The sequence below is a fragment of the Xiphophorus couchianus genome, chromosome 18 (genome assembly GCF_001444195.1).
Source record: "Xiphophorus couchianus chromosome 18, X_couchianus-1.0, whole genome shotgun sequence".
Lineage (NCBI taxonomy): Eukaryota > Metazoa > Chordata > Actinopteri > Cyprinodontiformes > Poeciliidae > Xiphophorus > Xiphophorus couchianus.
In genome coordinates, this window is record NC_040245.1 from 3,883,824 (window position 1) to 3,999,449 (window position 115,626).

The following is a 115,626-nucleotide window of genomic DNA, read 5'->3' on the forward strand; positions in this document are numbered from 1 at the left end:
CGAAGAGGAATCAGGCCACATAAAATAACTAATTACCCCAATTTACTTATTTATTGACTTATCTGCTTATTCTAAATGTATTTTAAGTAGGTAATGCTAATCATTTATTTTAAAAATAGATTAAACTGGTCTTAAATAAAATGTTTTAATCCTAAATTAATTTTTATGGTTGAATAAGTTTGTTTAATTGCTTATTTAATTATTTACTTATTATCAATCCATGTATTTATTGTTGATTATTTATTTATCTATCTATTTATCACTCAATTTCAAATATGTAAATTACAGTATAGATTTCTTTCCCTCCCCCTTTCTTTTTTTGTTTTTATGTTTCACTGTAATTTCTACTGGGGAATTTGTTTTCTCTCATTTTTGTTCTTTATGTGTTTGAATCTAAATTGAAATTAAATTGATTTGAATAGAATGTAATTTATTTGTTTGTTTTCTGTTTTTTACGTCTACTTATGACCAAGACCAATTCTATAATGAGGATATTTATTTATTTGTTTATGTTGTTTCTTTCAAATATGTATTTTCCCCCTACTAAAAAAAATTCGTTTTTATTCATTAATCAATTTGTTGCTGTTTGATTACTTCTAAACATGTAGAGTTTGGCATCATAAGTAATTAATTATATGTTTAACCTGTAAATTGTAAACCTGTAAAGACATTTAAGTTTAAATTAATTGCCGTAAAACACTTTTTAAAGCATGTACTAATAGCACACTGTAAGTTTCAGTTATTAAAGGCTGAATAAAAATGACAGAAAATGTATGAAAACTCCGTTCCTGTTTTTAAACATACTTTTTAATTTTTGCTATGCTGAAGCAAAATTTTGTAAACCAAAAGGGTATGGATTCAAACGTTAAAAATTGCAAAAAGTCTCATAAAAGCAAAATTTAATCCGTATTCAAGGAGAAAAACTATAGACTGAAGAGAAAATTAAGCCAATTTATTTATTGCTCAGCAGCAAAGTTTTATCACATCACTTCACTTTTATTGTGAAGTGATGTGATCTAACTTCCGGTTCTCCTTCATAACAAGTGCTGACATGCTCCCACGCAGGATGCTGCTGTCTCTCTGTTTCTTTCTCTCACTCTCTCAGACAATTTTAACAAAAAACTGGGAGAAAATGTTTAATTTTCATAATTTTTGCTCATCTTGTATGTCAGCAGCCAATAAATTGAGCCTTTATGAATCTGATTGTGAATCTTCCCCTCCTCCTTTTCTCCACCAGAGTAAAGTTGTGGGGTATTTCCTCATCACAGCCCTGCACACACACCACCCACACCCCAGTGAAAACAAACCCCTCCTTTCTTCCACCAACCTAATTTCCTCTCAGTTTTACACACATTTTCAGCAGCTGTAAAGTTTGTGTGTGAGGAGAGGATGAGTCAGCCTTCAGTAAATACTTCACTGAAAGTGTTTATCAGCTCTTCTTGTGTTGATTTGTATTGGTTAATGATTTATGCAAAGATATTCCAACACTTTTTTGACAGTAAGAGGCAAATTAATCTATGTTTCGGTCATTTTCATTTATGAATGTGGATTTTACATCATTATTTGCACAGAATAAATACAGATGCAGTCATTTAGATGCAGCTTTGCAAACGTGTTTATCCTTAAATTACTATATTCTGTCTTTACAAGTTAATATTTGAAACTGATTCTGAGAGGTTTTAAATTTAAATTCCCCAAAGGGAAAATAAAACATCATAACTCACATCATATACAAGGATCTCCAGTAGCAGTCAGTCTCGCAACAAACCTGAAGAAGCCTCTGACTGAAGACTGATGTTTATATGTTACAATCTCATGATTGTCAACAGAGACTGTATTTCACAGTATGTCAGGTTGTTGCTAGCACTGCTTATCCACCACCTTTGCTTTTGCTGTTCCTCTTTAAATCTCTGTCTGGCCGTTTGGTTCAATTTCTCCTGGATTTGGAGTCATAATTCCGGTGTTATTTGAGCTTTAGCCATGCTAATCAGCTGCCCCAAGGTGTAAAAACTACACCGCGTTGCCACGGTTACGCAACTGTTAGGTAAAGTAAGATAAGAGTTTGTAGCATTTAGTGCCTAAGTTATCATTTAAAAATTGTTTTGGTACATAATAAAAAAAATCAATAAGTAACTAAAAATAAAATTAAAAATTAATTACGGAAGACAAAATGAAATAAAAAAGAAATAGATAAAAAGACAGAGTACTTATAGCATCTAATGTGTAAGTCATAATAAAAAATAGCTTTGTTATAAAAGTAAATAATAAATAAAATTAAAAATTGATCACTAAATAAATAAAACATTAAAAAGTCAAACAAAAATTTTGTGTTATTCCTCCCTCATAATTATTATTTTATTAAAATATCTTCTAATAGCATTCAGTGAAATGGCCTTGAGACCTGATATTGGTTATTGACCTTTCAGGGACCAGGAATGGCCGAACCATGAAAAACTCTTGGAAATGTGTAATGATTAACCCAGTAACTGATGCTCAAAATACATTTAAACACCACATATTTAGAGGTTATGACTTAGGTTTACTGTTACGTAATAATGATGAAAAGGAGTCAGAGATCAAACACTCATAGTTTTACGGAGAGCAGCTCCATAATACCAGCAGAGGCCGATGCTCAGACTCTCAGCTGTGAAACTCGGTGTAAATAAAGGAGCAGCAGGTCACAACAGTCTTAATTATTGCAACGAGAACCCTGCATGTTATTAGCATCCTAAACAGACCTGGAACCCCCCTTCCATCCCGACCTTTGACCTTTATTGTCCTGTGGTAGCGCCTCTCAGCTGCAGGGCATGAGACAGAACCCCCGGGTTTGTTTGGGTGTCAGGGGGCGGAGCCTCTCTCAGGTACATGCCCAGGCAAATATCCTGCTGCAGCTTTCACTTCTGCAAGCTAGAAGATATGTTGCAACTACCAGACAATGAATGTTTATGTCTCTGAGGCAGAAATTATACACTAACACTGCTTTGTTGCACATTATTTTAAAAAATGTAGCTGCTGGGTTGTTGTGAACAGCATAGATTTAGTTTTTAATAATATCTAGAAAGAAAGAAAAAGGGCAATGTAAGCTTGCTTATATTATGGAAAAAATCATACATAAGGAACCAGATGTGCTTTAAAATCAAACACAAAAAGAAAATAACATTAAAGATGACTTGTTATGCTCCCTGAGATTTTATTCTGATCAGGTCCAGCTCCTTTCAGAATGATCTGTTTTAGGGTCTCTGTCACTTTAAGTCCAAATCAGCTGCTGCTGGTCACGCACTCAACGTTCACACTCGCACGTGAAAATGGCTGCAAACAGATGTGTAATTATACAACTATACATCTTTGAAAAGCAGAAGTGGAGCCTCCTGCACAACCAACAAAAATGCAGCAAGTGGTTTCTGGATGGTAAGTCAACAGCAGCACTGCAAAAAAACCAACATTTTCAAAGTGTTTCTGGTCTAGTTTCCAGTGCAAATGAAATAAGACTAAACTAACTTTTCAGCAAGACAAATAAGCTTTTTTAAGTCAATAATTCCTTAATACTGACAAAAAAGTTCTAGTTCCGCTGGCAGATTATTTCACTTATAAAATGGGGAAAATATCTTGTTTTAAGTAAAATTATCTGTCAGAGGAACTTTTTAAAATCAATATTAAGGGATTATTTTGCAGTGACAGCTCTTGCCTTTTCCAACAGCAATTGTACTGCACATAAGATTTTAAAACTAGCTGACTAAACCCGCTGGAGCTCAGCTTAGGTTGCTACGTAACAGTCTGGGTTCTGCTGGGGTTGCTAGGTAACGGGCTGCTGACATTACAAGTTTGGTGTTTGTTTGACATTAGAGGAATATTGTCAAAATTTGTAATGGAAACGCAAAATGAGATGGACTTTCACAATTTAGTTCTAATTATTGAGGCCAAATCTATTTGTTTTGATGTACTTCAATATTTTTTTTTTAATTCTATATTTCGTCAAAATTGCCATTAAAAAAAAAATTTTGTTTGTGTTGTTTTTTTGTTTTTTCTAATAAACTTTTTTAACGCTTCAGAGCTCCAGAGGTGCATGAATACTTTTCGTACTTTCCGAATCTTTTCTGATGCCCTTCCTGCAGGAGGCGGACCAGTTGCAGCCCGAACGCCTCCCGGGGCCGCCCCGGGACCGATGCCACCTGGGATGAAGTCAACTGCCAGGGTTTGGGTTCCAAACTGCATCACCAGTATTGTTTATTGTCCTCCAAAGTGTGTGATTGGCTTTAGAGGGTATTCAATGTAACCTGAGTGCAGTCATGCTGCAGAGAGACAGTATGACAGCACCAGATAAGGTTTATACACACACACACCCTCCGACAGGTAATCCATACCTACGTGGTTGTGATAAGGATGTAAATGAGATCTGTTACCGTGGGTCTCGTTTCTGCAGTGGCATCAGCTCTGGGTTTTCTTGGGCTTTATTTTCTCCACCTATGTGTCAGCAAAATGCTGGATCTTCATCAACTGTTTCATAAAAAAACAAAACAAGCTGTTTTTCAGCTAATTTAAGCCACTCGGATGTTTTCTTCTTAAGCCGCAGCCAGATGCATGTCGCAGACAGGATGGCATTGCTTGTTTTAAACCCTCAAACCACAAGATATTTAATCCCCAATTCAACCAAATGACACATTTAACTGGATATGAACCGTTGTGCTCAGTAGAATGAAATATCTCCACATCAGCCACGACCAAGCGTGATAACCCAGATCCAAGATTTCATTTTAGTACATTAGTTTGTTAGCGCCGGGTTCATTTAGAAATTATTTTAAATATTATAACACAAATTCAAATAAAATATTTAGTTAGCGAGCTAAATGTTTAATATTTAGTTAGTGAGATAAATATTTAGCTCCCATCTAATTATTTAGCTTAGAAGCTAAATATAAGCTTCAAACTTATATTTAGGTAGTGAACCAATTATTTAGTTTATTAACTAAACATTAAGCTTTTAAGTACGTAGTTAGTCTCCTAGCTATAGATTTAGCTTCTTTCTAAATGTTTAGGTTGTAAACTTAAAATCGAGTTGCACTTTAAGTATTGGAGCACTCTAATTAATTATTTAGTTAATAAACTAAATATTTAGCTGGCTAAGTAAATACTTAGTTTAAATTGTGACATTTTTAAATGAATGAAAAACTTGGTGAAAATATGACTTTTAATTCCCCCCTCACACACACACACGCCCACACACGCCCACACACGCCCACACACGCCCACACACACGCAGTCGTGTTTTCATCACTTGTGGGGACTTCACATTGACTTCCATTAATTTCTACAGCCTAGCCCATAACCATAATCCTAAACCCAACCATCACAGACGAACCACTAACCCAAAAACAACAATTTCCCTCATGGGGACCAAGAAAATGTCCCCACAAGGAGCAATGGTCCCCATAACCCCACATTGTAGACAGAAATAGGTTCCCATAAGGATATTAAAACCTGGTACACACACACACACACACACACACACACACCCCAACACATACACACACTCACACTCTTATTCACATGTTAATTCCTGAAATGAAATATTTATTGATATTTTGTCAGTTCTGCATTTCCAGTGTGTCTTGTTGTGTCTTTTAAAGTCCAGCCTTGAACTGGGTCTGGTTAACTTTGCGCTCCAATGAGGTTTTTTGGATTTGTCGGCCGGTGTGAGACATGATGAGTGTATCGCCTTCCCTGCTGAGGAATCCCCGCCGTGTGTGTTTAGCTGCTGTTTGCCTTGCAGTAACCAAAGCAGACAGCCTCGGCGTTTGTCACCTTGGCTGAAAGCTGAGCCGCTGTTTGGGTTGCAGCAATGACCTCATGTTGTTCATCCCCCTCCTCCCCATCCCTGCTGATGACTGGCTGCAGTCCAGCTGTAATCTCTGAAAGAGAAAAATGTGCATTTTACTCAAATATTAACTTATGTTTCACCATTTTGTTCATTCATCCTGGTTTATAAGACAAAAAATGTGGCCTTTTCAGGCGCTTTTGGTGATTTTGGTACTGCCAGTAAAGGGGTTAACATAAATTTCACTTGAGATTAGAGAGGATATGGAACAAATTGTAAATTAATTGAACTATTTTGAGTAAATTTTTTGTGACTATCCATCCAAAAGTACCAAATCTAACTCTCCTGACTTTCTTCTACCAGCTCACTGGGTGTGAAACTGAAATGGTTATTCTTCACTGACTGCAGAACAGAGAACACAATAAAGAGTTCGCTGTGAATAAATCTGACGGACGGTTCTTGTGAGGGGAGAGGAAAGGTGTCGGCACCGTTACCTCATTCATTTGGACAGATGGACCTGCTGTGTTTGTGCATCTATGTGTGTCAGCCAAACGGATCCCTGTTATGGTAGGTCGGGTCACCACAGCGTGGAGGAATGTGCATCTGTAGCACATCATGGCTGTTTGCACACGACTCCATTTCTGGTTTCAATATGAAATATCACATTGTTCGGTTCGGATTATCTCAGGTCCAAACGGTCCCAGGAAACCACGGCCCCCTGCCTTGTCTGGCACAATTACGTTTTATATTTGCAGAACTTTCCCTTTTGCTTGTATTTAATGTGGTTGAAGCATTTGGTCTGTGGTCACAGCATTTTTGTTTGCTTTTTTTTTTGTTGATTGTAGGTTTTTGCTTGTCTTTTCTGTGATTGCAGCATTTTTTGTTTGCAGAGATTTCTGCTCTATTTGTGCATTTTGGTGTTTGAATCATTCATGTGTTTCACCATTTGCACCTGTTGGCCTTCATCTAATCTTTATTTTAGTCAGAGCTTTCTTTGGTAGGATTGCATACATTTCAATTTCTTTTTGATTCTTGAATTCTTTATTCTGCATCTAGTCTGCTTGCCTTTGGGTTCACCACACAAGCCTTCCAGACAGAAGACACTTACTTACTTACTTCCTCAAGTCTTTCTGAGGTCAAGGCCAGTTAACTCTGGTTAGTCATTATTCTGGAAGTTTATTTTTGCAGTATGCACTGATTACCTAACGCTCAGATCAATGGGAAAGTCCCAAAAATTCAGTGAAGATCTAAAAAAAAAAAAGGGAACTCTAGATTCTTAACAATGGCTGTGTTTCCTTTATAAATGTGGCCGATCTTTGTCGATATTCTGCTAATATAAAAGAAAACACAATTTTGCAATTGCAGTGTTTCAATTAAATAAGAAATTAAATAGAAATTTGTGCGTTTTGGTGTTTCAATGAACATTTTGGTTTTCATTCAAACACCAAATGAGAACCCCCATCATTAAACATAGTTTATGATGGTTTAATGCCACTATTAAACATTATGGCAGTGACAGATGTAAACAGTTGCATCAAATATATTCCTAATTCAGCCATCAGAAGAGATGTTGGCGTTTTATTCAGGCATTGGAGCAACAAACCCTGGCTACTTGGGAGCGGCTACGTATCCGGAGTTTTGGGGAAATTGAAGTCGGCCATTTTACAGAAAAGCAATGAATTCAACACATTGAAATGGCACACAACCTTTTATGAACTGATGGTGTTAGAGCTCTGGTGGAGCCAGAGAAAAACAAAAACAAACCATCATCTTCTGATCACTTCCTGTCGTCTTCTTCATCGTTTCTGCAGTAGTAACATCCCGCTGTTGATCATGTGACTCGTGTAATCCAAAAAGTGTTTCCATTACAGTTCTGCAAAATACAAAAATTTCTATGCAGGTGGTAAACCATCTCATAGCTCCAAAAGCAAAAACAAACCATTATGGGTTTGTTTATTATCTGAAAACATGTTCTTTTCTAAATTGTCGTGTTTCCATGAGGCAATATTTTCATAATTTCAATTTGAGCAATTTTATGACATCGCAGCAAGAGGCTCTCAGATCAGTTCAGCCATGATGATCTTGATTTTAGTTAATGATTGTTGGTGCAGCGCCCCCACAGGCGAGAAGGGGAACAGGTTTTCCAAAGGGTTTGGTTGGTTTAACTCTGAGCAGTGAGAAACTGAACCACAGCAGCTGAAAATGTAGCAAATGTTGCAATTTTTGTCCCCAATCGTCTCCTCTACTATCAGGCGGGAAAACTGATATTTCTCAGCTCTAAATTATTGTCTAACAATACAGACTTGATTGATCATGTCTCTGATCAGTTTGATATTTTTATTTCTTGTGTGTGAATCCTACTTATTCCTAACTGGGCTATAAATAGAGAAACAGCTGAGTATCCGTTGCTCCATGTAATGCAGAAGTGAAGGTCAGTGACGTTGGAAAGTTTTCAGATTTCTCAGAGGAAACTTATTGACTTCCCCCTTCATAAGCAAAGTCATCATCCGTAACATCTGCCCGGTGACACATGGTGCAGCCTCTGATATTGGTGACTTAAACCCCAGAGTGCTGCTTGTTTACATCAACAAGGGAAACCACCATCACTTTCCTCGCTGCGTGATCAGGGACACTCGGGGGTTCTCGTGTCGTCCCTGGGGAGGCCGTTGTTTAGCTCTGACAACAATGAGGTCATCAGGTCCCCACCCAGGCCCTGTATCCAGGCTGAAAGGGGATCCACACTTCTCCACCAGGGCACCATTTCAAACCAGAGCTCCAGGTTAATTAAGCCCTGATTAATCCGACATGCATGTACTCTCGCTGACCTGCCTCACTGGGTGACATAAGCCTCCCAATTAATAACTCAGGAGCAAGAAGGATTAAAACTTTAGTTGCTTCGTCAACTGAGACACCAAGTTTGATCCACAAAGTCTTTTTACAGTTGATTGGGCTTTGTTGATGCTCAAGCAAAGAGAAAATGAATGTGAAGGAATCTTAAAATATAAAAATGTCTTGGATGTCAAATCGCTGTATTTCTGTCCCATTACGGCTGGATAATTTTGTTAACTGAAATCCTAAAATGCCAGAAGACATTTGGAACATAAGAGCCTTAATAAAGGGAGATCAAAGTTACAAAAGGAGTTATTTTAGAGTTGACTTAGATTGTTTTGTAGACATGATGTTGCTCTTGGAACGCTGCAATTCGTCTGCTGCACAAAACATTTCTATTAGCTTAACAGGTGGACCTGTTGACCTGTAATGTCAACAGGTCCACTGGTTTCCCATTTTTAACTGGAACAGCTGGGTTAGTTTTAATGATGGCCATCCATCCATCCATCCATCCATCCATCCATCGCAGGGCAACACAGAGAAAAACAGGACAACCATGTACACTCACACCTAATGAGAATTTAATCAATTAACCTGACAGTCGTGTTTTTGGACTGTGGAAGGAAGCTGGAGTACCCAGAGACAACCCAACATGCACAGAGAGAACATGCAAACTCCATGCAGAGAGACCCCAGGCAGGGAATCGAACCCATGACCTTCTACCAACTGCGCCACTGTGCAGCCTGCTTACATGGCTGGTAATGGTTGAAGTTAGCATCGGAGGTTGGGGTCATTGGAGCCCACTTGTGATAGATGAAGCATGAGCTAATGTCAACAGGTCCACTGGTTTCCCATTTTTAACTGGAACAGCTGGGTTAGTTTTAAGCTAGTAGGAAACAAACAGACACATTACAAATGCCTATTTGTTCGAATAGTAAACAGACTATACAGTACATTACTTTTCATGTATTCCCTGTCACTGAGACTTCATGTTTCCTATAACTGTGTGTCATGAGGTTTAATCTCATTTTACCAAGTCATTACTAAGTTACATTGTAAAGGGATAATCCTCTATTTTTTTAAAGGAGGATTATGCAAAGCCATATATGAGCAGTTTGTGTCTTATCTGCAGCAGACTGTGGTTGGCAGATAAAACCGACGACTCAAATGTGCTTCACTTTCCAAATGAGCAAAATATCTACTTAAGTTTCACTGATATAAATCTTTTTATTGTGTTATTACATATTTAACTTGTTTAATAGTTGGTAATAGGCAGACATTTATTTTCATTTGATTCAACAGAACTACATGTTTCATAGCGTCTCTAGTTTTAATTGATTGTTTTCATTTTATTTATTTGGTAAGGACAATGCATATTAATTAACATTTTATTCTGTAAATGTGTCAGAAATAGCCAAATGCCTTTTTTCATGTGTTGTCCCTGGACAATGCTCGATTTGTGTCACTAAAAACAAACAATAGCTATGCAAACAAGGTTAAAATGATTTAACTACACAAATTTTGTCAGTAAATACAACATATTCAAACAATAAACACTAAACAAGGAAACTACAACACAATTATCATAAAATATATAAGTAAAATAAACAGTTGTAGAAAATGTTGAACTATAACTGCAGAACAAGTCATACTATGTAGCTTTTATTTATTTTTTAAATATATTTTTAAAATATCTGTATAAGCTCTCACTATGATGTGGATGTATGATATGAGGCAGATAGTCTGTAAAAAAAATAGATCTCTTTCTTCTCTCAGTGCTAACTAGAAACAACCAATCAGAGCCAGGAGGCGGGTCTTAGCACATCCTGATAGGGGATGCTAATGCTAGTTAGCATAGCCACTGATGACGGTGGACAAACAATTTTCCTCCAATGTTAAGTTGTTTAGCACAGTTATCATGTAGTACATGAGATTGATTGACAGCGCTAAGACCCGCCCCCTGGCTCTGATTGGCTGTTTTTAACCTGGGCAGTGCATTTCTTCAGACGGCAATAGCAGCTAGGGAGGAAGTGGAGAAGATTGATGTTTTCACAGATTATCTGTCTCATAGCAAACTGTTTCAACGTGGTGACAATTTTAACAAAGACGTAAAAAACATATTTTAATAAAAGTTACATACTGCAGCTTTAACTTCAGAGTCGGGCAGTAACTAATTACATTCACTCAATTACATTTATTTGAGTAACTTTTTTTTTTTAATTACTTTTTGTTGTATGTTTACCACACTGCACTTTTTACTTTTGCTTGAGTAATTTTATTATGAAGTATTTCCACTCTTACTTGAGTACAATTTCTGTATTTTCTACTCAATGAATGAAAACAAACATGTTTTAACCAAAAATTCACCAGACTCAGACACACACCTGCAGTTTCTGTTAAAGTTTCAAAAGTTTTTTTTATTGAAAGAAACTGATTTAGAAAAATTTTCTTTTGCATAATTTTGTTATTTTTCGTTACTTAAACTAACAAATTATTGCAATTTTTGTTCTTAAAATTCCAAAAGTTCCACTTAACTTTATATGTTTGTCCATCTGATGATGTCATTTTTAAATATTAAATGACTGATAATTTGATCAGTTACTCAGTACTTGATAAGACTTTTTTACAAATACTTTTTTACTCTTACTTGTGTAAAAATATGTTGAAGTACTGCTACTTTTACTTAAGTACAATTTGTGGGTACTATACCCACCTTTAATCGATTTTAAAGTAAAGTCTTTCATAACAATTGTGATACATGCATGTAGTTTCACTTAGAAACCTTGTGTGGTTGTGTTGAATCTATTTGCATTTGGAGGAAACCCAGCTTCTGTTGGTGACAATAGTCTTATCAGAGTAATCTATGCTGCTGTCTGACACGTCCCCTCACCTGTCTCCACCTGAACGCAGGCAGCAGGTCTCCTCAGTGTTACTTCTCGTGATATGATGGTGCAGAAACAACAGCTCTGGTTTCAAGATCTTATCAGGCGATTAGCAAATCCTGCGTGGTCATTACTCAGTGTTCTGCCTAACAACAAGCTAGCTGTTTGTTTTGACTGTCCCTGCTGAAACTGGGTCACATGATAGTCTGCTGTGGTTGTTTACATGAGACGGCGTTGATACTGAGAGGTAAATAAGTGGCATTTTAAAGCTGTGAAAGTTAAAATACTGCAGCTGCTTTTGAGAAATCTATTTTTTGTACTGAATCCCATTTAATCGAATAATCAGCTTTATCCACCTTGTGGTTTTCTCTGTCCACGTTGATTAGTCTCATAACAGGTGCATCATTCCTCCAGGTGGAGACTAATGACAAAGGCTTAGTCATTGTGACAGTAGTAAATACTATTGTCCTTTGTGTTGTGAGCTATTTCTGTGCTACAAATGTATTTATTTATCCATCTGTGTACTAATATCCATACCTGCTATCGGTCTGATAGCAAACTAGCAGCACAACTTCACAACAGCTATGTACTAGAAAGAAATTGTTGGATGTCGTTACATTTTCTGCTTTAATTTTTTTCTGTTATGTTGAAAAATATGTTCGCAAAATATTTACATTTCTGTTTTTTTCTCTGCTCTATAGAATTTGTTTTAGCTGACTGGTTACAATTGACCTGTGTTAATTAGCATAAAGGAAAAAAGCACCTGAGCATCTGTGCAGAGCCCACACATCCTGGACACATACTGTTTGGTTTTTTACCTTCAGGGCAGCGCTAAAATGTGCTACTTTTACAAATAAGAGAAACATATTCTTTCTGCCTGACTGTCTCTTCGATAAATACTTAACAGTCAGTGTTAAGTGTTTGTCACTTAGTACTGACTGTGTTAAGTGATAAACACAGTCAGTGATAAAAAAAACTTGTCAAATAAAGATGACTCTAAATCTGATTAAATTTCATTTTAGCTCTGCAATGGAGTGTTGCATGTTTTTCTCACTTTTACAGAATTTGTGTTGTGTGCACTGTGATTGTTAGTATCGAAGAGAGAGAGAGCTATTCTGCTTCTCTGGAGATTTTATGTTTGCTGAATTATGTTTTTTTAACCATTATTCCATCTTTTGCAGAATTTTTAAAACTAAAATAATTGTAGGTTTTATGAGTATCAGACATTTTGTTTGGTGTGTGTACCTTTAAGAATTTGGGCGGCACCGTTTATCCAGACTACCGTTGCTTCGTCAGGTGAAGTTTAGTAGCTAGCCTCTCCCGCCATCTAGTTGTCAAAATATATCAATACATGTAGTTTAAATTTTTTTTAAAAATTTCTTACATTTTATATTTGTTTCCAACCGTTCAAATTAATTTGAAACAATCCGGGTTTTTTTTTCTGTCGTTGCGGTAATAAGTGTCCGTGTTTGTATCACTGGCGGCTAACGAATAGCACTGCCTCTTTAAATCTGCCGAGCGGGTCATTATTTGGCAGGAAGTTAGCTGAAGCTAGCTCATAACCAATAATGAAGACACTGAGGAGCATTTAGCTGCCTTTTACCGCTCCTTAAAGAAGGTAAATATGAATACAGCGTGACTTTTAAAGATATAAACGCGTGTTAACTGTCATTTGTCGGTGTTGTTGATGTTTGCGTTTGGTTTAAATGGAGGTTTGGCGGGTTGAGACTGCTGAGACATGGCTCATGTTGCCAGAATTACATGTAGACAAACAAATACATTACTGTTACTGATTATTAAGAATAAAACACGGGTTTATTGAGGCTCTGTACCCGTTAGAGTCTGTGTGTGACCCTAGAGGCTCAGTTATTTTGATTGTGAGCGCAGCTCTAAGACGCTTAGAGAAGCTTTGGAAACGCATGAAGGATTTATTCATGTGGGTTGCTGTGTGTATACCTGGATGAAAACGCATATATCTAATATTTCAGTGGCTAAAATGAAAATTATTGACTCCAAAACAACCAATTCAGACATTTTTCCAAATTCACTTCTTTCAATATAAAACGTATCTATTAACTACATTCGTTAAATATTCATCTAACATAGGGGGGTTCAAAGTGCGGCCCTGGGGGCCATTAGTGTCCCTAAGAATGAGTTTGTTTGGCCCCTGACTGCAGTTTTAAAATGGTGCAAATTTGGCCCTCTGGCATATGGGACCAATGTACATGAGATGATAGCCAAGATAATATAACCTAGCTTTAATGTTAACTAAATAAAATAAAGTTTTAAAATATTTTTTTTACATTGCAGAACAAAGTTTTTCACTTGTATTTGAAGGCACAGTCCAAGGCAGCCATGGTAAGTAGAGAGAAGAACAAAACAATGAACTTGGGATATGATGGATAAAAATCCATCCTTACAAACTGTATTTTAGGATAAGTTTTCATCTCATAATTCACTGATTTTCGCTTCTCTTCCTCCTCCTCTTCGTCTCAGTCTTCAGCAGTGGACCTGAAGACCAAGGAGGAGAAAGATGCAGAGTTGGACAAACGAATTGAAGCTCTGAGGAAGAAGAACGAAGCTCTGGTGAAGAGGTACCAGGTAGGAAAAAATTATTTAATATGGACGTATGGGAGGATATTGTCATGTCCTCCCTCCTACAGATGAATCATCTTCATGCTTCATCTTCTTCAGCATGAAGATGATTTTGCTACTGAAGGTACGGCTCTTCTTTTTGGACCATGAAAGAAAGTGATCAGTCCATATACTTTGCTGAGGTCATTTTCACACATTCGGAGACTCTGAAGGGGCCGACCAATGATTCTCTCCCCATGATTTCGGCCCAAAGCATGACTCCACCACCTCCTTGGTGACATCACAGTCGTGTTGGGATGCGGTGGCCATCCACCACCAACTGCGTCCATCTGGACCATCCAGGGTTGCACAGCAGTCATCAGTGAACAAGTCTGTTTGAAAATTAATCTTCATGTACGGCTGGGCCCACTGGGACCGGTTCTGCTTGTGAGCTCTGGTTAGGGGCCCAATAGTGGGTTCATGTACCGCAAGCCTGTGGAGGATCCTCCACCTTGAGGTTCCAGAGGCTCCAGCAGCTTCAAATAACTGTTTGCTGCTTTGTAAGGGCATTTTAACAGCTGCTCTCTTAATACGATGAATTTGTCTAACAGAAACTTTCCTCATTCTGCCTTTATCTGTACAAACCCATCTTTGTTCTGAATCAGCCACAAATCTCTTCACAGTGCGATGATAACGCTTCAGTTTTTGTTAAATATCTAATGTTTTCATACCTTGTCATACGGCACTACACTATCTGATGATTTTCGTCAGCAGAGAGATCCTTTCTCTTTCCCATATTGCTTGAAACCTGTGGCCTGCTTAATAAAGTGGAACATCCTTCTTTAGTAGATTTCCTTTAATTGAGCTCACCAGATAAATTAATCAGCCCAGCTCTCTGAAATTAATTATAGTGATTCAAAGAGCTCTAACACACAATACATCTATAAATTTAATAGCACAACAAAAAATTTAATCTTTATGACACTTAAATCCAATTTGCATAATAATTTAGAACATGGTGTACAGACAGACAGACATGTTTTTTCAGCTGCATATTCCTTATTGGCTATAAATGATCAATTGTTCATAAAAGGATTGCTGTAATTGAATTTTAGGAAATAAATTAAGTTTTTTATTTAAATTTTTGTTTATTAAATCTCTCAATATATTTTCTTTATATTGTATAAAAAATCTGCAGAATGAGCCAATTTTTATCTGATAAATTGCTTAATCACCAGATTAATCAATGACTAAAGTAATGTTTAGCTATAGCTCTAATTAAAAAAAAAATTTCTGCTGAAGTGGGTTTATTGTAAGTTTTATTAATTAAGCTCATTACATTTTTTTGGCTTAAGTTATACATTACCATCTCATACGAAGTATGTATTTAACAAGGTTTGTCTTAAAAATTGATTTTATTATTGTATAATTATTATGTAGCTTTATGTGCTATAAAAAAGCAGTGAATTTAGGTGACCTAAGTATATGAACCAGATTAATTCTAGAATTAATAAACATTAAGTTAAGCTTCAGTTAACATGTTTTTTGTAGTTCATGCAGGCTTACATTTAAAAATTAATAAAGTTGATTTAATGGTTTTTCTGGGTGGGGTTGTAATATTGATGTTGGTCCCAACAGGAAATTGAGGAAGACAAGAAGAAGGCGGAGCAGGAAGGCATCGCCGTGACGACGCCCCGGAAACCCCGGACACACGAGCCGGAAGCGGACAGGAGGAAGACGGAGAAGGAGAACCTGACGGTCACAGTGGATCTGTCCAAACCGGCAGGGGTCAGGCGCTGCTTCTCACTGACGGCTGGTTCACATTATTCACCACAAATTAGGATATTTTCACTGAAACAGAAAAACAGCAATAATTCAATGATTTTATAATAATAAATCAATGATTCAGTAGTTTTATATTAAGAATAATTCCATGATTTATTTTTACAAAAAACAGTGTATCGCGAACAAAAACAAAATCTCCAAATGTTCCCACAGTATTAGTACTGCAGCTCGTTTCCCAACACTGCCACCTGGTGGTCACTGCCTGGAATAAACACATTGTGATTGCTAATTACCCATTTTTACATATCAATATTGGATGCTTATTACGTTCTGAATATATTTTATAAAGATAAATACAAGCTGAGGTTTTGAATATTTAGTTATTATTGAATTTTAATTTCACCACCAAATTTTAAAAGGTTCAGTGGGTCGTGGTGTAAGACCTGTTGGCTCAGAGCTTCCCAGAGGACGTAATAATGTTGAGTCATGTAGTTAAAACAGATTAAAAATTAAAGACTCAGACCACCAGCTCACCCAAACTGATTTATTCTGGGAAATTTACTTCTGCTCCTGCTGAACTACCCTCCTCCTTCCTGTTTATGGACTTTATGAAATTATCCTCTACTGAAACGGGTCTTTGAAATCCACTGTCGATGGAGAAAACGGGCCACCTGGTCTGGATAAACTGGAACATAACGAGGCTTGCGTTTCCTAAACATCAGCAAATGAGTTTGAGTTTTTATTTCCTCTCTGTGGCGTTAATTCAGACAGATTTGATTTGTGTCTATTGGACCTGGTACACCAGGGGTCTGCAACCTTTACAATCCAAAAATAAATGTTTGAACTCATCTTTAGAGGGGACCTATCATGTCAAATTCCCATAGTACACGTTTTTTTAACTTCATTTGTGTCTCTAGTACGTATAAAAACAAGCCAAGCACTTAATGGTGTCTGAAAAACGAGCCATTTCAAAACCTCCTGATTGTTGTACCTAGCAACCCCGGTGAAATTCTGCCTGTTACCTAGCAACCCCAGCAGAGTTCCGCCCATTACCTAGCAACCCTAGCAGAGTTCCAGCATGTTTGGTCAGCTGGTTTTACTGCTGTATGCGCTGTACAATGGTTGTTGGGAAAAAAACAAGAGTTTTATTGTTGACTTGCCATCCACAAACCACTTGCTGCATTCTTGTTGGTTGTGCAGGAGGCTCCACTTCTGCTTTTCAAAAGATGTACGGTGTATAATTGTGAATCTGTTAACAGCCATTTTCATGTGAGAGGGAAAATGTCACCTGTTTCAGATATTTAAAATAAAGAACTAATCAGTAATAATCAATATGGACTGATATGAGACAGTTATGGGCTGCACAGTGGCGCAGTTGGTAGCACTGTTGCCTTGCAGCAAGAAGGTCCTGGGTTCGATTCCCGGCCGGGGTCTTTCTGCATGGAGTTTGCATGTTCTCCCTGTGCATGCGTGGGTTCTCTCCGGGTACTCCGGCTTCCTCCCATAGTCCAAAAACATGACTGTCAGGTCAATTGGTTTCTCTAAATTCTCCCTAGGTGTGAGTGTGTGTGTGCATGGTTGTTTGTCCTGTATGTCTCTGTGTTGCCCTGCGACAGACTGGCGACCTGTCCAGGGTGTACCCCGCCTCTCGCCCGGAACGTAGCTGGAGATGGGCACCAGCAACCCTCCCGACCCCATTAGGGACAAGGGTGAACAGAAAATGGATGGATGGATGGATGAGACAGTTATATCGTGATTCGTTTTTCAGTTCTAACTGGCCATGTTTCAAAAAAGCTAGAGCACTATAGATGGTGAAAAAATATTTTGTTCTCCATCTTTTTTTCTGGCTTTCAGAGCAAGAGAAGTTTTCTGCTGAAAGTTCACAATTTTAAACTAAAATTAATAGAACCAATTCACCGGTAAACATTGTGTTACAGTGATTATTTTGGATTCGTGTACATCTGTTCCTGTATTGTGTGTGTTTGCAGCAGGACAAGAGAGTTGTGAACGACTGGAAGCCCAGCACGCCTCGTGGCCGGAAGAAGTCAGAGGAGAGCGACAGTCCTAAAGGTCAGAGCGATGGCCGCAGCCCCCCCAGGAGGACGGGGTCGGGCAGAGTGGGCCGAGGCGGTCAAAGAGGAGGAGGAGGAGGAGGACGCCAAGAGAGGAGGGACTGGGAGACCAGAACTCCCAGGGAGGGAGAGTCTGCTGAGCCAGGCGGCCAGGGACGGAGAGGAGGAAGACGAGGAGGAAGAGGCGGGAGAGGAGCAGGAGGAGGAGGAGGAGTTAGAGAAGGAGGAGCAGGGAGTGGAAGTGGAGAGGAAGGTACACCAGGAGGAATGGACAGAAAGTCAAAGGTGAGAAAGGTTGGGCAAAGTTTAATTATATGGATGCAAAGATATGAAAACATGAGCCGATATTAGTATTGAGGTTATGACTGCGATGCAAACAAAGGATCAACTTATGCTTAATTGTCAGTTAATGGTTTATTAATTATAATTAGTTCCAGTTGGTTAACTAATCTCCGTTTAGACCAGGCTGTTTCCCAACCTGATAGTCTGGTACACTCGGTTCTATTGGGACCAAAATTACATCGTCTGCTCCGTCTCCAGCTGCTGTGGTTCTTTTTCTCTGCTCTGAGTCAAACCAACATGTTCCCCTCCTGGCCTGTGGGGGCGCTGCACCAAGAACCACTGAAGGAAACGACACAAAAACCTCTGAAGACACTGAGAGCAACTTCCTTCTTCACCCAATGGAAACTAAAACAGCTTGGCATCAGATTTTACGGTTGAAGAATTTCTCGTTAGTCTTTGGCTACAAACTACCCCTGCAAGCGCTAGGCTAGCTTGTTTGTTTTGGTTATCTTTACCCAGAATGCCCTGCGCTGTAGTCCACCTTCTGCTTTTGGAGCTGTCTCCGATCTGCTTGGCTTTAACCAAACCAGAGTTCAGCCAAACCCAGACTGAGGTTTTAAGGCGAACCAGAGTTCGATTATTGTTTTGCATCAGAAAACGAACCGGACTTTGACTAGGCAAACAGACTGGAGTTTGATTAACGTGGACCAAATAGGTGGGATGATGCACACTTGGACTCCAAAGAGCAGTTTTTGCCTATGTACTGATTGAACCAAGCAATTTTACACAAAGGTTTGATTGTTGATGTTTGTTTGAGATTGATGGAAATCAGTTCTGCTAAATAAGCAGAACTTAGTTACATCACCTTTTTAAAAAGACAACTTATAAGTTTTTTTTATAAAATATTTACTAAAATTTATGTTATTATTAGTGAACCAGCATTTTTATCTACTTTGTAAGGTTTTCAAATAAAGAAATGCGTTAAATTTTTATGGAAAAAAACCGAGTAATTTTCAAACTGATAAGAAAAATAGATAAAATATATGTTAGTGGTACTTTTAGTGTCAGTGTTGTGGAAATCCAACGCAATTATCCCTGAAAAACCTGTTTAAATTTACATTTGTTTTTAATTACAGCTGTGTTTAAAAACATTAGCTGACCCATAGTGGAAGTTTTATTATAAACTGGAATCAGTTCAGTTAGAAAATGGCATCTATCTGTTTATTTTAACCCAGAAAAATCCCAGAATCTATATATTTGTAAATATATTTTACTTCCTGTTTGAATGATGACGTTTTGCATTTGTAAAATGTCTGATGTAATGTTTGTTGTTTTTTGGTCAGGAGTGGGAGGAGAAAAGGCGGCAGAACATTGAGAAGATGAATGAGGAAATGGAGAGGATAGCAGAGTACGAACGAGGACAGAGGGTATCCGAGCCGCCGGATTTCATCTCAGACTTTATTCTGTTGAGTCGCAGATTACAAGGTTTGGTCTGTAATTCGTCCGTTCAGGTGGATGGAGACAAGCCAATCCGTAATTTTCTGGATGACCCGAGGCGTTCGGGTCCGGCTCCAGACATTGACCGGAAAGAAGGCAGCAGGAGACACGTCCGGAACTGGGGAGGGCTGGACTTTGACAACGTGAAAACGGGAAATGAACTGGAGCGAGAGTGGACCGTGAGTCGTTCATGCGATCCTAAACCGGGATTAAACTATAAAAGTTTCATATTTTAACGCCGCCCTGCTTTCCGCCGGTCTGTTGCAGAGTCGGCGGCCGGGTCCGAAAGGCGGTTCTGTGGACATGACGATGTCGATGACCGGCCGCGAGAGAGCAGAGTACCTCCGCTGGAAGAAGGAGCGCGAGCAGATCGATGAGGAGAGACTGGCACGTCACCGAAACGCCACGGGCCAGTGGAGGCGGGAGTGGGACGCGCAGAAGACTGACGGCATGTGAGAACGGCTTCACGTGTGTCAAACTCGAGGCCCGGGGGGCCAAATTCGGCTCGCCATCGCTTTTTCTGTGGCCCTCAGTGCTCTACATGAATAGAACCATTAAGATAACAGTTGTGTGTTTCAAGAGTATTTTGTCAATCAAATCAAAACAGTTTTTATTTGTTTACACTGTTTTGCGATTTCACGCAAAATCAACAAATCCTCGCTCTCTTTTGCACTAATTCATTGTTTCCACAAGTCCGGAATGCCAACTCAGTAGGCAAGTGCAATCACAATGCATAGTGGACCCATGACTTCCAAACCAACAAAAAGAAAATGTGTTGATGCTCTTGGCCAATGTGTGAGATTAAGATACATGAACAAAATGGTTGGTGTGGGGATCGGTCCGAATGAGACGGAGAAGGAAAACATGTCAAACAAGCTGCTTTCGCTATCCTACTACGCCACAGTTAACTACCCAGTGAACATGAAGCGAGCACACATCATGGAGGAGTTTCACCTAAAATCTATGGACGCACACAATCACTGTTTATTTACTGTTAATTTATAAATGGATTTGTAAAGGACGTATGGACTCTTCATGTGAATAACAAGGTTCTGGTGACTGGCAGAGTAAGTACATGTAGTAATAAACACCTGGGCTACATGTCCGTCTAGCTAGCAGATCAAAGCTACATTAGCTAAGCTAATTTTGCTAGTTTCGCAGTAAGTACTACAGTAAATATCACTGATATTTATCTTCGTATTATAAGTATCACTGGTGGAAACCCTGATGGATCGTTTTGACTGATGTCACATAAGAAATTATAAACTATAAAGTTATAAAACAGCAGAGAATTGCTTGGAAGTAAATAAGGTTTGCTAGTTTGATGTCAACAGGCTAAACGTAGCAAAGAGGACGGCGTTCAGTAGAGTACAAAGATTTTTTCTACTGAAGGAGATTTCTAAATGTTCTGCTAATCCAGCCATATTTAGAAAGGTCGTGTAGGTCATAAAGAGCGCGGTGGTCTTGCAGTGTCGCGTTGCCCTCGCTGTGTAGCCATGCAGTTACCTCATTAAGGGACAGTCTGGTTTATTCTTCCTAAACCAAAGTAGACCATGAATTAAGCTAAAACATCTGTGTTTTTCTCCCTGTGGCTTTGTTTTCAGGTTCAAGGAGGATCCAAATGTGGCAGCAGAGGGAGTAACAGCAGAGGAGGGTGGCAGGAGAGGCAAGTCAACCCAAACAGGCTGCTTCAATTCTTACGCAACAGTCTTTGACCCTCCATCACATACACACTTTCTAGCAACTTCACACATCACACAGCATCATCTCCTTCCTCCAGATAATTAAGCTGCTTATGTAAACGCTTGCTGTATTTCCCCATGGTCCAAATGAGCTTCAGCGTTGAGCTTCAGTCGTTCTGTTATCGGAGGAGCTTTTATAAAAGACGCCATCTTTCCTTTCTGCTTGAGTTTATTAAAAGTCACCATAAAAGAGGGTAAAACCATCAGAAAATCTCACTTGGGTCGCATTAGCCTGCTCTGTTCAGTTTATTAGGTTCTTTAAAACAGGGGAAATGTGTTAATATTAGCATTTACCAGGACTATAACCTTAGCTCTGCTAACGCTAAAGCGCTACACCAACATGGTACTTTTCAGAATCCAACGCTAAATCGCTACAACAGTACGGTATTGAGTGGAAGCTAATGCTAAATTTGTACGCTATCATGGTATTTATCAAAAGCTAATGCTATAGTACTAATTTCCACCATGTTTATACCCACTCGGTGTCAACAGCACAACTTATCGTCCACATCGTTCAGTACGGTTTGCGTTTCAGGAAGTGATTCTTTGGAACAGACCTTTCATTCATTACTTCAGTTTATAGTTGTTGTTTTGCTAGCTCTGTTGCTCTTGTTGCCTAACTGAGTGCAGTTAGTCAGCAACCAGCTGTTAGTAGATTTTAAGCTGTTTACTGATGCATTCTGGGTACAGAATAAATAGCATTTGCTGCTCCACATCTCAAGAACGTGACGAGAGGAAACGGAACCGCACCGTAAACGGTCTTCACCTACTTCAAAATAAGAACATGAATGTGAACATGTAACTACTTTAATGTTTTTTAAAGTTAGCCAAAGCGCTAAATGATAAATTAGCTCTTCTGTTTGCTGATTACACTGCTAATAGCTGGAGTTTCCAAGAGGGTGATGATCAGAACACTCATCCAAACTTGTTCTGAATCCCTGTATAATTTAGTTTTTTATATCTCTCTTAAAATCGTTCTTTAATCTCGTTTGGCTTGACATGGTCCCTTTAATGTCATGTTTGTTTTATCTGTTTTGCCTCCTGATTCTTATTTTTGTGCAGCCTTTTGGGCTTTTAAAAAAAATATTTATATTAAAAAGTTAGGTTTGGATTTATCTTCCTGTAATATTTACAATATTTCCAACAGATGACAGCAAGCGGCCTCCTAGAGGACCAACATTTGGCGACTTCCTGTCCCAGGGCAGAAGCCAGGGGCCCCGCGGGGACCGGAGCAGAGGAAGGGGCCGAGGACAGAGACAGAGCTACAGGTGAGTCCAGAAACCTTCCCAGACCAAACGCAACATGTCAACACAAACACCTCCAGAGTTGAGCATGGTGGAGGCAGGGTGATGCAGGAACCAAACAGCCACTGTATCAGAATCAGAGTGGACCACTACAGAACCTCCATCTGAAGGTTCTGATCTTACGCCGTCCTCAGGGACAATGTGTAGAAAACATTAATAAAAGATGCTTAAGCTCAATCTGGTGAATGTAGCCATAGTTCCAGGATATTTTGTATGGGGGAAAAAAAGAAGGGTTTTATTTAACAAAATCAAAATTGTTTGTATTTACCAATGCTAAAATATTAGTTATGCTAATGCTGAAGCATTACGCCAGCACAGCATTTAGCAGAAGCTAATGCTACGGAGTTTACGGTGATTAACTTTTTCCTTTTCGGTGTCATTGACAGCATGCACGACAATCGCTGGGAAGGAGAGAAAGAAGAAGAAGAGAAGGAAAAGGAGGACAAGACGAAGAAAGAGGTAAAAACTACATCAACGAAAACAAAGAAAGAAGAAGAAGAAAAACCCAAAGCTGAAACAGAAGAGCCGAAGGTAAGCGGGTTCAGCTGTAGCTAATCGTACACATGAAGCTAAACTTTCTTCCTAATTTATCCTTTTTTTTTCTTCAGGTGGAAGAGAAAAAAGAAGATGAGGCAGGAGACGATGATGATGAGTGGGAGGACGCCAGTGAAGAGGAGGAAGCTGGAGACAGAAGCGACTCGGAGAAAAAAGACAAAAGCAAAGCCGTCTCCCCTCCGTCAGCCAAACAACGTTTGCAGGAGAAAATGGCGGGAAGCCCGAAGGAGCAGCGGGCGCCGAGGCCGAAGGTCCGAATCCCTCCTCCTCCTGCTGCGGCGGCCCAGGAGTCATCAGACGGGGGGAAGCCCCTCAGCCCGTTCTTCACACTGGAGGGTCATCACCCGGTGTCAGACTGGGGCGAGGAGATGGAGATGCAGTCGCCGCGGAGCAGCATGGGGGCGGAGAGCCCGCTGAAGCCCTCCAGCACCGAGTCCAGCCCGCCGCAGAAAAAGGAGAGCCAAGATGGCGACGCCGGCGAACCGGGCCCACCCACGGATGAATCTGCTCCTGCGGCGGACACACAGAAGAACATCACGGAGTCAGAACCGCAGCAGACCGCCTCAGAACCTCCATCTGAAGGTTCAGACCTTGCGCCGTCCTCTGCTGCTCCTGAGGTCAATGAGGTTGCCGTGACGACCAACCAGAATCCACTTCCTGCTCCATCAGAAGGTAAAACATCTAACAGCCACAACTCAACATGAAGAACATCAAAGCTGCAGTACGTTACTAATTTGTTAAAAAAATTATGTTGCGACAGTAAAATACGAGTTTTATTTAATTTCCTTTTGGAGTCAATAAAGTATTTTTGAATTTGAATTTGAGACAAATAATCATTGAAAAAACTGAGTTCCTCTGCCTAGAAACAGCCAATCAGAGGCAAGAGGAGGGTCTTAATGCTGTCAATAAACATCACAGCCTCCCCTTGTTCTCTTCTTTCTAATATCAGAGCCTGTCATGAATGCTAATGCTAGTAAGCCGTTAGCACATTTAGCAGGGTACACAAGGTTGATTGACAGCCCTAAACCCTGCCTCCTGGCTCTGATTGGTTGTTTCTTCAGACAGCAGTAACAGCTCAGGGAGGAGGTAGATTTAATCGATTTTCATAATATTACAACTGTTCTCTCCTATCATTACGACTTTGTTTTGGTAATATTATGACTTTATTCTTGTATTATTACAACTTCTGATGTTGTTCTCATTATTTAGATTTTTTCTTGTAATATTACGACTATCGCCGTATCAATGCAACTTTACTCTCTTAAAATTATGACTTTATTCTTGTAATTAAACACTAATTTCCTATCCTGACACTGTTTTAGATAAGATTGTGTGATATATGCGACTGTTTTTCACTTTCTGTGTCTCTCTGTCAGAGGGTCAGTCGGACCCTCCCCGTCCCGCTGAGTCCATTAACGGCGAACAGATTTCCTCCGACGCGCCGGTAGAGAACGAAGACAACATGGCGCCCGATGGGAGCGACGACGCCCCGGCAGCCGAAGCCGAAGCCGAACTTTCCTCGGATCAGACGTCATCAGGTTGGGAAGCTTTTCTCTGACTTCTGGTTCATCAGAGTCCAAATCAGCAAATAATGTTACAGAAAGAAAGACATAAAAACTAAGAGACGTACAATTGAAACCTGAGAAATGAGGGAGAATACAGTCTGCAAAAGCCACTTAAACAGCAAGTTCATAGAAGATACGGAGAGTAAAAACTGTCAACAATAACTACTGACATCAGTAATATGGAGTCAGTAAAAACAAAAATCAACCCAACAATCAGGTGCAACTCAATTCAAAAATACTTTATTAATCCTAAAGGGAATTAAATAAACTCCTCTCAGCTTTTCCTGCATTGAAAACAAATTGTACAAATGTGTACAATTTATTGTACTTATTTGTACAATAAATAAGTACAAATACTTATTTGTACTTATTTTTTAAATTACGTTTTAAAATGACATTTAAAAATCCCCAGCAATTTTTTACTCAAACGGTAAAACATCCAATAATTAAATACAGTTTGTAGTTTTCGAAGACAGCTCTCATTTTTATTGCTGGGGGAAAAAATAAAATAAAATTGAAAGCAAACTGTGCAAGTTTGAGACATTTTTCAGAACTTTAAAAAAAATATATTATTAAAATGCAATTATTATTTTACATTTTTAATTTAATACAAATACATTGTGGCCCCGGAGTGATTTCAACATGCTGATTTTGATTTTAAAAGTCTGGACTCCCCTGAACTAAGGAGTTGTTGTATCTGTTATTTTCAGAAATCAAAATAAGGCTGGGCAACTTAAATCTAATTTTCTCTGCTTGTTATTTGATTAATTTATTTATAATCTGTCATGTTTAAATTACTTACATCACTCTTAGATACATACATATTTTATACATTTTATTGCTTATGTTTATATTTGTATTATTAATATTTAACATGTTGAATGGAGAGCTTGTCAACTAATAAGCAATTTTCCCTTGGGGATCAATAAAACATATATTCTATTTTATAAGGATACTCAGGTTTAAACGATGGTTTGAATCAATAACGCCAACTCTAACTTTTAAGCCTGTATGTTTTGAATCAAATCTATTGGGTGCTTTTTGTATTTTTCTTTTCGCTTAAATGTTTATTTAAGCCACTGCCCTACATTTACTTCTCATTTGGAATCATTCAGAAATGAACGTCTTTATTGATAATTTCCCCGTTATTGTCTCGTGTTTGTGTGAGAGCTACTTGAATCCCGATTCCTCCCATAAATCGTTAGCTGGTCCATTTGCAGAGCGGCTCCAGTGGGAAGGGGAATCACTCATCCTGTTGGAATCAATAAAGCGCTCACATTTCCTCAGCAGCTCTCCGTCGTCTCAGTGCTGCGGTTTGAAAGTGGAGCTAAGTGAATAAACCACAGGCTGCAGTCATTATCCCTCTGTTTACAGCCGTTTAGCTCCTGTCCTCTGTGTCATCGCTTAAGCTAATGGAAAAGTTCAATTTTACATATTTACAGCATAAAAAGGAAAACTGTAAAAGGACACGAATCGGAAACCAAATGAGCCTTTTGTACTGTTTTTTGATAAATATAAGGAAAAATTCAAGTAACTAGAAAGTAAAGTTAAAAATGGATTTTCTCTACGTTTACATGTATTTAAAAATGAGTAGAATTATACACATTACATCCTTTCCAAGTTCCACCCTGAGAGCAAATGCTAAAGATGCTAAAATAAGAATCAAAAATCTGAGCCGATATCAATGTCTGATATTAATGTAACAAGATGGAAATAAATATTGTTGTTAGTACCGCCCCAGTTTTATTCATCAGGCCAATACCAATACGTTAAAAAATCTATAATATTGTTTGATACCGATGTTGGTGCCGATACACTGAGTCTAGCAATATATCGGTTTTTAGCCAAAAACAAAGACGAAATCCTAAACTCCATTTTTATTTATATTTTTCTGGAGAAGGAAGTTGCGCTCAGTGTCTTCAGAGGATTTTGTGTTGTTTCCATCAGTGATTCTTGGTGCAGCGCCCCCACAGGCGGGGAGGGGAACAGGTTGCTCTAAGGGTTGGGTTGGTTTGACTCGGTATACAGAGAAATAGAACCACAACAACTGAAAATGGAACAAATGTTGCAACTTTGTTCCCAAATAAAACCGAGTCTACCAGAATATCAGGTGTGAAAACAGCCTGAAAGTAAAGTGGACGTTTCCCTCGTTAATTTGTAATCACTGTTTTAGGTTAGCTTTCATCAACTAAATCAAACATTTCTGTGAATTTACTCAACTGCAAGAATAATTCTGGGGGATTTTTTTGACCATTTACATGTTCAGGAAAAAGTATCATTTCTTTACGCTGAGTTGAAATACAGAATAGATATAGTTATATTTTACAAACAGACAGATTTACTTTATATGAAACAGCTTTAGATTAAGTGTCGTTGTCTTTAGCTGCTGTTTCTGTTTTTCTCTGTCGGGTCTAAAATAGCTCCTGTCAGCTCAGGCGGCAGGTTGTCCAAAAAAGGAGTTGATTGCTGTGGAGGAATCTCCAGACCAAAGCAGTCATCTAGACTAGATCAGTGTCAGTCCCACTTTCCGACCCTGAAGTACCGGCTGGTCCCATCATGACGCAACGCAGTGCAAAACTTTATAAATGAGGAAATGTAATGATTAAAGGTGACCCATTATGCTTCCTTTAACAGATAAAGATAGGTTTATGGTCTATACCAGGGGTGGGCAACTCGCGGCTTTTTAGCGCTGCCCTAGTGGCTCCCTGGAGCTTTTTCAAAAATGTTTGAAAATGGAAAAAGATGGGGGTGGGAAATATATTTTTTGTTTTAATATGGTTTCTGTAGGAGGACAAACGTGACATAATCATTTTTAACGCTTTCCAATGCTATAAAAATGTGTAGAATAAATATTAAATTTCAACATTTCTATCAACAAAGATTTGCGTCATAGCCTGTGACACGTTTCTTTCAGCTGGGCGGCAGGTTGTAAACATACTGACAGTGTGTGGTGGGCCGTGGATAGCACAGGAGAAAAGAGGAAAACAGCCGAGGAGAGATTCTACAATTCTTGGACCGAATTATTTGTGTTCATTGCTGATGCGGAAGGATTATCTGAATGTTTGCTCTGTAGCGAGAAGTTGTCAAATAACAAAAATAGTACCGTACTGTAAGCCGCACCCACAAATGTTTTGAAAAAATTGGAAATGTACATATATAAGCTGGTCTATACAAAACATATTCGTTACATTTTCTCCCATAAAATCATTCTTAGATGATCAGATTTTAGTCTGCTCATTGAGATTGAGCTGTTTTAAGGCCTCTGTCACTTTAAATCCAAATCAGCTGCTGCTGGCCCCGCCCCCAACTCAACGTTTACGCTCACATGAAAATAACTGCAAACAGATGCACCACTACACAACTTTACATCTTTGAAAAGCAAAGGTGGAGCCCCCTTCACAACAAACTAGAATGCAGCAAGTGGTTTCTACGATGTCTTTTCCAGCAGCCATACGCTGCAAAAACACAAAATCTTACCAAGTATTTTAATCTACTTTATAGTGCAAGTGTCTTGGTACACTTTAAATAAGACACAACTCACAAGAAACTTTTCAGCAAGAAATAGGAGCTTGTTTTAAGTCAATAATTTCTTAATACTGATATATACATATGTTATTATTATTATTTCACTTATTAAATAGGAAAAATGTCTTGCTATAAGTGAAATAAACTTTTTCATCAATATTAAGTAATTATTGACTCTAAACAAGCTCCTGTTTGCTGAAGTTACTTCTAAGTTAGTTTTGTTTTATTTCAGGTGTCCTAAGATATTTGCATTAGAAACTAGACCAAAAGTTCTTGGTAAGATTTTTTTGTTTTTGCAGTGTACAGCAGTAAAACAAGCTCACCAAACATACTGGAACTTGGGTTGGGTTGCTAGGTAACAGGCGGAGTTCCCCCAGGGTTGCTAGGTAACGGCACAGTGCCTGCTCATTAGTGACGTTTCGTTCCAGAGGTTTTTGAAATGGCTCCTTTTCCAGACACCAAAGAACATGAACTTATTGCCAAAAAACAGCTGAGTGTTTGTTTTTAGAAGCATAAAAATGTCCAAAATGTGAATTTTGCATAATAGGTCCCTTTTAAAGATATTCTAGAGAATTGAATTGATATTTCTTTTGATTATTTCAAATTTAGAACCAATGACACATTATGTTAGGTATTTAAACATTGTGGCAAATTTAAATTTATCAATAAATTACTATGAAATGTGAAAGTTACACATTTAAATTAGTTTTGTTTTATTTTCAACTTGATTTATTTTTTTGAAATAACCAAAACTATATTATTGAATCCTCGGGTCCGAATAATTTTGTAAGATTTAAATAACTTAAACACTTGTTGATTTCAGGAGCCATTTTATTTATTTATTTTTCCAAACGGCAACTGTGAAACTTTAATATGGTTGAAATGGCCATTGTTTTATTTTCTTTGGAAGGAGGAGGAACACTGATTGCATTTACGCTTCTGGTAACTGGTGTGTGATTACCAGCAGAAGTCAGATGAGCTCATGTGTGTGTTATGTTGGCGCACGGCGGCAGCTGTGTGTGTTGCGATCGGGGCGGGGATCAGGAAACCAGGGAAATCAGAGGCACAATTAAAGCTTTTAAACGGCGTCTTTGGAGGAAATGAGCTGCAGCCTGCAGAAGCGATGATGGTGCAGATATCAGGGAGGCGTTTCAAGCGTGATTGAATTAAACCTCATCATGTTTCCACGGCTTCTTGCTGAACAATACGGCGACAGGCGAATGTACACAAGGAAAAACTTTCAGGAATAAAAATAAAAAGCAAAAGCTTCAATGTATCCCCAAATCCAATGTCAGCAGTGGAGATATTGGTTGCTATGGTGATTCCCACCTAAAGTAAAGTGGAGGGAAACAATAAACATTTATCAGAAATAATGAAAAGCGGACTAAAAAGTCTTAAAGAAGTAGTGATTTATAGGTTTTATCAAGGCTGGGCGTAAATCAATTGTTTTATTAACTGGTATTTTTGGTTTCTGAAAATTAAATAAAAAAATAAATAAAATGTTTTCCACCAATTCACTGTTTGGGTTTCCATATGTTGGAGTGCATGACGGCCATCTTGTTTGAGAAGAGATTTTTAAGCTTCTGTCTATTTGGACTTTAAATTCAGGTCAGCTCTACAATAAAGTATTAGGACCAGGATAAGTTTTATTATTGCTTATTACATCATAATATTACGAGAATAAAGTACTAAATTACACCAGCATTAAGGTGTAATACTAGGAGCACAAAGTATTAATTTTATGAGAACTCCAAAATGAAAAGTAAAGCAGAACTTTGAAGTTAAAAGTTAAACTTTTATATAAGTTTTACAGAAAATATTTAATCCTTAATTGAAATACTTGAGTTTTTAACATATCAGCATCAAATTATTATGAACAGCAGGACTTTAAAACAATCATGCAAACAACCGATCACACAGACTCAGTTTGTCACATCAGATCCTGATAACTGTAAGCTTTTTTCTAAAAATTATCAAATAATTCCTGTCCCACTATTTAATTCAATGATTGCAACTAGTTTATTGTTCACTGGGTAAGAGAAAGTCAGTATTTTGTTTCTTGTTTTTTCCTTATTTTTTTGGCTCCTGACTCATTTTGATTTGACATTTTTGGCTCTTGTGACAGAAAGTTTGGATTTAGCTGAAGATTCAGTAACGTGGTATTTGAAGCAGTAAAGAAAATGATTGAAACCGTATTCCTTTAAGGCCGCCTTCCTGTCGTTCATTCATTCATCTCGGCAGATTGAGTTGGCTTTATTTATGAGACGTTCTCTCTGATTTGCATCTGAAAAGTTGTTTTAAAAAACGTCTGACACTCTGAAGCTAAAATCAGACCGGTGTTTGTGACGACAGGATCAGGATGTGTTGTTGTTTTACAGCTGGATGACGATCTCTGTGTGTGCTCTGGTTTCTTTATATCCAGGACCGTTAAAAAAACAATCATTCTAACGACTAATTGATTGACAATTAATCGATTCTTCTGACCATTAATCAATTATTTTGACAAATAAACTTGGCAAATAAACTGATTTTTTATTAAACCCTTAAGCTTTTTCTATACAATATTAGAAATACATTTAAAGATGAAAGTGAACCAATAATGCAATTAATTTTTAAGTAACACAAATGTTGCTTAAAAACACGATTCCTTTAGTGAACACTTGGTCATTAATAGCAAAAGCTCAGTTCTCTCTGCTTGACGTATCAATACAATGTAAGGCTTATCTGTTTGTTTTGATTATCTGATTATTAATTTGACAGCAGAAGCTGCTTAATACATTTTTTATTCAGAATTTGAACCAAGAGAAGCTAAAACTGCCTCTGAGGAGTTCTGGGTACAACATTATTTTTTATCTTAATTGCAAAATGTATGTATTTTTTGTACAGTTTTGGCTTAATTACTGCCCTAAATTTGTTGTTCTTCCAACAAATTACCAATCCAATTAATCACCAATGAATTACCATTTACTAATAGTATTAATCATGATTAATCCAATTGTAACAATTAATCACAATGAATCCATTAACTAATCACAATCTGATTAATCACAATCCAGTTAATCACAATTAATCTGATTTCTTAATCAATGAATCTGATTAACTGTGATTGTTTAATATGATAATTAATCATGATTAATCGTTTCTGCCTTACTGCTCTGATTAACTGGAGTCTCGCTGCTTTAGTCGACGTCAGTTTGAGTTTTTCTCTCCATCTAATCCTTTTCTTCATGTTTCTACCAACAGGTTGAGACGGACAGGAGAGGGAGCGAAACATTGGCGGCACCGAGGTTTACATCTAAATATGACTTTAATCATCATCATCACGGGGAAGAGGAGTGACGGAGCTTTACGAGCATGGACCAACCGGTCGCTCTCAGCTGGTTTTAAGACTTTGGATCATTCTGATCCACCGAAGCATCGTTGGTGACATCTCCATCTGTTTCTTCAGTATTCTGAATGTTTTAATCTCACTGAAAACGAAGGATTTCTTCCTCCAATGAGAGATAAACCAGATGTCAACCTAAAGTCTGGATGTGGCTTGTTGAAACAGATCTACAAAAAAATCTGTTTTTTCACATTTATTACATGAAGTCATGGCTTGAAATCTACAATTTTTAATTACTCTTGTTTTTTTCTCACTTCAAAGTTATTTGATGAACTGAAATCTGTGTAAAAAGGGGCATTCAGCATCTTTTAGCACCTTTTCTGTTCATAAAATATAATCTAGTCGGGGTCAAAACTCATTTTCAGCAAAGTAAGTTAAATTCAGATTTTTAGATTAGAAATTACCAGATTATGCTACATAATTCACAATTTTGCAGAAAAGACTGGCTTGGTGACAACATGAAGTCACCTGCAGCCGCTAGCGATGCTAAGCTAGTTGATTCAAAGCTTCGCTCTCAGGTTAAAGCGTAATTGCTGGTTTTAAATCCACCTGGAGGATGTGAGTAAAGGGGATCTGACTCTTTAATCCCATGTTGTAAATAAGATGAGAGCAGATACAGTGATTGGAAGGATTTGAATGTAAACGACGCAGTAAACTGATAGAAACACTTCATGGAGACAACATGCCGTCTGAGGCCCTGTTTACACGACAATGATCCAACGAAAATTGAATTTTTGTTCCGTTTCTGTAAACACATTTACATGAAGACGTTCTAATTACAATCTTTGTTTACACAGCAACGGTACCCATCGTAAAGGTGTAATGCTCTCGCCACGCCACTAGTTGGTGCTAGGTTTATTGAAACTACTGCATGTGTTTAAAAAAGAAAATTCTACTTGAAAGCACGTCGATTCACGTTTCCCCATCAGGTACCGCTCCCCCAGATATTGGGGGGGAAAACACTCACTGTGTGTCTGATCAGGACGCAGTTGGAAACAAGTGGGATAACTTTGCTGAAACATGTTGTTTGAGCTTTCACGGTGTCCGTAGTTCTCTAGATTAGAGCGCTGAACAAGCGAGTGCTTGTTATGATCGCTGAACAAGCACTCGTGTATTTTGCCCCCTTGGCGGTGCGGAGAGACGCTGGAAGAACCGTATCTGATGGGGAAACACGAATTGTAGTAACACCAGCATTGTCAGTAGTTTCTTCTTCTGTGGATTGTAGAAAGCAGCTATGTTTTGCGTCAGACTATGCATGAGCTAGGGATTCCCTGAAAGAAAAGATCCATTTATTCTGTTTACAAGACAACTGACACCGGAACATTTTAGAACCATTGCACTCTGGAACCCGTTCTCAACCTGTGCCGTTGTCAGAGGAAACATTCGGTGGTTTTGTGTAAATGTGCAGTACAAACACATCAAAACTTCCATTTTCACCAAAAACTGTTGTTGTGTAAACAGGGCCCGAGTCTGAAATGCTGATTTTTATGTTGCTTGGATTTAAATCATAAAGTCTGTTTTTACTACATCATGTAACAAACACAAGTTTGTTTGTTTTTTTAATTAAATGTTGCATCATATCAAATCATGTTTTTAATTTTTGAACAATCGTGTGTTTTGCTTTAAACCAGCTCCTCTTTTCTCTTCATCCATGAATTATGTCTGAGTTTGTTGCCACAGCGACGCAAAGAACAACACTGCCTCTGATGCTAAAAGTTTGTTTTTATACTTTAAGGTTATCTTAAAATGATGTATTGTTCGGATGCAGTATGTGTGTTTTGTCTCTCCCCTCATACCTCAGCAGACCAAGAGGGTTTTTATTTGGTTTGTTTGAGTTTTTCCTTGTCTGTAAATGGTGTTTTATCCAAGCGGCTGTGTGGCGTTTGAGGACAAAACGACAAACTGATTGCTTTAAAGTCTTTGTGTCCGGGATCTGATGAATAAAAATCATGAATTTGGGTTCAAAGACACCGCAGTTTTTCTTTTTTTTTTTAATGTCCTGCATCTGTTTCTGTTAAATCCAGCATTTAGAGTCGATTGCTTTAGTTTTGTGATAAAACATGTTTTTCTTTGTAGTACGTTCACAACAAACTACGATTCTTCTGGTGGTGGAAGAAAAAGCTGGACGCTCCATCATCCACACAGCGGGTAGGTTGCTACAACTTCTCCATAGGACTGAGATGAGTACCTTGTGACAGCCAGAACATTCTTTTTCTGCCCTGGAGAAATTTTAGAGCCATTCTTCATTTGCTTGTTTTTTGGTGTCTGGAAAACAAGCCTTGTCAAAAACCTCCAGGAAGCTTTAACTTTCTCCTGATCTCTATAGATGTCAGTATTTCCACATAATGTTATTTCCACATAATGCCATCTACTTTCTGAAGTCCACCAATTCCTCTTGCAGCAAAAACGGTCCCACAGCATGATGCTGCTGCCACCGTACTTCAAAGTTATGATGGTTCGAACTTCCCTGTTTTTCCTCCAAATGTAAGGATGGTTATTATGACTAAGGTTGTGAACAGTGAATTAGTAACTGGTTTATTAGATTCAAATTAGTTTTGGATCTTTAATGAACTTATATATTTAATTAAAATTTTGATAGACAGTTTCTGTTTTGTTTTTGTTTTTCATTTTTAAATGAATTTTGTGGCCCATCAGTAGTTTTTGTTTGCCAGCTTCGGCCCTCAGGGTGGAAAGTTTGGATACTGAGGTTTACCTTATCTTAGTGTTGCAGTTTGGCCGCCATCCAGCAGAGGGCGCCGCTCGTCATCTTGAAGCGATCCGTTGATACAAGATTAAAGATGGCGGCGGGGCCAGAACAGAACTGGAAAGAAAAACAGTTGAAACAGAATCCGGGTTGGGATGAAAGTTTTACTTTATGCGTCTCGTTTTGAAATATAAAGACTCGACAAGCTGATTAAGTTTCATTTTAACAGCGGCGTCGACTTCTCATTCAGAAATTACCAATGTGCTGCGAAGGTAAAGAGATATGACGACAGAAAAGCGGAGGGAATAAATCAGAAAATAAACAAGGCTGATATTTTTTAGAGCTTTTTTGAGCTAATGCACTTCTGGAAGCCAAGTTTCTCCCTTCAAGAGAAATTAAAGACTGTAATTCTGTGTGAATATGTCGGTGTTTATGAGGAATTAAAAGTTTAACTTATTTTTATATTCATCAACTTAAAAGTTTCTTATAAATATGTCTAAGTCTCATAATTTCAGAAAACCACAATTGTTTGTTTATTCAGCCAGTATTTTAAAATAATGTTAAATGTAATTATTATTTGTTTTAATTCAACATATTATGAAAAGTTTAGCCCTTTATGTTATAGAGAGAATCTGAAATCTTGATGCAAGAGAACACTCAAGTTTCTGAGAAAATTGCTGCTTGTTGATTAATCGTAAGTCGATCGATATGATCAATCAACTTTAGATTAACTCATCAATCGACCATTTGCATCCCTATGACCAAACAGTTTAGTTTCACCAGACTACAGGATGTCTCTAAAAAGTTACAATTCTGTAAAAAAGAAAATTAATTTAAAAAACATCTTATTTGCACATTTTGCTAGCCGATTAATATTGGTTAATATAAAAACTTAATCACCAGATCAGTTTTTCATATGTTGATGTTAGAAACATATTTAAGCTGCGCATTTCAAATTAAATAAGGAATTCTGTTAAAATGTTTGATTTATTTAAAATGAATTAAGTCATCTTATTAGCATTTTTAATGTGTTTCTAATATTGTACTGAAAAGCTGAAGTTGTTAAATTATTAATCTGATTAATCATCCAATTAATCATCAGAATAATCGACTTTGGCGTTGAATTAGCTGGAAAAGCTGCTTTTGTTCTAAATGTTTTCAACTTGTGACTCAATTTTTGTCTTCCGTAGAATTAAAAATTTGTTTAGAAACCGTTTTATAAGTTTTATGATTAATGAGGTACAACAGTTGCTTCTCTTATTAGGATCATTGCTGCTCCAAAATAGCAAATCTCTGATTTACTGACTTAAATAAATCGGTGCTTATACATTAAAATCAAAGATTTTTTTTGTTTGTTTGTTTTTTAACATTTCTGTTAATTTATTTAATAAATTTCGGAGCTCAGGGGGATGATTTGTCTGTTTCATGATTGAAAATCCTAGCTGCAGTTTTCCATACTGCAGAGTTTTTCCTTCCGGACCAGAACCAGAACCAGAACCTCTCTGATTCTGAAGGGGCTCGTCTCTGCTGCGGGACGTTTCTCTCAAACTGGAACCCAATCGCTGGATGTTGCGTCCTTTCAGCTCCTCCTCGACCCAAACGGCGTCAAGTCGAACAGAAACGCAAAAAACGAGGCAGGAAATGATGCCAGGTGCTTTTCAAAATAAAATCTTAAACATGATCAGGAATTCTTATTAAAAACGAGAATTAAAGTGTCAAACAATCTCTGTTTAAAGATACTTAAAGTTCAACTTTTCAATTTCAAAATAAAAGCCATAAAGTCTTTAAATGGCCCAATTTATTCACTAATGAAATATATGTCACTTATTTAGTCTTAGGTGGTTCATACATGGAGATGTATGTATTTGTATTAATGAATTTATTTACTTAATTTTTTTGCATTTTAAATTTAGTTCAATTTATTCTTGTACAGCAAAAACCTAAGTTTCTTTGCTGTTGAATTTTTCATGTTTTGTCATATTTTTAATGCTTTCTGTACAGTCATGTTCTATACTTTGTGTCAAATATGGTTGTTTTAAAGTACTTTAGAAAGTTTACACCGAAATTGACTTTTATGAGCTTTATATTATTGTATATTTCTGTTCTAATTAATTTTTTTATCTTAAAAATCTTGTAATTATATTTCCTTATATAAAAGCTTGATAGGAATGTTGTTGATTTCCTGAAGGTCGAATGTCAGAGCAGGAGCTTCTTAAAGAGACAGAGGCCCAATTTCAAGGAATTAAATTACAAAGTCAAATTTCTTCCAAGTCACAGCAGTTTCATAGCAACTGACGGTAACATAGCCAGTTGTTACCATCAGTTGTCACTACATGATGGTGCTATGATATGGTACCAGGTCCCTGAAATACATAATGCTGCCCTTTTAAAAACAATAATAGTGAATAAAATTATTTGCAGCTTATAAAAAATAAACACAATATGCAACTAAATGAAAATTCTAGAAAACCACATTTTGCATGTTAAAAAGTCCAATAAGAATACAAAAATAGAGGAAGACCCAGTTTGTTTTTTTTGCTTCTTTATGTCACATTTTTCATTTTCTTTCCAAAATTGCGCATTAAATTTCTGTAATCCCTATGGTTCTAAATTGGGCCATAAAGTTTTGTTTTTTTTTAAAAAAAAAACCTAAAGCTGAAAAAAAAGATCTGAAATGGAAAAAAACATTTACTTTTTAAAACTACTTTTCAAAAAGTAGTTTTGAACATTTTATTTTCAGTTTCACATATATTTTTAAGTTTTAAAACGTTTTCATCAGCTTCATATTTTTTCTGTTTAAAAATAATTTTTCAGTATCAAAACTTTTTTTTTAGTATAAACAAACTAATTCGCCCCAATTTAGCTCCATATAATAGTATTTGGTTTAAACGATACGTTTCAGTTGCGCGCATGTATTTTGAAAGCGCGCACCGGAAGCTCTTTGTGCGGCTCTCCGCAGCTTCACAGCGGTCCCATGCAGCTCATGCCTGGAAAGCATCAGTGAGTTCAGTTTGCCCGGTGCGCACAGAGGACTCTGCGGGGTCACGGAGCTGCAGCATCCCGCGGACCGAACCCGAACCTGCTTGCCCTGCGACCGGCACCAGAGCCTGAGGAAGACCCGTCCCGACTCAAATGAACAGACCACATCCATCTGAGGAGCAGATTCCAGCGCTGGTTCCGAGATGAAAGCGGTCGGCAGGCAGGTCGGGGTGTCCTCCGAGACGCCGAACGGAGACACGAAGCGGAGGCCGAGTTACCCCGGAGAGCTGCGGGCCAAGCACGCCAACATGTCGGCCAAGATCTGGGTGAAAGTGGCCATGGCCATCGCTTACTTCTTCAGCGTGTCCGTGGCCGCCTTCATCCTGGCCATCTACTACGCGTTCTTCTGGAAATCCAACTCTCCGCCCGGGAACAGCACCGAGGCGCCGAACCGCACCGAGTGCGTGCCGAGTTTCGGATGACTGCGCGGGACGCGGTAGACAGGTGAACGCACACACCTGACAGGCGGCTGCGGGGTGATGGAGAGGATTCTGCATGGATGGAGGAGCTTTTCTATTTTTATCCCCGAACCCTCTGGGTCTCACTCTGCCGGTCAAACAGACACAGAAATGTCGTTTTTGGATTTTTAGGAGTCCAGATGCTGCCCTTCGGTCAACCTTTAAGCCAGGGCCGGATTCAGTTTGTCCGAGCCTCTGGGCACCGAGGTGTCCAAAAGACCCCAGAAGTCCCTCCGGATGCAGGACGTGATTCCCAATAGAGATCCTTCAGAAAACGCCTGATTCGGTTTGATTAGGGAACAAAAATACGACATTTTCCGCTGCTGAGGTCACTGTGTCAAACAATCCAAACTAATTAAAAACAGTTCCTCTCCTCGCCTGTGGGGGCGTTGGAGGAAACGACATGAAGAAGACATTGAGCCTACTTTCCTTCTTCACAAAAATATAGACAAAAACGGAGTAGCGTCAGATTTTTGAATTTCTCTTTTGTTTTTGGTTTAAAAAAAACACAAGCTCTTTCTCCCACTGGCACGAGATCAATACGTTTGGTTTGATTGTATTTACCCAGAATGCCCTGCATTGTAGTCCGCTTCCTGCTTTTTGGAGCAGTTTCCATCTCATATGTGTTTTCCCACCTTATAGGTAACCAAAGTTTAAACACTGAGTCAAATCATCCAAACTAATTGAGAGACCTGTTCCCTTCCTCGCCTGTGGGGGCGCTGTACCAAGATCCACTGAAGGAAACGACACAAAAACCTCTGAAGAAGACACTGAGTGCAACTTCCGTTTCCGCAAAAATGTAAACAAAAATAAGAGTAGCATGAAATTTTAGACTTGGTTGGATTTACCCAGAATGCCCTGCGTTGTAGTCCGCTTCCTGCTTTTTGGAGCGGTCTGCATCTTAGATGTGTTTTTCCCACCCGATAGGGAACCAAATTTGCAACATTTGTTATATTTTTAGCTGGTGCGGTTCTCTTTCACACTGCACTGTTACCCCTCCTCGCCTCTGGGGGCGCTGCACCAATAACCGACACGAAAACATCTGAAGACGACACTGAAACCGACTTCCTTCTCCGCAAAAAATTTAAACAAAACTGTCAGATTTTAGCGGTTGTAGGATTTCTCTTTTGTAAAAAAACAAACAAACTACAAGCCATTTTTCCTGCTAGCACTACTTAGCAGGTTTGTTTTGGTTGTATTTACCCAGAATGCCCTGCGCAGAAGTCCACATCCTGCTTTTGGAGCGGTCTACAGTCCGCTTGGCGTTCATATATGCATTCAAACCACACCAGAGTTCACTTCAGCATAACCGAGACCGAGGTTTGTACATGGACCAGTGTTCGATTATTTTGGTTCAGTTATGCATTCACAACTGAGTAACTGTTTCTGGAACCGGAGTTTCTAGAAAAGCGGACCGGAGTTGGATCAAAGCGGATTGAACAGGGCTGGTGAGAATTCATCCTTTATCCCAAAAAGATTGGCGCTTAGCTGTCAAGCCAACAATGCAAACCGACATAGGCTTTAATTAGTCAAGCTAAGTGGGTCCCATTGTGAAGTTAAAACTCAAATCCATATGGGTCCCACAAAACACGTGATGGCTGGGATTAACTAGACTGAAAAAAAAGACTGGAGCTCCAACTTAAAAAAAAGAGTTAATTTGTTACATGTAATCAAATTAAGTTTGTCAGACTTACTTCATTTACGTTTGTTTAACATGACAACTTAAACTTCATATATTTACTTGGATAAACTTAATTTTTTAAGTTGGATCACTTGTTTTCTTTTTTTCAGTGTGGAACGTTTTAAAAACTTGCTGCTTTTTTAAATCTTTGTTGGACAGAAATGGACTCTAATGCCACATCATTTCCACTCCTTATGCTTACATATAGGTAGCATCTAAATTGTCTGGAGTGAAAAAACCCTTAAAAAATAAAAACAATCACGTTTTTCAGCTTTTTTTCTTCTGAAATATCTAAATATTCACATTCTCTGCAGCAGAATTGATTCCCTGCATGAACCACAAAGCGTCTTGTAATCCTTACAGAGGTTTTTTAAAAACACGCATTGTTGCTGCTCAGTAATCCACCTATGCTTTAACTCAGGTGTGTCCAAAATGTGGCCCGGGGGCCATTTGTGGCCTTTAGAACAATTCTGTGTGGCCCCTGACTGTTCAAGAATGCTACCCATTTGCCGCTTTAGTGGTAATATATAAAAAAAAATCATTTTTAGGAGAATTTAATTCCGTTATAATGGAAAGTGTTCAATTTAATTTCATAGTAAGTAGCTACAAATTTTTACTTGGGGGAGGGGGAGACTAGTGCACATTTATTTTAGTAATAAACTTGTTCTATTGAAGAAAGTTCTCATTTATGTTGCTGGAAATAGACTAAAAAGATTTTCTAGACCAAAATAAACCAAAATAAAAAATTCATCAAAGTTACACTGCAAAAACAAAATCTAGTAATTTTGGTCTAGCTTCTAGTGCAAATTACTTAGTACATTTAAAATAAGAGAAAACTATTTGTTTTTTGGGGGGGGGGGTTTCCCAAAATGAATAGTTATTCATTACATGTCAATAATTCATTAATCTTGATGAAAAACTACCAGTTCCAAATGATCAAATAGTCTGTCAATGGAACTAGAATTCGGTTGCTAGGTTACGGGCTGGGCTTGGTTGGGGTTGCTAGGTAACGGTGCAGCGTCCATTGTTAGCAAAATAAGAGGAATAACTTGCCATTGGAACTAGAAATTTTCCACCAATATTAAGGAATTGTTGAATTAAAACAAGTTAATATTTTTTGCTGAACAGTTACTTGTATGTTAGTTTTGTCGTATTTCAAGTGTCCTAAGATATGTGCATTAGAAACTGCTGGACCAAAATTACTTGGTAAGATTTTGTGTTTTTGCAGTGTAGGAAAATGTCCACGTTACATTAAGACAAAAAATGCTGCTACTTTGCTTCATTAAAATGTTGCAAAAGAACAAAATAATCGCAAAGTAATTATTTTGCGTTTCAAGTCGGAGAAACAATATGGCCCCCTGGGTATTTTCAACGTCGGGATTCTGGCCCATGTTGCAAAAAGTTTGGACACCCCTGCTTTAAGACCTTTTTAAGAGCGGAAAGCTGAAACTGAGACACTTTAAATCTGCCCAGGAGGAGAACCGCTCTGCATCTGTTGAACTCTACCCAGGAAGACAACAAACCCCTGCAACTTTTTACTAATATAAGAAAGAAACAACCTGATGGACTTCCCCTCCTGCAGCAGAACGGTTGCCTTCTTCCTTTTTCTTTGCACGTCAGGAAGCTGTTTTCATTCAGGTACCAGGAGGAGATGTAGCCTAAACCAAGTGGATGATTAACCTTTTTTTATTATTGTTTTTTAGCGCTGCTTTTGTTTAGCATCGCCTCTCAGAAATTAGCATAAATATTACAACGCAGTGTCACACTGATTCCGAGGACACCGTTTGTTCGCCTCACTTTATAATTTAGACTGCAGTCCTTAAATGTAACCAGACTGTTTTATTTACTGTTATATGATAAACTATGCATTTATTCCGGACTGCGTGTGTGTGTTGTTCTCACTGCGGTGGACAGATGAGGGGAAACAGACGAACTGCTGGCTGAAATATGGCAGAAGGGAAGCGGAGATGCAGACGTCACTTTTATTCTACTTTCAATCTGAGACGTTTCTAGTTTCAAAAGAATAACTTGATACGCATGTTTGAAGGTTTTACGTAAAGAAAGGATCTTTACTGGGTTCTAAAATTACCCAAATGTAACACTAAGTGTAAGATAAACACAGATTTTAAGGAAAAACACAAAGGAAACATGGAAAATGCACCTTTATTATGCAAATTTCACATTTTGTGCACTGCAAAAGCAAAATCTTAACGAGCAATTGTGTCTATTTTGTAGTGCAAATATCTTAGTATACTTGCAATGAGACAAAACTCACTAACAAGTTGCCAACTCCCTGTGGCAAAGCAGCTAGCATAGCATGTTGTGAATGCTAAAGCTAGTTAGCATAGCAGCAGATTAATGGTATAACCACAAGATATGGGAGCTTGTATAAAGCAAATAACTCCTTAATATTTTTAAAAGTTGTATTTCCACTGGCAGATGATAACATGATAAAAATGTCTTGTTACACATAAAATAATCTCCCAGTGGAACAAGCATTTTCTATCAATATTAAGGAATGATCAACACAAAACAAGCTCCTATATTTTGCTTAAAGGTTCATTTTAAGTTTGTTTTTTTTTTTTTACTTCAACTGTACTAAGATATTTGCATTAAAAACCAAAATTACTCAGTAAGATTGATTGTGTGTTTTTGCAGTGTAAGTGAAATAATCTGCCAGTGGAACCAGTAATTTCAGAATTTCTAATAATTAACATAAAATGTAGAGTAAATGTTGATTTCCCTGCATGCAGTGCTGCATTAGACCCCATTTGATTCTGTTGTTTTGCCATTTCCTTCAGTTGGAATCACAGAGGGGATAACAGGCCCAATAAAACCAGAGCGATGTGTTTCAGCCAGTCTCCTGTCACCGCTTGTCACGCCCGCTCTAAATCTCGTCATGTTTTGCTCCGGAGATTTTAACTTCATGCATTATTTGCTCCAGCTCAGCCGTAGCTGTGTGCAGCTGCCGGAAGGCGGCTGCGCCTCCTCCGATCAATAATTAAATCAGCAGCAGCTGAAGTTTTCAGCAGCGGTTCTGCAGCTGTGACCTGAAGACTGAGCCCTGGCATGACTCAGCAGATCTCCGAGCTTCAGACTGCAGCAGCAGCGACAAAAAAAAAAGAAAAAGAAAAGAAAACCCTCTGCTGCAGACTGCATCGCCCCAACCGCTCCAAGGGTTCACTGTTTGCTCCTTTTCTCTCCTGCAAACATCTGCAGCGCAAATGGAGCGACTTAGATAAAGTGCAGGCTCTGCATCATTCATTGATGCTGATTTTAATCTGCTGTTTAAATTAAGAGCTGCAAATGTTTTGGGGATTTGGTGCAAGGTTTGCTGGAGAAAGAAGGATTTTCTCTCTTTAAATCCTGCATATTGTTCAGCTGCAGTGCTAATAATTCACCAAAAATAAGCAACAATGAGCCTAAAAAATTTGTAAAAAGCAAAAGGGTTGTTTTGTTCTTCACAGGAAAGAAATGCACTACTAATAAACACAATTAATGCAGTAAAAAAAGCAGAAAATTTGATGTTTAAAACAATTTAATTAGAGCTGCAACTAACCATTATTTTAGTAATCAATTATTCTGACAATTAATCGATTAATCATAAATATTGGCACTTAATGAAGATTTTTGATGTAACCATTTAAACTTATTTTAAATATTAGAAAATGATTAAGAAAATGCAAATAAACAATTATTTCAGTATGTAAATACTTGATGATTTGCAGCAAGTAATCAATTTGCGTCTGCAGCTCATAAATACTAACACCAGCATGTGAAAAGCTTGACTTAACAGTGCAGGGCTGATCTACTGATTACTTACTGGATTAACTGATCAATAATTGGACAGTAAGTAGTGTTATGATTTGGACCAGGTGAAGTTAAACCTGGGTAGAATATATCTAAAGACCAAGAAGTTTTTTTAATATTAAATGTAAAATGTTTATATTTCTGTACAGCTTTGGGTTAATCACAACTCTGATTGTGTTGTTTTTTCAGCAAATAGACTTTTTTGAGTCTGTGTGTTCCAGTTAACGACTAATCGATTACTAAATTAGTTGTGTTATGTCAATGCTCAATTAATCATTAAGTCAGATAAATCGTTTCAGCCCTAAATTAAACTCAAAAGAAATAAACAACAAAGCTAAAAAAAAAAAATAATGTTTTGACCCGATTTAAATGAACAGTTTCTCCACAACTGCAAGAATTCTTTTTTTCTGGGATATTTTGTTACTGATCTGATACTAAGTCTGAACCGGAAGTGATCCGCGCCATCTTAGTAGGCAAGCATAGCAGAACTATGGCTTCCAGAACAACAAAAACAAAATATGCGAGCACTCTTGACCAACGTGCAGGAGAAAGATATATGAACAAAATGGCTGCTGTCGGGATCGACCAGTGTGACACGGAGAATGAAAACCGATACATTATTATTATACTATTATTTGTATGCAATTTTTTTCTGCATAAACAAAGTGCCAAAAAAAAATCATAATTTGAGAGCAAATAAAAACAAAATCTTTTTTTGAAGCAGAGTTGAGAAAATCTTCTTCAAAAAAGAAATAAACAAGAAAGTTACAGAAAATAATGTTTTTATCTGTTTTCAAAGAACCAATAGTTTCTCTACAACACAAAAACAAAATAAAGTTTAAAGATTGAATCTTAAACTGGTATGCCAACATCCATCTGATACTGATGCCAAATAGATATTGATGAGATCGATATTTTGGATAGACTCACCTTTTCAGCCTCCAGAACCACCTTATTTGAATTCTCTGCTGCTGGTACCTTTTCTTACAATTCCACTTTAAAAAATCCTGAACAAATAAGACATTTTTTTCCCCCACAATATTATTTATTCTAGATGCTAAAATTATTATTTATTTTCAATTTTCCAATAGGAAATATTTATTAAGAATGATTCTTTCATTTATTTCGGTGCAAAAAGTGACAGCTAGCATACCCTGTAGCGAATGCTAAGCTAGCTAGCATAGCCACCCATGTCAGCAGGATAAACGGTTTTTTGTTTCTCCGCCGTTAAGGTTCTTCTAACCGTTTTGTCCTGTTGAAATTCTCTCTCCTTTTCCTGTGACTGTACCTTGTGACCCGTTCGCTAACCGCCGTTTTGTTTTGTTTTTACACTAAACTTCACAGCCCGGCACTGATTGGTTCTCTGACTCAGAGGTGAAAGAGTTGAGAGCAGATTCGACTCACCTGAGGGACGCGACCAGGACGAACCTTTGCGTTTCAGGTGCAGAACATTTGAGCCTCAGCCTGCAGAATAAACAGCCGACGCGTGAATGAACAGCAGCTCAAGTGAAGACAACATGGACATATTAATAGGATTCAAAATAAAAAGCCTTAAAATGTGAGTTTTTTCTAACTTTTTACCCTCTCTTTGGTTTTATATTAAATAAAAACACATCCATTTAATGACTACTCGGAATCACCAATTTATTTTTTTAAAATTAATTAGTTTAACTGAAATTTGACCTATAAAGTGACAAAAATCCCTTCCTCCCCCATAAACGTGCCCCTCTTTTAACACGGTAAATGTTCATCATGCTTTTTTTGTTTTTGCAGATGAAATAATTTATGAACACATTCTTACAAAATCTCTAACTGCTTTGTTTATTTCCATTATATGCTTAATCTATTGTTGAACAGATAAAATTAGATTTTAAATTGATTTAGAAAATATATATTTTTTGGCTGCAAGTAATTTTGGTTAACCTCTTCACCAAAGTTTCTACCCAAGTGGGAAAAAGGTTTAAATCACGTTAATATCTTTACTTTTTTTCTGTAAATTCTTTAAATTCACATAGAGTAAGCAGGATGCAGTCTAAAAACGAGTTTAAATGGCACACGTAAACTTTATGTAAAATCAGGGAGCAAACTCAGCAAAAAAACATTTTCCACAAGACAAATGTTGCAAATGAGCTTTAAAGGTACACAACTAATTAGCACTTTCAGCTCTTTTGTGGTTTATTGATCTCAGTTTGCAAAGCGATGAGGAAAAAGTCAATGTTTCCGTGAGAAACTGAATGAGTTTCTGCTGCAGGACAAAGCGGCTCTTTAACCTGCTGTGTTACAGCAGAGGAGATTTAAAGAAGTTTTAAGAGAAAAATTTACATTAGTGTAGTTATTTCACTTTGTTAAAGGTAAATTGATGTCTTTAATGTGTTTTTATTGGGATTGAGACAAACACAGACACAAGTGCGGCTTGAATTTGAGGTGATTGTGTAATACTGCCTTCAAAAATAACTAGTAAATTGTAAAGCTTGAAACAGGATTTCCCAGACAGAAAACTTTTCTTGATGATTTTTAATGATTAAGCATTTATCTGACTGTATTATGCTGAGTTTTATTAAAATAATTTAAATTTTAAAATGTCACTTTCAGTTGAATTTAACATAATTTATGTATACATATAAATTGCTTCTTTATTATGTGTAAAAATGATTATATTTAAGGAAATTGAACTGAACTGAATTGAGAATAAATTGTTATATTTGTTCTCTGAAATATATTATTTTAGAACATTAATCTATATGGAAACTCTCATTAATATAATTTTTAGAAAATATTCTAAGAACATAAAAGGTCAGTTTGATGACACTCTAAAAGTCAGAACATTTTATTGTTTTTTATTTATTAATTAATGCGGCTGGGTTAAAATAACGGGACAGACAGTTGGTGCAATGCGAGGATTCGACCGCTAGAGGTCAGTGTTGGATATCTGACGCTGCCGCTATTTGTTTTCATTTGTTTGCTTCATTCTTTTCTTTTTTCCTCTCTTTCCCTCCGTTTTTTCATTTTTTTCTTTCTTCCTTTCTTATTTTCTTCTTAATTTCTATTTGTTTGTTTCTTTTCTTCTCTCTTTCTTTTATTTCTTTATTTAATGATGTATAAAGAAATCGCGGCAGATGAGATCTAAAGTGATTTTTAAAATTTAGATTTTTATTTTAAGAGACAAATTAGAAACATTTCTGTTTGATCTCATTAATAAGCACACTGTGTTTTTGGCTGTATTGTTTTGCTTTAGTCAGAGACAGACAGACACAGTGTCTCTGCCATCATCATCATCATCATCATCCTCCTCCTCATCATCTTCCTCCTCCAGCAGATTGAGCCAGAACAAACTTCCAGCCTAATCTCTGAAATTGAAACATGAACACGTTGTTCTGCTCCGCTCTGTTTTTAAAATGAATCATTCTGAGATTGTTCTTCCCTCGGTTACAAACTTTAAATAAATATTCAGTTCAGTTTTTCTTCTTCATCTCCATGTTTCACCTCGGCTGGTTTCCTATCAGCTCTGGACTCATTAAAATGTTTTTTTTGTTTCCAATCGGCTCCTGCAGCAGGAGAGCGGGCCAAAAGGAGGAGGCTGCTATTTTATCAGCAACATCTGTTTCTCTGTTGGTTCTGAATCAGTTTCCACACAATCATGACTCTTATTCAGCTGCTATAATAATAATTTTAAAAAAAACAGTTCTGAAGCCATGCAAAGTGTTGGACCAAATAAAGGAGAGGTAAATTTCCCCCAAAACAATTCAGAAATTTTAAGATTAATCTGAAAATGTTTCTAGGAACAACTTGGAAATTTCTGCATTTCAAAAGTTTAAATTTGTGAGAAAAATCTCAGATAATCTCAGAAATTTTCTAGAAAAAGTTGGAGATTTTTGAGCTACAAAAGTCAAAAAATTTCCAAGAAAAAAAATCTGAAATTTTGGACTTGATCTCAAATACTTTATAGAAAAATCAAGGAAATATATGAGTTTCAGAAATCAAAAATTTGGTTTGAAAAAACACATTTTATATTTTGAGTTTAGTGTCAGAAATTTTATAGTAAACACAGAAAAATCTGAGCTTGAAAAGAAGAACATTTGTGAGGAAAAAAAATGAATGAATGAATGAATTCAATAATTAATTCATCTCAGAAATTTTCTCACAAAACTTCTGAGTTTCAAAAGTCAAAAGTTTTCTAGAATAAACTCAGAAATGTTGAGGTTAATCTTAGAAATTTTTTAGAAAGAAACAAGGTAAATTCTGGGTTAGAAAAGTCTAAAATTTGAGACGAAAACTCAGAAATTTTTAGGTTAATAGATTTGCTGGAAAAAAATCTGAGTTTCAAAAGTTGAACATTTGTGAGAAAAATCTCTGGAATTTTTAGATTAATCTCAGAAATTTTCTAGAAAAAAAGGAAGTTTTTGAGCTCAAAAAGTAAAAAAAAAAAACAAACACTTTGGGTTTTATTTTTTTAGAAAAAACCTTTTTTTTTAGCTTAATTTCAGAAATTTATCAGAAAAATATCAAAGTCTAACCGTTTCGAGCCACAGATTCTAAAGTTGGGGACAGTGAAACTGTCATAGGAAAAACTAAATAGACAAACAACAAAAAATATATGGATATTAGCAGCTTAGTGGTGTGTAACAAGTAAATAAACATTATATTACATAAAGTAAACAGGAAACTCAAGATGTAGCCTGTCTGCTTCGGCTTTGTTTGTTGTAATTATGTCAGACAAATGAACACACACACACACACACACACACACATTTTTTTGGTGGTTTGACCTTTATGATCAAAACAAATGATGATTTCATATAAATCACAACAATATAACTCATCAAAATAAACCTTCACAAGCGAATCAATACGTTAGAGATGAAAAGGTTAAGACGACACCAACTGCATGAATATTCAGGCAGGACTGACCGACGCTCCTCCGTTTCCATGGTGACGCTCGGCCCCAGTTTCCCGGATGTACTCTTTTCCCTGTTCAACATGGCGCTGGGAAAGTAAGAGACTTCTGCTAATGTCAGACAGTTTTCCCAAACTTATCCCGCTCATGCTCCACTAGGCCCGGGAAAGTTTACAGAGTCCCCTCCGAGGCAGCGGAAAGAGTTTCTCCGTGTCTTTCTGGGTGAGTAAGCGGCTTCGGGTTTAATAAAAGTATTTAAAGGTTATTTTGCTGCTCCGCTCCGCGTTCAGGAGCTAACAGGAGCTAACGTTAGCCGCTCTCAGTGCTCTCCAGGCTGCCTCCGAGGAAAGCAGAGCAGCCTCTTCTCTCTGATTTAATGAAAACTCGCTCACAGCTTGATGGGAAGTTTACAGTTTGATATTAATGACCTTCGCTAAACGTCTTAAATTGCTTATGAATGTAACTCCAGCAGATATGACCGCTTATTCTGGTTTTAGGATCCGTTTCTACATTACTGTAACGTCGCTGCGCTGCTCGTCCAGAGTTACGATGGATTTGGTAAAATGTAAATTATTTTTGCCCGTATTAGATTTCTGACAGGCTCATCAGTCATTTAAAAGTTTAACAATTTGCTAAACTTTTGTTTCCTCTTACACGATGTTCACGGTGTATTTTTATGCAAGGATTACGAGATTTAAAGCGATTGCCCAAAGGCGTGTTTTTTTGTACTAACAAAAACACAATGACGAGAAAAACAGCTGAGTACTGAAGCACTGTTTTCAACTAAAGGATTAAAAATAATACGATTTTAAAAACCATGTTGAAAAAACACCAAACTACTTCTGCTCTGTCAGTATTTAGGTCGATGACATCACAATAGGTACAACAATTGAGCTGTGATTCCTGGATCTCAATTTGTTTTTGTTTTAACAAGTTTTAACTTTTCTGAATTTTAAAGTTGTTTTAAAGAAAATAATTTACAAACACCAGAGCATTGTTTGTTTTTATGTTACAATTTCGTCCATTTTATAGGAAACATAACCTATATTTATTGAGAATAAATTTTATAAATTAGAGATTATACTTTTTTTTTTTTTTTTACAACACTAAAGGCATTAGAGGTGCTTCATTATGCAGAAAGAAAGGAATTTTTTTTCATACTTGCTGCTGTAATGGCAATTTAGTTGGATATTGCAGTGATGACAGCAGTTCCAATAAGTCTTTCTTTAGCATTTTAACTTGTGAAACTATTTAACTCCAGTAAAAAGTGAATTGATTGTTTTGGTTTTCTTATTTTTACAACAAGGCTGACATTTTCATTCCATTTAAGATGGTTGAGCAATGGTTGAAAATTTAATAATGTTCAATCATTGTTTACATCCAGATTTACTACATTTGGCTTCGTCTTGTTCAGAATTATGATCCATGTCTCATGTCAATGACGTAAAAGTCGGATAAAACGTAACATAACTGTTTCAGGCTGCGGACACTTTGAAAACAATCGGATACTGATTGTAATTGGACCATTCAGGTTGCTGTGAAAAAGCCAGAAATTCCTCAGATTTTGGAAAAGAATGTCGGGTTTGGATTGCATTTGTCTGCTGTGTGAACGTAGCCGTTGATTGTTGGGGAAAATTCTTAGCTATTACACGGAATTTACAACTTCAACGATATTGCATGTGTTGCTGTGAATTCAAAGTTACACTGATTTGTGTCAATGCTTCACTAGTCTGCTGCACAGCTGACTAGCATTTTCTTGTGTTAATCTGAACCGGAGTAGAATGGAGCGTTGTGGGGGTTAGAACAGAGCATTCCGGGTTTAAAACAGAGAATCGTGTTCTTTCGACATACCAAATCTTGTTACTGGACTGTTGGCGTACGTGAAGCTAATACTTAAATGTAAATTGTTCGCTTATGTCGACTGAGAGATTAGCTCCTTTAATGACCTTTTAAGTTGCTCTCAAACATTAGTAGCTGCATTTCAGTTGACTATATAATTGGAAAATCTTATATTTCGAAAATAAATTTGCTTAATGGAGTAATGGCAATTTTGAAAACATTTCTTGTCAAAAAAATATTTTGGTGCGATTTTTTTTGATTGAATCAAAATTGGTTTATTTTGCAAAACTGCAATTGAAACACTTTTTTTCGCATCACACGAGTCACATGATCAACAACAGGATGTTACTACTGCCAGAAACCACAAAGAAGACAACAGGAAGTGGTAGGAGGCGCAGCCTGTTTTTAATAACTTATTGCTTGTTCACGATTAAAATCACGTGATTTTCATCGAGTTTCTTTTGCGCACACTTGCAATGAAAAAAAGCATTAACTTGTAGCGTTCCTCTGTTGTTTTAGTGTTTTTTTGTTCTGGATCAACTACAGAATCTTTTCTGCTCTGTGTTCATGTTGAGCCTGTGATCGTTTATGAATGCGGTGAGTGGAGGGAGTTCAGTAAAGTTGTCCGTTTGGTGCTGGGTTCATACAGCACATTCCTTGGATACCAGAGGTGCATGCAGGGGTCACTGTTCTCTCACATTATACATCACACCTCAACAGCAGCGCCGTCTTCATGCCCTGCAGAGCACCTGGTGCAGAGTTAAGCTGATAAACATTCAGTCAGCGAAAAGAACGATCGTCTTACATTTAAAAAACACTTGATTGACTCTAAATTAGTGTAATTATTAGCCATAATCAGCAATAGCTAAAATATGAGTTGGTCATCTGATCTTTATTAATTTATAACAAAACATTGGAGTTGTGATGATAAAATACAAGCTGACACTTTTAAACTAAAAGTGTACTTCACAAAGCTAACCTTTGTGTGGAAGAACAGGAAGTAGCATTAAGCCTGTCACAATAAGCAATAAATCAATTAACCACATGACATATTAAAACAAACTCCATTTCCATGGTTTGTTTCTCTCTTTCTACCAAAATCTGGATGATAAAAGTCTTCAGTCTGGTGCTTTAGTCTCAACAAACCCGTATTTTGGCAGTTTTGGTTAAAAAGACTTCATAATTCATTTTATTTGTTGTTTCTGTTGTTTTATTTGCTTTGGATACTTAAAATGTCTTCCAGTTCCAGTGTTGAAGTTTATTTCTTTTTATTTGGTTGTTTGATTTCTATAGCTGTTATTAGCTCTATTATTTGGTAAATTATTTTGTAGATCAATACCCGTTTTGTGCTTTTTTCTCACTCTGTTTGTTGTATAAACACCTGCTGGTGAATAATAAACATGTTTATAAAAAAAAAAGATTTTTATTCTGAAGTATTTTTATTTTTAGCTGTAAGGATCCAGTTGGACCAGTATGGATTCCGTTCTGACTCGGTTTAATTCTCTGTCTGCAGTCTCTGCTGCTGGTGGACTGACTGTCAGTTTTTAGAAACGATAAAGTTGATAAGAGCAAAGTGACGGAGTATGTGGTGGGTGTTAATGTAAATTTGATTTCAACCATTAATTCAGCCACAAAGAGGAAACATGATCAGTATTTTCAGATGTGCAGCAGAGAAAAGTCTCTCAGTTCAGCCGCTGATAGACGGACAGGAGATGTTGGTTCTGGTTCTGGTCATTGTGCTTCAGCTTGAAAGAACCAGAGGAGAGCTTTATCTCTATCACACAGATAGGGATAATGTTGTTGTAACAGTCTTTCATCATTTCCCTCATGCTCCAGTGTTACTTGGTTTTACCACAGAGATGAAAATACTCAGCAGGGTTGGAACGAAGCAGCTTTTTCATAGTTCACATCGATCTTCCAGGTTAGATGTGGACAGTAACTGCTCTCTGATCATCGAAGACATTGATCCTGATTATGCTGGATTGTAAACCTGAATCAGGAACCTCCTAAGATGGCCAGGTGTATCTGAATGTTTTGCTCATTGATCTACCTCAACAAAATGCATTTTCAACAAAGGATGATTTGACATTACTCTGCTCTCTGGTGAGATACGGTGGGTTGGTTGGATCCTTGTCCAGAGAACAGTTTCCGCTGGTTGGATGAGACGGAAACTGAACTGACTGAAGGGAATTAGAAACGAGGAAAACCAAGAGGCGGTCTGTGTTTCCTCTCTAACTGAAGTGTCAGAGCGACACCAACAGAAGATTGACCTGCCAGTTTGTTGAAGGAAACAGAATGAAGGTTGAAGCTCACGACCCACATTGGTTTGACGCAGTTAACAGAAGAAAACCAGTCCATAGCTACCACAGAGATGGAGATGTTGCCGTTTTACCCTGTAACTGACCTTCATCATCCGACTCATGCTCGTCTGTTAACTGGATTTATGAGAAAAATGAAAACATGAATAATCAGCAGAAAGTTCAGAGAGGAATCGTTCAGAGTTCACCTCGTGCTGCCAGGCTGGATTTGGACAGAAATTGTTCTCTGATCGTCAACAACATCATGACTGAGGATGCTGGACGTTAACGCTGCCAGCCTCAAGATGAAAGCAGGTCTGACACAGATGTGTATCTAAATCTGCTGATCATCTCTTCATCGCCACCAGCTGTTGATCCAACAAAGAATGGAGAAATCACATTATTCTGTTCTCTGGTGAAACACAGCTGGTCGGATTCCTGTCCGGGTAAAAGTCTCCTCTGGTTGGATGAGACGGAAACTGAACCGACTGGTGAAGATGATGATATGAGTCTGGAGGACAGACTGGTTGTGTTTCCTATCTGACTGTGAATCTTCAGAGCAGCAGAAGATTCACCTGCCAGTTTGTTGAGAAGCTCACTACCAAGCTGAAGTCCCGCCCGCCTCGTCTCCTCTGAGCTTCATCATGTTGACTCTGAAGATCACAGGACTGATCCTGATGGTTGGAATCATTGTTGGTATCATCAGAACCAGAGGAAGAAAAAAGCCCCAGAAAGACATCAATGTTTGTTTTGCTGCTGATGGCGACACAGTGAATTATGAAAATGATGGAGAACGTTCTGCTGCCGTCACACTCCACTGAGCTTTATCACATCCATGATGATTCATTAAAAAAATATTCATTTTCATTGTATGCCAGTCCCTAAGGATATTTTGCATTGAGTTAACTTCATATGAGTAGTAATTTTTAAGTGTGTTAAATTAAGTGTGTTTAATGTGTTATAGGAATTATAAAAAGTTAAAAAGTTGCTTGTTTGAGAAAAGAAGCTTTAAATCTGTAAATATGTTGTTTGCTTCCTTTTTAGTGCAAATAAAAGCTTTAATGCAAAAAAAAGTTTATTGATATTTGAGAATGTGTTCTTGCATTATTATTATGCCGTTTCAGTCATAGCACTAGAAAATGGCCTGAAAACAACAATATTATTGGTTATCGCAATAACTTCTGGGACAATTTATTGTCCAGCAAATGTGTGTGCATAATAATTTTTTATTTTGGGGGATACATTGATTTACAGAGCCATTCTTACAAAATGTCTAACTACTTTGTTTACTTTAATTATTGTATGGGTTAGGGTTTTGTAAAACTAGATTTTTAGTTGTTTAAGATATATTTTTTGGGCAATATATCTTCTGACTTGACAATTTTTAACTTGTGTTACGAAAAGTTTGGACACTGAGAGTCTACAGGATCGAAGTGGGCCTGTTTGCACAAGTCCTGGTTGGGAAACAGAAAGAAATTGAAAAAATGAAGAAATAATACTTTTTTTTAAACGTTGCTAAAGAACTGGACTTGGTGAACAGAAAAGAAAATCCTCAGGAATGACTGAACCGGCCAACTCCAACATGGGCCTGGAGGCGCTCAGAATCAGAAACAACAGCGGCTGAACTAAAAAAAAGATTCCCTGTTACTGGAGCAGCAGATCCATTTCTGACACCGTCAATCAGCTGCATTTGTTTGGTTCAAACCCGCAATTATGGCATCTTGTAAATGTTTGCTGCAGGGCTTCATCTATGAAACAAGGCCTGAAGAATCTATTCGATTTAAAATAAAACCATGCAAAGAATGCTGGAGATTCCTGCAGCAGATTTAGACTAAATCTAATGCGTTCAGGTAAAGTGGACACAGAATTGCTGCAGGACGGGTCGCCTGTCGTCTTCTCCTTCCTGACTGACACGAGCATCAGACTGTTTGCTTTTATTATCTCTTCCGCTTCTGCAAGCACAAGCAAACTTAACGAGGAGTTTTAGAGCGAGAGAAAAACGCAACAAGGTTGTTATTGTTGGTATGGAGTGAAACTTCAGGCCTGATAAGGTGAAGGACAAGTTTCCCTTTGTTGCTGCTGCAGCAGATAAGATGTGAAGAAGCTGTTTACTCACTGCTAAATGATGCAGAGCGAAGCAAATAAGAAAATTATGCAACAGTTATTTTAGTAATCGATTATTCTATCAATTATTCGGCCGATTAATCGGATAGAAAATTGGCACGTTAGCAGATTTTTTATTTAACCGCTTATACCTTTTTGATGATACATTAGAAATACATTAAAAGATGCAAATAATTCAGTTCCTTTCTTCATAAATAGTAATAAAAAATACCTGAAGTGCAATAACATATCATTCCTTTTGTGAACACTTGATAATTTGTAGATTGACAAATTTGTGCATCGTTTTTTTTATACCTTTAATGCAAAATGAGCATATTTTTGTACAGTTTTGGTTTAATTACTGCTCTGACTATGTTTTTTTTCCAACACATTGCCTTTTTTGAGTCTGTACTCCAGTTAACAATGAATTGATTACTAAATAAGTTGACCACTACTTCAGTAATCGATTCGTCACGATTAATCGTTTCAGCCCAGAAATTATGCTTACATTTCTGCATCTTCGTCGGTGTGAGATGTTGGTTCATGTTGTGACATTGCCGCCTGTATGCAAGAACAAATTTATTCTTTTCAAATAATATAAATGTTTGAATTGGATCAGACAAAATCAGATTAGTGGCGTATTTCCCTTGTAAATATGGATATCGGCAGTAGAGGAGGAAGCAAAATGTGAGCTTTATTGTAAATGAACAATAACCTGACCTACTTTCCCCCAGTAGTTTGTGTTTTATTTTAAGTCGTTTTTCTCTTTTTGAAAGGCCGATGCTTTCTTTGTCCCTATTTTGGCTTCAGTAAATGTTTGTTCTGCAGTCGTTTCCCGTTCTGGCTGTGAAATCATGCTGAGGCTTGTGTGCTCCCAGTGTTACGGAGGATTAACAGAAACAATACAGAGAGACTTCTGGATGGTGGCGGCGTGTCACCTCTGTTCCGGTCGGGTTTCAGAGGAGGAAACGAAAGCTTTTGCTAGTCTGGATGAGATGGACAGGACTCAACCCGTTCCTAGATTATTTCTCAGGATCCTGCCTTTTGTAGGACTCTTGAAAGAACCTTTTTGTTCATCTTCACATAATATTTTCAAATTGTGAGTAATCTTCACACAGCTTTACTTGATCCCTTCCACCACAGCGGCAGCTTCCCAGCAGGTTCACGGGTCACATGATGTCTGCCGCGTCTGATTAAAGAGCAGCACTTTTCAGGACTGTCTTTAAATCTGAGATCACATGACGTCTGTGTTTTCCTAGTGAGAGAAGTGATGATCGCACCCTCATTGCTTCTGTTTACGACATGACATCATTATGTAATGACAACGCCACCATGACTCACATATTTACTGGACACCACTTGAGATTATGGCTAGTTTGGTCACAAATTCAGCCTGATTTCTCAATAGATTAGTTTCGTAATTGAGTCATTTGGCGAGTAATCAAAAAATTGTCCTGTTCTGTAGTAGCTGCTTAAGATAGTAAAAGAAACGTATGAAGAAGATGCTACTAAATAATAATTCAGTTCATTTTTTAAAAGAGAAAAGATTTTATTTCTTAAAATGTTGCGTGATTTAAACAAAAAAAAGAAGTTTAAGCCTGAAATGGGGATGTACGATATGGCATGAAATTCATATCACCATATATATTGTAATGGGTGGTGGTAATAATATATACCACAATATGATTTGTGTAAAACTTACAGTAGAAATGAAAAAAATCAGACACTAATTGATTGTAATGTAAATATTTGTATGTATTTTAACACGTGTCGCTGTCTGACCGTGACATCTGCCGCGCTCCTCCTGAGCGTCGCCGGAGGTTAAACCTAAACCCGGCCCAGATAACTGATGTTTTTTGCACATACTTTTTTAACGAGTTCTTCCTTTGCACTCTCCTCCACGCTGCTCTGTTTTGATGCCTGCCGGTTACGTCATCAACAAGCTTTACCGCAGTTATCTGATTTCTCGTATTTACAAACAATAAATCTAATCTATTTTTAAGCATGAGCTAGCAAGTATCGGGCCTTGGCAGATTCTTGTCCGTCTTGTTTCTTCCTTCCCTCTCAGAGTCGGTATTTGTTTCCTGCTGAAACAGAAATCGTTTCTGGATCTGTTATATCTGCTAAGTGGATATTCCTGTTGTCTGGAAATTCATAAGACATTTTCAGTCGCTCATGACTCACCGAAGTTTGCTTTCACTGAAGGACACGTAGTATTTTCATCTATGATCCGAAGCATTTTTCTGGTAATCTTTTGACTAATTCACATTTTCTTCTCTTGACAATGAGAGGTGTGTTTCATGCAACATTTATTACTTATACATTGTATATCCTTCACTTTACGCATATTTCAAATAGTTTCTGCAGTGTAGTTTGGTCTAAATGGGTTTCAACAGTACATCACGAGACATGAAGGTGAAACTTTTATTAAATTGGTAGAATTTTTTTTGTGCTAGATTAAGGATGAAGTGTTTGGTTGCTATTAGTTGGTTCTTTTTTTTTCCTGTTATTTTAAAATAATTTGGAAGTGGACTGAACTTTAATTGTCAATTTCTCATGCTTGTTTTGTTGCATTTATTGTCATAATCTCCTCCAATTAGGCTACAGTTAAGTTAAGTTAAGTCTCGGGGCCCAAAATCGGCCAAAACTGGGGTTTTTTTATGATCAATGTCTACATCAGATAAAAGGTTATTTCTATTTATTTATTTTTGAAAATATCGTCTATTTTTGGTCATTCTCCTTCAAAAATGTTAGGATTTATGAGCAAAACAGGCATAAAAATGTAGAAAATGTTTAATAAATACATGAAAAATGTCATATTTCTGGATAGGTCTGAAGTCATGGAAAATATTTAATGCAGTAGATGTACATTTTTAGTATCGTTTTATAAGCTGTCACTATAAAAATTTTTGCTGGACACTGAATAGTCCCAGAAATGATCAATATAAACAATAATATAATCATTTTGAGACTATTTACAACAAATATGATAAAGACATAATAATGCAAGTACATCAGTAAACTTTACTTTCCAAAGAACATTTAACATGAAAACTTTTAAAAATCCAAAATAAAACAGAAAAAAAAATTATGACGTCTCAACAAAACAAAATTTCCCTTCAAAACATAATAATCAGCAGTTACTCCTGTCACAGTGACAAATTTTACTGGATGATAAATTTCCCCAGAAGTTATTGCAATAAACATTTTCCGGTAATGCAATGACATAATAATGCAAGAACACATTCTCAAAGAACAATAAACTTTAAGAACATTTGACACTGGAACTGGAAGACATTTTAAATATCCAAAATAAATACACAAAACAAGAGAAACAAATAATATGAATTATGAAGTATCTGTTAACAAAATTATCCTTCAAAAAATGGCTAGTTGAGACTAAAACACCAGACTGAAGACTTTTATCATCCAGTTTTTGGTAGAAAGAGAAAACGATAAATCACGCAAATGGAAATTATTGCACTTGTTTCAATTTATCATGCAATTAATTGATTTATTGCTTATTGTGACCGGTTTAAATGTGCCATTTTGCAACCTAAGCGTAAGTTTATAACCAATTTAAAGGTGCCTCAGAGTTTATTAAAAGTATTTCTTTGTTGTTGAGCATGTAGAAATCTGGAAATGGTTCCTTCAGGCGCATTCAGAAAGTCTGTGTGGAAATGTGTGGAATCAGCTTGTGTACTCATTTACCCTACTTTCTCCGCTTGTCTTTATCATTGACCTTTCCACATTCCACAACCTGCGCCTGAAAGTCGGCTCTCATTGGCTGCAACACTGCCAGCTTTGTTTGAACTTGGCCTCTGGATTGGCAGCTTTGTGCGTCTCTGCCGTTGATACGTCAGCTGAACCAGTTTCTGCTGTATTTTTACTCAGGAATGTCAACAGGCTTCCTCCTCGCTCAGGTATTAGATACATTCCTGATCGGCACCTCAAAATAAATTCACCAGTTTTCTTTATTAAACAACCAAACCTTTCATTCAGTTAATTTTGTTCTTTGTAAACTATTTTGTTTTTTGCTTATCTGACTGCATCCACACTCAAGCAAATCAAATAATCCTTGGAGGGGTTTGACTGGATTTCTGACGTCATGTTCTGTAATTTGGCCTTGGCTGTGTCTGTGTTTGTGCACTGTTGGGTGATGAATGTGCTTATATTAACAGGCAGACTTGGTATTTCACAGCAGCATGCTTTGATTAGATAAACAGGCTAATTTGAGGCAGACTGTCACCGCTTGTTGTGTGAGAGGGAGTCATTATCTAATGGCAAAATACACATTTGCGAGGCTGGAAGTTGAATATATTCTTGGTCTTAAGGTGTCCTGGTACGTCTTCTTACTGAAAACATCCAGAACAGCCTCGTTGGTCTGGCATACCGAACGATTACCCCGTTTGTTTTGTACCTGAACATGTGCAGAACGAACGCAACGATAAGAAGTGAAACCAAAACAAAACAAAGAGGGTTCCCAGATATCACTAAGCATTTTTTGAGAAAGCATTTTAAGGTGCAACACCTGATCTACACTTAACTTACTCACCTGAAGCACTAGCTGCGTTTCCATTGACCTTATAATTGACATTTCAAAAATAAATTTGCTTAATGGAAATAAATTTGTAAACACGCCGAGGTGTTTTTTTTGGCCGTATCAAAATTGGTTTATTTCACAAAACTGCAATGGAAACATTTTTTTTTTTGCATCACGAGTCACATGACTAACAACCGGATGTTACCACCAGAGGAAACTACAAAGAAGACGACAACAGGAAGTAGTTGTAAGGTGATGGCGCAGTTCCACTATTGATTATTACAAACTTGATCCATGTAAAACTATAGGGATAGGTTGTTTTCTAATTTTCCCACTGTCAGTTTTGGTCCTTGAACACATCACAGTTTGTTTTAGTTGTGAATTACTCATGTAAGCTTAAAAGAGTACTCCATAAAATATGCTTAAGTACTGAGTTACTGAGCAGATTGTCTGATTTATATTTAAAAGTGACATCAGACGTGCTAATTCTGGTAGTTTAAAGACTAAAATAAAAAAAGCAAATAAATAAAGGAAAAACACTTAATCTATTTTTTCAATAAAATTAATACAGTAAGTCATCCGTCTATCTATCCTCAAAACATAATGAATTTTAGTCAAAAGTAGCAAAATGTACAGCGTAGTAAAAGTACACAAGTAGATGTAACTCATTACTACCCACTTCTAGTTCCACCACTGTTGACTATTAGAAACTTGATCTATGTAAAACTACATGAACAGGTTGTTTTCTCATTTTCCCACCGTCAGTTTTGGTCCTTGAACGCATCACGGTTTGTTTTGAATATGCTTTCTGTAAGAAGTTACTCATGTGAGATTAACTGAGTATTCCATGAAAGCTAATCAAGTACTGAGTTACTGATCAGATTATCTGATTTATAGTTAATGACATCAGACAGACAAAAATAAACGTTTATATGCAAATTCTGGTAGTTTAAAGACTAAAATGAATAAATGCAAATAAAGGAGAGACACTTTGCCTCTAGTTCCACCGCTGTTAACTAATTCAACCTTGATCCATGTAAAAAAAAATTTAAAAAGTACAGCAATAGGTTGTTTTCTAATTTTCCCACCGTCAGTTTTGGTCCTTGAACACATCACTGTTTTACACGTTTTGTAAATGTCCGCTGCCCACCGGTTTATTATTTACTGTGGGGAAAAAACCGAAACAAAACCAAACCAAACCTGGAAATGAACCTCCCAACAGGAAGTGTAGAAAGTCAAATGTGCGTCACGTGACCGTGCAGGTAAAACACCTGCAGGTCCGTTTGTGATGCGAGGGACGCAGAGCAGGAAGGAGGCGTTGCTGTCTGTGATTTCTAACCCGTGTTTGGCTGCTGACAGAGCCGCGCTAATCTCCCTCCCTCCCCCCGTTGACCGGCTGTCTCACCCGGTAACGTCACGACACTGAAACCAAAGGAATGCGACACGCTTCGTGTTTCCGAGCCCACGGCCGCTCCACTCGGTTCCGCCGCTTCCACGGCTAATGTCGCGGCTTCCCAGCTGGATTCCTCCGCGGAAACGGATCCGGTGCTGGTTCGCTGGACTCGGTTCATAGTGAGTATTGCTGACCACAGCTGAGTTTCACCACGACAGAAGGAAAGTTTTATTTCTCCCAAAGTCGTCTTGAAATCTCGCGGTCGGTTTTGGGATATAAAAAGCAGAATAAGTTTTATTTTTTTGTTATTTCTCTCCCAGTGTTCCCATTCAGACCTGTTGCTGACTGTGGAGACAGCTGTTGGACTCCACCGTCACAGTCATCTGTCTTTATTTGCACAAGTGTTAGTGACACATGGAGCTGAGCAGAGAGGGGGAGGATGGCGATGTTTGCACTTTTAACCGGAGTTTTAATGAAAAAAAGGGGAAAATGTAGATAAATTAAAATTTCAGCCATTTACAGATGAGATAGAGCTGCTGCTGCCTTTTTGTTTTTGTGCTTTCAGTTGTAACCTGGAGGAATAAATCCTATTTTTAATCAGCATTAATAAAGTAATTAACGTCTGTTAAACACAGTACCACTCACTGCTTGTTACCAGCTTAAAAAATAAAAAAGTTTAATCATTTAAAATGTGGCATTTTAAATGATTAAACAGTTATCAGGTTAATTATTATTTACAGTTATTAAAGTTAGTTCATAATAGGGGTGGGAATTAATCATATTGTTTATAATTTATTGTGATAAATTTCTTATCAAGATAATATTTTGATTTGTTGTTGTTGTCATAAATTCCAATTACTGTTTAAAGAAACCTCAAACTGTCAAGATTTTTACTATTTTTCTCCATTTTGTTCAATAAAGGTGCATCAGTACATTTGAAAATATGACTAAATGCACTGAATTTGTGCATTTTAGTGTCATAAATCACACCTTCTCATGTGACTGGAGGCCATCCAAATATAAATGTTTGTAAAGAGCAGTATTTGTGTTTGTGAAGCTATAATTGATGTGACACACAGTCACAGCTTTACAGTTTCCTAAAAACATAGTTATAAATAGTTCTTATTGTCACCTTCATAGTTGTCACAATGGTACTACAGAATAATGCAATAAAATTTTAAGTCCATATCGCTCACCTCTAGTTTTTATAATGTCAACTCACAGCAGATTTTGTCAGGTTAATTGTATGAAGAGTTTTGTGAACTGTAAGTCTTTGCAGGCCTTTATAAATCTGGAAATCCTGCGTCTGCTGCAGTGAGGGAACAACCTATGAATTATCAGCAGCAGTGAGCTAATATTAGAGCATCGCAACAATAAGGGCAGCCTGAATGCAGCCTTATGGTGAATAACTGTAAAGCCAAAATGGTCCTGTCCCGTTAAAGAGCTGCTACCTCGAGCTAAAACGTGAGAAATTGTTGATTTTTGGCTGGTGGGTTTATAGATTCTGCCACTTTCTGTGGCAGGTTCCCAGTCATTCAGAGGAAGTTGATTATCTCAATTCTGTGGTCTGCTGTCATTATGGTCAGTATGTAAAAAGCTATTTTATTAAATTTCAAATGTCTGACATGCAAAACGGTATTTGCATTGGATTAAACTCATTAAAGTTGGGATTCAGGTTGTATTTACTAACTTCAGCACCATTATCTATGATAAATGGATTAATTTGCTTCAACACAGAGATTATGGCATAGATTGGGATAATTTTGTGAGTTGTGTGAGACCTCATGGTTGCACCGTTTACCTCACTTCCTGTTCCAGCTCGTGCCTCATTTTAATTAATTTAGAACCACAATTCCTGTGGTTTTAAGAGTTTTTAACTATATGGTCAGAAGGAGAGACATTTGACTTTAAATAAGCCCTCCTGCTTGTTTGTAGCAAGGTGAGCTGACAGTCAGCTGTGCATCAGTTCAGGTATCAGTACTTTATTAGGCTGTTTTCACACATAATAATCCGGTACACTCGGTTTGTTTGGGGATCAAAGTGGCAACATTTTCAGTTTTTTTTACCAACCAAACCCGTTTGAAACTGTTCTCCTCCTCACCTGTGGGGGCGCTGCACCAAGAACCACTGAACAAAACATGACAACCTCTGAAGAAGACTTTAGCTATGTGTCCATTCACCACATAATGGTGCAGTTTGACATTTTGAAAATAAATTTGCTTTATTTTGTAAAAATCATTTTTTGATAGTTTTGTTGGTAGGATAAGTTTGGTTATTTTTAGTTGTATTAAAATTGGTATGTTTTTCAAAACTGCAACAGAAACACTTTTTTTCGCATCACACGAGTCACATGATCAAACACCAGATGTTGCCACTGGAAGAAACCATGAGGAACAAAACAGGAAGTAGTAGGAGGACGATGGCGCAGAGTGTTTTTTTGTAATGACTTAACGTGTGAACAAACTTATCGACGTGTGATTTTAATTACGTTTTTTATTTAATGGAAACACAGCATTTGTGAAATTGTGATTTTTCAACATATTGACAAAGTTTTGCCCACATTTGTAATGGAAACAGTCACTGAACGCAATAAAATTTTTCACAAAATGGAAACAAAAATGGAGTTGCATCTAGGCCTGTCGCGATAAACGGTAAATCAATTAATCGTACGATAAATTAAAACTATCGACGTCATTTTAATTATCGGCATTATCGTCTCTTCCGGCCTTTTTCGCTTTCTGTTAATGACACCGAATGAAAAAAGGCTCAACTCCGGTGCTCTCCACTGACTCCCCCTTCCTCATTTTACTTGGTGTAATGCCCAGCGCACACGAGCTGTCGGACGATTGTCAAGTCCAGTTAACTAATTTTAAAACCAGGCAATGTTTTTACAACAATCTACCTGCAATGCATGTGGCTATTGTCAGCGTAAAGTCCTGACCGAATGAAAATCATTAGAACCTATTTACGTCACGTAACGAAGAACAGCTGAAAAGTTACTGGGTTTATCAACTGCGGTAGCAATTTCGCTCCAACTCCTCCCCTTGTCATTTCTATATTCTTTGCATGTTGAATAAACATTAATGTTGTTTCCACATATCATCTCCAATGTCCGCTGGACTTCGGGTTGCTCCGTGTCAACTGTTTGGGATTCCCCTCCATAATTTCCCCTCAGAAAACACGAGGAGAATCCACGCTTTCTGATTGGCTACCTGTCACATTCAACAGGCTGCGTTAAGCTCCCAGTCGGGGAAAACCCCTGATTTGGATCGGAGCGGCAACGATCTACCGTAACACACCATACAATCTTAGAAAGACCAACGTTCTAAGATTGTTGTAAGGGGAAAAATAGGAGCAAAAAATCATGTAGTGTGAATTATTGCATCAGGTAGTCGATGTGCCCATCTTCTCTATTTAAATCTAATTATTACTGAAGGGCAACATAGTATACAAACTTCATAATCTGCCCTCTTTTGGTTGAATGCAGTATTTATTTACACTTTGGCTTTATGTTGTTTAGTTTTTTTTCCAAGTGAGTTTTTTGTTAATGGAGACTGAGAATCCATTTTATTTTTGTTTTTGGTTGTTTTGTTTATTTTGTTTATCAGTTCCAGTGTTAAATGTTCTTTTGAAAATAAAGTGTATCTATCTTTGGCAGGAAATCACATGCATTATTACGTCATTTCCATTAAATCAGTGTAAAAAGGTCTTCAAACAATATTATCGTTTATCGCAATAATTTTTGAGACAATTAATCGCTGAGCAAAATTTGCTATCGTGACAGGCCTAGTTGCATCAGATTTTAGGGGTTTCTCTTTTGTCTTTTACTAAAGACATCAAGCCATTTCTGCTGCTAGCGATAGCTTAATTCATTTGTTTTGGTTGTATTTACCCAGAATGCCCTGCTTTGTAGTTCACTTCCTGTTTTGGGAACGGTATCTGGTGTGTTTGGTGTTCATATATGCATTCAAACTGCACCAAAGTTCACTTGTACCGAACCGGCACCAAGGTTTGTAGGCGGATCAGTATTCATTTATTTTGGTCTGTATCATACAAGCGGACTGGAGTTTCTAGACAAACGGACCGGAGTTGGATCAAAGCGGATTAACCATGTTTGGTGGGAATAACTCCATATTTTCCTGTGTGGGCGTTTGGTAGAAGATGTGTTTTTATTTTCTGTTTCTGTCTGCGTTGGTGTGGATGCCTGGTGTTTTTGGGTCCACATGTGGTGCCACAGCAATAATCTGTCCCTGTGAAACGAGGCCTGGTGTGGAAACAGTCGTCTTATCTTGGATGTGAACAAAACAAAGGAAATGATTTTAGATTTCAAGAGAAACAGGGTTTGTCAGGTCAAACACTTTTATTTGTTGGAGAAGAACTGGTGGTGGAAAATCGTATGAGTTACATTTAGTTTAATTAATAAAGTATTTTTGAATTAAGGCTGCAACTAATGTTTATTCTGGTGATTAATTGATTAATTAAATAATTGGCACATTCTACAGATTTTTCATTTAACCATGTGAGCATTTTGTCAATACCAGAAATGCATAAAACCATACAAGTAAAGAATTCAGTTCCTTTTCTAAATAAGAAATTCAAGATTTTATTGCCTTAAATGCAATAAAAGCATTTCTTTAGTGAATGCAAAGGATGTATCCACAGCTAAAAATATACTTCATGTGAAAAGCTCTGCCTTTTCTGCTGGACTTGGCATCACTGCAGTCTAGGACTGATCTGTTATTATTTTTGGATTAATAATTGAATAACAAAAGGTGCTTAACAGATTTCTTTATTTTTAACAGATTTTGAATCAGGTGGAGCTAAAACTGCCACTTGAGCTGTGGGTGAAATATATTTACAGTCTTGTATGCAAAATGCATATATTTTATGTACAGTTTTGGCTTAATTACTGCTCTGATTATGAAGTTCTTTCAGTGATTAATCCGATTAATCCTTTCAGCCTTATCCTGAATCGAACTGGATTGTGACCAAAATGTTTTGTTATACAAGATAAACAATGCATTGAATCAGTTATTTTTTAGTCTAGTAATTTAATGCGTTTTTGGGTGAAGGACCTTTAGTGAAGCTTGAAAATGTCAATATAAACAGATCAAATCTGAGCTGAATGACTCTACATTCAACACAGGCTTAACGCAGAGTTTGATCTGTGAAACCTTGATTTTGTTGATGAAAATACACAAACCTATTTTTCCTAAGAATTGCTCTACGGCTACAACTAACCATTATTTTAGCAATTGATTATTCCATCAGTTTTTCTGACGATTACTCAATTGTTCAAAGACAAATCACACATCCTACATATTTTTCATTTAACCGCGTAAGCCACTTTTATACAATAATAGCAATATTTTTAAATGAATATAAACAAAATTCAATTCCTTTTTAAACATTTTATGGCTTAAAAGGCAATAACAGCATTCCTTGAACCAGGTGAAGCTAAAAATGCCACTTGAGGAGTTTTAGCTTAAAATATATTCACAGAGGTGTTTTATCTTAAATGCAAAATGTGTGGCTTGATAATTCCTTCAAATATGTTGTTATAGAAAATAGACGTGTTTTTTTTTACTCTGTATATTTCAGTTAATGATTAATCAATTACTAAATTAGTTGATGATTATTTCATCAATCGATTAATCATGATTAACAGTTTCAACCCTAAATTATTGTCAGTTCCTCTGAATCCAATAATATGCATCATCTCATTTGTTTAAACTGAATATATTATTACTCTCTTGCCAACTTTATGAAGAAAAAGAAATCCGTAGCATATTTTGTCCATATGGTTACAGTCTAAATCTCTTCATATAGTCGCAGCTGGCTTCAGTTCAACTTGTATCATTATTCACTCAAACTGGCATGTTTTACAGTGCAGACCACCCACTCACAATACTAGAATCAGGCCAGAAGACAGCGGATCTGTCCAGAACTCATCAGTCCGGTTCGGTCCACAGAGCAGACAGGCTTTCTCACTGTTCAGCCAGGCATGGATGGACAGACTGCGAGGGACCGGTTTGCTCTGGGAGGAGGGCGGGAAACCAACACAGGAATGGGAAAACTCAGAAAATGACAGAGGAATGCAACGGGTGGATATGTACAAGGTTTTATATTTTTACTATTATTGGTTTTTAGAGAAAAGTATGACGCCATATTAAGGCCATTCCAGATACAAAAACAAAAGTTTCCCAAAAATAGCACTAAAAATTTTGAGATTAATCCCAGAAAAATTCTAGGAAAAACTTGGAGTTTTAAGTCAAAAATGCAACTCAGAAAATTTACAAAAGTGAAAAATTTCTAAGATTTTATTTAATTAAATTTTTTTTCTTGAAAACTTTGAACTGGAAAGAAGCCAGTATGTGAGCTTTAAACTGTATCAGCTGTCCATGTTTTACTGTGAAAGGGGCTTCAACCCTCCATTAGCTGCACGCCCTCCTTCATAAAGCCGCCCTGAGCAACTGCCCATATGGGACATATCAAAAACTAACTCTGAATGCTGCCTTAAATAAGTTTGAGTCACTTCAGAAAAAAATAAACACAACTCGCCTCACAATTCTCTCACTGCTAAGCTAGCTGCTAGCTTAGCAGTAGGGACACTGGGACACTGCCTGCTGGAAATGTCAAAATAAAAGCACTTCTTACTTGCTATGCTGTGACTAACTCATTGTGTTGTAATTTATACCTTATTCTGAACACATGATGAGAAATTTTAAATATTATATAAACCAGAATTTAGTAGCTTGTACATGTTTATTAAAATTAAAAGATAATACTTTTGTTTTGTTTTTGTAATGACATAGACCCAAGATGTTTGGGTCTATGGGCCTAATCCAAAGCGATGCTGGGTTAAGGTGGAGCTAGATTATCAGAAAATGTTTGTTTACTTAACTTGGACTTGGAAGAAATGACTTATGAACACAGATGAAGTGATTTTTCAATAGTAGATCTCCACCACAGTTTTCAGTTAAAAGAAAAAATTCCTGAAACATTTTCAGGTGTATTCATTGTTAGAAAATGTTGACAAATTTCAATCTAAATATTTTATTTTCTTGCTTTGCATTCTAAATATTCATCAACAGCCTGCTTGGTTTCCATTAATCAGAATCAGCCCATAAAAAGCTGCTTCATTGAACCGCTGCGCTGTGATCTGCTTCCTATCTGTCATTTTTCTCGCCTTGCATCACATCTTATGATTTCTTGGCTCCTCAGGGCTGCAGTAAAATCTTGTTTTTCGCCCACAGTGATTTGGAACCAGATGAAGGATAAAACTCAGAGTTTCAGAGCCAAATGTTCTTTTACTCCCAGCCTGTAAATATGAAAATGTCAGAATGATTCATGAGCGTCAGAAACTTTCCCTGATGTTATGGATGAAGCAGCGCTTTACTTTAAGAAGTATTTCATAATTATCTGGTGTTTTTATTCTAGATATTTCAGTTAATGATTAATTATTACCATTAGTTGACTATTATTTCAATCCGATTAATCGTTTGAGCCCTAAATGTCAACAATGGAGACGCTTTTACATAGTCAACAGTAGGTAAATATAAATATTGAAATGCATGGCACAATGACAATTATTATAGATGATAAATTGTCCCAGTAATTTTTGCGATAAACGATAATATTGTTTTGAAACCATTTGTAAACAACATGACAAATAACATGACAACCCAAACAATAAGTAAAGGAAATTAAAAAAACACTTATAATCAAAACAACAAGTATAAGGAATTAAATATCTGTAAACATGTTTTAACCAAAAGTTCACCACACACACAGATTTTTTATACACAGATTAACACACACACGACGGGAGCTGCGTCTGCAGGCAGCCAGCTGAGCCGGCGCCATTTTTGGAGGAGGACATGCGGCAAAGGTCGTCGGGACCGGGAGTCGAACCCGCGATGTCCGCGGGTCTAAGGCCTCCAAATGTGGGGCGTGCGAACCCCCTGCGCCACCACAGCACGCCCCTGAAACTGATTTTAGAAAAATTATTTTTGCCTGATTTTATTTATTGTATGAATTATTGTCATTTTGGTTGTTAAAATACCAAAAAATCCTCTTAACCTTCTATTTTTGTCCATTCCATGATGTAATTTTTAAACATTACATGATTGATAATTTGATCACTTACTCAAAACTTGAGATGATTTTTTTTAATTTATTTTTTTACCAAATACTTTTTCACTCTTCAGTAAAGATGTGCTACTTGAGACAAATTTTTGGGTAATCTACCAACCGCTGATCGTGACAGGCCTGGCTATAAACACATTTTTATTTCTTAAATGCCACAAAATATTAAGTTTACATTGACTAACTCTAATTTAGACTCCATACATAAACGTCTATCTGGTAAATATTTCCAGTATCTTGTCTCGCTCTGCTGTTTGAAATGCTGGGATGTTGCTGCGGCTCCAGTGCTACATTGGTAGCGACTGAGTCGTTTTTTTTTTTTTTGTTTTTTTTTCATTTCTGTTTCTGTTTCTGGGTGGGTCTCTCTTCACATCAAACATCCCTGCTGTGAAGGTCTGTCGTAACTCTGCAGACTGCCTGGGCCAGCAGCATGACTCACAGCCTCTGGCTTATGATCCACCCTAATCGCCCGAGTCGGCGCTCCCACCCAGCTCTCCCTCATTCTGTCCCACAATCCCTGGATCTTTTTTTTCTTCTTCTAGTCTGTTTTTATTATTTAAGCAGCGCTTGAAGGTGCGGCGCCGTTTATTTGTAGGAAATACAGAAAAATTTGCTGGATGAAAATGAAAAATCCCCCTTAGCGGTTTAGCATGCTGCTAACCAGCAGGACTCTGTTTTATTACTGGGAGTGTTTTCTCTTCAACCTGCAGGTTTTTATGTAGTCAAACCACAACAGCCTCTGGTTTTCAGGGGACGTCCGATGTCCCACACTGCAAAAACACAAAATCTTACCAAGTATTTTTGTCCAGTTAGAACAAATATCTTAGACAAAGAAAAGTAACTTTTCACCAAGAAATAGGAGTTTGTTCTAAGTCAATAATACCTTAAAACTCCTGAAAAAGGTCCTCTTCCATTTGCAGAATATTTCACTTACAACATATGAAAATGTCTTGTTTTAATTAAAATAATCTGCCAGTAGAATAAATACTTTTAAAAATCAATATTAAGGCTTTATTGGCTTAAATCAAGCTCTTATAGCAGGGGTGTCCAAACTTTTTGCAAAGAGGGCCAGATTTGATCAAGTGAAGATGCCCGGGGGCCAATAGTTTGTTCGGACATTTTTTAACTACAAAAGTTTCACAAACTGTTATAAAACAATTTTCATTGTCACAATTATCTTTATTTTTCAAATGACAAAAAAACAAAAACAAATATAAGCCACTCAGGCAAATGAGAACAACTCTAAAAACCCAAATTCTGCCTTTCATTCATATCTGTAGAGTCAGATAACATTGAACAAACTGTATGAAATACCTTAAATTTACATGAGTTTAAAAATATCTTTGCCTCAAGAACATTTTAAACAGGAGTTATAAGTAATGCAAAGTTGTCTGTTATTATTAAATCTTAAAACAAGTGAATTTTGCTCGTCATTTACTATATCTTTCAGAAAGTAATAGTTTGTATCACATCTACAGGTTCATAACCAAATCTTACTCAAGAGTTTAATAAAAATAAGTGCCATAAATCCAAGTGCATAAATGTTCTTTTGGCTCTTCACTGCTGATAGTGACAGACGTTGCCGTTCAAAATACTCAGTTTCATGTCCTCAACTCTCAGTGCCACACTGTTACTGCCAGGCAAACATTTTTCTCAAATTCTTGCTTCTTCTCAGGGCAAAATGTTCTCCACCATTTTCATAACACAGTCTTTGATAAATGTACCTTCAGTAAAAGGTTTGCCATGTTTAGCTATTAACATTAACTTCGTAGCTTTGGTGGTATTTTCTTTTGACTCACAGGCCCGCGTGAAGAATCGCTGTTGTGATGCCAGTGCAGCTTGGAGCTGCTTCACTTTTTCAGCACGGTCACTTCCTGTTAGCTTGTTGTATGTGTTAGCATGTTTAGTCTGGTAGTGTCCTTTTACGTTGAAATCCTTAAACAAGGCAACCATCTCATTACAAATTAGACAAGCACAATTGCCTTGATTTTCAGTGAAGAAGTGTTATAATTCCCATCTCTCTTGAAAGCGGCGGCCCTCACTGTAAACTTGTTTTCTTTGCAGTGGCCATGGCAGAAATGAGTGGAGAGCGGTTCGCTGCACGGAGGCAGACTGATAGTATTAAAGTGGTGCTGCCACCATTTGGTGAAAGGAGGAATTACAGTTTCAAGTTTTATGATTTATTTATTCTGTTTCACAGTGCAGGCGGGCCATAAATAATACATTATAAAACCGAAGCTGCGGGCCGTATGAATTCTGACCGCGGGCCGTGATTGGCCCCCGGGCCGGACTTTGGACATGCCTGTCTTATAGCTTTCTAAAAAGTTACTTGTAAGTTAAGATATTTGCACTAGAAACTAGACCAACACTACTTAGTAAGAGTTTGCGTTTTTGCAGTGCACTTGTCCTTGTAGATGTTTCTCAGTAGTAGGAGATTACTGCTGCTCAGCAGGCAAAAAAAAATATTAGGTCAGCAACGATTAATCAGCTGGTGACCCAATTTCACCAGCTAGCAAACACACATTTAAAAACCTAATTATTCTTCTGGCCTTTCTATCAACAACTTGCGCTTGATTTTCATGCTAGAACTGAGTTTGAGCTTTTTTTGTTGTCTGTCATTTAATGCTGAAAAATGTGTCAAAATATAAGCTTTTGATTTCACTCTATCCATAATTATTGTATTATATTTAAGTAATCAAATGCTGCTAAACTGTTGACATGATCTTTCCTCTTTTATCCACAATTTCCTCTTCAGTTGCATAATTTAAGGTTTTGGTTACTCACATTTGGTGTGTACCTTAGTATTTAATTTGTATTTTGTATTCTTTTGCACTTTACTTACTGTGTGTTATCTTTGTTTTTTGCCTGGGAGCTGCTGGTAACTTCAATTTCCTGAGGGAGTCTTCCCAAAGGATCAATAAAGTACAAGTCTAAGTCTAAGTCTAAGTCTGATATTTTCCTTCCACTCCACCCAGATCTATTTTTATTTTTAGACAGTTATGAGGCTCGTAGGTGAAAACATGAAGCTGCTCCCACATACTCAGGTGTACGTTCTGATTCTGTGTGTGGTTTCATAGAGGAACGTACTGATTTCCAACATTTATCATGTCAAATTCCTTCATTTCCCAAAATCCAAATGGATAGTAACCAATTTAATGAGCTAGCTGGTAGCCTAGCATCTGTTTCTTCTCTACCAATAACACTATTTTGCAGTATATTTAAAACAAAAACCATTCCATTCTGGATATTGACTGACATGAAATGCTCACATTGTGATACATCTTTCAGCCATATATAAAGCCTTAATTCTTTCTTTCATTATTCTGGCATTTAGCAAAATTACCGTAATTTATTTTGGTGTTTCTAATGGACCTAAAATAAGAGAACTTTGATCTTATTTAACTGTAGATGGTGAGGAAAATATTATGTAAACTTCTGGTTCTGACTATCATTATCGCAACATTAATCAAATGATAATATTGTTGTTTTGAGACCATTTTCAAGTAATATCATGTAATAATAATAATGCAAGAACACATTCTCAAAGATAAACTGTAGATTTAAAACAGAAACAGCAAACAAAATGAATTATAAAGTCTCTGGAAACAAAACTGTCCTTCAATGCCTGCATACCAGCTGCTTTTCCCCTCATTTTCACTCAGCTTGCAGTTCATTGTTTTCATTTTCTGTTTTGTTCTTTGTTGCTTTCATTTCTCTGTCTCTTGTATGGCTTGACTTGTGATGCTGGTACAGCTCTCAGCTGAAACGTGTTAACTTTCTCCTCTGGGTTATAAAAGCTGCTGTTAATGTTCAGGAAGTGACCTTTTAAAGATGAGTCTCCGTCTCCTCAAACTGTTCTCCCCTTCAGGAAATGCTTGGAGCTTATGTCTTGTCATCAATATTGGGTTCAAGTTTTGTTTGTGCCTGATGATGACCTTTAGCTAAAGGTCAGAGCTAGATAAATGCCACCATCCAGCCTATTAGTCCTTGGGTTGAAATGTGCAAGCATATGAGATATTAATGCAATAAAATGTGTGGACTGCAGTTCTATTGTGCTGGTGCACTAAGGTTTTTCTTTTGTATTTATTTGCTAATCACATTGCCGCCTTCTCTTCTTCCTCGCTGCAGATCTGATGCTAGCTTGCAGCCGTTGCCACCATGTTTGCCAAAAAGAAGAAGTCTCGAATCCAGATCTCTGCTCCGTCCAACTTTGAGCATCGTGTCCACACGGACTTTGACGAGCAGGAGCAGAAGTTCGTCGGGTTGCCGCGCCAATGGCAGTCCCTCATCGAAGACACGGCCAAGAGGCCAAAGCCTTTCATCGATGTGACGGTCATCACTACCGTAGAACCGCGAAAGGTGAGAGGAAACGCGTTTTCTGTCGTGTCTCGAAGATGTTTCACTCAAAAGGCTTCTTCCCTTCCAGTGTGGAGGAATATTTTTGGTCGAGATCTTCAACGAAATGAAGAACTTGAGTAGCTTTCAACCGCTGAAAGGTTTCTTAAAGCTCCTAAAGTAGCATAGGTCAAATAAAGAACTATGTCGTCTGCATAAAGGTGAACTTTTAACTGTAATTTGACTCATTTCAGTGTTTAAATGTGAGTCTTGGTGGAGTTTTGATCACTTTTGAAGACGGAGTTCATACAGGTGCTTGAAATGTTTGAAAATTCTCAAATTTCATTGGGTGATTTCAAGGTTTGAAAAGTGCTTGATATTCAAACTGGACAATTTTGTAATAAAGTGCAAACTAACATTTGAGTGAAATCCTAGATTTGAAAACGTTACTTACAATTGAAACTAGATATTTACAGATAATTAATTTTTCTTTCTGTCTGAAGTTAAATAAAACCAATGTTTTTAGATTTTATTTTAGTTGGAATAACCCAAATTATTTATATTTGCTAAATGCCAGAACGCTCAGCATGAACATTTTAGAGAATTTTTTGTAACTTTTTCAGACCAGTCTGATCAACATTTACTTAACTTTTGTTATATTATTGTTTACGTTGTCCCTGCTATAGAATGCAGAATACTATCACAATATATTGTGATAATATAATAAATGACATCATATAATGGGGACTTGAAACTGTCTTTTTTTTTTTTAGTGTTATTGATTTAACTCCAAAGTGTGATGTTTTTAAAAGTTACCTTGAAAACGCTTGAAATGTTCATGAATTTTACCATGGGAAAACTCAGCGAAGAATATATTGCCCAAGCATTTATTTAAATGTAAAGAGTGCCTAACTATGCAGGATAGCAGCGCTCTGATTTTATGGAGAGAGGACTTTGAAAATGACTGGATCCTTTCCATGCTTTAGATTTAAAAAAGGCACTTTTCTGTCCTGTAAACGCCAGACGATCGTACGAGGCACGAAGCTGGGAGCAGACGGCTCTTTAACGTGGCTGCTGGACGAGTTCGACACCATGTCCGTAACTCGATCGAACTCCCTGCGACGAGGCAGCCCCCCCACTCAGCCCCGCAGGGATTCCAGCTCCGCAGGTGGAGAGCAGGAGAACGGCGACCCCCGACACAGGCACCACCCAGACAGGTAGGAAAAATAACTTTCTTTTCTAAAAAACAAAATAAAAACATTTTCAAAAAGTGGCTTTTATCTCAATCAGCCCTTCTAACAACCAGGATGAGAGTTTTTGTAAGTCTGTCTATGACATTTACTCAATTACATTTGAGTAACTTTTTTGAAAAAAGTTTACTTTTAGGAGTATTTTTACCACGCTGTACTTTGAGTAAATTTATTATGAAGTGTCTCTACTCTTAATGGAGTAAAATTTCTGGATTTTCTACCAAAACATGTTTTAACCAGAAATCCACCAGACTCAGACACACACCTGCAGTTTCTGTTCAAGTTTCATAAGTTTTTTACTGAAAGGAACTGATTTGGGAAAAATTATTTTGCCTGATTTTGTTATTTTTTTGCTATTTATATAAATTATTATCATTTTGGTTCTTAAAATACCAAAATTCCCACTTTATATTTTGGTCCATCTGATGATGTAATTTTTAAATATTAAATTATTGATAATTTGATCAGTCACTCAGTAGACTTTTTACCAAATACTTTTTTACTCTTGCGTAATTTCTTGCTATTTTTTACTCGAGTAAGAACATGTTGAAGTAGTTTTGCCTGTGCTGCAGTACAGTTTTTGGATACTAGAGTTGACTTGAATTCAAAGTTCAAATAAATAGAAGCTGTCAAACAAAATGGCCGCCCTGAACGAGGTGACATCACTCTGCACTATGGAAACTCACAAAGTGCGTTGGTGGGAAAACCAAAAATTAGATGAATTGATTAGAAAATAACTGATTAATTGGTGTTGCTAACTGCATGTTTGCGGCTCTCAGGGACAGACTGAGGCAGGACTACCCGGGCGGAGGGGACCCGCAGCATGGGCAGCGTGGCGTCCAGCCCAGGGACGAGGGCGGGCAGGGCCGGCCCCAGCAGCAGCCGAGGGGCCAGGAGCCCAGCAGGGCCTACAGGGAGCGGTCCGGCTCGGGACAGCAGCCTCGCAGAGACCCCCGGGACCGGGACCAGGTACCAACCAAGACCCAAATGATTCACTCAGTTTTAAAGTAAAACTTACAGTACAGTTTTTGGATTCTCTGCCAATCTCTGCAGCCAGTTAAATTCTGATCAGTGCATCTCAGCTTTTGAATCTGCAGATTTTTCTTCCTTTTTATACAATTAAATGTAGTTAAGAACCAGCCTGTTGTTGTATTTTTATCAACCTCTCTGTTTTTCAGGACCAGGTGATCCGCCGGGACCAAGCCAGCGACCACCGGCCCAAGTCCAGCTATGCGGCGCGTGACGGCAGCCCCACGTCTCCGAGGGACAAGAGGCCGCTGTCGGGACCCAACATCCGAACGCCCAACCTGCCGGTGACCGAAGGCGTGATGAAGACGGCCCAGCAGAACACGCGGCCGTTCAACACGTACCCGAGAACGGACAGCGACGGAGGACGCAGTCCGACGGGACAGGTAGGAGTCGACCGAGTTTATCGAAGCTACTGCTGGATAGTTCTGTGAAGTATTTCCTCCTCTAGATCCGGTATTTATCAGAATCCGGTATTTACCGCAGTTTTTTGTGTGGCTGCTTGACATCCTGGAAAATGCTTGAATTTCAATTAGATGTTTTCAAGATCTGGAAAGTTTTTGATTTCTGTATAAAGTCCTTTAAAGTTCTTCATATTCAAACTGCACAGTTTGGTATTAAAGTTCAAGCTAATGTTTGATTAAAGGCATAAATTTTTAAAACGTTATCTACAATTGAAACCAGATATTTTCATACACCTCGTAAAAAGTCAGACATTTTTTTCTGGCTGTCTAAAGTTAAATCAGACTAAACTTTTCTTGTTGCATCTTGTTTTGAATCAGTTTGGTTAGAATCAGCAACATTATTTCTATTTACTAAATGCAAAAAAACTGATAATTTTTCGAGATTTTTATTGTAACATTCTTTGTATTTTGTGTTTAATCTGAACAGAAAGGTAATTTACCTCAACATGTTTGAATTATTTTAATATACACAATATTTATTATTCCTAATGGCTCAAGGACCTATTGATCTGTGTATTTGAAATAAAGTTTGGACTATAATTTATACTTTATACAATGTTATTGAAATTATGGAAGTTTTTGTTAAATTACTGTTTTGTTTTCGCGGTAGAATCGCTCAAACAAAACATGGAGATGAAGATATTATTAATTCAGTGCAAAGGGAAAAATAACGCAGAAAAATCTTTGAGGAACAACTAAAACCAGTTTTTTTTTCTCGCTGTTTGTGTCATCTACACTACACACAGATTAGTTGCCATAGCAACTGACAAAAACTTTCAGGATTCAACACCAGAAAACACTCAAACATTTCCCACTACATTCAGTCTTTTACAGTTTTATGTTTTTAGGATTGATGTTTATTTTGCAATTATTAATAAGTGATCACTGTGGTAGATTAGCTACTGCTGCTATTAGCTAAGCTAACTCAGCAGTGGCTCATTAGCTAATTTAAACACCTGCCCTACCGATGATCTGTCAGAGTTGGTGTTTATGTCGCCTTTTCATTTTGTAAATTTGGGATTTTCTGCTGTTTTTCGTCTCTACTGTCCAGGTGGTGCGTCACCATGAGTCTTCCCCCCAGAACGGGCCCACCAGCAGCTCCGCCCGGGGTTCCTCCAAGCCCCCAGTCAGCCTCCCTCATTCCCACCACGCATCCCACCCCATCCTGACCCCGGACTCCTCCCAGCTGCCGCACACTCCCCACCCCAACGTACCGGCCCCGCGGCCCCCCGTGCCCGCGGCGGCCCCGGGGTCGGGCGCGGCGCCACAGGGCCGCTCCCCGCAGCGGGAGCCACAGAGGGTTTCCCATGAGCAGTTCAGAGCGGCGCTGCAGCTGGTGGTGGATCCCGGCGACCCGCGGACCTACCTGGACCACTACATCAAGATCGGCGAGGGATCCACGGGAATCGTGTGCATCGCAACGGTGAAGACGACGGGGAAGCTGGTGGCCGTGAAGAAGATGGACTTGAGGAAGCAGCAGCGCAGGGAACTTCTCTTCAACGAGGTACTGCTTTAACAGCCGGCCGCTTTGACCTCTGACCCCTCCTGGACGTGGACTGTGGCTGAAACAAAGCGTTTTCAGAAAAGCTGTAAACATTCCAGCAAAGTGTGCTGCATAACCAAAACAAGTCAACAGTTTCACAGTTTAGGAAAATTAATCCACACTGCAAAAACACAAAATCTGACAAAGTATTTTTGTCTAGTTTCTAGTTTAAATATCTTAGTACACTTGAAATAAGACAAAATTAACTAAAAAGTAACTTTTCTGCAAGATATAGGAGCTTGTTTTAAGTCAATAATTTCTTAATATTGATGAAAAAGTTCTAGTTCTGCTGGGAGATTATTTCACTCTTGGGATTTTTTCCATGCTGTAGTGAAACTAGTACTGTTTTAAATGTCAGTACTTTTTACACTTGGCAAAATGTAAGGTTTCAATTGTTGATGACTTTGTATTTTTTTGTTTTTATGATGCAAAGCACTTTGAACTGCCTTGTTGGTGAAATGTGTTATACAAATAAACTTCATTGATTGAATCAATATTAAGGAATTATTAACTATTGACAAGCTTCTGCATCTTGCTGAAAAGTTACTTGTAAGTGAGTTTTGTCTTATTTCAAGTGTACTAAGGTGTTTGCACTAGAAACTAGATCAAAAGTACTTGGTAAGATTTTGTGTTTTTGCAGAGTGGATTCATTTTCCTAAACTGTGAAACTGTTAACTTGTTTTGGTTTTGCAGCAGACTTTGCTGGAATGTTTACAGCTTTTCTGAAATGAAAGCATTTCTTTGCTGCTCACTCCAGATGCCAAAAATATTTAATTTTGATATAAAATAAGTCATGTTTTCATCCCATTGTTGTCTAAATTTTGAGTGAAATTTTAAAACGTTGCAAACATGGAAATAAATGGAAAATACGAATTAGGCGAGAATTTACAGGTTTAGAGCAAATCAACCAGGCAGATGTTGTCAAATGTTGCCGTCACGCATGGCTGTAATAAACAAGATCTAGAGGTTGTAAACTATCATGAACCACACATCTGAGAGAACCAAATTATCCAATCTCAGCCGAAGGTTTGAACTTTGCCTCTGGTAAGGCACAGACCCACTAATGAAGGGGGAAGTTCGCTACGTCAGAACTTATTTAGCTGCGTCAGAACCTATGTGTTTCCATTAACGTTTTAAAAAAATGTTATGGAAAAGCCAAAAACCACCCCAAACAAGCATAGAAATCTTTTTGGCAAAATTGAGAAAGTTATTTTGAATTTTGCTGTTTTCATCAACTTTCTCTAATGCGATGCATCAAAATGCAGATAAAAAAATAGTTGATGGAAACTTGGTTGTTGATTAGATAAAAAAAGAAGCATGCAAAAATACAGGCAACAAGGTCTGTAAAGAATTAGAAACTATGCAGAACATCATCCATATATCTATATAAACTATAAGACAAAATTCTATGTTTTAGAAAATTATAATATTGTGAAAAAGTTTAAGCTTATTCTTAGAAAGTTGAGTGGAAGGAAAAGGTGCACCAGATACAGACAGTAGCTAGAGTGAATTGTAGTCCATGTTCAGAAAAAAAAAATTTTACCATTTAAAAAAAAAATACTTCTATGGACTACAGAGCAAAAAACTCTATTTTATACTACCATCAAGTAGGAATGTACTCTCATGAGTCTCAGCTGTGTGATAATGATTCCTGGTCGTCGGTTTTGTTTTTCCCGGTGACGGCAGGTGGTGATCATGCGGGACTATCACCATGACAACGTGGTGGAGATGTACAACAGCTACCTGGTGGGCGACGAACTCTGGGTGGTCATGGAGTTCCTGGAGGGAGGAGCGCTCACCGACATCGTGACGCACACCAGGTGACGGCTGAACCCGTCGTCGTGGCGACGCAGCTGTTTGTTTTTGGGTTTTTTTCCTTAACAGAAACTGCAGGTCTTTGCCAGATTTCCTGGAATTTCTTGGATTATAAATTGGAAGTTGAGTTTAATTTTTGAGGTTTAACCTTTGCACATTTCTGGTACACCCCTAAATCTGATGCATAAGCAACTATAAGTTATAAAAAATTTTGTTGTTGAGTTCATATGTCTATTTACTCAATACTTTAGCGGCAAAAAGCAGTTAGTGAATTAAAATTGATATTTATTTTCTGTTTTTTTTTTGCTTTCGATTATTTAATTATCCACCCTGTAATTAACTTGATTAAATATTTTAATCGAGTCCCATCAGTAATTTTATTCTGAAATTTGGTGAAATGTTACAAAATGTTGAAAAATGTGGAACTAGAAATGTGTGAAATCTCACTACAGCTTATTTATCAGAAACTTTCCACCTTCTGATGAAGACATCTCTTTGAAACAACTAAAAAATAGAATGGAATAGAAACAGTTTTTTATTTTCCCACAAAGGAGAAAATAAGTACTTAAAGTGTTAAAAACAATGTATAAAATACTAAAAATAAATGTTTTCATTAAACTGATCTGAAATCAGCAGAAATATTTCTGTCCAGTAGGGGGCATCATTGCACAAAGTGATGGAGAATCTGTGCTGTGATCTGGTATTTTTCCACAGTAGCAGCTTTTTAATGTCTCCAGTGTCTCTGCTGCTTTTCTTGGTGCCAAATTCAAATCAGTCGCCCATGAAATTCAGTGAAACTCTACAATCCAGAAAAACTAAATCCTAGATGACTTTGGTTTCTGTTTGACTCTGCAGGATGAACGAGGAGCAGATCGCCACCGTGTGTCTGTCGGTGCTGAAGGCGCTGTCTGTCCTGCACACTCAAGGAGTGATCCACAGAGACATCAAGAGCGACTCCATCCTGCTGACTCATGATGGCCGGGTACGTAGCCGCCGTACGGCAAAAACACACAACGCCCTCCAAGTTCGAGAAGCTTCAAAATAAACTGAGCTGTTCAGAAATATTGGCGTCTTTACCGTCTACATCCACACAGAAAAAGGGATATTTCTCCATTTTCTGTTTGCAGAGGCTCCACAGTCCTGGTTCTATCATTTATCTTTCTTTTCTTCATCTCCGTCTTCAGATTTTCTCTTGAATTTTGGTTATTAATTGAGTTAATTTGGTGGGGGTTTTTTTAAATCATCCCTTATGTTTACGTTTCAGGTATTTTAAAGAGCTCTGACACGTTTTACTGGGTCCACAGCATCACACATTTACCACCTTACTCAACAGTGAGGTTCATTTGAAGTTTTTCATGCAGAAATTTTAATCTAAGTGTGTTTTCCCACCTGGTGGAAACTAAAGTTGCAACATTGGTTGAAAGAAAGAGAACCAGCTGCTGTGGTTCTTTCTCTCTGCTCTGAGTCAAACCAACCAAACCCTTTGAGCAACCTGTTCCCCTCCTCACCTGTGGGGGCGCTGCACCAAGAATCACTGAAGAAAACGACACAAAAACCTTGAAAGACACTGAGCGTAACTCTAGTCTTCATGAAATGTAAACAAAAATGGAGTAGTGTCAGATTTTAGCGGTTGGAGGATTTCTCTTTAGTCTTTGATAAAGAGCCACAAGCCATTTCTCCAGCTAGCGCTAAGCTAGTGAGTTTGTTTTGGTTGTATTTACCCAGAATGCCCTGCAGTCCACTTCCTGCTTTTAGAGCGGTCTCCGGTCTGCTTGGCGTTTATGTATTCAAACCGCACTATAGTAGCGCCGCACGGAGGGTGATTGATGGTGCAAAGACCCGCCTCCTGGCTCTGATTGGTTGTTTCTAGTTAGCGCTGGGAGAGAAGCTCAGTTTTGGTGTTTTTTTTGTTTTTTTTACAAACCCCAAAAAACATTACATATTTTACATATTTTAGAAATATGTAAAATCTATTTTTATAAAAGTTACATACTGCAGCTGTAAGGCCATTTACACATATTTAGTTATTTATTCATATTAGAACCAATCCTCAGCTCTTTCTTTACTTTTTTTCCTTATTCTAGTTTCTATTGCAGTTAAGAACAATAACTTTTCCACTTCTTTAAAGAAAAGGAACTTGGATTGAGATGTAAATAAAAACAGTCTGGTGTTAAGAGTGGCCTAATTTCTAGTTCCTAGTTTTTTGGTATTGTTGCTGAGCTGCAGCAGATACCAGATCACTTCCTGCGTGGTGACAAGCAGGTTTCTGCTTTCTGCAGAAAATGAAACCAGCCTGGTTGCATAGCAACTCCGAAGTGAGAAGCGCCTCAGTTTGCTTAGTGTCACAGTCAGCAGAACAGTTTATTACACTAATGTTGGCGATGCAGTGTTAGCTCAGGTGAGTAATAAACAGAAAAAGAACATTACAGTCACTCTGTGTGTTACATTACTTGCAGATTATTATGGCCGTCTGTCTTTCATTGGGTAAAAAATGAGCTTTGCCATCTATATGCATCATAACAATTAAATTAAAGCTTATACGTAACTGTAATATACTAGTTTTTGTACTTTTTATAAAACCAAATTAACTATTTAATTGTTTCTGTCAGGTTTTTGATCATATCTCTAACGTTGCATTGGTAACAGCAATGCATCAGAAACATCTCTTATTACCGATATCAGCGATTTATTTATCGCAATTTCCAGACTATATGTTGTTACTTTTTTCAAATGAGTTGAACACTGTGGCAACAATTATGTGGCTAATATAGACACATTGCAGCGTGATGTCATGCATGCAAGATCCCACCTCCCATTTATCCACTGGAGGGCAAAAAACCGCTAGCATTATTTAAGCTGTTAAGTTATCAACATAAGTCTAAGCTAAGTCTTAAATGTACCTATTATATATAAAAGAAGAAGGGACGCAATGCTTTGATGCTAATTGTCTACAACAACTAGATTAAAAGGCCAGGAAAAAGTTTTAAGAAAAACATAGTGTAGAAGAGCTAGCTATGCTAGCTTGACTTTGACATCCTTAACGTGTAGATGTGCTGCAGAATTGTTGTTTCGGTTGAGTTTTTTAAAAAAAGCAACAAACACACCAACTGTGGCAGATCATCAGTAGAGCACTCTACCACTGCTGTGTTAGCTTAGCTAATAGCAGCAGTAGCTAATTTACCACAGTGATTACTTATTAATAATCGCAAAATAAACACGAAGCCTGAAAACATAAAACTGTAACAGTCTGAATGTTCATGCGCAAAATTTCCAGATGGAAACATTAACATGCAACTCGTCAACACGGATGTTTACCTTGAGATGAAAGAGACAAAAAGAGTGACTGAAGAAGTACCATGTTTTCCTGACTATACATCGCATTAGTCAAAGCATTTGACAGGAAAAGGAAAAATGTATAGAAAGTTGCACTATTGTATAAGTCACATTTATTTAGAAAGTGTTAAACCTGAGCATCAATTAATTTTTATGGAGAAATAATCACCTGATCACTGGATTGATGTTCAGTCTAGAAAGAGCTGATCTTTTCACATCTTAAGATGTGGTGTTTGCTACAAATGATCAGGCGTTAACTAAAGTAAAAAGAAAAATCTGCAGAATTTTACCATTGTAATGCAATTAATCCTCAGAATAATCAATTAATAAAATAGGCATTAGCTGCAGTCTTAACATGGATAAACTTGCTTTATTTATCCACGAAGCGCTGCCTCTCTCTCTTCCTTTTCAGTTGCACCAAAACAAAGTTTATTAACTTGCTAGTTTTGAGTTGAACCTGACCCTCTTTTGCTTATGACAATCAACAATGTACAAAGTCACACATTTTGAGTTTAGATGAGCTAATGTGTAAACCACAGTGGAAGCTGACTTTTGTCTGTGGTTTGGCGTCTTCGCTTGTTTCACCCAGAGTTCTGGACTCCAGCTGCTGCAGCAGGCGTCGCTTTGTCTCATTGGTTTCAAGCCAGAAGATAAAACCAACACAGTTACCCACAATCTGTTTCATCGTCTGCTGCTAATAATTCAGAGCTCATACTGTTAACCCAGGGTTTGACTCTCTGCTTTAACCTCTGGAGGATAAGAGGTTTGTTTGTGTCGTAGAAAATGTTTTGCACACCCGAGACGTTGAAATGTGTGTCATCTTCTAATAGTTAACAGACTGAGGTCAGTAAAAATGTGACAACTTTCAAAAATGAAAGAGCGCTCCAGTTGTAGTGGGATGTTTTACCAGAAAATGGCTTTACAGATTTATGAAGGTAAACCAACCAGGATGTGCTTAGGCCTGAAACGATTAATCACAGTTAATCGATTGTAGAAATAATTGTTAACTAATTTAGCATCTTAACATTACAATGTCACAATAAGCAATAAATCAGTTAATTGCATGATAAATTAAAACAAACTCAATAATTTCCATTTATTGGTTCTCTCTTTTCTTTCTTTTCTAACAGGATGATAAAAGTTTCAGTCTGGTGTTTTGGTCTCAACTTGCTCTTTTTTTGAAGGACAGTTTTGCTATTATTTTTATTTATTTGTTTTGGATAATTTAAATGTCTTCCAGTTCCAGTGTTAAATGTTCATCTGAGTTTAAAGCTTATTGATCTTTGAGAATGTGTTGATTCTAGCATTCAGTTACATGAAAATGGTCTCAAACCAACAATATTATCGTTTATCGCAATAACGTCTGGAACAATTTATCATCCAGCAAAATTGATCACGACAGGCTTAATTTCACTCGTTATTTTAAAAGTGAAAAATGTCCTGTATCGTTTCTCTTGACTTGACGAACTCTGCAGCTGTGCGGCTCCAGCTCGGTTCTCTGTATTCTCACACTTTCAGCCTTTATTTTTGGACATGTGCAAAATGTTTGGATGCAAATGTCACTTTTTTTTTTACCAAATAGAGATAATTTGCTTGCAGGCATCCATGGTTTTGGTTTGCAATTCTCAGAGCAGGCTGCAAAGTTTTGGTGTTTGGGTGTGAGGGACTTTGTGGTTTGACCTTGCAGGGGAAGCAGACCCAATCAACCCTGAAGCGTTTCTCGGCAGAAGGATGGGCGTGTGTTTGACCTTCCTCATGAACCTGCTTGCTGTGTTTTTTTCTTTTTATTCTCATCATTATCTGGTCCTAAATTACTGTACTGTTCAGTTGAATATAATTATATCAGGTGTTGTGTGGCATCTGCTGAGGTCATGTAGCACATTTGTTGAATGAATGTGTTTGCGTAAATGAGAGTCACTTCTCTGAACCAGCCTGTTTCATTTCCCTCTCGGGGTTTGAGCGCTGCAGCCGGCCTTGTGGTCGGCGTCACAATCTGCTTCTCAACATTACTCAGCCAGGCGCAAACTTTCTGAGAAAGAGAAAGGTGGGTTCTCAGCTGTCCACTGCAGGAGGCTGCAAAGTTATGTCCCAGATATTCAAACAGCTCTAACAAAGGTACCACTTTGTTTTGGATTAAAACGCCTAATAAAGCAGAAAATTTGTTTTCTAACCTGTAGGTTGCTTTCACACCCAAAAGCCAACAGTAGGCTCAGTTTGATTTGGGACCAAAGTTGCAACACACTGCAAAAAACACAAAACCTTACAAGGTATTTTAAGTCTAGTTTATAGTCTTGGCATAAGATACAACTAATTTACAGTTCTAGCTCCACTGACGGATTGTTTTACTTATGGGAAAATGTAAGTGTATTTTTTCATCATTATTAAGGAATTATTGACCTAAAACAAACTCTTGTATCTTGCTGAAATGTTAGTTATAAGTTAGTTTTGTCTTATTTCAAGTATACTAAGATATTTGCACTAAAAACTGGACCAAAATTATTTAGTAAGGTTTTGTTGTATTTGTTACACTTTCAGCTGCTGTGGTTTTGTCACATTGCACTGTCAAACATACCAAACATTTTGGAAAACCTGTTCCCCTCCTGAACTGTGGGGGCGTTGCACCAAGAACGAGTGAAGAAAACAACACAAAAACCTCTAAAGAAGAGACGGTGTGACTTCCTTCTTCACCAAATGTAAACAAAAGTGGAGTAGCGTCAGATTTTAGCAGTTGATGGAGTCCTTTTTTTGTCTTTGGTTAAAGATGACAAGCCATTTCTCCCGCTAATGCTAAACCAGGGGTCAGGGGTCCCTGACCTCAAGTCAAGAATGATGAAGAATTTGGACAACAAAGCAGAAAACAACTGATAATCCAAACGATTTGGAAACCGTTTTTCTTTTATTTTTACGTTTTTTGTTTAATGACTTTTTGTGGCCTACCAGAAATGGAAATTTTTATCTTTTGGCCTCTGCGTTTGTTTTGGTTGTATTTACCCAGAATGCCCTGTGTTGTAGTCCACTTCCTGCTTTTAGAGCGGTCTCTGGTCCGCTTGGCGTTCACATATGGTTTCAGAGCCTGGCGCAATAAGCAATTAATTAACAGGGCTGGTGTGAATGCGGCCTATATTTCTTGCCATAAACCATCTTAACATCACTGCGTTTGTATTTCCGTCTGTGTGTCTCCAGGTGAAGCTGTCAGACTTCGGTTTCTGCGCTCAGGTTTCTAAGGAAGTCCAGCGGAGGAAGTCTCTGGTTGGAACGCCGTACTGGATGGCACCAGAGCTCATATCCAGGCTGCCGTACGGACCAGAGGTGAAAATTACTGATAAATTATTATGTTTTCACAAAGTTAATGTACATGAAACATGCAGGTGAAAACAAACTAACTTCTTCTCTTTCTGTGACCTTTTATTCATCTTTTTTGATGTTTTTCTGCTGGGCGTTTGCAGGTAGACATCTGGTCTCTGGGCATCATGGTAATAGAGATGGTGGACGGCGAGCCGCCATACTTCAACGAGCCGCCGCTCAAAGCCATGAAGATGATTCGAGACAACCAGCCGCCCAAACTGAAGAACCTGCACAAGGTGAAACTGCTGAAGCAGGCCAATCAAAACCAGGATGTGAAATCTTTGTTTCTTTGTGAGGAATGTGAAACGTGGTTGTTTCCCCACGTCGTCTTCAAGGCCAAAATGTTCCTTTACAATGTTGAAAGAGTTGAGACACAAGATGGGAATAGAGTTGAGTAATCTGAACTTTTATGCACTCTCACTGCTGCTTTCATAATTACAGAATAAATCAGAATGAAGCAGAAATCTTTGGAACAGAACATAAAATCTGTTTCGTTACAGCGATCAGTCCAAATGTTTCTTTAAGTTTAGCTTTGGGTCATCAGGATCAAGATGTCTATAATTGTATTTTTACTGTGAAATGTATCAGATATATTTAGTGAAAGCGAAACTGACACCTTCTGTCCAGCTGACGGGTTTATCATCTACAGTATGTGGTCCAGGTTCTTATCAGCTTCGTCATTTCCCCATTTCCATTCATTTCCACCGAGCTGTGAAACGGCACGAAAACAGCTGGTTGGGAAATATAGCAGAGCAGGACATTTCAAATAGAGCTGCAGGTAGCAATTAATATTACATTTATTCTGACAATTAAACAGTTATTTGACGACTAATCGATTATTCAGACAATAACATGATTATTCTAACAATTGTTCTGATGATTAATCGATTTTTCTAGTTATTACACAAACGATTAATTATTCTGACAATTGAATATTCTGTTAATTGGGCTGCCGATTACTTGATTATTCTGACAATTAATCGGATAAGAAAATTGGCACGTTCTGCATATTTTTCATTAAACCATTTAAGCCTATTTATGCAATAGCAAAAATCCATTAACATCAATATTTTTAAACAAAATAAACATTTTACAAACACACTCAGAATCCAGAATTCATTTTGCATTTAAGATGAAAAAAACATTTGTCTTAAAAAAAAAAAATCTCCTGTTAAGCACCTTTTCCTATCCAGTTATTAATTGATTAATCCCAAAAATAATCCCCAGATCCGCCCTACACTGTAACAGAAAGGTTTCAGCTTCTCACATGTTGATGGTAAAGTATTTTATTAGATTCCAGAAACGATTCATCAAAGGAATAATATTTTATTTTAGGCAATAAAATGTTTATTTTCTTGTTTAAAAGTGGAATTAAATTTTTTATTTGCATCTTTAATGTATTCTTAATAATGTATAAAAGGGCTTTAGTGGTTGAATGAATTTTTTTTTTTTATCAGATTAATCAATAAAATAATTGATTAGTGAAATAATTAATTACAGCCCTAGTTTAAGCTCTGTCCAAATGGAGAAGAGGATGGATCCTAATACCGAGCCTTGAGGTTCTGAAATGACACCGGTGTGATCTGTTTAACTGGAACGATGAAATGTGCAGGATTTGTAGGTAAAACACCAACAGCAGATGGTGTTTTACCTTTAAGTGTCTTTTATTGCATAAAATAGACTTAGACTTATTTTATCGTCGTTAAGACGCGACAGTGAAATTGGGAATGAAATGTCATCGCTTGTAAATAATGTAAAAAATTTAAAAAACCACAGAAAAATCACAATTGTACATAAATATACAAGTAATAATGTATTGCTGAATATTGTATATAACTTAGCATTTTCAGACAGTCTGAAACTAAATACATAATTATCGTCCTAAGAAGTAAATAAATGCCGTGCATGTTTCCCTGCAGGTGTCCCCTCTCCTCAAAGGCTTCCTGGACCGGATGTTGGTGCGTGAGCCGGCTCAGAGGGCGACGGCCAGCGAGCTCCTGAAGCACCAGTTCCTGTCCAAGGCCGGCCCGCCGTCCTGCATCGTCCCCCTGATGCGGCAGAACAGGATGAGATGAAGCGCGGCGCTCGACACCTCCGGTGCTGTGAAGGCGACTCAGGTGGATCAGAATACTCCCGCACCGGGAGCCCAGGCTATGCGGGAGTATTCTCTTATCCGGTGTGAGTCACTGAACTGTGGGGAGCGCGCTCCCCGAATCAGAGGCAATAACGACGAATGCGTGGGTGAATGAGTGTGATATCGTGTGTTTCTGGACGCAGTAAAAGGCTCTTTTTCTTCTTTTTTTTTTGGTGTACAGCCGGGTTCGAAGGAGTCGGGGACGGTTGGAGTAACTTTTTAAATCTCACTTACCGACATTCTGCAAACGTTTCCACTACAGACACTGATCCCGACCTCTGGACCCCTGAATTTACTACTGACAGCGGCGACCTTTGGACTCGGACTGTATTTTGTAGCCATAATTATCTTAGCTTCCTGTTGTAAACGAGCAAAAACACACTAAGTGAACATGTAAACACTGGAGTCATGGTAGCAGAGGACTTTTTTTCCTTCCACTTATTTCCTAATATTCCTGTGTAAAAACGGTGAACTTAGAAAAAGCGTTGATAATTTACCGTCTCTGTTTTTGTGATTGTTGTATTTTGTTTGTTACGATGCAAAAGCACAAAATCTTACCAAATATTTTTGCATAGTTTGAAGTGCAAATATTTCAATACATTTGAAATAAGACAAACTAACTCAAAAATAACTTTTCAGCAAAATAAAAGAGCTTGTCTTATGTAAATAAAATTGATTAAAAGCAGGACTAGTTAAACTGTCAGATTACTTAATTTATAACAAGACATTTTTGTAAATGAAATAATTTCCCAGTAGAATTGGTACTTTTTTTTAATCAACATTAAGGAATTATTTACTTAAATAAAACTCCTATGCCACTTTACAATACGACTTCCCTTACAGATGGCCAGTAATTCATAGCTATGTCATTAATTCATTTTTAAGCACTTTATAAATCACTAATAACTGTTAATTATGCATTAATTATTGTCTAAAGTTGTTGTACTGAATATTTCAGACTACCTTGTAAGAGCAACAAGCATTTGCAAATGTATTTTTGGCATAACATCTCCTTCTCATTCTTAATACAACAGTTATTGATGATTTATTAAGCGTTTATAGATAAATGAATAACATATCTATGAACGATTTATTAGCCATCTATAAAGGGAGCCTTATGGTGAAGTGATGCACAAGCTCCTGTATTTTGCTGTAAAGTTGCTTATAAGTTATTTTCTCTTATTTCCAGTGTAATAACATATTTGCACTAGAAACTACCCAGAAAGACTTGGTGAGATTTTGAGTTTTTGCAGTGTACAGAGTGAAACGTATCGAGCACTGGTGATGAGATGCACAGGAGCTGCACTCGCAGTTCGTTCCTGCAACACTAAACCTTTTAGAAGAGACGCTACGGGAGCATTAACCAATCAGCACACAGTCCCATAACACCAGGTCAAATTTAACTCATTCCTTCTTTATTTTTTAATAACTGTAGCATTTTTTTTAGAACGATAGGCTTTACTTTATGTTTGTTTTTTTAAAATATATATTTAATTTTTTCACTGTAGAACAGGAACTAAAAAACTCAAACTTTTTGATCTCTTGTGATGTTTTTTTTTTTTACGTCTCCTGCTACTAACTGTTTTTACAGTAAACAACGGATGAAATTGACCCGTTCTGTTTCTGAATGACACTTTTTCTCCATTAAATGCCACACTGGGGTATTCCTGAACCAGCAGCCGGGGTGTCAGACGTCCTCAGAGGACGTCTGCAGGTTTATCTGTTTGATTTGGCGCCTGAACTGTAAATAAAATAAACTGTTTGGTTTTCCACATCCGGAGGACCAGCTTACCACCACGTAAAATCAATCTGTTGTATTGATTAAGTGATTCCTGTGTCTGTTGTAAACACAAACAGCTGTTCTAAGGATCCGTTGCAAAGTGATGCCACAAGCACAGGAGGGCAGAAAGCTGCTACATGACTAGCATTGATTTTAACTTGTAATAGTTAAAACCAATAACACTAAGCAATATAACTCGCAGAACCTTAAATGTGCGCCTGATGTATAAAAGAGAAACTGTCGAGATTAGCACAACTAAATAACAAGGTCAGGAAAAGTTTTAATTTAAAAAATGGCGAGGAAGTAGGTCAGTTATGCTAGCTTGACTTTGACAACCATAACATGTAGATGCGATGTGGAATTTGGTGTTTCTATTCAGTTAAAATAAAAAAGGCAACCTAAACTCCAACTCTGACATGTGATCAGTAGAGCAGGTGTTTAGCTAATTTAATCAGCTAACCGCTGCTGTTAGCTTAGCTAATAGCAGCGGTAGCTAATCTGTCACAACTTAATAATCGCAAAATAAACATCAAACCTAAAAACGTACAACTGTAACCAGCTGGATGTTCTCTTTTTTTGAGTGGGAAATGTTTGAGTGTTTTTTGCTGTTGAATCCTGAAACATTAAGTGGCGTTGTTGTCGGTCGCCATGGCAACGAGTCTGCGCGTAGCCAACACAGAGAGCGAGAAAAAAGTGATTTTGAGTTGTTATTTTTCCTTTGCTGTGGCGCACTGCGATAAATAAATCCCTCATCTCCAGGTCTCATTTAGTTAAAGGTTCTGCCGCGGCCGTTACGGATGGCGAGTGAAAGAATCGTCTTTTTGCCCTCCAGCGAGAAATTTCCAGATGTAAACAATAACAGCGAGGGGTCCATAGTCAAATATAACAGCAGTTGGTGTTTTTGGCTACTTTCACACAGCAGGCGATTGCAATCTGTATCCAACTGCCATGACGTTTACAAAGTCATGACTCATTTCTATCGCAGAGCAACCGCCTGGCAGAGGGTTTTACACCTGGGACCAAATGTTTCTAGTATTAAGACACATTTTCTCACTGCCTGATATTCAGTAAGACTGTTTCCTGTGTTTCAGGGTTAATACATTTTTTAAAAAGAATTGTTCAATCTTGCAAGTCTGTGACGGTTTCATTAGTTTTAGTTCAACTCTGTTAAATCTGGCTCATTCCTCCTGACGGAACCGGTGTAATTGGGTCAGGGTTCTAGATCGTCTTGATCACACACAACTTTTTAACTCTGTTTACAACTTTTTAATAAAACTAACAAGGTTTTGTGATGAACACTTAAAAACCTTGACTTCGTCCACACTTTAACTTCCTGGTTGCCGCTCCGATATTTCCGCAGAATATTTTCTTAAACGATGCAATTGCTTTTGTGACGTGCACCAGTTCCACCAGTTCCAGCTTAAATATGTTTCACAAAAGAATCTAAATAAATTGAAAATAATCTAGGATATATTTATTGGTCTGGAGTTTGGTGGTAATATCTGCAAAAGTTAAATAAAGAAGTGAAACTACAAAAGTTTGAAGTGGTAAAAGTGTGAAATAACCGTCAGCCATCATACAGAGACTCAACAGTGTTTATAAACTTAACAGAAAAACCGATGCAAAAATTAAAAGAAATTCAAGCATTTTTTTATTTACATTTTTTATAACAATCTGTTTTTCAATAGTTGCTGTAATATAAAACTTAAGATAACATTAAAATATTTTTTGTGATGCTCATCTTTCTGATTTATGAAGCCGCCTAGCTCCTAAAACTAGCATAGCGTAGCTAGCTTAGTATAGCATAGCAGCGCGAAATGGAAAAGTTTGACAAAAAAAACCCTGGCCTACTAAAATCAGAAGGTCTGAAGCAGCATTTATGCTAAACGGATGTAATAATTATTGAATGGTGAATAAAAATGAGGAAGAAACATTCTGAAAGTCGGCGTTTCTTTGCATATTTTGTAGCATTGACTGTGAGACTACGAACACGAGTCCCCGCTCAGAAGCTAATGCAGATTTTTGATTGATCTGCCTCATGCGAACCTGTAAAAAAGCAGAACTGGCTTTACGTTTAGAGTCTTCATTGTCTCCTCTACCAGAAACGGAAATAAATTATGCTAAATAACCACTGGAACAATAAAACGGAACCATTTTAGACACAAAACAAATGCTTACAAGGCACGAGACGCTCTTATCAGCTGGTAGCATTTGTGTTTTAAATCGTCCCTTCAAAAAGTAAATGAGGGTTTTGCCATTAAATTCAAGTTTTCCTTAGTAAATATTCACATTTCCATTAAGTCAGTTAATTTATCTACAGTAAATGTGCTAAAACACACAAAGAAAACTTTAAAATGTGCATAAATATTCATATATTTTCCTTCAGGCTGGAAGTGAAGAGTCTGCAGAAGTTAAAGTTGAGATTCCTTTGAGATTATTCTTTGTTTACGACATGCAGATGGATTCCTCTCACTCGGATGTGGCCGTCGTTTCGATTCCTAATTCAGCTTCCTTGTTCCTTCAAACAAACCAAGTTTTTCTGCATTTATCTGCAGACAGAAATGTATCACAAAACGCATTTCGTAGCTTTATGTTGAGTCTTAAATCTAGTAAAGTACTTTTTTTTAATAGTTGATGTTGGAAACAACCAGTCTTTGTGGTTTATTTTAAATTATTTATAAAAGCTGCAGAAACTTTGAAGAAGTCTTATGTCTAAGCTGGTGGTTTCTCTAACGTCATTAATCAGTTTTTAGGAAGCAGAGCAGCTTTGTTTAGGAAAAATCATTTTTGCTCTGGGGAGAAATTTTCTGAAAATGTGGTTTTCCACCTGTGGTTACAGTGACGTTGTCGTCAATTAGCTGCTTCCTTTACGGCGTCTCTTCAGTCGTGCAAATGTCTCAGATGAAATCTTCAACTTAAGACGCTGCCTGTTGATCAGTTCAATGGGTTTTTCAGCAACTGACCAATCAGCGTCCACAGTTTGTTCAAAATAAACGCGTCTCACCTGGAGGAGCCAAACCTCAGAGTGCTGAGGTTTACCATGAAGAATTCGCTGCAAAATGTGAAAAATAATCAGAAAAAATAAATACATTCATTATGATTTCACACCAATAAAACCATTTCTGAGATAAAAGTTGAATTTCTGTCTTTCAAGTTTATTTGTGTAGCAACCAGGTGGTTTATATAAATATATAAATATAAAAAGCAGAAATAAAATCATCATATACTCACCAATGGAGAAACCAGTTACAATGGAGAAACCAGTTACAAACATTACGATTTGCTGAATGCCATCATCCAAATCAACACACCTCAAATATTTTGGTCAATATTCCATTTATTGTGAATCAGATTAACTTTTAAACATTTTGTTTTTAGTCTTGATTTAAAGGAACTCAGTGTTTCGGTTGTTTTGCAGTTTTCTGGAAGTTTGTTCCAGATTTGTGGTGCATAGAAGCTGAATTTTTGTCAATTTTATTGTTGTAAAAACATAAATTCACATTAAGAGTTTTGGCAAATGCTATGTTTTGTTGACATAAAATATTAAATATTTTTCCCTCTCTGTTGCAGAATGTTATCAAATTATTGAGGGTTCAGGTGTCAAAACTTTTGACCAAATCTGCCAAGTTTAAAGTACTTACTGGAGTAATTTAATGATTTTTTTATTTTTACCTCTTTAGCATTAAATTCAACCCTGAATGTTTTCGTGGAACAACCAACAGTCGGGTATTTTATCAACCTGAGTGGGTCAGGAAATCATCTTTTCTTCAGATTTGCAAACTTTAATGAATGGATCCGTCTTTACTTCTCTTAACGTTGCTGAATGTTTGTAGTCCAACTTTGCCACAGAAGGGGAACAAAAATTAGATTTGCGCTGATTATAGGAGAAAACTTTGTGCTGCACCAACATTTTCCATTTGAAGACAATTTTGAAATATTTCTCTGAAAGACAAATAGTGTCCAGAATGCTTGTGTTGGAGGCCTACACTTGAATCGAGGTCGCACAATCCCTTCTAAGGGTCACAAATGGGCCCCGGGCCGCACTTTGGACTTTGCACTGGTTTAGGGAATCTGGTGCCTGAAGAGGAAGTGATGACACAGAACCAGGAAGTCTGGAGGAAAACGTTCAGTTTCATTGGCATTAAACCATGAGACCAGTGGATCCAGTTCATGGCTTTAAAGACACGGCTGCTGTTGAAAACTTAAATTCGTTAATTTTGGGAAATAATGTGTCAATGTTGAGTTTTAAATGTTTTATAAGAGCCGATTATGTTTGTGCTACTCTGCAACCTGCTGACTGTTTGAATGACTTCAGTCACTTTAAACAGGGGAACAAGTCGCTTATTTTATGTCACATGTTTTCATTTATTTGTCATTGTTTTGTAGAAATCAGTTTTCACTTTATTCAGTCAGAAAAGCAAAATTTTTATCAAACACGGTTAAGGCTGAAATGATTAATCGTTTATTGAAATAATCGTCAGCTAATTTAGTGCTCAGTCATTTTATAAAACAGGTCATTTGCATAAAGAACATTCAGTTCAGTAATTAAGCCAGAACTGTAAAAAACATTTTTTTATTTTATATTGAAGAAAGAAAAATTTTTATGTCTGTAAATATGCTTTATCCAGAACTCCTGTAGCGTCACCTGGTTCACATTCTGCAAAAAATACAAAATTACAACTTTAGAATTTTTTTATTGCATTTTCAGCAATAAAATGTTTTTCTTATTTAAAACAGATTTCAGTTTTCATTTGCATCTTTTAGTGCATTTCTACTATTGTATAAAATAAGCTTAACTGCATGGTTAAATGGAAATTTTGCAGAATGTGACAATTTTTAATCGATTAATCGTCAGAATGTTTGATTACTGGAATAATCGTTAGCTGCAGCCCTGATCAGAATTGATTTGTAAAAGTAATAAAGTAAATGGAGTGAAGACTTTTTACAGGCTGTGTTTGTATTTGAGTCCTTTCCAAACGCAGGATTTTCCAAAGTTTGACCTTCAAAACTTTAATCAAAAGTTTATTTTAAAACGTTTAGCGTGTTTGAAAAGGACTTTCTGAAATGTTTTTTTTCTCTTTCATGCTAAAAGGTTCATCAAAACATTAATTAAAAGTCGGGGTTGCTTTATTGCTTCATTTCTCCTGAGGATTGGAGACGTTCTCTCCTGCTCCGGGGTCGCCGCCGTACCTGTCGGTTTCTCACCTGCTTTCTGACGCAACCTTCAGTGGAAACCCAGAAAAAAAATCTGTTTCCACGCCGCCTTACGGGCAACAGGCAGAGTCAGCACAGGCTTGTATTTTTAGCACTTCCGCCTTCTGGGTGGAAGCTGCTGCTGCCGCCGCCGCTGCCGCTGCTGCTGCTGCTGCCGCTGCTGCCGCTGCTGCCGCTGCTGCCGCCGCCGCCGCCGCTGCTGCCGCCGCTGCTGCCGCCGCCGCTGCCGCTGCTGCCGCTGCTGCCGCTGCTGCCGCCGCTGCTGCCGCCGCTGCTGCCGCCGCCGCTGCTGCTGCTGCCGCCGCCGCTGCTGCTGCCGCTGCTGCCGCCGCTGCTGCCGCCGCTGCCGCTGGTGCTGCTGCAGGCGGACAGAACGGAGCATCCCCTTTAATGAGAAGATGTGCCGTTATTTACCGCAGAACAGCTGGGCGTTTGTGGTTCTTCTGGAACCACAAATCAAACGTCAAGCTTGTTTGCTGCAGCTACAAAGCAGAATGTAAAATGTTCTGGTTCCGGTCCGTTTCTGGGTTAACCCACCTGATTTTAATGAATTTATTTTGGTTTAATGTGAGAATTTGGCACAGCAAATTGTTGAAACTAAAGGATGAACCAACCTGAGCGAGTGGCCAGGCTTACGGCCAGTACACTGCAAAAACTCTAAATCAAACCAAGTAGTTTTGGACTAGTTTGTAGTGCAAATTTATGAACCTGTTCAGTCAGGAATGTGTTCAGTCAGGAACCTGTTCATCCAGGAATCAGTTCATTCATGGATCTGTTTAGTAAAGAATAAGTCCTTTCGTGAATCTGTTCATTTGTGAATCTGTTCAGTCGGGAATCTGTTCATTCATGAATCAGTTCATGAATGTGAAGGCTAATTTTTCAGCTTTAGCTCACTGAATCTCAAGATTTTGTTTTGTTCTTTCCATTTTTGAACAAATACCCTTTGGGTTGTATGCACCAGTTCTTTGAACATCCTCTCAGTTCAGCCTCTAGGAGTTTGTTTTTAATCCTTCCGGGTAAAAGTCAGCAGCAGGAAGTCTGGCTTTTATAACTAAGCAGCCCTGAGATGACTGTACTACCTTCCGGGTAGTCTCAACTTATATATGTATTTTTAAATGCGCTATCTGGCCACAGTTCCTCTTTTCTTTCATATGTGGGTCTGCTTGTGGTGTAAAGAAGGGACGGCGCTTCCAGAATGTAACGGCGCTGCGCCGGCGGGCGGGGCTTAGCCGCCAGCAGCCAATGAGAGGCCGGGATGCCGCTGCGAAGCCCAGCTGATAAATGAGTCAAAGCGAGGGGGAGCAGCCTAAAAGGTCTCACTTGTTGCTGAGCAGTAGCAGAGATCGTCAGCTGACCGCGGAGCTCCGAACCGCCTCGTCCCCATTCAGAGCCTGGAACCGAACCGGGAGTCCGCCTGCCAGCCCCGCCGCGCTGCCGCCCCACAGGTGAGGCGCGTTTTCACCGTCTACTTGGCCTTTACAGGACATGTTCAGACACGAAACACCTTTTTTTTATTAAATGAGCGACGGAGGGATTTGTGTTTATTCTACATGTATTTCTAGAAAACCAGCGGAGCTGAACGCTTCTGCTCTCCTGATGTAACCATTTCATTTTATCCGATCATTTATTTACAGTAACCAAACGAGCCTTAAAAAAAATAAGATCCAGTTCCACTTTTCCATGTTTCCAGTTATCCTCGGTGAAACTGATTAAAGGGTCAATTCAAAGCGAGTCTGATCTGGTTTTACTGTGCCGGGGTGTTGATTAGGAGTCCTGTTTTATTGATTATTGAGTAAATATAGTTGGACTTGGAAGAGGAACAAAAACTAACGGATTAATGTACTGGAGCGTGAAGCCAGCTGATGAGATGATGGGTCTGTGCAGGGCCGTTCAGTAGGATGCGGTTTGGTGCCCAACCCACACAGTGTTTTGTTTTTTTACCCCAGATAGGCACCGATGTGAAACTTTGGCCTGATAACCTATATTTATACTCCTTTAAAGGCTGAAAACCAGTATTTTATGACATTATATACATTTTTCTACCCTTTTGACACTGAAACAACAAAAAAACACGACTATCAAAATGATAGGAAAACCATTTGGTTGTTTTACTCATTGGACTTATACAACGACTGAAATCGACCGATATATGTTAACTCCGATATTTCGCACGTCCATATTTTATAAATGCTAATTATAATTTATTTTTAAGCTAGGCGGACATTTGAATGGGTTAGCCCTTTAGCATGCTAAAGGATGTTTTAAAGTTTACCACCATAATATTGGCAACTTATGATGGGATTTACATTTTTTGTTGTTGTTTTGGAGAAATACACTTCTAGAAATTTTAAAGGATAAATTCAGAAAAACTGGTCAAAACTGGTTTCATGTACATGTGACGTTTCTGCTATGTGGAAATTTTAATGAATTGTTGCAAAAAAGTAAACTTTAAATTAATTGAGGGTGTTTTTCAAATTTTACCATTCTCTAATGCTTCAAAATGTGCTTTAAAAACAACAACAAAAGATGATTAATTTAAAGTAATTTTCCGACAAAATATAACCTTGTATGTTTTGGGCACCAAACTGGCTTCAGCCCAGGGGCCCAGATCCTCCTGAATCCGGCCCTGCTTGCATTATTTAAATGGAAAATGTGTTTATACACCAGAAACATGCGCTATTGCAAGCTGAAAGCAAAATTCATAATGGTTAAAACGAAACTTTAGGAGCAGAAGTGAAACTCTGATGTTGCAGAAGCGTTTTTTTGGATAAAAGTGCCGAGTTTTCATGTTTTCTGGTGACTCCCTTCATGACCGAGAGGTGCATAGTTCAGGAAAAAATCGGTTTGGATTCGGCTTCCACCCAAAACAAAGCAGTTTTAAGCTTCACCTGTTTGTGTTTTGAAGTTATTTTTGCTGTAATTGCTCTGATCCGATCTGTGTCAGAGAGCAGAGATGTGGTGAAAGCCCATCCCGTTATGCACTGTCAGCATTGTCTCTGTGCAGAAGCATGCTGAATGGCTTCTCTCACAGCTGACTGCACATGTGAGCGCAAAAACAAAGCATCCTGCATCCCAGAGAGCTGAATGTAGACCCGTGGGGCTCCATCACGCATCGCTGTGGAGTTTTTTCATCTCGGCGGGGCGAGCCGGTGTAAACACATCCAACGTCCCGCTGCAGCTGCTGATCAACCAGATTGTAGCGATTTCATTACAAATACATGCAAATCTGTGTCTATTTTCTGCAGACTTCTAAAAACCAACAACTAAGCAACTGCCGTGTTTCTATTTAATCAGAAATGAAGTTAAAATCACACGTGAATGAGCTATAAGTCGCGGTAAGTCATTAAAAATCATGGCGGCGATGGATCTAAACAGTTTATTAGTTATTCGGCTGATCAATTTCAAGGTAATCTGTGAACCAACCAATCAGAGCTACGAGGTGGGTTATAGTGCTGTCAATCACAATCTAGTGTGGTGCTGCTCAACCTCCAGATTCCCCTTGCTCTCTGCTACGCTGCAGCTAGCATAGCATGTCGTCAGTGCTTGGCATAGCCACTGTTGACGGCGGAATAAATCGTTTTCTTTAAAATACAAGTTGCTTCTCCACCATTAGGACATTTTTCAAAGAGTACATCCGGTTGATTGACAGTGCTAAGCCCCTCCTCCTGCCTCTGATTGGTGGTTTTTGGTACATTTCTTCAGGCAACAGCAGCTCAGGGAGGAGGTGTAGGAGATCTGTCTTTTCACAGATTATCTGACTCATATAATACTGTCACAACATGGTGACAGATTTAACAAATATGCAATGAAAAAAATATATATATTTTTATAGATGTTACAAACTACAGGTGTGATATAAACGCAGTTTGTTAGATGTGAGCCGGCTTGGCTCTGCTGTCCGTCCTGCAGCTTCTTCCTGCTCAGGGTTTTCCCCTCCTAACTCCTCTTCTTGTCTGCAGCAGCATCGCTCGCGCTGCGTCTCGTCTTCCTGTGTTTGTTCCAAACGAGTCGAATGTTGTGGCTGGAAACAAAGCGCATCACTTCCTGTGTCCCGGAAGTTGTTGTTTTTTTTCCCTAGAAAAGGCCATCAAAGCTGCAAATGATGCTCCTCATCCAGCCTGATGACGTGTGTCGCAGGTTTCCTTAACCAGAGCGGCCGGAGTGAAAACCCTGCAGGAGGAAATATCAATGTGCTGAAAACTTTTAATGCGAGAGAAATCAGTAAAACGTTATGCAGATCCTGTTTTAACCTTTGTATTTTTCACTTATTCTCTAGATAAAACCTTACAGATGAAAGAAAATTAGGGTTGAAATGATTAATTGGTTATTCAAATAATCGTCAACTAATTTAGTAATTGGTTAATCTTTATCTGGAGTACGGACTCTAAAAAAGGGCATTTTCTTAAAGAACACAGTCAGTCAATAAAGCCAAACTTTACAAAAAATAAAAACAATTTGCATTTAAGATGAGAAAAATCTTCTTTGTCTGTTAATATGTTCTACGCAGAACTCCTCTGGTTGCAGTTTTACCTTCATCTGGTTCAAACTCAGTAAAAAAACCCAACTCATATTAATCACCTTTTACTATTAAATTATTATTATCTTTGAAAATCAACAGATTAGTCAACATTATTATTATTTTAGTGGCAGATGCATCCTTTGCTCCAAATGATCATCGTTCACTAAACAAATGCTGCTGTTACATTTTAGGCAATAAAATGTTTTTAAAATTAGCTTATTTGCATATTTTAATATAATTTTGTAAAAAAAATTAGCTTTAGTTGTTAAATGAACAGAATGAACCTTTTTTCTTCCAATTAATTGATAGAATAATCGATTAATCATCAGAGTAATTGATTACTAAGCCAGCTGAGTTGCAGCTCTACTGGAAACGTGAATTGTCACAGCAGAGGCTGATGCAGCACAACTTGCATGAATAGCAGCAGCGTCTCGTTCGTGGCTGAGTGTCGCTGAAGTCTGCAGGAAATCTGACATTTATGACTCGACGCAGATTATGTTGTTCTTTATTCTGAATTTGAGACGAAGGAAATCATTTTCTCCTACAGCCGAAACAAATTTGATGCTAATTTTCTCATTTTTAATGTTTGATCAGTGGCTTAAATTCTGCAGCCTGCCTGGTTCTGACAGCAGGAGGCCTAATATCAGCGCTGAGTAAGACGCGGCGCGCCCACGCAGGTCGCGGTCGCATCAGACGGAGGTGTTAGCGTATTCGTGCTGCGGTGGCGCCGGGCCCTCCCCGCCGCTGCTCTTAGGATGACTGGCATCCCTGTTGACATGAAAGCTCCCAACACACACACCGAAGGCGGCGAAAACACTCCCACACACCCACATTTTCACACACTGTGGCATTTGGTTTGACGCTGGCAGAGGTCTGGCGCTTCACAGGCTGCGTTTGTCTGGGAATGAAGGAGAGAGGGGCAGAAACCCATCACCTCAGAAGCCCTGCATGTTTTCCAGATGAGTGTCGGTCAATATGGGCTCTGTCGAAACTGTAAACACTCTCAGGTGAGGGGTTTCACTTTGAGTCGGCTGAAAGGTTGCAGCGAGGCTGGGTTTCATGTTGAAGTGGAGAAGATGTCAAAGTTTAACTGCAGAAGCTTAAAGTAGCTCTTCGGAATAATTTTGCATCCATTTAATTGAAATAAAAAGGGAAATTTATCAGGGTTGATTTTCTCTGTGCTGCAGAAACATTTTAGGGGCTGAAATCTGTTTCATTTTTTTATTTGTTGATTTTGAACGTAACTCGGATCCAGTGAGCGGCCCGATGAGGTGCAAAGGTCAGCAGTAAATGCACAAATACAAAGAAAAATAGAAAATGTTGATCTGGAAACAGTAGTGTTGAAATAATAAATCTTTTTGCCATTGCAGATTGGATTTCCGATTTGAATAATTTTTTCTCTTTTTTCTTTTGTAGAGAAATTACAAATGACGAAATTAGGGCTGAAACAATTAATTCAAATAATCGTCAATTAGTCAGTTAATTGTTAATTGGAGTATACAGACTTAAAAAAGAGGCACTTTGCTTAAATAACACATTCAGAGCACTAATTAAGTCAAAACTGTACAAGAAAAATATATTGTGCATTTTTAATAAAACTTCTTGCATATGTTCTACTTGGAGAAACACAAGAGAATAAACATTTTATTTTATATATATATATATATATTATTTTTTGGTATTCTCACACTCGTGTTCCCAAATGTTATTATTTTGATATTTTTACCATGAAATGCTCTATTTAGTGCGTTTCTGCTAAATCATGCAGCCAGTATAAAGACGGTTAGCTTTACTTTGAAATCAATAACCTGCCGCAGGCCTCAGATAAAACACTATAAACATCACAGACCTTCAGATGTGGGACCAGCAGACCCGCCTGCCTCTCGTGGGTAAAATATGTCATGATGAGGTTTGCGGTTGGAGCTCAGTGACCGTTAAAGCTTAGACTCTGGTTTGCTTGCATGCTAGGAAGGCTTTAGCTCCTCCCCCTTTTCTATGTGACTCCCAGGATGCTTGTGGAAAAGTGTAAACTACTTTGTTGATCCCAAAGGGAAATTAAAATTTGCTATAACTCATTAATTCAAGTTCTTTAAAGATTTAATGTCGATGAAGACTGTAGACGTTAGCTTCTGCGGTAGCTAGCGCCGTGTTTTTGCCTGTGTGTTTCTGTTAGTCTGTTCAGAGTTCTTGTGAAATAACCTCAGAACCTCCTGCTCTGGTTTTATGTGTTTTCTGCTACTCTAGTGTTTCAGTTGCCCAGAAACAAGAGTCTCTGTTGAGACACCAGAAACCAACATGTCCTCTTTGGTCTTAGATTTTTAGATTTAAAAATATCCTAAGAGGCGCGTTGATTCTCTGAATAACTTGGTGTGAAAATATTAAGTATGTCGGGGATTTTTCTCTAACTCTTCAGGAAGTTTGATGTCGGCGCCAGTCCAGTATTCATGGCCGATCGGACGCATCTGTCTCGTCTGTGGACTCTTCCTGGTCTCCTCCCCGCTCCTCTCTGCAGGTACTTTCTACACAGCTGGTGTGCAACCTTTGACCTTCTTATTGCTTGATTCTGACTCATACTGAAGACTCTTTCTGATTGTGACTGAATGTGAAACTTTTTCTTTTTTTCTACTCTCTTCTTGCTAAACATGTTTGTGTTTTGGAGGTTTGAAACCTGCCGTCTGGTTTATCTTATCGTAAATGTTTTTTTCCCTCTGAATCTGGTTTATTTCATAATCACCTTCATTTCTGGGGCTCCGGAGCCTGCAGACATGATGGAAACTGTTATTTTAAAATGTTTTTCTGACTCGCCTTGGGGCCATAACGTACGTTTTTATGTAACGGCCGAAAGTCCCAACTCTTTAAAGAACTTTTCACTTACATGTGTCAGCTTTTCACCAATCGATCAGTTCTGATTTTCTTTATTTTGATTTTGATTTTGATTTATCAGTTGAAACGTAGGAATTTCTTGACCAAATACTGAAGATAATCGTTAGCTATGCACAAATAAATCTATAAATTTTGGAATATATCAAACTGATCTTACTTTTTTCCCTCTGCGAAGGTTTAAAAAAATCTTCCTTGTTTGCTTTGCCATGTTTGTTTGAGAGGCATTCAATGATTTTGATTTAAAAAATGGAAAATTGAAGGTTTATAATGACTTAATAGTGACAGTGTTTGTTATAAAAATAAAGAAAACTGGGCAAAAGTGGAATCGGCAGGTCAGGCGTTTTAAAGATCGGAGATCGGCCAGAAAACTCCAGAACTCGCTCACCTGTCTGTCGACTTGTTTCTGACCTCTGCAGGCCGGCTGAACTGCTCTCACCCTCTGGTACCAGAACATGGAGGTTTCCGCTGCGACCCGTCTCCATGCCGCGGGTTTCCTTATAAAACCGTCCTCCGGATCTTCTGCGAGAACGGATACCACCTGGGCAACAAGAAGCCCAGCTCCAGGTGCCACCGGGGGAAGTGGGCGCCGCCCATCCCGTCCTGCATCCCCATGAAAGGTACGAATTTATTCAGAAATACAGAAGATAATCATGATTAATCTGAGGCTGTTTTCCAGTAGATTCGGTTCAATTGGGACCAAAATTGTTACATTTTTAGCTGCTGTTATTCTCTTTTATGCTGCCCTGAGTCAAACAAACCAAACTATTTGAAAATCCTGTTCCCCTCCTCGCCTGTGGGGGCGCTGCAACAAGAACCGTGGTGCAGCGTCGGTTTCTTGCTGATCTCCCTTCGGTTATTCGTTAGAAACTCTTCTTGAAGGACGACATGCAGTTTGCTGAACATGGAGATACTTCCAGTGAAAACCTCCAATTCAAATGTTACGAAAGAATCTTTTGGATATTGTTTTCTTAATTCCTGTTTACGATCATTTCAGTGAATGAATAAAAGGGCTTCTTCTTAGTGACCTTTAGAAGCGGAACAAAACAGGTTTTGCTGATGAATGCTTTTACTGCAGCTCTGAATAAAGTGGGGAAGAACCGTGTCAAGTTCCGCTGCGTTTTGCACAAAATGAACCTTCATTCAGCTCTGACTTGATGCATATTTTACAGAAAAAATTTGCAAGACTCTGTTTTGCAGCCTGAGTTCTGGTGCAGAGGTTATTGGGCAACTCTAAACATTTCCCTTAGCGCTGACCGACTGCGGCGTTTCTCAGTTTATGATCTACTGACTCACGGGCGCTTCTGACCCAGATACTCTAAACAGCGATTAGTCATTTTATGAGGGTTTGCTGTTTTTTCCAACATTTTAAATTTGGATTGCACAACTTTACTCCCCTTACTTGCTCACAATCTCTATTCTTCCTAAAATAAACAAAAAAACGTTAGTTTCTTTGTCTGTAAAAATCAAGAGAATAATTTCTGTATTTTAATAGTTTTGCTGTGCATCTGGTCCGGATTTAGCCCTAAAACTCATTAAACCCTCCACTGTTTGCTCCTTTTGGCAACACGCAGCAACTTTGCCACTGTTATCGTTTGACCTATTTACCAGATCCGCTCAGAGACTTTCTGACTCGCTGCAGAGGAAGTAGAAGCTCCACCGTCCTCAAACTGTTCCAACTTCCTCTGTCGCCATTCAGTCGTACGCAAAGCAACAGGAAGTCAGAGCGCACAAAGAGGAAGCGGGCAAAGCCACTATAAATGAACCGAGATAGGTTTCCTTCAAGCTGTCAAAATGACAGAAAAAATGCAGAGGAAAAAATAACATCTTGTTGATGATGATTGGGTTAAGTTCAATTTTTTACAGAAATATGATGAAATGCATGAACAATTAAACAGAAGCTGCAAATTCCTGTCTCTGCAGTGGATGATAATGACTGGAGGTCCCTGAATGACACATGACTGCTCTGTGTTGTAATAATCTGAGAAATTAGTGGATTATTTGAACCAAATGGGCTCCAGTTTTATTATGAGGTAAAGGGATCCAAGCACTCAGCCTTGTGGAACCCCCATTAACTTGCTTTCTTTGAAAGCAGGCATTACTGGCAACAAAAACAGCCGGAGTGGCACTCAACAAGAAGTACATTCCTCCTTTAAAAACCAATCTCTGTGTTTTTATATAATCTCCTTTAGCTTAGAATGTTTTGCTGGTTTTTAATTTTAAAGTTTTGTTCAGAAGAATTAAATTCAGAAATACTTTATTTATCCCAAATGTTTTTGTTACTCGTAGCTTCACTGGAAGTTGTGAACATTTAGCAGCAGAGACGATATTCCACAGTAACATGTCCTTGATGACACAAATCACTTGTTAGCAAACTCTGCTATTCCTCCTCTTTTGCTTTTGCTGCTCCTCTTTCGGAAAAGATGGTTTGAACTTGCTTTCTCTCTGCATCCATGATTCGTCCTTTTCAACTCCTCGGGGGTTTGGGGTCGTAGTTCAGATATTACTTGAGCTTCTGAGATGCTAATCAGGTGCTTCTGGTTGTAAAAGCAATACCTTGTTGCCACGGTTACACATCATAACTGTCCAAAAAAACCCATCAGAACCAAAGGGAATAATTGATTTACTCCTTTTTTCTTTCTTAGCTGAACTATTCAACCATTCAGTTTGTGTTTTGCAGAGTTTCTTCCACCTGTGATTGTTGTAATTTATTTTTTTTGGTAACGTTTTTGCATCTCTGCCCTCCTCCACAGACGGGCCCAGCATGAAGCCCGACGGCGACATGCCCAGCATGGCCACCACCGCGGTGGGCGTGTCCATCTTCCTGCTCACCACCACCGCCTGCCTGATCGTCAAGTCCCGCCTCTACCCCTGCCGATCGCACAGGTAAGGAGAAGAAAACCAATCAGTTAAATCCATTATCTGATCGACAGAAACTGTTTTAAAATCCAAACTGGGTTGAATTGAATGAGGATTGGATCTGAATCTGGCTTTGTGGTCCAGTAATTGGTTCTGTATAAATGAAATAAGTTGAGCTATGTTCACACATCAGGCAAAATGACCCAAATCCGACATTTTCATGTCAGTCTGAACCGCCCACTTCTGATCATTTTACCAAAAAAAACCTCATTTGTGCCACTTCCACATGGCCCAAGTCATCGAAGGAAAGTGACGATACGTGGAACTAAACCGGATCTACATGTGATTGTTTTCAAAGCTGAACAGTCATGTCCGACTTACGTCATTGACGTGAAACATCCGTCATAATTCTGCGCCAGAAGAAGCCAGATGGTGTAAATCTGGATGTAAACAACGGTTGTTGACATAATATCATGAGTATAATTTTCAATCAGTAGCTGTGTTTCCATTCTGCTAATGATGAAAAAAACGCCATTTCGCAATTGGGGTGTTTCCAGTAAATAAGAAATGCTATTAAAATCACACATGAATATATTAATATATTATAAAAAACACAAATGCCGTTGTCCTCCAACCACTTCCTGTCGTCTTCTTTGTCGTTTCCGCCAGTAGTAACAAACGGTTGTTGATCATGTGACTCGTGTGATACGAGAAAAGTTTCCGTTGCAGTTTTGCAAAGTCCACTAATTTTGATACGGCTGAAAAATCACTTCATCCTATTACTCAATAACTTAAAAATCGACCCATAAATGGCGGCGGCCATTATTACTTCTGTAACCAGAGCGCTGCTGTGATATCAACACTGTTCTTCTGCGCATTTGGGTCACTTTGGGGTCGCAAACCGTTCAGCCAGAAGTCTGATTGCGGACGCGTTTTATTTATTTATTTATTTTTTTTGTCATCGTCTGCAGCTTCTGTAGAGAAGTCCGTTTGGAGCCAGCATTGGCATGAATCATAGATCAGAACCTACTACGTTACCTTAGATTCTGATTAGAAACTAATTTCCTGAACGTTAAGTAATGTGAGGTTCCTCTTCCTGTCTCCCGGCAGCCGTCGCTCCTCGGACCAGCTGGACCTGATGGTGGACGGCCTTTCCGTCTCTCTCCCGTCCTACGAAGAGGCGGTGTACGGCAGCTGGGGGCAGCGCATCCCTCCCTGCTCCGCCCCGGGACCGACCCAGCTCCTGCTGGCCCAGGAGGAACCCGGCTTCTGCCCGTCGCCTCCAACCGACCAGCCGGACGGCAGCCACCAGCCCCTGCTGTCCATCCAAAGCCCGGAGAACCCCCCTCCGCCCTACGAAGAGGTCCAGTCGTCCCGTTCCAGAGAGCTGCAGAACGACGGGAACATCTGCCATCTATCGGACGATAAGGACACTTGATCGCTGAGGAGCTCCTATGGAGACGCGATTGTGACAGCTGGTAATCTTCAGTGTCTCATCTGACGAAGATGAAGGAGGAGCAGCTGATTCCTCCACCACCTGCACTTTTCCTGATTGGCTGCAGCTGCGCGGCATCAGATCAAAAATGATTTTTATACAAAGCTGACGAAATCTGATCGGCCAGCCGTCGGCGCACAGAACGCCGGACTCGTGTATTTTGAGGTGCATGAGTCAATAACATACTTCTGTTATTGATCATATCACTTACACATGTTCAAAAAATGCTGACTTAGAAGAAAAAATCCCCGCTGTTGTGTGGCGCCCCTACAGCGGCGCCCAGTGCGTCGACGGAGCTGGCTGAGGACTGAAGAGTTTTTCTAAATTAAATGTTGATTGTATTGAGTGTGTGTGTTATGAATGTAAGCCTCCTGGCCGGTTTCTAAGCTGTTAAACATTAATTTATGTAAATGTTTTTTGAGGTTTTGCCGTGTTTTCAGTTCTGGAGACGTCGTTTTTCCCTCCCCTCAGTGATGGGGCTGTGTTACAGGAACGTTTCCCGTTTCCATGGCGATCGACTCTACGCCATTCCTGTCTGAGAACTTTGCACGTCTTCAGGCGCAACCTGACGGTGGTGCGCAGAGTTATTAAAGTAATTTAAGCGTTTTATTAATTGTACATAAAATAAATATATTTGATGAGATGAGAACAATCAAATTGGTTTCTGTTGTAATCAGTGGAGAGCGGAATGTAAATATCTATATTTTTAATATAACATTTAAATCTACTATCTAAGATTAATTTTCTTTAAATCAAACAGACTAATGGACGTTTTATGTTTTGCTCTTTATTTCTTAACCTGCAAAAAAAAAAAAATTTTTTAAATCTTTAAATGACCTAAAAGCTTCGGACACTTTCCTGTTTTTATTTCTGCAGGGACGCCTTCACAGACCTTGAATGTATTTAATGTTTGATTTGCTGTACTTGTTAAAAGGATTGTAATACTTGCAGATGACTATTTGTACATTGTGTTATTGCACAGAATGCTAATGTAATAAATAAATGGTTCAGGTGTTTATGTTGGTCTGATTTGTGACGTAATTAGTTTCAGCTGTGATGGACGGAGACGCAGCGAGGCTCGTTTCTCTTTAATATCTGCAAATATAAGTGAAGAATTTCGCTTTCTCCTGCTGAAGGTTAGTCGAAACTCCCATTTTGCTCCGTGTCGCTGGTTTCTTATAGCAGTTGCACCATTTCAGTTCTCTTTCAAGACTTTTAAAAAAGGATTTATTGCAGGAAATGTGACTGTTTCAGAGGCTGACCACATCCAACAGTCAGAGGGACCCGGAGTTCAGAGAATCAGATGTTTAATGCAGGAGTCAAGCTAACAGTTACTCAAATCCGGACTTTTTTCTCTTGAAAAGAGAACATTTTGGTTTCACATGTCCAGAAACGTAAAAGTTGGGCGGGTTTCTGCTTTATTTTTAAGTTGGTAAGATGTTGCAATTTCAAGTTACCAAACCAATTGTTTCAGCAGAACAGCACTTAGTGGGCTAATTGTTTTGTTTTTTTAAAATTTGTTTTATTTACTTGATTTGTAAATGGTTCAGATCGATCTAATCTTAATATTTAAAGATAATCTGAGTAAATCCAAAGATAAATGTTAAAATGATTTTTAAAAGCGAAAATACATCCCTAAAGCACAGGGCTGTAAAATGTAAAATTACGACAGAAGCGTAATCGGTCTCTATTTTTCGCAATACGCAGCACATGATGTCCCAATCAGAGGAGGGGCTAGTAACTAAAATATACTCGAAAGTAGCATTACTTCAATATATTTTTATTGTAGTAAAACTAAAAAAATAACTGTCCAAGAAATTAAGTCCGAGTAAAAAATATTGATAACTGATCATAACATGCTTTAATCATTAAAACGCCAATAAAATAAGTTATGCGTACCTCTGGGCTGGGACTTTAACAGTCGATGTCGATTAATATTTGACATAAGATTTTAATGCGTTAAAAATTTTAACACCTACCGGAACCTTTGTATTCGCGCATTTCTGGTAGTCCCGTAAATCTGACGCACAAATGGCATCCGCTAAAGACAAAAAGCGACGCTGGACAAGACAATTATTGTGTTTAGGTTTTGCTAAAAGGAGTTAGCATATCAGCAAAGCTATTAATGCCTGAAATAGCATCTCATTGCTAAAAGTTGCTAACATCAACATCCACAGCCCACATTTCTAAAGAAAGATTTGTTTAAATTTACTAAAACATTGAAAGCTGAATGGATAGAACAGGAATTAGTTTCAATCTGATGGTTGAATAACCTAAATAACAGACCAAAAAATATAAATAGCTTTGATGAAAATGTTACACTGAAATTAACTTTTAAGCTAATTTAAGTCTCACCATATGGATAAAGTGCTTCCAGTGATTGTATGTATAGTTTCCATATATGCTCACCTGACCTCCAAATGGCCAACAGACTCACCAGATAGTAAACAACAGAATGAAAAGCTGGTATATAAACAAGAGGTCTCACTTCAACATAAACTGTCCATTTGTTTTTGGTTGAAACATGTTTACGCTTCATTCCCAGAAGTTACTGTGTCTGTTAATGTTACTGAAGTAAGCGTAGCAATTCTTCATAATATTACCCAAACATAAAACTACTCCTTAAAGCACCCCCCCTCAAAATAAAAAAAATTAAGTAAATGTAACTATTTACTGTGGTTTTCCAGACAAAGAAATAATGGAACCTCTAGGATTAAGATTGTTAGACATTTTTGGTCTGATTATTCTGTGTGTTGGAGGCTGTTTGGTTGTATAATCCGAAGGTAAACGAAATATAACAATTCACCGTTGGTGGCGCTCTTGCTGTGCACAAGAGAGGTGAGCTGGAACCTGTGAAGAAGAAGAAGAGCAGTTACCCATTGAAATTAAACGTTGCCATGTGCTACTTCCGGTTATCTGCTTGAACATTATTTTATTTGACCTGGTGTATCATACACAACATATTTACTTTGCAACTCTTGGCCCAAATCTACAGACGAAGATGGGTCAGAGGTCATGATTCAGCAATCAGGAGAACCAGTCTCAGATTTACCAAAAACATCTTAATGATCCTGGAGATTTCAGGAAAGTGAAGTTTTTGGTAGAATAGAGCAGAAATGTCCATTATTGTGATATAAACTGAATAATAAGAGACTGGACAGCTAACGCTAACTTGGCATGTGACGGTAGTAGCCAGGGTTAGAGTCCCACTTCCTGCTTCGGTTTGAAACCTCGGAGTTCCGACCACAAAAAGCGGAAGTGGATCGATGACTCGGGAAGGGAGGCGGCGGTCCGGTCCGGCTTACTGTAGGCTCGTGTCGATGAACGATCCTGACCAACACTTCCTTCTCCCACGTGGGACCGTGGGGCAATTTTAGTTTTTATGTAAGAGAGGAGTTTAAAAATTACGCCAGCGTTTGTTTTGCAACGGCTGCGGGCGCGTCTGCCCGCGATGACGTCACGTCCTGGCAGCTCAGAGAAGTGGATGAAGAAACGGAGCTGAAAAGGCGAAATCTCCCTCTTTTAGTCACAAAATGTTTCTGGATGAGCGAACAGGAGGTGAATCAGAGGCCGGAGCAGCAAAAGGGGGGAAATACCAGAACCCCCCAGGAGCAATTCTGACGTCACCATGGTCCGTTTGGGCCCTTAGCACTGAAGTTAAACCAGAACCAAACTTATCTTATTTCAGGTCGGTTAGATTCACCAAATTTAAGACTCAATAATGTACGGCGGCGTATTAGGACCAAAACTTGAACATTTTTGTTTCAAAAGTAGAAAATTTGCAAGGAAAAAACAGAAATTTTTGACAGTTATCTCAGAAATGTCCAAGATTTCCTAGAAAATTTTTTTGAGTTTCAAAAGTCGAGTATTTTGACTTTTTAAACTCAGTCCAGAGTAGAAAATTTGCCAGAAACAAAATAAAAATAAATTTGCGTTTTGAGATCTCAGAAATTTTCTAGAAAAAAACTTGGAAGTTTGATTTCTAAAAGTCAAAAATTAGCAAGAAAAAAATTACACTGCTCAAAAAAATAAAGGGAACACTTAAACAGGTGTTTAACACTTAAAGTGTTCCCTTTATTTTTTGAGCAGTATATATATTTTTACATTAATCTCAGAAATGTCCCGTTTTTTCTGAACAATTCGAGTTTGAAAAGTCAAATATTTGCTAAAAAGGTCTCTAAAATTTTCAGAATTATTTTAGAAATAATGTGGAAATTTCTGAGCCTCAAAAATCAAATATTCTTTTACTTTTGAAACTACAAGTAAAGTTGACAATTTGCTAGAAGAAAAAACCAGAAATTGAGATTAGTCCCAGAAATTTTCTAGAAAAAACTTGAGACATTTCTGTTTGAAAAGTTTAAAATTTTCCAAAGTGGAAAATTTTTGACTTTTGAAATTTTTAGATTTATTTCAGATTTGAGAAAGAACTTAGAAATTTCAGAGATTTATTATAGCACATTTTTAACTTTTCAAACACTGAAATTACCAAGTTTTTTCTAGAAAATTTATGAGATTAGTCTCAAAATTTTGTTTTGGTGTAAATTTCCTCCTTTATTTCTATCTACAATGGCCATGATACACTGGTAATAATGAGATAATCTGTCAGATTAATTTATTAGCATCTTCAGTATCAGAAGTTTACATACAGTAAATAGTGGAGGGTAAGAGAATCACTTCAACATATTTTTATTTATGTAAAAGTAAAAAGTATCCATCCAAGAAATTGTTCAAAAGCAAAAAAGTATTTGGTAGAAAGTCAATTTAAGTACTGAGTAACTGATCAAATTATCAATTATTTCATCATGAATGTGATATCAGGAGGATTATGGGTAAAAATCCCAGAAGGTTTGACTCAAGTCATTCAGTTTAAAAGGTAATTATCTCTGAATTAGAAGCCAGTTAAAAATAAATCTTAATGTTGCTACATTTTCTGGTTTTAGCAAATATAAATAATTGTAATATTTCTGACTGAAAATAAAACATGAGAAGTTTGATTTGATTTAACTTCAGCCAACAAAAAATAAAGTGTGTATTTAAACTCCTGGTTTCAACTGTATCTCTGAATATGACTGAATAATTAAGTATTTTGATCTTTTCTCCTTTTTAAAGTCTGAAGTTCTGCCGTTCCCATGAATCCACCACAACAAAACAAGAACTCCAGAATCAGGTAAGAATTTACAATAAATCATTAACCTGCTGACTTATTGTCATGAGTTGATCAGATTAGCTGCAGCTCATGTGAGGCTGCATGTGGCTAGCAGCAGAAAACCCCACAGAAAAAAACTCTAAAATGTGATTCTGGTTAATTTATGACCAGCTAACTGAGTCTGGAGGAAGTACGACCAAACCGACAACAGGTTCAGGTTTACTGTAATCAGAATCTACAACCGCCGACGAAACCTCAGTAACGTCTCAATGACAACGGCGTGCTGGGGTCGTTGTAAGCGGAGGGAAAGAGGAGGACATTTCCATCAACACAATAAATACGAGATTATTCTGAGAACATTTCTAGAGGAAACGTGGAAGTTTCTGAGTTTCAAAAGTTAAAAGTATTTGACTTTTCACATTCTCCTCCATGGGCTGCCACCTTATCGTGGTGGAGGGGTTTGAGTGCCCCAATGATCCTAGGAGCTATGCTGTCTGGGGCTTCATGCCCCTGGTAGGGTCACCCAAGGCAGACAGGTCCTAGGTGAGGGACCAGACAAAGTGCAGCCCGAAGACCCCAATGATGAAGGAAAACCTTGGACTTGGTGTTCCCTCGCCCGGACGCGGGTCACCGGGGCCCCACTCTGGAGCCAGGCCTGGAGGGGGGGCACGATGGCGAGCGTCTGGTGGCCGGGCTTTTACCCATGGAGCCCGGCCGGGCTCAGCCCGAAGAGGAAACATGGGCCCCCCCTCCCATGGGCCCACCACCCGTGGGAGGGGCCAAAGGGGTCGGGTGCACTGTGTGATGGGTGGCGGCCGAGGGAGGGGGTCCTGGCGGTCCGATCCTCGGTTGCAGAAACTGGCTCTTGGGACGTGGAATGTCACCTCTCTGGTGGGGAAGGAGCCGGAGCTAGTGTGTGAGGTCGAGAGGTTCCGGCTAGAAATAGTCGGTCTCACCTCGACGCATGGCTCTGGTTCTGGAACCAGTCTCCTTGAGAGGGGCTGGACATACTTGCACTCTGGAGTTGCCCAGGGAGAGAGACGTCGGGCAGGAGTGGGCATACTTGTTGCTCCCCATCTCGGCGCCTGTACGTTGGGGTTTACCCCGGTGAACGAGAGGGTAGGATCCCTCCGCCTACGGGTGGGGGGACGGGTTCTGACTGTCGTTTGTGCTTACGGGCCGAACGACAGTTCAGATTACCCACCCTTTTTGGAGTCCTTAGAGGAGGTACTGGAGAGTGCTCCTCCTGGGGACTCCCTTGTTCTGCTGGGGGACTTCAACGCTCACGTGGGCAACGACAGTGAGACCTGGAGGGGCGTGGTTGGGAGGAACGGCCCACCCGACCTGAACTCGAGCGGTGTTCTGTTGCTGGACTTCTGTGCTCGCCATGGATTGTCCATAACGAACACCATGTTCAAGCATAAGGGTGTCCATATGTGCACTTGGCACCAGGACACCCTAGGCCGCAGTTCGATGATCGACTTTGTCATCGTTTCATCGGATCTGCGGCCGTATGTCTTGGACACTCGGGTGAAGAGAGGTGCGGAGCTGTCCACTGACCACTACCTGGTGGTGAGTTGGCTCCGGTGGCGGGGGCGAAAGCCGGTCAGACCTGGCAGGCCCAAACGTGTTGTGAGGGTCTGCTGGGAACGTCTGGCGGAATCCCCTGTGAGACGGAGCTTTAACTCCCATCTCCGGCAAAACTTCGAACACGTCCCGGGGGAGGTGGGGGACATGGAGTCTGAGTGGACCGTGTTCCGTGCCTCCATTGTCGAGGCGGCCGATCGGAGCTGTGGCCGCAAGGTTGTCGGTGCCTGTCGCGGCGGCAACCCTCGAACCCGTTGGTGGACACCTTCGGTGAGGGATGCCGTCAGGCTGAAGAAGGAGTCCTATCGAGCCTTTTTGGCCTGTGGGACTCCGGAAGCAGCTGATGGGTACCGGCGGGCGAAGCGGCATGCGGCTCGGGCGGTTGCTGAGGCAAAAACTCGGGTGTGGGAGGAGTTTGGAGAGGCCATGGAGAAAGACTTCCGCACGGCTTCGAGGCGATTCTGGTCCACCATCCGGCGTCTCGGGGGGGGAAGCGGTGCAGCACAAACACTGTTTATAGTGGGGATGGTGTGCTGCTGACCTCTACTCGGGACGTTGTGGGCCGGTGGGCAGAGTACTTCGAAGACCTCCTCAATCCCACCAACATGCCTTCCACTGAGGAAGCGGAGCCTGGGGACTCTGGGTTGGGCTCTCCAATCTCTGGGGGCGAGGTCGCCGAGGTGGTTAAAAAGCTCCTCGGTGGCAAGGCCCCGGGGGTGGATGAGATCCGCCCGGAGTTCCTTAAGGCTCTGGATGTTGTAGGGTTGTGTTGGTTGACGCGACTCTGCAATATCGCATGGACATCGGGGGCAGTTCCCCTGGATTGGCAGACTGGGGTGGTGGTCCCCCTGTTCAAAAAAGGGGGACCGGAGGGTGTGCTCCAATTATAGAGGGGTCACACTCTTAAGCCTCCCTGGCAAGGTCTATTCAGGGGTCCTGGAGAGGAGGGTCCGTCGGATAGTCGAACCTCGGATTCAGGAAGAGCAGTGTGGTTTTCGTCCTGGTCGTGGAACACTGGACCAGCTCTACACCCTCAGCAGGGTCCTGGAGGGTGCATGGGAGTTCGCCCAACCAGTCTACATGTGTTTTGTGGACTTGGAGAAGGCGTTCGACCGTGTCCCTCGGGGAGCCCTGTGGGGGGTTCTCCGGGAGTATGGGGTACCGGGCCCTTTGATACGGGCTGTCAGGTCCCTGTATGACCGGTGTCAGAGTCTGGTCCGCATTGCCGGCAGTAAGTCGGGCTCGTTTCCGGTGAGAGTTGGACTCCGCTAGGGCTGCCCTTTGTCACTGATTCTGTTCATCACTTTCATGGACAGAATTTCTAGGTGCAGCCAAGGTGTTGAGGGGATCCGATTTGGTGGCCTCAGGATCTCATCTCTGCTTTTCGCAGACGATGTGGTCCTTTTGGCTTCATCAGATCGTGATCTGCAGCTCTCGCTGGATCGGTTCGCAGCCGAGTGTGAAGCGGCCGGGATGGGGATCAGTGCCTCCAAATCTGAGGCCATGGTCTTGAGCCGGAAAAGGGTAGAGTGCCTTCTCCGGGTCAGGGGGGGTGTCCTGCCCCAAGTGGAGGAGTTTAAGTATCTCGGGATCTTGTTCACGAATGGGGGAAGAAGGGAGCGGGAGATCGACAGGCGGATTGGCGCAGCGTCTGCTGTCAAGCGGGCGCTGTACCGGTCCGTCGTGGTGAAGAGAGAGCTGAGCCAAAAAGCGAAGCTCTCGATTTACCGGTCGATCTACGTTCCCACCCTCATCTATGGTCATGAGCTTTGGGTCATGACCGAAAGAACGAGATCGCGGATACAAGCGGCCGAAATGGGTTTTCTCCGTAGGGTGGCTGGGCTCTCCCTTAGAGATAGGGTGAGAAGCTCAGTCATCCGGGAGGGACTCAGAGTAGAGCCGCTGCTCCTTCACATCGAGAGGAGCCAGTTGAGGCTCGGGCATCTGGTCAGGATGCCTCCTGGACGCCTCCCTGGTGAGGTGTTCCGGGCACGTCCCACCGGGAGGAGGCCCCGGGGAAGACCCAGGACACGCTGGAGGGACTATGTCTCTCGGCTGGCCTGGGAACGCCTCGGGATTCCCCCGGAGGAGCTGGAAGAAGTGGCTGGGGAGAGGGAAGTCTGGGCCTCCCTTCTGAAGCTGCTACCCCCGCGACCCGACCTCGGATAAGCGGAAGAAGATGG

General features: G+C 38.6%; 3 protein-coding genes and 3 long non-coding RNA genes across 7 annotated transcripts; 4 read left to right on the top strand and 2 right to left on the bottom strand.

Moving 5' to 3' along the window:
* Positions 1-12,985: 12,985 nt before the first annotated feature.
* On the top strand, positions 12,986-33,777 carry ccdc9 (coiled-coil domain containing 9). 2 transcript variants are annotated; one of them, XM_027999462.1, is made up of 14 exons: positions 12,986-13,141; positions 13,834-13,881; positions 14,020-14,124; positions 15,736-15,885; positions 17,871-18,239; positions 19,580-19,663; positions 19,748-19,912; positions 20,001-20,185; positions 21,338-21,399; positions 22,623-22,743; positions 23,166-23,310; positions 23,388-24,006; positions 24,711-24,872; positions 31,668-33,777. In XM_027999462.1, exons 2-14 carry the CDS (start codon positions 13,879-13,881, stop codon positions 31,670-31,672), a joined length of 2,175 nt encoding a protein of 724 aa, XP_027855263.1. In that variant the 5' UTR covers positions 12,986-13,141; positions 13,834-13,878; the 3' UTR covers positions 31,673-33,777. The 2 variants fall into 2 exon arrangements, with proteins under 2 accessions (XP_027855263.1, XP_027855264.1); XM_027999463.1 differs by having other exon boundaries at positions 17,874-18,239.
* Positions 16,997-17,696, top strand: LOC114133548 (uncharacterized). Its single transcript, XR_003593203.1, has 2 exons — positions 16,997-17,233; positions 17,628-17,696. It is a non-coding gene; the product is annotated as an uncharacterized LOC114133548 (long non-coding RNA).
* Positions 26,010-45,045, bottom strand: LOC114133546 (uncharacterized). Its single transcript, XR_003593201.1, has 3 exons — positions 44,906-45,045; positions 34,523-34,630; positions 26,010-26,226 (listed from the first exon to the last, which is right to left on the bottom strand). It is a non-coding gene; the product is annotated as an uncharacterized LOC114133546 (long non-coding RNA).
* A 3,408-nt stretch (positions 45,046-48,453) lies between these two features.
* pak4 (p21 protein (Cdc42/Rac)-activated kinase 4) lies at positions 48,454-92,882 on the top strand. The gene is made up of 11 exons (XM_027999476.1): positions 48,454-48,617; positions 72,847-73,077; positions 74,077-74,270; positions 75,083-75,272; positions 75,482-75,715; positions 76,845-77,297; positions 79,023-79,156; positions 80,007-80,133; positions 85,668-85,793; positions 85,931-86,065; positions 87,749-92,882. Exons 2-11 carry the CDS (start codon positions 72,877-72,879, stop codon positions 87,902-87,904), a joined length of 1,950 nt encoding a protein of 649 aa, XP_027855277.1. The 5' UTR covers positions 48,454-48,617; positions 72,847-72,876; the 3' UTR covers positions 87,905-92,882.
* Positions 92,883-95,303: 2,421 nt separating this feature from the next.
* LOC114133534 (sushi domain-containing protein 6) lies at positions 95,304-107,728 on the top strand. Its single transcript, XM_027999528.1, has 5 exons — positions 95,304-96,402; positions 101,890-101,988; positions 102,776-102,976; positions 105,110-105,242; positions 106,326-107,728. The coding sequence occupies exons 2-5, from the start codon at positions 101,898-101,900 to the stop codon at positions 106,651-106,653; spliced, it is 753 nt and encodes a 250-aa protein (XP_027855329.1). The 5' UTR covers positions 95,304-96,402; positions 101,890-101,897; the 3' UTR covers positions 106,654-107,728.
* On the bottom strand, positions 98,321-102,926 carry LOC114133543 (uncharacterized). Its single transcript, XR_003593198.1, has 2 exons — positions 102,768-102,926; positions 98,321-101,980 (listed from the first exon to the last, which is right to left on the bottom strand). It is a non-coding gene; the product is annotated as an uncharacterized LOC114133543 (long non-coding RNA).
* Positions 107,729-115,626: the final 7,898 nt, after the last annotated feature.

Coding starts and splice junctions, on each gene's coding strand:
- ccdc9 (XM_027999462.1), top strand. Junction 21,400..22,622: donor AGAGGAGGGTGGCAGGAGAG/GCAAGTCAACCC, acceptor TATTTCCAACAG/ATGACAGCAAGCGGCCTCCT. Junction 23,311..23,387: donor CTGAAACAGAAGAGCCGAAG/GTAAGCGGGTTC, acceptor TTTTTTCTTCAG/GTGGAAGAGAAAAAAGAAGA.
- pak4 (XM_027999476.1), top strand. CDS start 72,877: ATGTTTGCCAAAAAGAAGAAGTCTCGAATCCAGATCTCTGCTCCGTCC. Junction 75,716..76,844: donor GACGCAGTCCGACGGGACAG/GTAGGAGTCGAC, acceptor TCTACTGTCCAG/GTGGTGCGTCACCATGAGTC. Junction 85,794..85,930: donor GGCTGCCGTACGGACCAGAG/GTGAAAATTACT, acceptor GGGCGTTTGCAG/GTAGACATCTGGTCTCTGGG.
- LOC114133534 (XM_027999528.1), top strand. CDS start 101,898: ATGTCGGCGCCAGTCCAGTATTCATGGCCGATCGGACGCATCTGTCTC. Junction 102,977..105,109: donor GTCCTGCATCCCCATGAAAG/GTACGAATTTAT, acceptor CCTCCTCCACAG/ACGGGCCCAGCATGAAGCCC. Junction 105,243..106,325: donor TACCCCTGCCGATCGCACAG/GTAAGGAGAAGA, acceptor GTCTCCCGGCAG/CCGTCGCTCCTCGGACCAGC.